The sequence below is a fragment of the Panulirus ornatus genome, chromosome 56 (genome assembly GCF_036320965.1).
Source record: "Panulirus ornatus isolate Po-2019 chromosome 56, ASM3632096v1, whole genome shotgun sequence".
NCBI classification, from domain to species: domain Eukaryota; kingdom Metazoa; phylum Arthropoda; class Malacostraca; order Decapoda; family Palinuridae; genus Panulirus; species Panulirus ornatus.
In genome coordinates, this window is record NC_092279.1 from 2,594,538 (window position 1) to 2,738,430 (window position 143,893).

Here is a 143,893-nt window from a genome sequence, read left to right on the forward strand (position 1 = left end):
ATTCAAACTTACCTCCCAATTAACTTGTCCCTCAACCCTACTGTACCTAATAACCTTGCTCTTATTCACATTTACTCTCAACTTTCTCCTTTCACACACTTTTCAAACTCAGTCACCAACTTCTGCAGTTTCTCACTCGAATCAGCCACTAGAGCTGTATCATCAGTGAACAACAACTGACTCACTTCCCAGGCCCTCTCATCCCCAACAGTCTGCATACTCACCCCTCTCTCCAAAAATCTTGCATTCCATTATAGGTGGTAAACAAAATTGCAAAGGTTTAACATTCTCTGCAGATATTTTCAACTCCCCTATTGATGTCACAGAATGATTGCATGAATCATTTGGGCTAGTTACAAAACTGACAGTAAGGGATGGTGCATTAAGATATGAAATCAGTTTATAGTTGGATATCGTTTGTACCACGTTACAGTTTGTAATTATGGCACAAAATTTTTCATATGCTCTCTGCCATTTGTTAGCAGCAGTATGAACCTACATGATACCAGCTTGCAACAATACCATACTGCATCCTGCTTATTTGCAATGGGGTTTCTACTCATCGTTTAAAGAATTATTCTTAATGGAGGTAAGTTGATCATATTCTGACAGCATGATTTTCTCATTCAATGTATAAAGCATAGACTGAAGCATGATAAAAAGGAATTAACATTTTCATATCTCAGCTATTAAACTGTTTTTGCTTTTAGTATCAATTAGCCATGTTCAGCAATAGTGCCTGTGTTCCATAACCCACTGTATTTACAATGATTATACTATTTGTAGATGTGTGGTGTACCTTCATATTTGAGAGTAGAATTTCAGTTACACCCCAAACTAAATCATCTTTCTCTTCCTCAGGATCACAGCCAAACCACAGACTTATACTTGCTACGAAACCCTCTGGACAGCATTTTTGGAACACAGCTTCCCCTTCATAGGGATACACTATGCTTCTTCTTTCATCAGCACAGAGTGCAAAAGAAAATGGTCAGTTAAAGCACAAGATTGACAGCTGAGGAAGTTTCTGCCACCTGGAAAAGGGGTTTACCTACCCATGGTACAATTCAAGCCATTAGAAGGCTGGAAGAACTAGCAGAAGAATGCCAAGAGATTGGAACCTCTTGCAATCTTTCCTTGCATATTTGAACTCTTATGAGGCTCAAAGGTTTTTTGATTTATAGTTCTTCTGTCGTATCTTTTGCAAGTAATCAAGGCTAGTGATAAACTTCTGTGGATCTACTGATGATAAGGATTCCAGTCTTTTTCTAAAGGTACAGTTGCTTCTCTCGTGCAACCTTGTGGAGGTTATCAGAGTCTAAATCTTGTCAAAATCAAAGGTTTTTCTCTGGCATTGCAGCACATCAACTGTTCATCATAAAACTCCCCTGCTTCGCCATTGATGCTAAAAGAAAAGTTTGTCAGCTACATGCAGGCATAAGAATGCTTCCTTACAGACAGTGAAATCTCTGTGTGAATCACTGATCATCAGAGACTTTGAGGGGAACATTTTTTGAAGCCAGAAAGTTTAACACTTTTCAGTCTTCTGAGGCTAATAGACTTGTGTTGTGGGCTCAAGAAGCCTGCATCAGTGTGGGAAGGTAGCCTGCTTTGCTGACCTTTCTAAGGGATCTCTCCTTGAAGTAGAATTAAAACAGGGTCTTTGGCATTCCTCAAACAATAACTTTAAAGACACCATGCTGTTGATCTTGAGAGCCAAGCTGGCGGGTCCCAGGAGGCTATCAGTGTCAGGATAGAAGGTCCTAGATGTGCCAAAGGTGACATTATTATTATTATTATTTTTTTTTACTCTCATCCTCTTAATGATAATTGATTTATAATCCCTCATCTCCATGTTGGTAGGCTGTCATGGCTTGTGGGATGAACTAAAGAGAAATATAAGTTTTGAAGTGTGAACATCTGTTTTTTATTAGTGTTCCATGAGCATTATTTTTCTCCCACCCCTCCTTTCCCTCGCTCATGAAAATATTCTTTCTAAATAAGAGGTAACTTTAACTGGGTTGATACCTGTATTTTGAAAACTACGAGGCAGGTCAGTAACAACACCCAAGGTACAGTGACTGCATAGCCAAGAGAGGGTTGTTGATAGGTTAAAGGACATGCCCAGGCCAAGTTTTAGGCTATTATCACCAGACAGCTGGATAATGAGGGGTGAGGGCATTTACGTTCTGGGAAAGCAGGGGGTTAAGAGGTTTCTAACTCTCAGAGATGTGATAGAATTTCTTGTGGCTCACGGGACACTCTCCCGGAGAGAAAGTTTTTCATTCTTTAAATATACAATTCTAATGGTACAGTTTTTATGGAAATTATTATTTCCTGATCTATTGATGTAGATTTCACAAGTGAAATGAATTTTCACAAAGGAAAACTTCAAAACTGAAAAAATATTTGCTTAACAATTTTTTTTTTTATTTTTTTGGTTTTTCATCGAAAAGCTGAGTTATGTTATGATATGAAGTTTACATGTCTGATAAGTTAGAAAACACATTGTGTGTGTAATAAGTGGAAATCCTTTTTTGTAAGCATATTTTGGTTGAAGTAGTTCAGTGATATTGAAAAATGGGCATAACAGTTTCCATATTCTACTTGAGAGAAAATACAGATTTTAAATGAATCATATTTTTCAGCAAAAGCAGTTCATTTCATGAGGAAACACTTAGACTCAAGCCTATGTACAAATGTTAAGTTTCCAAAAGGTATGTATTTAATACTGTCTCTTGACTAGACATTATGTACTTAAGCATAATAAAGATACAAAAAAAGAAAATTCATTTTGAAAATACTATTGTTTTAACAGACTAGGATGACCTTCCAATTGCCAAAAAAAATTGCATTTTCCTTTTTTCAGGCATGCATTACACTAATATAATATAGTTTTGAAACACAAACCTTTCCTTATGAAACAGTATATTTATCATACATGTTGGTAAAGTAGACCTTCAATAGCCTCTGGGGATCTGGACTAATCTGCAAGGAGTTTCATTCCTTCAAAAAAAAATTCCCACCGTTTCCTAATAGTTTGATTTTCTACAGCACTCTTGTGCTTGCTTAGGTATGATGGAGTGCATAAAATCCAATATATATAACAATATCAATTCTACAGGTCAAGACATCGCGATGGTGAAGTATATGTATATACCTTATGCTTGCTTAGGTATGATGGCAGTGCATAGAATCCAATATGTATAACAGTATCAATTACATGGGGCAAGACATCACGATGGTTAAGTATATGTATATACCTTATGCATGCTTACGTGTGATGGCAGTGCTTTGAATCCAATATATATAACAATATCAATTACATAAGTCAAGACATCACGATGGTGAAGTATATGTATATACCGTATGCTTGCTTAGGTATGATGGCAGTGCATAGGATCCAATATGTATTACAATATCAATTACATGGGTCAAGACATCACGATGGTGAAGTATATGTATATACCTTATGCTTGCTTACGTGTGATGGCAGTGCTTTGAATCCAGTATATATAACAATATCAGTTACATAGGTCAAGACATCACGATGGTGAAGTATATGTATATACCATATGCTTGCTTAGGTATGATGGCAGTGCATAGAATCCAATATATATAACAATATCAATTATACAGGTCAAGACATCATGATGGTGGAGTATATGTATATACCATATGCTTGCTTACATGTGATGGCAGTGCTTTGAATCCAGTATATATAACACTATCAATTACATAGGTCAAGACATCACGATGGTGAAGTATATGTATATACCGTATGCTTGCTTACATGTGATGGCAGTGCATAGAATCCAGTATATATAACAATATCAATTACATAGGCCAAGACATCACGATGGTGAAGTATATGTATATACCATATGCTCGCTTAGGTATGATGGCAGTGCATAGAATCCAATATATGTATCAGTATCAATTATACAGGTCAAGACATCACGATGGTGAAGTATTTACCTTTTTTTCTGAAAAACACGATCACATGTAAAGGTGTCTTTGGTGGTCTGCCATTGTTGTTCAAGAAGGATGGCAGAAAAGCTGATGGTATTGAGAATTCTTGCACTGGGACAGCTTTATTGTGATATATATATATTTTTTCATATAAACACATCATCTGAGACTGGCGATATCTTTCGAGGACATAGAAGGACATAGATCAAGCAAGAAAATGCAGTTTAAAGTCACCTATCCAATGTAAGTGACCCATTTTCGGTTTATTAATGTTTCTTGTATATAAGGCCTATGATTTAGGTCGTGACCTGAGGTTTATAAAAGAAGCCTTTATATGTATTATATACGGTATATAATTCATAACTCGTATGATTTTGAACTTAATATTTAACGAAGACTGTGAAAACGATTTAGAGTTTATGATAAAAAGGAAAACAGGACCATAACTCAAGGTTCCTGGCCAGCATGTACCCTGGGGGAATATAATTCTATGACCACTTATGGCGCTGATTCTGATGTCATTTCGGCAGACAGTTTCGTTGCCACGGCAAGGTTGCCATATTCCCCCCCCCCCCTTTTTTGACCTCTGGTGTGAGCAATTGCATCACCATCCACCATATTCCAAGGATGACCTTAAGATAAGCTAGGATGAGGTTAGGTTAATGCTTATGACCTTACTTCCTCAGTGCTGATTATACCGTAATACCTTTATCTAGATCCATGTGATCCTTGAAAATACCTGAGGCATTGCATTTCGTTAGGAGACAATACACATCCCATTTTCTTCCGAGCAGAAATACTTGATAAATAATAATGTCACTACACCCAGTACTCCCCTTGGAGAAACATTCTATGCCTGTTTTGCCATATCTCCTCAAAACAAAAACATGGTAGAATATAATTCTGTGTTCATCCATACTGGTCATTAATGTGGCTCCTTAGACAAAATGCTGTTGTTGTTGTTTTTTTATAGTCCTTGGTGTTCATTATGAGTTTCTTGGCAGCTAATGGAGTTGCGGAACTTTCTCATAGTCTTTTGTACATTCATTAATACTGTTTTTGGCTGGTCGAGGCTGATGACCTGGTTTTTGGCTGGTCGAGGCTGATGACCTGGTTTACATGTCTGATTTCCTGCCCAAAGCTCTTTCAAGGACGACAATTTCTTGAGAGCCTAACTCAGGCTGGTCCTAAGCACACCGTATATATCATTTCCTGAAGAAAACAAAATCAACTTGGGACATACAATGGATCCTGTGGATGGTTTTTTTTTGGGGGGAAATGTCGTCTACTTTTCGATCTGCTGATGATGTATGATCCCTGGGCCAACTGGATATTACAGTTCATCATTTTGCACCAAACTGTAATTCTCAGGTCGACCCTTCTAAAAAAAAAAAAGATCTTTTATACTATTTGCCATTTCCCGCGTTAGCGAGGTAGCGTTAAGAACAGAGGACTGGGCCTTTGAGGGAATATCCTCACCTGGCCCCCTTCCTTACTTTCTGGAGTGAATTTCTTACTTTTTCCTTTCTCTGAACCTTTCCTTTGAGGTCGTAACTGTTTTCCAAAAAGTTAGGAGCTGTCCTCATGCATGAGAATAGAGTATTAAACTGCTAATGCCATGCATAAACTAACTTATTTTTTTTCTTTTCAGCCATTGTTTATAGAGTATTAAACTGCTGATTCCATGAGCAAACTACCTTATTTTTTATCTTTTCAGCCATTGTTTTAAAATCCTTATGGGTCTATCAGCCTTTCTTACACCCATTTTAAAGACAAATACTTGCAAGAATACACTTCTATGTCCATTAACATATTTGATGAAGCTACTGGCCTCTAAACATGTCTTATCATCTTCTAAAATATCGAATTTCATGAAAATCTTCAACAGGTGACACGCCATATATTTTTTTCCCTTGATCATATTTATAATATACTTTTAGTGTGAACTTTCGCATATGATTGTCTTATCGAGAAATTTCCTCTTCCGGAATTATATTCTTGAGAAAAAGATATATGTTTTGGGGATAATACAACGCTTCAGGCAATTTAACAAATTAACTTCTTATAATACGAGAAGGGAATGATTTTACATATACTTTACCCATCTTCACAAAGTATTAAGAGCTCTACTGAATATTTTTTCCCAATATATCCTCTCCTTATAACCGTAAAGTTCTCAAATAAACTAAACTCATTAAGTCTTTCTTGCTCATTAACCCCTTTTCACAAACTCCCTCATCCTAATTGGTGTAATCACCTAATTGTACTGTACGGGGAGGGAGTTCTACACTAAATCATATGAACATTCTTTAACATCTTGCCTATTTCGTAAATCAATAAATGATTTATGCATTAACCATATGTGCTTTAAGTCATTGTATTCCATTTCAGCCATTAGTTCCATACAGTAATAGTAGTGCCATTTCACGTTTTCTTTATCAAGTTTCTTGCTAATTTCGGTTTATATCTTCAGTCTGCTCTGTCACCACTGTTAATTCATGACATAACGAGTCACCATCCACTGTTAATTAATGACGTAACGAGTCACCATCCACTTAATTGATGACGCAACAGTGTCATCATCCACTGTTAATGACGTAACGAGTCACCATCCACTTAATGACGCAACAGGTGTCACCATCCACTGTTAATTAATGACGTAACAGGTCACCATCCACTTAATTAATGATGCAATAGGTGTCATCATCCACTGTTAATTAATTATGTACCTAGTCACCATCCACTTAATTAATGATGCAACAGGTGTCACCATCCACTGTTAATTAATGACCTAACGAGTCACCATCCACTTAATGACGCAACAGGTGTCACCATCCACCATTGATTAATGACGCAACGAGTCACCATCCACTGTTAGTTAATGACGTAACGGGTCACCATCCACTTAATTAATGATGCAACAGGTGTCACCATCTACCATTGATTAATGACGCAACGAGTCACCATCCACTGTTAGTTAATGACGTAACGGGTCACCATCCACTTAATGACGCAACAGGTGTCACCATCCACTGTTAATTAATGACAACGGGTCACCATCCACTTAACTAATGACGCAACAGGTGTCACCATCCACTGTTAATTAATGACGTAACGAGTCACCATCCACTTAATGACGCAACGAGTCACCATCCACTGTTAATGACGTAACGAGTCACCAAACAATGACGCAACAGGTGTCACCATCCACTGTTAATTAATGACGTAACGAGTCACCATCCACTTAATGACGCAACGAGTCACCATCCACTGTTAATGACGTAACGAGTCACCAAACAATTAATGACGCAACAGGTTTCACCATCCACTGTTAATTAATGACGTAACGAGTCACCATCCACTTAATTAATGACGCAACAGGTGTCACCATCCACTGTTAATGACGTAACGGGTCACCATCCACTTAATGACGCAACAGGTGTCACCATCCACTGTTAATTAATGACGTAACGAGTCACCATCCACTTAATGACGCAACGAGTCACCATCCACTGTTAATGACGTAACGAGTCACCAAACAATTAATGACGCAACAGGTTTCACCATCCACTGTTAATTAATGACGTAACGAGTCACCATCCACTTAATTAATGACGCAACAGGTGTCACCATCCACTGTTAATGACGTAACGGGTCACCATCCACTTAATGACGCAACAGGTGTCACCATCCACTGTTAATTAATGACGTAACGAGTCACGTTAGGTTTGGTTAGATTAGGTTAGATTTCTTTTATCACTGGTGCAAAAACCTAACACTGCTTAGAAAAGCTAGGTTACTTTAGGTTAGGTAAGATTCTATTCATTTAGGTTTGGTAACGGTAAAAAAAAAAAAAGCCTAATTTAGCATTGCTTAGAAAGTCAGGGTACGTTAGGTTTGGTTAGATTAGGTTAGATTTCTTTTAGGTTTATCACGGGTGCAAAAACCTTACACATTGCTTAGAAAAGCTAAGCTACATTAGGTTAGGTAAGATTTTATACATTCAAGTTTGGTAACGGTGCCCCCCAAAAAACTAATCTAACATTGCTTAGAAAGTTAGGGTTTGGTTAGATTAGATTAGATTTCTTTTAGGTTTATCACGGGTGCAAAAACGTAACCAAACATTACCTAGATGAACGAAGGGTGTCGTGAGGGGGGGGGGGGTTAAGGAGGGAGGCATGAGCAGGTGTCCCGCTCAGGCAGCATGAGAGTAACATGAGAGTAACCCAATGAGAGGAAACCTGTTACCAGGAAGTCCAGCTCCGGGCAGAGGTTATTATTATTTGTCTGGAGGGGATTGGCCCCCAACCGAGACTGAATGGGTTTCCATCGCCATGATCTCCTCCCTGATGGCAATGGCGGTCTGCATGATCATGCTTTAATGGCCTCTCTTGTGTATCTCTCGCGAATGATAGATCTGCAAATGACGTACCCAAAGTATATATCAAACTCTTTGAGATAATTATCAGTGGAATAAATGAGAGAGCGTTCTGAAGGCTGGACGAGAGGCGTGAGAGTTTAGGTTTGTACAACTACAGAGGGCAATTATATTCATTATTAATCATTTTCCTTTCAATAAATCTACCTTAATTATAAATATAAGGAGGACATTTGTCCTTAGATGGTGGGATAAGATGGGAAATAAGGATCTCTTGCCCGCGTCCCACGAAACCCTCCATGGTGGCCTGGCTGGCATGACGTACGATAAAATATAAATCTAAGTATCTAATAATATCACATCACCCTAATGCCATAAAATAAATTACAATTAATATAAATCAAGGCCTCGGGGTATATTGTAAAGTTTATATGGTGTATTTATTCGATGCGGTACGATAACTTCTCCCTAGGGGCTGGCGACAACCTGGGTGGAAAAGCTTGGTGTTGTTGAGTTGTGTTGTGTTTGTGAGACTTGTTGATAAATGCGGAAACTGTGTCTAAATCGGTACATATTTAAGGTAAGAGTCGAGGGCACGCCGTTTTAATGGGGCCAGTGCCTCCAGTGTGCAGGTGGAGAGAGTGGAGAAATGGTGAGAAATACGATAATTACGGTCAAATGTCACGGAAGTTCATTCAGCAGCGGCATCTTTCGTGGAGTGGAGCCCTATTTGATCTGTAATGGGCTAATTAATTGTTTACTCAAAGGCCGCCCCTTCGTCCTCGGTGGACGTGCCGCCCTTGTTTGTGTGTGCGGCCCCGCGGGGCTCTGGCCTGAAGGTGCAGCCAGGGTGGTGCAAAAAAGTTGATCGGGGAAGTGCAAAAGTTTTTTTTTTTTTTTTTTGGTTTTTCGTGTTTGGCGAATGGCTCTCTCAGCTGACGGTCCGGGCCCAATGTCACAACAGGCTGACCCAGACCCCCACACTGCCGCTGTGGGGGTGACCCCAGGACCCCACACTACCGCCGTGGGAGGCTCCAGCCCCCGGACTACCTCCGTGGGGTTGACCCAGACCCCATTCTACCAACTGTGGGATGACTCACGACCCCACGCTACCACCATGGGATGATTCAGGACCCCACACTACCGCCGTGGGATGACCCAGGCCCCACACTACCATCATGGCGTGACCCAGGCCCCACACTACCACCATGGGATGATCCTGACCCCACACTACCGCCATGAATTGACCCAGGCCCCACACTACCACCATGGGATGACCCAGGCCCCACACTACCACCATGGGATGACCCTGACCCCACACTACCACCATGGGATGACCCAGACCCCACACTACCACCATGGGATGACCCAGGCCCCACACTACCACCATGGGATGACCCTGACCCCACACTACCACCATGGGATGACCCAGACCCCACACTACCACCATGGGATGACCCAGGCCCCACACTACCACCATGGGGTGACCCAGGCCCCACACTACCACCATGGGATGATCCTGACCCCACACTACCGCCATGAATTGACCCAGGCCCCTCACTACCACCATGGGATGACCCAGGCCCCACACTACCACCATGGGATGATTCAGGCCCCACACTTGCGCCATGGGATGACCCAGACCCCACACTACCATCATTGGGTGACCCAGGCCCCATACAACCACCATGGGATGACCCAGGCTCCACACTACCATCATGGGATGACCCAGGCCCCATACAACCAACATGGGATGACCCAGGCCCCACGCTACCACCATGGGATGACCCAGGCCCCACACTACCATCATGGAATGACCTAGGCCCCACACTGCCATCATGGGATGACCCAGACCCCACACTACCACCATGGGATGACCCAGACCCCACACTAACACCATGGGATGACCCAGACCCCACACTACCACCATGGGGTGACCCTGACCCCACATTACCACCATGGGATGACCCAGACCCCACACTACCACCATGGGATGACCCAGACCCCACACTACCACCATGGGGTGACCCTGACCCCACATTACCACCACAGGCTGACCCAGGCCCCACACTACCACCACAGGCTGACCCAGGCCCCACACCACCACCACAGGCTGACCCAGGCCCCTCCACCACCACAGGCTGACCCAGGCCCCACACCACCACCACAGGCTCACCTAGGCCTCACACCACCACCACAGGCTCACCCAGGCCCCACACCACCACCACAGGCTGACCCAGGCCCCTCCACCACCACAGGCTGACCCAGGCCCCACACCACCACCACAGGCTGACCCAGGCCCCACACCACCACCACAGGCTGACCCAGGCCCCACACCACCACCACAGGCTGACCTGACCCCACACCACCACCACAGGCTGACCCAGGCCCCACACCACCACCACAGGCTGACCCAGGCCCCACACCACCACCACAGGCTGACCCAGGCCCCACACCACCACCACAGGCTGACCCAGACCCCACACCACCACCACAGGCTGACCCAGGCCCCACACCACCACCACAGGCTGACCCAGGCCCCACACCACCACCACAGGCTGACCCAGGCCCCACACCACCACCACAGGCTGACCCAGGCCCCACACCACCACCACAGGCTGACCCAGGCCCCACACCACCACCACAGGCTGACCCAGGCCCCACACCACCACCACAGGCTGACCCAGGCCCCACACCACCACCACAGGCTGACCCAGGCCCCACACCACCACCACAGGCTGACCCAGGCCCCACACCACCACCACAGGCTGACCCAGGCCCCACACCACCACCACAGGCTGACCCAGGCCCCACACCACCACCACAGGCTGACCCAGGCCCCACACCACCACCACAGGCTGACCCAGGCCCCACACCACCACCACAGGCTGACCCAGGCCCCACACCACCACCACAGGCTGACCCAGGCCCCACACCACCACCACAGGCTGACCCAGGCCCCACACCACCACCACAGGCTGACCCAGGCCCCACACCACCACCACAGGCTGACCCAGGCCCCTCCACCACCACCACAGGCTGACCCAGGCCCCACACCACCACCACAGCTGACCCAGGCCCCACACCACCACCACAGGATGACCCAGGCCCCACACCACCACCACAGGCTGACCCAGGCCCCACACCACCACCACAGGCTGACCCAGGCCCCACACTACCACCACAGGATGAACCAGGCCCCACACCACCACCACAGGCTGACATAGGACCCGACACCACCACCACACGGCTGACCCAGGCCCCACTCCACCACCACAGGAAGAACCTGACCCCACACCACCACCACAGGCTCACCAGGCCCCACACCACAACCACAGGGCTGACCCTGACCCCACACACACCACCACAGGCTGACCCAGGCCCACACCCACACACCACAGGATGGACCCAGGCCCTACACACCACCACCACAGCTGGATCCTGACCCACAACACCACCACAGCTGACCCAGGACCCACACCACACCACAGGCTGACCAGGCCCCACACCACCACCACAGGCTGACTCTGGACCCCACACCACCACCACAGGCTCACCCAGGCCCCACACCACCACCACAGGCTCACCCTGACCCCGCACCACCACCACCACAGGCTCACCCTGACCCCGCACCACCACCACCACAGGCTCACCCAGGCCCCACACCATAACCACAGGCTCACCCAGGCCCCACACCACCACCACAGGATGACCCAGGCCCCACACCATAACCACAGGCTCACCCAGGCCCCACACCACCACCACAGGCTCACCCAGGCCCCACACCACCACCACAGGCTGACCCAGGCCCCTCACTACCACCACAGGCTCACCCAGGCCCCACACCACCACCACAGGCTGACCCAGGCCCCACACCACCACCACAGGCTCACCCAGGCCCCACACCACCACCACATGCTAAACAGGTCCAGCACCACTAGCACTAGGCTGACCCAGGTCCTACCCTACCAGCACCAGGCTGACCCAGGTCCTACCCAACCAGCACCAGGCTGACCCAGGTCCTACCCAACCAGCACCAGGCTGACCCAGGTCCTACCCTACCAGCACCAGGCTGACCCAGTCCTACACACAACCAGCACCAGGCTGACCCAGGTCATGTACTACCAGCACAGCTGCCCTAGGTCACTTACTACCACATCAGGTGAACCCAGGTTCCTTACCCTAGACCAGCACCAGGCTGACCCAGGTCCTACACAACACACCAGCTACCCAAGTCATGCACTACCAGCATCAGCTAGAACCAGCCAGGCCCCTACACTTACCAGCACCAGGCTGACCCAGGTCCTACATAACCAGCATCAGGCTGACCCAGGTCCTACACAACCAGCACCTAGGCTGACGCCAGGTCTATCCAAACCAGCACCAAGGCCTGACCCAGGTCCTACACTACCAGCACAAGGCTGACCCAGTCCTACCCAACCTAGACCAGACTGCCTAGGTCCTGACACTACCAGCACCAGGCTGACCCTAGGTCCTACCCAACCAGCACCAGGCTGACCCAGGTCCTACCCACCAGCACCAGGCTGACCCAGGTCCTGTACCCAACCAGCATCAGGCTGACCCAGGTCCTACCTAACCAGCACCAGATTGACCCAGGTCCTACCCAACCAGCACCAGGCTGACCCAGGTCCTACCTAACCAGCACCAGATTGACCCAGGTCCTACCCAGCCAGCACCAGGCTGACCCAGGTCCTACACTACCAGCACCAGGCTGACCCAGGTCTTACACAACCAGCACCAGGCTGACCCAGGTCATGTACTACCAGCACCAGGCTAACCCAGGTCCTACCCAACCAGCACCAGGTTGACCCAGGTTATGTACTACCAGCACCAGGCTGACCCAGGTCCTACCCAACCAGCACCAGGCTGACCCAGGTCCTACCCAACCAGCACCAGGCTGACCCAGGTCCTACCCAACCAGCACCAGGCTGACCCAGTGCCTACCCTACCAGCAACAGGCTGACCCAGGTCCTACACAACCAGCACCAGGCTGACCCAGGTCCTACACAACCAGCACCAGGCTGACCCAGGTCCTACCCAACCAGCACCAGGCTGACCCAGGTTCTACCCAACCAGCACCAGGCTGACCCAGGTCCTACACAACCAGCACCAGGCTGACCCAGGTCCTACACAACCAGCACCAGGCTGACCCAGGTCCTACCCTACAAGCACCAGGCTGACCCAGGTCCTACTCAACCAGCACCAGGCTGACCCAGGTCCTACACAATCAGCACCAGGCTGACCCAGGTCCAACACCACCAGTATCACTTGCTCTTCCAAACTCAGACCCCAATTTCTGCAGTTTCTCACATGAACCCACAATCAGTGCCGTACCAACAGCAAACATCTGACACACACACACACACCACCCATGACAAACTGTAGATGTGGTACTCTCTCGAAAAACTCATGCATTCATCTCCCTCACCACTCATCCATAAGAAAAATTTGTCATCCATGACATAGCTCACCTCTGTTGCAAGGCCCCCTTCATTTGGCACTGCTTACTATCCTCCCTTCGTGTTTGCACACTCACCTTACTCTCTTGATAAAAATCTTCAGCACAAGTACTTCTGGTAATATTCGTCTCATACCATTCATTTGCAACACCTTCAGATCCCTAAGCACCACACACAAATCTTTCTGCTTCATGTATGTATTTGTCACCAACACATTCTTCAAAGGAGCACCAGATTCACACATCCGCTCTTGTTCCTGAAACCATGGTTTCCTCCCCAGTTTGAACCCCTGTCCATGCCATAACCCTTTCGTTCACCACTCTCTCACCCAGCTTACCATGTAGTCTTATGGATCCTGACTCCAGCATGGAAAGAGAGGGAGAGATCACTGTAGAAACTGACATTGATAGTAGAGGCCTTGAATCATTAACCACAAATGCATACAGAAATAGACTCAGGTTTGGAAAGAGAGGGAGAGATTGAGGGTCAGGAACCCCTAAGCACTGCCATGAGCACAGAAAAAGAGTCACTGATTCAGGTTTGGAAGGAAAGGGAGTGGTAGAAAGTGGAGATGAGGTAATCCGCTCAGACCTGCCTACAAATATGGATAAAAAGAGAGGCATTGCAGCGATAAAACAAGAAATTCATGGTTTTGACAGAGTCCATAGATATTCTGCAAGAGGAATTTACATATATGGCAGGACTGATATAACCTGCTCAGACCTGCCTACAAATATGGAAAGCAAGAGAGGCATTGCAACGATAAAACAAGAAATTCATGGCATATACAGAGTACATAGATATTCTGCAAGGGGAATTTACGTATATGGCAAGACTGATATATTAGGGAAAATGTAAATTTAGACACCCCGAAAAATGTCATGGCTGGCTTTAGAAAAATAGAAACCACAATGGGGAAGGATGCAGATTTTACCACCTTCTTTGCCATCATCATTAGAGTAAGATGCTGCCTGTATGAGTACAGCGAGGACCTCCACATATCAGGGAATGAAAGATGGAGCCAAACAGAGGCAGAGGAGAACAGCTAGAGGAGGAAATGACTCTGGTTTTCCACTTCAGAATGATAGAGGAAGTGGAGGCACTCTGCCAAACTCCACAGAACAGAATATTTTAATCCCCCTTAACACAGAAAAAAGTCTTGTAACATCCTCTGTATATGCCAAGGTACAGGGACCCAAGTGTTTCCAGGCTTCCCTTGCAAGAGGTTACACTGCAAGTGAAAAGTCACCTTTTTTTAGGGTTTTTCATTGAGAATTCAATTTCAGTAAAGAACTCGCTCCAAAGGGGTCCACATTTCTCTGCCACTGGAAGTAGCACAGTTTTGGGCTACTTACACTGAAAATCCTGACCAGCTAATCAACAACAGTCACCCCCGGTCTTAAGAAATTCATCTGTATTACCATCCTCTCTAGTCGCCATGCCACATTTCATCTTACATAAAGCTTTCATCACCTCTCCAATCTTCATCAAACCACCCTACATGACTCTTGCACTTCACATACCACCTTGACCCAAACACCCTGCATCTACCATTCTTCATCAAATTGATTCAACAGTCCTTCAAAATACTCATTCCATCTCCTCCCCACTTCATCACTACCTGTTGCCACTTCCCCCTTTACCCCCTTCACCAATTTCCTCATTGTTTTCCTCTTTTTTCATATTATTTATTTCCTTCTGAAACATCTTATTCTCCCTAAATTTACTGATGCTTGCTCACCCCAATTTTCATTTTCCCTTTTTTTCAACCCCTGCATCTTCTCTTCAATACCTGCCACTTTCTCGTATACATCTTTCAGTATATAACATTATGCTATTGAGATTTATGTAAGGCTGTGCAGATCATGCATTGTTTTGCTTTTCATCTGACTTTGGCATATATTGTTTCATTAATACTGAGTGTGTAACTGCATATGGGCTCTCTGTATAGAAGAAAGATTATTTTTTTCTGTTTAGTATTGTGCTTGCCTTTATGGTAGCTGAATATGTAGCCTTTTTTTCTTATGATACTTGAGTGTATGATTCAGCACCCCACTTGCTCTTTTGGAATCACTTGAGGGCTTAGGATTGGATACCAGACCATAGCCTTCAGGTAAACTGTAGTTTCAAATTGATGATCTCATTTCCAGGGATTCATGGTTTGTAAAGAATCGTCGAAGAAATTAGTAGTATTGCATTACTCATGGTTTCGTCAAATAGATACAGCATGAAAACAGAGTATGTAGAGATACAAAACATATGGGAGATAATGATGGCCAGATTCCTGTTACTGTACAAGGGATGTGCTCTCTCGTTAGGAATGTGAAGCAACCTGAGGAGGATGTTCTGTAAACGTTGATTTTGGTGAAGCTCACTAAGACTGGTGAGTCATAACGATTGAGATGAAGCACTGCAACTTTGCTGTGTGGGGAATAAGTTTGATGGTTGTAATGTACTGCTGTGGAAATGAGATTAGGCATTGTCATTGTGTCAGATTGAAATGACGTTAAGCACTGCAACTTCCACATGTGGAGTGAATTAGCACTGAGGACATGATATATTTGGAATATAGTTTATCATTGTAGCCATACTAGATAATCTGGATTTGCACGTTTATTTCAGATGAGGTAGCTATAGTGGAAGTATGACGACGACAGATCGAGACAAGGAGGCTGATGATGGCGAGCATGGAAGGGGGTGTGGTAACTTTAGCAATCCACCTATCTCTACTTCATCTTCCTCAAATTCCAATTCCAACTCCTCCCCTGCTTCAATCCCACCAAGCGGGGTTCTAGTGCCTGGAGGACCCAAGGGACCAGATGGAACTGTCATTGAAGAGGTAGAATGATTTTGTGATTTTGTAATTGTTGCCCAGTATTTACACACTAGGTTTTTTGCTTTGACAAAAAAATTAGATTGAGAGAGGATGGGATTTTTTTTCTAAGCAATTTTGGATGATTCATATACATGTCACTTTTTTGAAAAAAGTAAGCTGCAGTGAAAGGATAATTTGATTAGTCATTTTTTTTTTTCATACCATTCGCCATTTCCCGCGATAGCGAGGTAGCATTGGCGAATGGTATGAAAAAAAGGGGATATCAAAAGGTTAGTGTGGAAGATAAAAAGCTCTTTTGGATTTTACTTTTGTTGATGTGGCTGCCACTGGCATTATTATTGAAAGATGAGCTTTTGATAAAAAAAGAAAAGAAATTAAATTGCAAGTTTTTCAGTGTAAGATTATTATAAAACAATTGGTTGGTTGGACTTAAATGAAATAATATCATTATCCCTTAATATTATTGCCAGGGAGTAAAATGGGGATATATTTTAAGGAGATTGTACATTTAGTTAACGACTTCACTGTCTACTAACTGCTTAAGAGATTAGCTGTTTTAGTGACTGTCATATGTATGACATTACTCAAAGGATTTTGTTATATTTGTAATCATATATCGAATTGTCACCCACATCAGTAGGAAATATAGAAATAATTTTTTCTAGCATTAGACTGAAACTAGTGGTGTATCTTCATATATAGTTAATTTGATAGTCCATGATATTGAAACTAACCTTCAGAAAATTTAACAAATCATTGCAAGACAACAACTGCCCTGAATGCTGATTTTCTGATGTTGGTATTTTAATCAGCTCAAGCATGATCATTATTATATGTACATCATTGCTCTGAGATTTTATTGCATATTGTTCCATAATTTTAGAGGATGTCACACATATCTGTAAGAAATAACTTTGATGAATAATGCTAACATTCTGACACCAAGATATTTCATAATTATCTCATGATAATGATGATTTCATTATATTAAAACTAAACTTATTAGCAGCAGATTTTATTGAAAATGAAGCAACTACGGCAGGCTCACTTTTTTTCTGATGAATTGTAACTATCCATGAAGCCACTTTGCTATTTTCTTTAACTCTGTGAGTTTTGTCACGGAATGGGGAAACTTTCAATTTGTCTTAAATGTCAAGCACTTCAAAGATCTTCACTGTTTTTCCAGGTTATGACAGCAGTTGTTGGAAAAAAACAGCCAGTAAGGGGACAAGCATTTCGCGCACCAAATGGAGAATATGTGTCATATCTTTGTACTGATGATGCTACACTTTATCGACCAGGAGGTATGATATTTTTTGTGGGGGGTTCAAGATATCTTTCCATCTCTATGTGACTTATTTATTACTCATAAAATCTTTAGCTGCTTGAAATAAGATGTATAATGTTTTTTAGTCATTGCAAACTGAATGGTGATATGTATAAGAGAGAATTGTAAAGTTATATCAATGAAAAAATGGAAGATTATCAAAAAATGGATATATGGAGGTTCAGAGAATTTCATGGAATGAGTAGAGCATTTTAGATAGAATGGAAGGAGAAAATAAAATGATAAAAGTGGAGACTTTTAACCTGTACAAGAGTATTTGGGATTTTTGTGTGAATTTGACTGGAAGTACTCACCCTGACCCAGTTTGAAAGAATTAAGAGGAATAATTATTTGCAAACCCAGATGTGCAGAAACTTAGTTTATACTATAGTCAGGACTTTCTAGACTTGTTGGACATCTTGGCTGAAGAAAGCAAGAAAAAAGAGCCAGTCTTTGATGTGGAGTGTTTCCATATTTTGTGGTTGATATCAGAAATCTGAGCTCTGTCTGGATGATAGGTGTAAGCCTGCTTTTTCTTGGTCACAGGAATTCCCATGGTCTGTAATCCGTCGGCCTACTTCCTCATTTCTAGTTATGTCATAATTGTTCCTGTGAATTAATTTGAAATCTAGAGTACATAAGTGAAATTTTCATCCAATTTATGATACTGAAGCAGTTGAGAGTTGAAGTGCCTTGCATTATGCAATTGTTGAAAATTTTTTACTTTGAGCTTAGCATTTTTGTGCTATTTTTAGCGTCTGTGCATAATCGCTAACGTTGAGGATACTCAGAAAAAGTGATTACAGCTACTGTGTGGACATTACTTTAAGGGCACCATGATTTTTGTATAATGGTACTATACTGTGTATGGTTACGCCATAAATAAAAAGTCGCCTTTAGTAATTATGTACCATTGTCAGTTATTGACAGTAAGAACAATATGGTCAAAGAACTTCTCACTCCAAAGGAGTCAGAATTTTTCTTGCTGCTGCTGATTTGTTAGGGTTAAATGATGTTAACCGCTTGGATGAATTGAAGTTTTAGGCTATGTAAATTTTTATGATGAGGCTGCAGGAGTGGATGGTATTGCAGTTGAAATTATTAAGAAAGGAGGTGAATATGTTATGATCAGTTGTAAGGATTTTCATTGTATGTGTGGCTCAAAGTGAAGTGCCCGAGGATTGGCAGATTGCACATATAGAGCCTTTGATCGAAAGCAAAAGGGATAGAAGTGAGTGCTCAAACTATAGAGGCATACATTTGGTGAATATACCTGGAAACTTGTATGGGATGGTATTGATTAAGAGGGTAAGGGCATATACAAAGCATCAGATTGGGAAGGGGCAGTGTGGTTTCAAAAGTGGTAGAGGATGTGTGGATCAGATGTTTGCTTTGAAGATTGTGTATGAGAAATGCCTAGAAAAACAGATGGATTTTTACATGGCATTTATGGACCAAGAGAAGGCATATGATGGGGTTCATAGAGATGGTTCGTGGAAGGTATTAAGAATATATGGTGTGGGAGATAAGCTGCTAGATGGAGTGAGAAGTCTTTATCAAGGATGTAAGGCATGTGTGCGAGTAGGAAGAGAGGAGAGTGATTGGTTGTCAGTGAAGGTGGGTCTTCGGCAGGGATGTGTGACGTCCCCATGGTTGTTTAATTTGTTTATGGATGGGGTGATTAGGGAGGTAAACACAAGAGTTTTGGGCGAGTATGCAGTCTGTTGGGGATGAGAGGGCCTGGGAAGTGAGTATTGTTTGCCAGTGATACAGTGCTGATGGCTGATATGAGTGAGAGAATGCTGAAGTTGGTGACTGAGTTTGGAAAAGTATGTAAAAGGAATGAATGAGAGTAAATGTGAATGAAAGCAAGGCTTTTAGGTTCAGCAGGATTGAGAGATAAGTTGGTTGGGATGTAAGTTTGAATGGAGAAAATTTGGAGGAAGTGAAGTGTTTTAGATATTTTGGAGTGGTTTTGGCAGCAAATGGAACCATGGAAGCAAAAGTGAGTCATAGGATTGGGGATGGGGTGAAGGTTCTAGGAGCAATGAAGACTGTGTGGAAAGAGAGAACATTCTCTCAAAGTAAAAATGGGTATGTTTGAAGGAACTGTAGTTCCAACAATATCATTCGCTGTGAGGCATTGGCTGTAGATGGGGTTGTACAGAGGAGGGTGGATGTGTTGGAAATTAAATGTTTTAGGACAGTATGTGGTGTGAGGTGGTTTGATCAAGTAAGTAATGAAAGGGTAAGAAAGATGCTTGGTAATAAAAAAGAGTGTGGTTAAGAGGGCAGAAGATAGTGTGTTGAAATGGTTTGGACATATGGAGAGAATGAATGAGGAATGGTTTACAAAGAGGATATATGTGTCAAGAGGTGGAAGGAACAAGGAGAAACAGGAGACTAAATTGGATGTAAGGGTGGAGTGAAAAAGATTTACTAAATTGGATGTAAGGATGGAGTGAAAAAGATTTTGAGTGATTGGGGCCGGAATGTGCAGAAGGGTGAAAGGAGTGTATGGAATAGAGTGAATCTGAATGATGTGGTATACAGGTGTAGATGTATTGTCAATGGACTGAACTAGGGCATGTGAAATGTCTGGGGTAAGCTGTGGGGTCTGGATGTGGATAGGGAGCTTGGTGTGGAAAGGTCTGTGGGGCCTGGATGTGGATAGGGGGCTGTGGTTTCAGTGCAAAACATATGACAACTAGAGAATGAGTGTGAGTGGATGTGGCCTTTCTTTGTTTCCTGGTGCTAGTTCATTGACAGAGGGGGTGGTGATGCTCTTTCCTGTGGGGTGGGATGGCGCTGGGAATGGATGAAGGCAAGCAAGTATAACTATGCACATATGTATACATAATACCCTCCAGCAGCCAGGATTCAAACCCAGGACCTTTTGCATGGTATATATATATATATATATATATGACAGAGTGGCAGATATAGGGTGTTTTGGTCGAGGTGGTGTGCAAAGTGAGAGGGTTAGGGAAAATGATTTGGTAAACAGAGAAGAGGTAGTAAAAGCTTTGCGGAAGATGAAAGCCGGCAAGGCAGCAGGTTTGGATGGTATTGCAGTGGAATTTATTAAAAAAGGGGGTGACTGTATTGTTGACTGGTTGGTAAGGTTATTTAATGTATGTATGACTCATGGTGAGGTGCCTGAGGATTGGCGGAATGCGTGCATAGTGCCATTGTACAAAGGCAAAGGGGATAAGAGTGAGTGCTCAAATTACAGAGGTATAAGTTTGTTGAGTATTCCTGGTAAATTATATGGGAGGGTATTGATTGAGAGGGTGAAGGCATGTACAGAGCATCAGATTGGGGAAGAGCAGTGCGGTTTCAGAAGTGGTAGAGGATGTGTGGATCAGGTGTTTGCTTTGAAGAATGTATGTGAGAAATACTTAGAAAAGCAAATGGATTTGTATGTAGCATTTATGGATCTGGAGAAGGCATATGATAGAGTTGATAGAGATGCTCTGTGGAAGGTATTAAGAATATATGGTGTGGGAGGCAAGTTGTTAGAAGCAGTGAAAAGTTTTTATCGAGGATGTAAGGCATGTGTACGTGTAGGAAGAGAGGAAAGTGATTGGTTCTCAGTGAATGTAGGTTTGCGGCAGGGGTGTGTGATGTCTCCATGGTTGTTTAATTTGTTTATGGATGGGGTTGTTAGGGAGGTAAATGCAAGAGTCCTGGAAAGAGGGGCAAGTATGAAGTCTGTTGGGGATGAGAGAGCTTGGGAAGTGAGTCAGTTGTTGTTCGCTGATGATACAGCGCTGGTGGCTGATTCATGTGAGAAACTGCAGAAGCTGGTGACTGAGTTTGGTAAAGTGTGTGGAAGAAGAAAGTTAAGAGTAAATGTGAATAAGAGCAAGGTTATTAGGTACAGTAGGGTTGAGGGTCAAGTCAATTGGGAGGTGAGTTTGAATGGAGAAAAACTGGAGGAAGTGAAGTGTTTTAGATATCTGGGAGTGGATCTGTCAGCGGATGGAACCATGGAAGCGGAAGTGGATCATAGGGTGGGGGAGGGGGCGAAAATTTTGGGAGCCTTGAAAAATGTGTGGAAGTCGAGAACATTATCTCGGAAAGCAAAAATGGGTATGTTTGAAGGAATAGTGGTTCCAACAATGTTGTATGGTTGCGAGGCGTGGGCTATGGATAGAGTTGTGCGCAGGAGGATGGATGTGCTGGAAATGAGATGTTTGAGGACAATGTGTGGTGTGAGGTGGTTTGATCGAGTAAGTAACGTAAGGGTAAGAGAGATGTGTGGAAATAAAAAGAGCGTGGTTGAGAGAGCAGAAGAGGGTGTTTTGAAATGGTTTGGGCACATGGAGAGAATGAGTGAGGAAAGATTGACCAAGAGGATATATGTGTCGGAGGTGGAGGGAACGAGGAGAAGAGGGAGACCAAATTGGAGGTGGAAAGATGGAGTGAAAAAGATTTTGTGTGATCGGGGCCTGAACATGCAGGAGGGTGAAAGGAGGGCAAGGAATAGAGTGAATTGGAGCGATGTGGTATACAGGGTTTGACGTGCTGTCAGTGGATTGAATCAAGGCATGTGAAGCGTCTGGGGTAAACCATGGAAAGCTGTGTAGGTATGTATATTTGCGTGTGTGGACGTGTGTATGTACATGTGTATGGGGGGGGGGGGGGTTGGGCCATTTCTTTCGTCTGTTTCCTTGCGCTACCTCGCAAACGCGGGAGACAGCGACAAAGTATAAAAAAAAAAAAAAATATATATATATATATATATGTATGTGTGTATACGAGTGGATCAGTCTTTCTTCTTCTGTTTCCTGATGTTACCTCGTTAACGCAGATGATGATCAAGTTTAATAAATTATGCATTAAGAATGGCCGATCCTTTACATATTATTTTTATAGAAATTTGAAGATTCTGGTTGACATTGTTCAGTGTGTTTGAGTGACTGCACATATGGTGCATTATTGACATTAGATGTACTTTACATATGAACATTTAGTTTCAGAATGCTATGTTTCTCTGTAACTTGAAAACTAAAAATAACTTAATTTTCACTTTTTTTTCCCCAGATTCTGTATACATTGAAAGTCAGCGTGCAGATCAACCATTTTTTATATGCTCAATCCAAGAGTTCCGCAGGGTAAGTAAAGCTATTCGTCATGTGTACATTTCCATGATTTTGTATGCAAACATTGAAGCAATATACTATATCACATGATATACATGACATTCTTCACATCAGTATTAGCATAAAGACTAGATACTCTCAGAACCCTTACAGGAACAAAGGCTGACCAGCTAAAAGAAACCCTTTACACTCTCAGTAAACAGTTCTTACATATAATATACACTACACTTCCCTAGCCTGGTCCTCTCCCATATCCAGAACGTCTTCACAAGGACTCTAACAATATTTTTATTTATTTATTCTGCTTTGTCGCTGTATCCCGCGTTAGCGAGGTAGCGCAAGGAAACAGACGAAAGAATGGCCCAACCCACCCACATACACATGTATATACATACACATCCACACACAGCACATATACATACCTATACATCTCACTGTATACATATATATACACACACAGACATATACATATATACCCATGTACATAATTCATACTGTCTGCCATTATTCATTCCCATCGCCACCCCGCCACACATGGAATAACAACACCCTCCCCCCTCATGTGTGCGAGGTGGCGCTAGGAAAAAACCAACAAAGGCCCCATTTGTTCACACTCAGTCTCTAGCTGTCATGTAATAATGCACTGAAACCACAGCTCCCTTTCCACATCCAGGCCCCGCAGAATTTTCCATGGTTTACCCCAGACGCTTCACATGCCCTGGTTCAATCCATTGACAGCACGTCGAAATAAAAGACAAATTACTCATAGCCTTAACAGAATTCACTTATACACAGAGTAAGATATTCACTTTTAGATTTTGTCATTTTATACTAAATATTGTATACAAACACTTTACTCATATTTTAATGTTTTGTTACAGCATTGCTCAAATTCTACTTTCATAGCCCATGTTTTGATGTATAATTGAAATCACCAGAAGAGTGATGTAGTAATATGAATGTTTTGCTCATTGTCATTCATTTAATAAAACTTTTTATATATAAATGTTTAGAGACGAAGAGAAATGATATATATTAATGGATATGCAAATGTCATTTGAATCTCTCTGCATAGTATTTTATGTGATATCCCAATCTTTGGATAATTATGTTTAAGGAGGACCATATATTGTTTTCCACAGAGTAAGAGAGATACTCTAATGGTGAACATTAAGTGGTTCTACAGACCTTCAGAAGTACCAGAAACTGTTTACCAGCGTTTGGCGCAGGATCGCAACACTGAAAACAGTAAGCCCGGTAGCATCTCAAAACATCTCATTTCATTATTACATTAGCAAATAAACTCTATGCATGACTATAATTTCAGGTTGTAATAGTGGTTTCTAGTCAGCTTGTATTTTCAGGTTTCATATCTCCCATTTTTTATTTATTGTTCTTAGACACAGCTTTTACGGTGTGCTAGATATGCGTAGTAACTGCATAGGAGCACATGTGATAGATTAGAGGATTGTATACACCATATTCCTTCTCTTATAAGTACCTCCTGTAATCAGAAACACATCTTGAAGTTTTTTTTTTTATTTTATATGACAACTTTAGATTTTGATGAATTAGTTAGAACTATCTTTAGAGTATTTCCTGGTCAGTCTTGATTTGAATTTAAGATTGAAAGTTTTGGAGGAAAAAAATTTAGGTTTTGAAGTATCCCACATTTTTGGATATTTAAGGGTTTAGGACCTTCTAAACTAACTGGTGGGGTTGTGACATATTTTCCCAACTGTTTCTGACATTTTTACCTTAGTAGCAGCAGCTCCCTTGTTTTGGGACTACCTTCAACCTATTGGAGTGTGCTACAGTGATGATATCTTTCTTCCACTAGTTCTGGGGGGCTTGATTCTCCCGGCAACCCAGAGATTGTGTGCTTCATCTCAATTACAGTCACTTACAGTAAAGAGCAAGGTTTTTGGAACAGAGAGAGGGAATAGAAGCTAAAGGGAAGAAAATGGAAGAATTGCTTGCAGGATGCTGCCAATATGGAGAAAAAAAGTATTTTATTATTCTTGAGCTTCAGAATCGTAGCTGGGTATTTATGTGAGTAGGGAGAGTATACTCACATGAAGAAGAATGGCATAGAGAAGAAACATTTTAGGTAAATAGAGAATACTCATAAATGGAAACAAATACCCATCTAAAGGTGATTAAGGGGTGCAGTACAGACCAGTTTTTCTGAAGGAGAAATCTTTCGCTGAGGAGGGCAACTATGCAACTAACTGACGAAGATTTTGGATGAATGCCAGACACCTGGTCTTTTGACATCCTTCGATGAAGATATTAAGAAAGGATAAGGTAGAGATCATGCTCCTCACATCGTGGTTTAATGGACCTGGTTGAGTCAATGTGACAAGTTTTATAATCCTAGTGGAGATGTTTCTTGCCTATAGGGTTTTCACAAATTTTTGGGAGGACAAAGTTTTGCTTTCGAAAAACGCATATTTTCAGAAAACCAGTAGATATTACTGGGCAAATGCTGATCTCACGAAGAAGACTTCCAAGTCTTGATGACAGAAGGGCTATTTATAGACCATAGTTTCATACTTAACTAAGAATCAAGTTAAAGATATGTATCTTGGAAACCACATTTCACCTACAGATTTTACTGTCAAAAAAAGTGATTAACTCTTAAAGAAGTCTTCTAAGAATTGTTGATAAAAGGGCTGTTTATTAACCGAGACTTTAGTTTTTGTTTTTTTATCTTAACCCATAAGTTGTCAAAAAGAAAACTTGTGTGGACATCGCATGTATGTAATAAATTTTTCTCAGAGTTCAAGTCTGTGAGGAAATTGTCTTCATAATGAGATACTGAAAATAGAAAATATTTTAGAGTGTATGTTATCCTTAGACCATATATTATCCTTTAAAGATAAGAGACTTGATGAAAAGGTCTTGGACATTGTCAAGGATTTTTCTTTTAGTGTACATTTGTATGTTTCTTTAAGACAGAAAGGGATTTGTATGAACCTCTTTTCATCAAGCATCCGACTGCCAGAGTAATTCCCATCAGAAATATGAATTCTGCTCCTTAGCTTAGAGATGAGATGAAAACCACGGAACTGATTGTTTGTACCTGTTTATGTGAAAGGACTTGTTCCTCCATCGAAGGACCCAAACCATTATGACCACTCAGAGAAAGTAAGTCTTTCCCCTGATTCGACGTGTCATCCCAAAATTTAAGAAAAAGATCGGGCTTTCTGTGGCATAGGCTTTGGAAAATCTTGTGTCAGTCCACTAGCATAAAGATATGAAAAGTTCATGGGGAAGTATTCTTGGAAGATCTTTGTTTAATGCAGGAGAAAATGTGTTCAAAGGTAACCTTTATTTGATCTGGTCTGCAGGGTCAACATTTTGCACAGGGCTGGAAAATGAACTTCCCTAGAAGTTTTACTGGTTGACATTTTGACACCAAGATTTAGGACCATACAGAGTCCAAAGCCTTGTCCCTAGTAAGGCAAAAGAGAAAGGCTTATTTGAAAACACCCATGTATCCCTAGCCATGGAAAAGTCAGGCAGGGAATTAAGTAGGGCTTATAGAGTTGTAAGAGAACCTAGTTTTTGAAAGGTGTTCAAAACTCAGAAAATAATCATGGTGTTTGGAGGAGAAACACTAGCAATAAAGTGCGAGGGAGCACCAGCATTAACTAGGCAATGATAATCGCTTGATGCGACTGATGATTCCATGCAAGTATGCAAATCCTATGAAGCTAATCAAAGTTTACTTACAGTACACAAAACCTTTAAGAGACAGTAAAGTGATAAAAAAAGGAAAACAAAAGACTGATAGAAGACATCCATTCTGCAAGTGGTCTGAGAGATTTCTGAAATGTTTGGGGAATCACTGGGTGTTCATTGATATCATTATTCTGGCAGATTCTGGTCAAAAGCAAGCTTGAGACATATAAGCTGCTGCTACCGTGAGATGATAGCTGGTGATGGGTGGGGATAGCTAGAGATACTCCATTAGTTAGACAGGGTGTCAGAAGGTCCTAATCCTCTAAATATCGAAGAGATATCTCATTACTTGTAGGAAAAATCAGTAAGGGAGAGAAAAGATTAATGCAAATGATTGTTTGTGTATTTATCTTCAGAATCATATTACATTCATACTGAAAGGTCTTCATTTATTCATTTGCAGACAATAAATCTCTTGTGACTGATGATCCAGTGATAAAATCAAGAGAACTTTTTATATCTGATGCTACAGACACATATCCAGTATCAGTTCTTCGAGGCTTGTGCCGTGTGGACCATTACTCAGATATCCATTCCGTTAGAGACTTTATGCCTGAAGATAATGCCTTCTTTTATATCCTTGGGTGAGATAATTTTTTTTGTGTTTGTAGAAGAATATACAGATGTATGTCCATGAGAGAGTGCATACGTAAATGTGCATGTATGTAATTATGTATTTTTACAGTTTGGGTAAGGAGTATTGCACTCATGTGGCTTCATCAGTTGAGGCATTATTACTGTCATATAGAGTATAGAGTTTTAGACATTCTAATTCTTTTTGGCATTTAATGTTCTATGTCAGTTTTTACATGTGTTCACTAAGTTAATGTAAAAGAATTTCTTCACAGCCCTCCTACTTGTTGCGTGTTTCACTTCATATTGCTCCCTCTAGTAGGTACATTTATATTTACATTAAAACTGTTAGAGTGACATAGAATCTTGAAATTTGTTAGTCGTCTCCCTTATGTCTTACTGCAGAGGTTTGTATTCTCCTGTATACTCATCTATATTTTGTTACATCTTTTTTTCCTGCCCTCAGTTGTATTGTTTCCATCAGCTCTGTGATTCTATGAATGGGGTGTTGGACCGGATGTTTTCTCCAGTTTCAGTCAAATATATAACACAGAGGTATTTCACAGAACATCTCCATATAACTGAAGGCAGTTGAGATTGTGATCGATGAGGAATCTACCTCTTGTAGCTTCTGCAAATTTCCTTTTCCAACAGTAGTTTAATCAGTGTGTGAACCCGTCCAGGATTAAGTGATTTTTCTCTTGGATGGTGGTTTCATACTTTTATTATGCTGCATCTTTATCTCTTTGCATGTGAATGGGTCAACCACCCCAGCCCAAAGGCCATTTCACATATACGTTTACATGATTTGCCCTCTGGAAGATGGTAACAAAGATAGTTTTTTTCAATCAATTTTTTCCTCTTCTGTTTTCTAGAGTAGTTGTATTCTTTCCCAGTAACTTATCTCATATAATTCAGATACAGTTTTTAGTTGTCTTCCATTGGACCATCTTCTGCAATTGTCTGTGATTCTTCAAAGAGGGTAACTGAATTGACTGTTTACTCTAGTTTGGATTTCAGGTGTACTTCTGATATCTTAAAGAACATATTATAAGTGAAGGATTTTTTTTTTTTTTTGATGAGTGGATACTTTGCCTACCTGAAAGTTTTTTAGATGAGCTGTTATGGTAATAGGTTAAGCACCACAACCCAGGATAGACTCGTACAACCCCATGCAGACTTTGGTTTGTTTCTTACCAGATGGTATCGTAGACTGGTCTCCCTTCACTATGCCGCATCATCATTTCGTATTTAGTCATGTTGAACTTCATCATCAAACCTGTATCTTACCAATGCTGGAACATATCTGAGCTATTTGTATTTATTACATTCATGTGTAACTTTTTCTTTGTGATTTTTCATCCGAAAACATACTTAGGTATGATTTAGGCCCCTCTGGCAAATGATTTATAAGTAAGCGAACCTGTCATGAGATAACACTAATTGAGACAATTAATTGCCCCAACTCGGGGACTGGTACATTTGAACATTAATTTTCTGTGAAATTATTAAGTGATGGGAGGTAGTGGAAATAACAGTGAGAGAATTTTAAAATATTGATGTATTGTAGCTTGAGAGATCCTCTTCATCTGATGCAAAAAACTTTCTTTGGGAGGGAAATGTCACTAATGATTGCCCAAGATATGCCACTTGGTTAATTTACAACTGGGTTTTTCACATAAAAAGAGAAGTACAGTTATTCGACATTCATGCTCAACTTTTTTATATATGAAAATCACAAACAGTACTTCATAGTAGAAAAAAAGTGACAAAAATTTATGGTGATGGTGTAAAATATGAAAACTGTGGCCTTGCTCTGAAAAGTTGACCAGTAAGTGCCAAGTGGCCAGCACGTAGAGTAGCAACATAGTTTGGGTGCCAAGAATAGGGATTGACATCAAACAGGAGAAGAATAGTGGTTTTCTTCACTGTTTATTGTCTCAGTAAGTTTTCCTTTCCACTATTCAAAATTCATCATTTTTTTAAGTTTAGATAATATATTTAATCATACACTTACAAAGATATTCATATAAAAATGAGAAAAAAATCACTTCATACATATATGTTTTCCACTGCTTTTACTCTTAGAATGTGTAGAAGTATTATAGATGTTTCAGCACAACGCGTTAAAAAGTATTAGAGTAAGGCCCAAGTATCAAGTAAGTTGTAAGTTGCCACTGGGCATGCTTTCTCGTTTGCACTTTTAGTAATGGAGAAAGCATGGTCTAAACTTTTTTATATGTATATTCACCATTTCCCGCATTAGCGAGGTAGCGTTAAGAACAGAGGAGTGAGCCTTAGAGGAAATATCCTCACTTGGCCCCCTTCTCTGTTCCTTCTTTTGGAAAATTAAGAATGGAAGGGGAGGATTTCCAGCCCCCCCTCTCCCTCCACTTCTAGTCGCCTTCTATGACACACAGAGTCCCAAACCTATACCTAAGATGATTACATGATAGCATTATATGTTCAGAAGAAAGTAAAGATTGACCAAGAGGATATATGTGTCAGAGGTGGAGGGAACGAGGAGAAGTGGGAGACCAAATTGGAGGTGGAAAGATGGAGTGAAAAAGATTTTGAGTGATCAGGGCCTGAACATGCAGTAGGGTGAAAGGCGTGCAAGGAATAGAGTGAATTGGAACGATGTGGTATACCGAGGTCGACGTGCTGTCAATTGATTGAACCAGGGCATGTGAAGCGTCTGGGGTAAACCATGCAAAGTGTGTGGGGCCTGGATGTGGAAAGGGAGCTGTGGTTTTGGTGCATTATTACATGACAGCTAGAGACTGAGTGTGAACAAATGGGGCCTTTGGTGTTTTTCCTAGCGCTACCTCGCACACATGAGGGGGGAGGGGGTTGTTATTCCATGTGTGGCGAGGTGGCGATGGGAACAAATAAAGGCAGACTATGAATTATGTACATGTGTATATATGTATATGTCTGTGTGTGTATATATATGTGTACATTGAGATGTATAGGTATGTATATTGTGCATGGGTGGACATGTATGTATATACATGTGTATGTGGGCGGGTTGGGCCATTCTTTCGTCTATTTCCTTGCGCTACCTCGCTAACACGGGAGACAGCGACAAAGCAAAATAGATAAATAAATAAATAAATAGATAAAAAGAAAGTAAAACACTGCCTGTAAAATCAAAAGATATGATAAACACAAGAAAATACCTTGAACATTCAGGCCCAGACTATAGCTATTCAGCACACTGCATGCTATCAGACAAGCTGTAACAGAGTTTTTAACTACTCCAGTTTTGTGTGATTTTCTCTGTTTTTATTATCAAATTCTGTATTCCTGTTTATCCTGATAAAATTCCAATATATTGATATATACCAGTTAAATTTACCATGTTTTGTGTACAGAGCACTGCCAGAATGCTGTGATTTTGTTAATGCAATTCTTGATTGATAATGTGTGAAGAGTTTTCAGGATGTTCATAGCAGCTGCCAAGAACAGTATGAAAGAACACTCAAAAATGGTAATTTTCGTCTGTGTTATTCTTTTGTACAGTTGTCATGCCCTGCATTGCAAATAATGCTTCTCACATTCAAAGCAGGGTGGTGCCTGCACAAACTGCAAATATTTTGGTTATTATACAAGGTAAGTGTAGAGTGTCATGGAACAGAATTCACAAGAATTTCAGTTTACTGTCATATTGATGTTTCTTCTGTTACAGGTATAATCCTGAGACTCGAAGATTAGCCTCCACACAGGGAGAAATTCGTGTAGGTCCATCACACCAGGCCAAGCTTCCTGAATATAGGTAAGGTTCTATAATATTTTGAAGGTGGTGTGTAGTGATTTATTGCATTGTTTTTCATATATGTTCACCATTTCCCTTGTTAGCAAGATTGCACCTTGAACAGACTAAGGCATTGCCTCATTCGCTCACATCCACTCTCTAGCTGTCATTTATAATGAACCAAACCCAGAGCCCCTTATCCACAACTAGGCCTCACAAACTTTTATGTGTTTCCCCAAACCATCTCATATTATACCCTGGTGCAGCCCATTGACATCACATCATCCTCTGTAAACCACATTGCTCTGGTTCACTTTATCCCTTGCACACCTAACACCCCACTGCATGTTCATACCCTGAGCCTTCAAAGCATCTTTCACTCCTTCCTTCCTCATCCTTGGTTTCATCCTTTTCCATGTTCCCTCCACTTCTGACATGTATGCCCTCTTAGAAATCCTTTCCTTACTCATGCTTTCCACATATCTAAACCATTTCAGCAAACCATCTTTAGCTCTCATACAGAGAAATATTTATTTATTATACATAATCGCTGTTTCCTGCATCAGCGAGGTAGCACCAGGAAGCAGATGAAGAATGGCCCATCCACTCATATGTAAATGGGGAGGGAGCGGGTGGCTGGAAATCCTCCCCTCTCGTTTTTTTTTTAATTTTCCAAAAGAAGGAACAGAGAAGGGGGCCAGGTGAGGATTTTCCCTCTAAGGCCCAGTCCTCTGTTCTTAGCGCTACCTCGCAAGTGCGGGAAATGGCGAATCGTATGAAAAAAAAAAAAAAAAAAAAAAAATATATATATATATATATATATATATATATATATATATATATATATATATATATATATATATATATATACATAAATGCCCATATACACACATGTATACATCAACATATATATACATATACATACAAGCACACAGACCTATACGTGTAAACACATGTACATATTCATATACATGCTTGCCTTCATCTGTTCCTGTCACTACCCTGCCCCACAGAAAAATAGCATCGCAGTCCCCTGCTTCAGCGAGGTAGTGCCTGGAAAACAGACAAAAAAGGCCACATTCGTTCACTCACAGTCTCTGTCATGTATAATGCACAGCTCCCTAATCCACAGACCTTTCCATGGTTTACCCCAGACGTTTCACCTGCTCTGGTTCATTCTATTGACAGCATGTCGACCCCAGTATACCACATTGTTCCAATTCATTCTATTTCTTGCATGCCTTTCACCCTCCTGTATGTTTGGGCCTCAGTTGCTCAAAATCTATTTCACTCCATCCTTCCACTTCCAATTTGGTCTCCTGCTTCTCCTTGTTCCCCCCACCTCTGACACGTATATTCTCTTTTTCAATCTTTCCTCCCTCATTCTCTCCATATGTCCAAACCATTTCAATGCACTCTCTTCTGCTCTCTCAACCACACTCTTTGTTTCCACACATCTCTCTCACCCTTTCATTACTTACTCGATCAAACCACCTCACACCACATATTGTCCTCAAACATTTCATTTCCAGCACATCCACCCTCCTCCGTACAACCCTATCTATATCCCATGCCTCACAACCATATAGTATTGTTGGAACTACTAAGCTTCCAAACATACCCATTTTTGCTCTCTGAGATAATGCTCTCTCCTTCCACACATTTTTCAAGGCTCCCAAAATTTTCACCCCCTCCCCCACCCTGTGACTCACTCCCACTTACATGGTTCCATTTGCTATTAAGTCCACTCCCAAATATCTAAAGCACTTCACTTCCTCCAGTTTTTCCCATTCAAACTCACATCCCAATTAACTTGTCCCTTAACCCTACTGAACCTAATAACCTTGCTTTTATTCACATTTACTCTTAACTTTCTCCTTTCATACACTTTTCCAACTTCAGTCACCAACTGCAGTTTCTCTCTGGAATCATCCACTGGAGCTGTATCATCGGCAAACAATATATATTCATAATTAGTCCAGGACCTCTTTCTAAGAATTTTCTTTCCAGAGGCTTCTGCAGCCCAGGGCTGCACTACTGCCAATAGCAGGGAAATGTGGATTCCTTTTGAACGAGAAATTCTTTGATGAAACTACACTCCCAATTATACAGCCTTGCAAAAGGTGACTTTTAACTTGTAGTGTAACCATGAGCTGGTACATTCTGGGAATGTATAAAAGAGTGTAAGGAAGCAAGCCCCAGACTGATGCGGGTAAAAATGAATGTGGTCTAGAAGACGTGGGTGATTATTGGTGCTTATGCTCCCAGCCACGATGATGATAAGAGGCCATTGTTTTTGAGAGGAGTTGAGTGAGTGTGTCAGCTGTTTTGATATGAGAGATTGGGTTTTAGTGATGGCTGATTTTTGGGTGAAAGTGGGGAATGTAGTAGTTGAGGGTGCAAATGAGGGATATGGGGGAATATGGTTTATTCATTGATGTGAATGGAAATGAACAACTTATGGAGCTGTGTGCTGATAAAAGGACAGGTGATTGGGAATATCAGGTTTAAAATGAAGGGCATACATAAGTGTAGATGGAGTTGTGAAGATAGTAAGTGGGCAGTATTGTGATATGCACTAATTGATACTTATGCAATGACTCTTGAATATGAATGTGCTGAGAGGGTATGCTGCTGGGATGTCTGATCATTACCTTGTGGGGCGAGGGTGAAGAGGAAGAGGAAATGTTATGGGGGAGAAGAGGGTTGTGAAAGTAAGTGACTTTGGAAAAGAGGCTTGTGTGAAGAGATATGAAGAGGGATTGAGTGTACAATTAATGAAGCTATAGCTGTGAGTGAGAAATGGGAGGTATTGAGGGAAGCTGTGCTGGCATTTGTAAGAGAATTGTGTGTCTTGTGGAAGGTGTAAGGTATTAATGTGAGAAAGAGTAGTGAGTGGTGGGATGACAAAAGTAAAGTTATTTATGAAAAAGAAAAGAGAGGTATATGGGCATTACTTACAGGGAAGGAGTGTGAAGAGCTAAGGTAATAGAGATCAGTGTCATGATCTCAAACTGTATTTGGGATGAGCCTCTATTTATATCATGTATATTGTGGATTATTTATTGTAAATTGAACAGCATTTTAACATTTAAACAACATAATAGATATGAAATTAGCATTGTTTAATACATTTTTCTACATTGTATCCAGGAAGTGTAATTTGATATATTTGATATATTTTAACTTTTTGACATATTGATTTGAATTTATGTGCTTCAGAGGTAATGTTATAGTAGAAGAGCGACCAGAAGTTTGTGCAGACTGGGAAGAGCAAAGATGGGTGCCTGGTGCATCAAGAGACACAGACCTTCTTATGTACTTACGTGCTGCTCGCTCAATGGCTGCATTTGCTGGTCTCTGTGATGGTGGCTCCACCACTGATGGATGCACTGCTGCTTCCAGGGATGATACAACTATCAATGCTCTTGAAATGGTATGTGAAAAAAGTTGTTTAACCCTTGTGGGAGTTCCAGGAAAGAAGAGGTGTCAGAGATATATATAGATAAAAATTGATGACAAAATACCAAGTAGAATCATCTGACTCCAAATCTTGCTTTTGTTATTTTTGTTTTAATGGAGCATGCGCATCCATCCAGTGTGAATGAATGGTTGTGATTCTGGTTTAACTTTATGTGTTTCCAAGATTAAAGAAAATAAGTGTGAGATGTAATGTAAAATGAATGATAAGAAAGAGTGGTACATTGTTCCCAATGCTAAGTTGTTTCATGTGTGTTTCAAACATAAGTTCAGTAAGGCAATTTTTGACCAGGAATGTAACCCCCCTCCTTATATAATAGGTTTCAAATGCTTATATAACAACAGATTGCTTCATGAAAGAATTAACAGGAATGTAATTTGTTGCTAGGTGGGGCCAAGGTTAGTATATTCTTGGTTATGTTCAGATATAAGAATTTAGGACCCATCATTTTCAGGAAATATATTAGTTCTAGTTGTGCAGTGCAGAGTCACAATCATACCTTATTTAGTGTTAAGGTAATAGTAATGTAATAGTGTTGATATTGTTCTGTAAAAGGAGACTGTTGAAAGAAAATGAGATCAAAAGAGTAAAGAGAAGAGGTAGAAAAAGGGGTTGAGACAGGAAAATTTGGGAGTGAATTTGAATGGGGAGGATGTGGAGGTTTCTGGGAATGGACTTGGCAGTGGATCTAACCACAGGGGCTGAAGTTAGATGGAAAGTGGAAGAGGGATGCATTAAGGAGCGTATGGAAGGAAAGATCATCATCAATAAGGGCAAAGATGGGTACATTCGAAGGTATAGTAGTCCTTACAGTTCTGTAAGGATACTGTTCTCAGGTCTTGAATGCAAAAGAGAGGAAGAGTTTGGATATGCTGGAAATGAAATGCTTGAGGATGATATGAAGTATGAGGCAGGTTAATTGTGTAAATATTGGCCATGTTTGAGACTAGGTGTGGTAGTATGTGGCAGTGTGTGTAGTTTTTTGAAAGAGCTGATAAGGGTGTACTGAAATAGGTAGGTTATGTGGAAAGATGAGTGAAGAGAACCTGACAGAGAGGATCTGTTTGTTAGACGTGGTAGTAATAAGGGAAAGGGGAAGACCAAGGAGGAGATGAAACAATGGAGTTTAGGAGGCTCTGATGTATTGGGAGGGCAAGATATATGCATTGGTTCAAATGGGTCAGGAATGCAAGGGACCTGCATTTGATAGTATAAGTTGAAGTAATGTTGTATATCAGAGGTTATGTGAGGTTGATAGACTGAACCATGGTGTATGAAGCACTTACAGTGAACCTTGGAGTTGTCTGTTGGGTTTGACTGTCTCTGGTTTCACTACATATAAATGACAACTAAAAATTTGTTGTGCAGGGATAAAACCTTTGTTTGTTTGTTCCTTATGCTGCTCCAGCAAAGCAAAAAGGGCAGTGAGGTTTATAAAAACGAAATGTTTCATAGTAGTGCACCTTGAAACTGATTACAGTATTGATTTATTCCCAGTTTTTTGAGAAACTGCCAAAGACAGAAGATTCATTTTTCACCCATAAAGTAATTTACAATTCAATTTCAGCTTCACAATAGTGACTATGATCATGGGAAAGCTCTCCAGGCCCTTGTGAAATGTCCTGTTCCAGATGGAATTGAAAAGAAGTGGTCAGAAGATGAGCGAGTAAGTACATATTTTTTCTCCTTTTTATTGGATGATTAATGAGAATGACTCCATTAACCATTAGTGCATATGGTTGAAGTCTATTTTGAAGTCTTAATAGATAGAGCTATGGAAAGAAGTACTGATGTAGTTCATATGTTTATGATATTCAGCTTATTTTAATGATAAACTAAATCATTTCCTTGATTCCATGTTTAACTTAGTGACATCCCATTTTTATCTGCATTCTGATGCAGTGTGAGGTGCTCATTACTATGGTGTCTGAAAATTCAGCTACTGCAATGTCAAGGCCATGTTGCTATGCAGACATATCTTGCTAGGGTGTATTCTAAAAAACTGAGGAGACCACATAAAGATTATGTACATTTTTTATTATTTTTATTATTATTATTTTGCTTTGTCGCTGTCTCGCGCGTTTGCAAGGTAGCGCAAGGAAACAGACGAAAGAAATGGCCCAACCCACCCCATACACAATGTATATACATACACGTCCACACACGCAAATATACATACCTATACATCTCAATGTACACATATATATACACACACAGACACATACATATATACCCATGCGCACAGTTCACACTGTCTGCCTTTATTCATTCCCACCGCCACCTTGCCACACATGGAATACCATCCCCCTCCCCCCTCATGTGTGCGAGGTAGCACTAGGAAAAGACAACAAAGGCCCCATTCGTTCACACTCAGTCTCTAGCTGTCATGCAATAATGCCCGAAACCACAGCTCCCTTTCCACATCCAGGCCCCACACAACTTTCCATGGTTTACCCCAAACGCTTCACATGCCCTGGTTCAATCCACTGACAGCACGTCAACCCCGGTATACCACATCGATCCAATTCACTCTATTCCTTGCCCTCCTTTCACCCTCCTGCATGTTCAGGCCCCGATCACACAAAATCTTTTTCACTCCATCTTTCCACCTCCAATTTGGTCTCCCACTTCTCCTCGTTCCCTCCACCTCCGACACATATATCCTCTTGGTCAATCTTTCCTCACTCATTCTCTCCATGTGCCCAAACCATTTCAAAACACCCTCTTCTGCTCTCTCAACCATGCTCTTTTTATTTCCACACATCTCTCTTACCCTTACATTACTTACTCGATCAAACCACCTCACACCACACATTGTCCTCAAACATCTCATTTCCAGTACATTTAAGTTAATATATTCACTCATTTTTTTTCCATTTGGATTTAACCTTTTCATTCCTACTAGAGTATTATACACATACAAGATGTGAACTGATGTTTCCCACCCTTTTCAACATCTTAGAACCATATAATGATACCATAAGTCACCAGTACTCTTGATTTATCCTCAGAAATTTCACAGCTGTCAGTTATCCTATGAACACCATGTGGGCAGATGGTCTCTTATCGTAATGCATAGTAACAAATATAAGATTTATCTTTTATTATGTTTTATGTCTTGTCACATTATATTGAAATCAGTTGTAAAGTCATTTACATTTTTTTAAACCTTTAGGAGTGCAAAAATGAATCAGTGTTAGGACTTATAGTTTTCAGCCATTCATCTCATAGTATTTCTGATAGGTGCAGGCAGTGTGTTGGTTAGTCTCAGGCTTTAGGTATTCAAGGTGATTATCTTATTGTGCTTATTGCATATACTGACTTTAGGGGTAATATGTTGCAGAGCCCCTCCATACCTGTCTTGCCCACAGGGAATTATTTTTGAGTGTAGGTTGGGGACCATGTCTTCTAGTATTTTCCGAGTGTGACAACACAAGTGAAAAGTCAGTTTCAGTGGGGCTCTATCACCAAGAGTACTGTCATGTCAGAGAACTTCTAACTCCAAAGGAGTCATAATTTCTTGATACTGAAAGTAATGCAGCCATGGGATGCTATTCTATGTATTGTTCCCACCATTTTGCCAAAAGGTGGGGTTAGACCATAGCGCTTACTGCAGGAAAATCTTGTTACGAAGAATGAGTTGTTAAGTAAAGTGTTCTCAAGTGTTGAATGTGATAAGGAAAGATTGTATGTATGTGGACAGAATCCCAGTAGTCCTTTTGTGGGTGAGGCTGAAAGAAAAGACAGCTACATGGCTCAGAGGATTGCATCTGGACAGCCACTGAAGTGCTGATCCACTATGCAGCCATCATTGACCCTCCTGATATCTAGGTGATTAGTACTGGTAACACACCTCCCTGCTTGATGGCTGCCTACCAGCTACTTCCTACCATTTTGGGGGGAAGTAGAATTTATTTCATTATGATTTGGTCTTGGCCTCTGTTCACATGAAGTAATTTTGCTATGAGTTGTTTTAGTTTATTTCTGTCTTTTTGATCTTCAGAAACGTTTTATGAAAGGACTACGACAGTATGGAAAAAATTTCTTCAGGATAAGAAAAGATTTGCTGCCACACAAGGAAACCGTAAGTAACTTTCTTACCATTATTCTTGCTTTATTGATGAACAGGTTACGTGAAAGATCTGCATGAGACAAAGACTAAGAGAAAAAGTGGCTTCATCAGCAAGTATGACAACCAATTCACATCAATCTAAGAGCAGAGGTAAAGAAACAAAACAGAATAATGGGAAACAACAATATTTCAGTTTGAGCAAAATTGGATAGTTGGCATCTCAAGGGATGTGGACAAAGGAAAGCTAGTTTGAACGAACAACAAATAGACATAAGCAGAAACGCCTTTTTCATATGGTATGCTTCATACCATTTGAAAAAGGTGTTTCTGCTTATGTCTATTTGTTGTTCGTTCATACTAGCTTTCTTTTGTCCACATCCTTTGGGATGCCAACTATCCAATTTTGCTCCAACTGAAATATTGTTGTTTCCCATTTTTCTGTTTTGTTGCTATACCTCTGCTCTTAGATTGATGTGTATTGGTTGCCATATTTGCTGATGAAACCACTTTTTCTCTTAGTCTTTGTCTCATGCAGATCTTTCTCCATAAGCTTTTTTACTAGTTCATTCATTGAGACCTGCTTTTTTGGAATTTCCACCTCATTCTATCCTTTCGCTATTGCTTTGGTTGTTCTTAATCTCATAGCCCTGTTCTATCACACTTTTAGTCATAGTCTCCAAATGCCCATGATGCCAACTTCATATTCATCTATAGATCTTTATAATGACTCCCTCCGTGATGACATTCTCTGTAGAGTGAGTGGATTGAGTTGTAATTGATGGATAGATAGATTATATTTATTTATAGATAGATATTTATAGATAGATAGATATGTAGAATGTCATTGTTCTTCATGTACATCCCATTTCCATCCTCTCCCGTTGCATCGTAGAATATGCATCTTGTCCACTAACACTTTAACATGCTTCTCTGATATACTCATGATTTGACCTGCACGCTAGTCCACTGTGCACCCTTCAATGTGCAGCTAGACAGATGGAGATTTTGGCATCAGTATTTAAGATTCCTGGATTATCTTGTACATAGATGTCACTAGTAACATAATGGCTCAGCTAGAAAAAATATTGTGCATTCTATTTATCCATAATTGTCAAAGAGTGTGTTATTGCGTCATATGGCAGAAAGTCGGATTTATTCAGCAAGTGTGGCAGTCAGTTTTATAATAAAAGAAACTTCTTTTGTAGTTTTATCCCTGGGGATAGGGGAGAAAGAATACTTCCCACGCATTCCTCATGTGTCACAGAAGGCAACTAAAGGGGACGGGAGCGGGGGGCTAGAAACCCTCCCCTCCTTGTATTTTAACTTTCTAAAAGGGGAAACAGAAGAAGGAGTCACGCGAGGAGTGCTCATCCTCCTCGAAGGCTCAGATTGGGGTGTCTAAATGTGTGTGGATGTAACCAAGATGAGAAAAAAGGAGAGATAGGTAGTATGTTTGAGGAAAGGAACCTGGATGTTTTGGCTCTGAGTGAAACGAAGCTGAAGGGTAAAGGGGAAGAGTGGTTTGGGAATGTCTTGGGAGTAAAGTCAGGGGTTAGTGAGAGGACAAGAGCAAGGGAAGGAGTAGCACTACTCCTGAAACAGGAGTGGTGGGAGTATGTGATAGAGTGTAAGAAAGTAAACTCTAGATTGATATGGGTAAAACTAAAAAAGTTGATGGAGAGAGATGGGTGATTATTGGTGCATTTGCACCTGGGCATGATAAGAAAGATCATGAGAGGCAAGTGTTTTGGGAGCAGCTGAATGAGTGTGTTAGTAGTTTTGATGCACGAGACCAGGGTTATAGTGATGGGTAATTTGAGTGCAAAGGTTAGTAATGCTCATCCTCCTCGAAGGCTCAGATTGGGGTGTCTAAATGTGTGTGGATGTAACCAAGATGAGAAAAAAGGAGAGATAGGTAGTATGTTTGAGGAAAGGAACCTGGATGTTTTGGCTCTGAGTGAAACGAAGCTGAAGGGTAAAGGGGAAGAGTGGTTTGGGAATGTCTTGGGAGTAAAGTCAGGGGTTAGTGAGAGGACAAGAGCAAGGGAAGGAGTAGCACTACTCCTGAAACAGGAGTGGTGGGAGTATGTGATAGAGTGTAAAAAAGTAAACTCTAGATTGATATGGGTAAAACTAAAAAAGTTGATGGAGAGAGATGGGTGATTATTGGTGCATATGCACCTAGGCATGAGAAGAAAGATCGTGAGAGGCAAGTGTTTTGGGAGCAGCTGAATGAATGTGTTAGTAGTTTTGATGCACGAGACCAGGTTATAGTGATGGGTAATTTGAGTGCAAAGGTTAGTAATGTGGCAGTTGAGGGAATAATTGGTATACATGGGGTGTTCAGTGTTGTAAATGGAAATGGTGAAGAGCTTGTAGATTTATGTGCTGAAAAAGGACTGGTGATTGGGAATACCTGGTTTAAAAAGAGAGATATACATAAGTATACATATGTAAGTAGTAGTGATGGGAGAAGGAGATGGAGTATTTTGAAGGTTTGTTGAATGTGTTTGATGATAGAGTGGCAGGTATAGGGTGTTTTGGTCGAGGTGGTGTGCAAAGTGAGAGGGTTAGGGAAAATGATTTGGTAAACAGAGAAGAGGTAGTAAAAGCTTTGCGGAAGATGAAAGCCGGCAAGGCAGCAGGTTTGGATGGTATTGCAGTGGAATTTATTGAAAAAGGGGGTGACTGTATTGTTGACTGGTTGGTAAGGTTATTTAATGTATGTATGATTCATGGTGAGTTGCTTGAGGGCTGGCGGAATGCTTGCATAGTGCCATTGTACAAAAGCAAAGGGGATAAGAGTGAGTGCTCAAATTACAGAGGTATCAGTTTGTTGAGTATTCCTGGTAAATTACATGGGAGGGTACTGATTGAGAGGGTGAAGGCATGTACAGAGCATCAGATTGGAGAAGAGCAGTGTGGTTTCAGAAGTGGTAGAGGATGTGTGGATCAGTTGTATGCTTTGAAGAATGTATGTGAGAAATACTTAGAAAAACAAATGGATTTGTATGTAGCATTTATGGATTTGGAGAAGGCATATGATAGAGTTGATAGAGAGGCTCTGTGGAAGGTATTAAGAATATATGGTGTGGGAGGCAAGTTGTTAGAAGCAGTGAAAAGTTTTTATCGAGGATGTAAAGCATGTGTACATGTAGGAAGAGAGGAAAGTGATTGGTTCTCAGTGAATGTAGGTTTGTGGCAGGGATGTGTGATGTCTTCATGGTTGTTAAATTTGTTTATGGATGGGGTTGTTAGGGAGGTGAATGCAAGAGTTTTGGAAAGAGCTTGGGAAGTGAGTCTGTTGGTGTTCGCTGATGATACAGCGCTGGTGGCTGATTCATATGAGAAACTGCATAAGCTGGTGTTTGAGTTTGGTAAAGTGTGTGAAAGAAGAAAGTTGAGAGTAAATATGAATAAGAGTAAGGTTATTAGGTACAGTAGGGTTGAGGGTCAAGTAAATTGGGAGGTAAGTTTAAATGGAGAAAAACTGGAGGAAGTGAAGTGTTTTAGATATCTGGGAGTGGATTTGGCAGCAGATGGAACCATGGAAGCGGAAGTGAATCATGGGGTGGGGGAGGGGGCGAAAATTCTGGGAGCGTAGAAGAATGTGTGGAAGTCAAGAACATTATCTCGGAAAGCAAAAATGGGTATATTAGAAGGAATAGTGGTTCCAACAATGTTGTATGGTTGTGAGACGTGGGCTATGGATAGAGTTGTGCGGAGGGTGGATGTGCTGGAAATGAGATGTTTGAGGACAATATGTGGTGTGAGGTGGTTTGATCGAGTAAGTAATGTAAGGGTCAGAGAGATGTGTGGTAATAAAAGGAGTATGGTTGAGAGAGCAGAAGGGGGTGTTTTGAATTGGTTTGGTCACATGGAGAGAATGAGTGAGGAAAGATTGACCAAGAGGATATATGTGTCAGAGGTGGAGGGAACGAGGAGAAGTGGGAGACCAAATTGGAGGTGGAAAGATGGAGTGAAGAAGATTTTGAGTGATCAGGGCCTGAACATTCAGGAGGGTGAAAGGCGTGCAAGGAATAGAGTGAATTGGAACGATGTGCTGTACCGGGGTCGTTGTGCTGTCAATGGATTGAACCAGGGCATGTGAAGCGTCTGGGATAAACCATGGAAAGTTTTGTGGGGCCTGGATGTGGAAAGGGAGCTGTGGTTTCGGTGCATTATTACATGACAGCTAGAGACTGAGTGTGAATGAATGGGGCCTTTGTTGTCCTTTCCTAGAGCTACCTGGCACACATGAGGGGGGGAGGGTGTTGTTATTCCATGTGTGGCGGGGTGGTGATGGGAATGAATAAAGGCAGACAGTATGAATTATGTACATGGGTATATATGTATATGTCTGTGTATGTATATATATGTATACATTGAGATGCATAGGTATGTATATTTGCGTATGTGGATGTGTATGTATATACATGTGTATGTGGGTGGGTTGGGCCATTCTTTCGTCTGTTTCCTTGTGCTACCACGCTAACGTGGGAGACAGTGACAAAGCAAAATAAATAAATAAATAAATAAAATCTTTTGTAGTTATTTTGCATTTTGAAAGTAAGATTATTTTTCATATATGTAAATAGTATGTGTAAGTGATATGTAGATAATGCATATATTGATATAAAAGTATGTGCCTTTCATATTTTTTTGTTCTTTTTCACATGAGAGGGAGAGAGTGCTACAACGAATGACTGAGCTTAGATAATAAGAGATCTTCATTTAGCTCTTTCCTCTGTTCCTTCTTTTGGAAGGGGAAGATTTTCTGCCCCTGGTTGCTGCCCCTCTTTGTCGCCTTCTGTGACTTGCAGGAGATACATGGGTAGTGTTTTTTCTTCCCGATTCTGAGGGACAATAAACACTCGTGTAGTAGGTAGAAGATATGTAAGTGATACATATGGGGCATGTAAAATCATGGATGGAAAGAAAACCATAAAATGTGTAATGCATCTAGGTTTATTTAGAAAGAGGTTAAGAAAATACCATAAATACATGAATAAGGAGCATCCATGCTGTTAGTTAGGGTCCTCCCCTATCAACTCTCTAATGTCTTACATGAATGATAAAGGAAATTAAACTACTTTTTTGGGTATTATTTTCAGTAACACATGAAACAGAAGAAAGTTTACTTCTTTTTTGGGTATATTCGTCAATAGCATATGAAATGGAGATATTCTGAAAGGGAATTTTTTTTTTTTCACAGGTTGAACTTCATTTTAGAGATTTGCCTTAATTTAAAGATTGAAACAATTTGCCTAACTTTATAATCTTATTACTTCATTGCTGCTCAAGAGTTGTAGGAGTTTGTTCATTTTTTCAACTTATTTTCCATGGTTTTATATGCTTTTATCAATGTATGTTAGTGGATATTGAGATATCTTTGCCAAAGTGTGTAGTCCTGTGTTGCTAACTCTCGGGGGACACATTGTATTGACCATTGTGACCTCTACTTAGAAGCTGCAATACTTAAGGTTTCTTGCCGCCATGCAGGAGTTGTGAAGGTTTGCCAGTCTCAGATTTGGGCACATAGATATGCCAGACTGTATGTCCAGTGAGTGTTCAGTTAAATCTAGCTTGCATGTTCATCTCCTTGCTCCTCAAGTTATGTTTCAACATTTATGGAAATTGGTATTGATTAATTTGGATTTTTGCACCAGTTTTCACAGTTTGACATTCTGTGAGTTTGCCAGACGTTCAGGGATAAGCGTCTTATATCGGTCTATGAACGTCCCTTCCAGCAACGGAATATCAGAATGATGTCATTGGTCAGTGAAGACAGTAGTGGCGCAGAAATGCTGTTCTATTACAGAGGCTATCTATCACTACAATGTGATGCCACGAGGTGACAACCCTTCCTCTGTTCCTGCAAATTGAATCTACATTTAAAAAGTCATGCTACTTGGCATGAATGGTGTAAGCAAGGGTTATCGATCAGAGAACGTGAAGCATCACCTCAAGGTCGGCAGCAGAGTGCGGATCCACCATCCCAGCTGAAGTTGCAACTTTCGGAGCTCTACTGGATTGGTGACCAGAGTCGTCTCTGTGTGGAATGTCGAGGTCAGTGGCATGCCATGCCACGTGTGATCTGTGACTAGTCATGTCACAACCATTGGTCATAGAGGAGTCTGCTGGGCATGAGGCTACTTGGAACGATGTAGAAGACGACAATCTGAAGACTTATGTACCTGCCATTAGAAACGACTTAGCCACAGATGGAGCCGAAGGTTTGTGTGAGAATGAGGAGGTGAGTCCAGGACGACCACTGGTGGACCATTTTTAGTGTAGTGATGTGCTTTAAGATCAGGGAGGAGTGTTTATAGCTGTAACTGAGTTGGGTATGCTCGGTGTCAGGTGACATGGTGATCCAGTGACTCAGTCACTCCACTGAATCATGGCTTGGGATTGGTCACTGCTGGACTACTGAGTGGACCAGAGTATGTGAGGGAGGTGAATTTGGTGCTGGCATGGACTGCGTTGAGCATTTGTCACCTGGCCTTTGAACCTGTAATGTGTAACCCGAGCTTCTTGAACAATTGTTGTCTTTCACAGTTCCAGTCTCTCCTTAACCCTCGACAGTCTTCGGGTGTTGTGCTGCTGTTCGACTATCTACAAATAGGTTTTCATTCATAGAGTAAAAAAAAGAAAAAAGAAAAATAGTGCAGAAAGGGCAGTCACTTAATCCTGTTATGGACTGTAAGGAGAATCTGTTTTGTTTGCCTGTCTCAGAGGAGTCAGCTAGTTTCCAAATTTTACATAGCACACTTCTCAAAAGTATGTAGAAGAATATACGCCTGGGGCCGTATGCAGAAAAATTCTTAGATTTCTGCTTATTTTGATGCTTAGCTGAGCAAGTGACTTAAGTGCCACACAGAACAGGACTAAGCATGATGCTTAGCAAAACTTAAGCATAAGATTTAAGAAGTATGAAATGCAGTTTGGGTCAAAATATTTGTCGTCTGCTAAGCAAATACTTAAGCGTAGGGCAGCTTTCAGAAACATGCTCACCAAAATTCTTAAAGTTAAGTAAAATTCTTTGGGGTTAAGCATACTTAAGCATTCTAAGAAGTTTTCTGCATACGGCCCCTGGTCTTTAACATTTTCTTAGTCTACACATGAGTTTACTTTTTGTTTTATCAGATTTGTCTTATTCTTGCTTGCACTATGACTTAATATTTACATCATTATTAACCTTTTATCAGTTATTTGTTCATTTTCCTCACATAACATCATTTCATTCATATATTGTCATTGCTTACTGTCCACAAAAACACAGATTTTCCTTTTTGTGGGGTTGAAGCAGTCACTGAAGGTGCTGTATTTTGTCCCATATGGCACGTCTCCTTACTTCCAACACTTATTTATGTTTGTCTCTGTATCTTGGACATGGCCATGGATAGTCTCCATAACTCGTAAACTCCAGTGCCACTTCTTATCCTTTAGTGCCTCACCCTTAACATGCCACAGGCAGAGGCAACTCTAGTGCAGTGCTTCAAGAGGCTCCCAACCAATGTTCCGATAGACTGCTTTTACCTAATGTGTCATGGTACAGTGGGTCTAAAAGCTCTGCTATTCAGCTAGGCTTTCCTTTCTTAGACACTGTCATTCTTTACTGAATCAGTCTGATTCCACCAAATATTGTCATCAGTCATTTTATTTCCAACATGCACACCTTCTTCCTTTGCTTTGCATCCAAGGTTCAGGACTTTCATCCATGCCGCACCTGCAAGATATCCTCAAACATGCCTATTTTTGTCTTTACAAACACTGACCTGCATTTCTACATGCCTCGTAATGCACCCAGGACCTTAGCACCACTCCTTCCGTTCCATTGATCACTTCAGCCCTCTGCATTCACTCCCTGGTGTCTAAAACACTTTACTATCTCCAGGTCCTTCTCGTATAAAATTACCCCCAGACCAGCATGCTTCACTTCTTTGCTTTACCATACCTTGTACTGCATAAACTGCTAGTGTTTTCCTTTCATGCACTCTCCCTAACTTTGACACCAGCCACTGGCATTTCACTCAGAAGTCTCCCGCCCGAGACATGTAATCTGCAATCATTAACTGATTCACTTTTCAAGCCTCTTTCACTGTGACATATTGTAGACATACCAATTGCTCCAAGATCCATATGTTAACCTGTCTCTACCCAGCCCACATCCAAATTTAACAGCTGTGATAATATCACACATCCTTGATACCGACTAACCTTTTAGGAACTGTTCTCCTTCCTTTCTACTCATGCACATTCCCTGTTCTCTAGGTAAAAACTCCTCTTGGTTTTTATTCTTAGTTGAGGTAAATGGCAAATTGTTCAGTTCGCTTTTCCATGAAATTCCTTACCCTAGTAATTCAGTAGATCCTGAGATTATCCTTAAGGTTTATGTTAAGATCATTTTAGCTTCAGAATGAAATATGCTCAAATTTGCACATTTACAATTGTATTTTCAGAGTGACTTGGTGTCATTTTACTACCTCTGGAAAAAGACACCTGCAGCAGCTGGCCATAGGCCACATCGTCGACACCGCCGACAAAATGTATTGAGAAGGATTAGAACTCCTCGAACTCAGCGAAACACAGGTCCTAGTGACCCTCTTGATCCTTCCTCAGCTTCAGAAAAAGATGATGATTCAGATGACTCAGACTCAAAGGACCGCCAGGGTTATCATTGTCGACACTGCTACACTACCTGTAAGTTATCTTTGTTTACCTAAGATTTAGCAATTGAGGCAACCAACAGTGTATAATGAATGAACATGAATATTTGAATAGCAAAAAAAAATTTACAAAGCTATTCTTGTATTTCAGCATCCCGGGATTGGCATCACGCAGGTAAAGATAAACAGCTGCTATGTTATGAGTGTCGCATTCATTTTAAGAGGTATGGAGATTTGCCAGTAATCACAAACCCCCGTGAGCCACCACCTGGTTCGGGTCGGCCACCTCCAACTCCCTCAGAAGAAGATTTAAGAATGAGAACCCGCACCAGATCCAAAGAAATAAGCACTCGTCATCGCACTGCTCGACGTTCTCGAGCAAACACCCCTGATATGACTGATGAATGTCCTACACCAGACAGGAGAACTCCAGATAGACGAACTCCTGATAGAAGAGCTTCTCGACTTTCAGGCTCGCCGGCCCCCAAGAAGGTGTGAATCAGTCTAATGGTATTCATGCACATATGTATTCTAACATGCACTAGCTTGCCTTAACTTCTTGCATCAGGATCCCCTTCTGTGGGGCTCCTAGAGTGCCCATGAAGCTAGTCACATCCACCAAGTGGGAAAATGGGTCAAGAAGTGTGCTTTAAGTTACACAGAAGTGAAAAGTCACCTTTATATCATGGGGCTTTTCACTCGTGGTGTAATCTAATGCAGGTTAAGCTCAAAGAAACATTGTGATTTAATTTTGAAAAGTTGGAACAGAAAAAAGGAGCATACCAATGATTGCTCCTCCTCCTCCTTTAAGGCACAGGTGAGGTTGACTGAATGTGTTTGGGTGTAATCAAGATAAGAAAGAAGGGAGAGATAGTATGTATGTTTAAAGGAAAGGAACCTGGATGTTCTATCTCTCTGTGAAACAAAGGTCAAGGATAGAGGGAATGAATAGTTTGGAAATGTCTTAGGGTTTAAGTCAGGGTTAGTTTGGAGGCAAGAGCTAGAGACTGGGTAGCACCTCTACTGAAGGAGTTCTGAGATTGTTTGAGAGAGTGTAAGGAAGTGAGCTTCAGTCAGATTTGGGTAAGAATTAAAATGGATTGTATTACAAGGGTGGGTGAACATTAGTACCTATACACCAATCCATGAGAAGAATGATGAAAAGAGGCGAGTGTTTTGTGGGCAGCTGAATGAATGTGTCAGCAATTTTGATGAAGAGATTGAGTAAAAGTGATGGGTGATTTGAGTGCAAAAGTATGTGGTGTGGCAGTTGAGATTATAATTCATCCAGATTCATTGGGTTGTCTTTTCCTGGCACTACCTCGCACTCACGTGGGGGGAGGGGGTTGCTGTTTCATGTGTGGAGGGGTGGTAATGGGAATGGATGAAGGCAGCAAGTATGAATATGTACATGTGTATATATGTATATTTCTTGGTATGTAAATGAAGTATACATTGAAATATATAGGTATGTATGTGCGTGTGTGGGCATTTATGTATATGCATGTGTATGTGGGTGGGTTTCGTCTGTATCCTTGTGCTACCTCGCTGATGCAGGAGACAGCGATTAAGTATAATAATAATAATGATAATCATTTTGGTAAACATGGAAATGGATGACAAGGGATGAGAGATTATTAGTGCTGATGCACCTGGCCATGAAAAGAATGATGAAAAGATGCAAGTATTGTAGGAGCAACGTAAAGGTCTGAGGAGCCTAGTTGTGGATGGGGGCTCTGGTTTTGGTGGATTATACATGACAACTGGAGTTTTTTTTTTAATTTTCCAAAAGAAGGAACAGAGAAGGGAGCCAGGTGAGGATATTCCCTCAAAGGCCCAGTCCTCTGTTCTTAATGCTACCTCGCTAATGCGGGAAATGGCGAATAGTATGAAAAAAAAAAAAATGAGTAGATGGGTCATTTTTTGTCTGTTTCTGGCACTACCTCGGTGATGTGGGAAACTGTGATCAAATATAATGAAATATAAATAGATATTGAATGAGTAAATCTTATCCCAGTATATGAAAAGGAGATTCTGTGGGCTTGAGGATTTGTCAATCTCTTTGGGTAATATGGGTGGGATTACTGAAATGAAGCTTCTTGATGTATATCGCCTTAAGACAAGTTTTGAAACAGAGAGATGTGAGGAAACTTTGAAAATCATTACATTGGAATAAGAAACAAAAGTCCATTCAGTCAATTACTATATGGTGACATGTGACCTGGATTTGTCAAAGGACAGATTTTTGTTGTTCCTGGGCATCACTTTTACATTTCTAGGATGTTCAAAGAAGAACCAAAGGACCCCAGCCCTTTGCTGGAGCTACCAGATGAGGTCCCACATCTCCTTGTACTCTCATAAGTAGATATTTGACTTGCATATCAATATAATTGGTCATAATTGGTCATGCTTGTATAATTGGATCCTCTAGCTCAAATGCTCATGTAGTGGGGATGGGTGATACTGCAGTGACAAGGAAAGTACGGAGTGTATTGTAGAATATTTTTGTTGTGACTTGTAACAAGGTACCAGAAATGCTTTTGCTACCTAGAAAATTGGTCTTCCTGATGCATAGTTTCTTTAATTGTAAATGTGCTTGAGATGTACACATTTTATTACATGCGCTCTTTTCATCAGGTTGAGGACAAGTGTATGCGACGGGTGAAACGCATAATAGGCTGTGATGAAGCTTCAGGGTCTTCCACACCAAATAAGAAAAAGTGCATTGGTGATGACGTATGTACTTTTGTGTTTATGTGTTTTTTGGGTGCTTAAAAACCATTTTTTTCTATTCTATTGGCAAAAATAACAAGATATGTTTTGGATATTATTCTTATTGTATGATTTAGAATATTATTTATTATTTTATTTATTTTGCTTTATCGCTGTCTCCCGCGTTAGCGAGGTAGTGCAAGGAAACAGACGAAAGAATGGCCCAACCCACCCACAAACACATGTCTATACATATACGTCCACACATGCAAATATACATACCTATACATCTCAACGTATACATATATATACACACAGAGACATATACCTATATTTACACTTGTACATAATTCATACTGTCTGCCTTTATTCATTCCCATTGCCACCTCACTACACATGAAATAAAAAAACCCTCATGTGTGCGAGGTAGTGCTAGGAAAAGACAACAGAGGCCACATTCGTTCACACTCAGTCTCTAGCTGTCATGTAATAATGCACCGAAACCACAGCTCCCTTTCCACATCCAGGCCCCACAGAACTTTCCATGGTTTACCCCAGACGCTTCACATGCCCTGATTCAATCCACTGACAGCACGTCAACCCCGGTATACCACATCGTTCCAATTCACTCTGTTCCTTGCACGCCTTTCATCCTCCTGCATGTTCAGGCCCTGATCACTCAAAATCTTCTTCACTCCATCTCTCCACCTCCAGTTTGGTCTCCCACTTCTCCTAGTTCCTTCCACCTCTGACACATATATCCTCTTGGTCAATCTCTCCTCACTCATTCTCTCCATGTGACCAAACCATTTCAAAACACCCTCTTCTGCTCTCTCAACCACACTCTTTTTATTACCAAACATATCTCTCTTACCCTATTATTACTTACTTGATCAAACCACCTCACACCACATATTGTTCTCAAACATCTCATTTCCAGCACATCCACCCTCCTCCGCACAACTCTACCTATAGCCAATGCATCGCAACCATATAACATTGTTGGAACCACTATTCCTTCAAACATAGCCATTTTTGCTTTCCGAGATAATGCTCTCGACTTCCACACATTCTTCAACGCTCCCAGAACTTTCGCCCCCTCCCCCACCCTATGGTTCACTTCCGCTTCCATGGTTCCATACGCTGTCAAATCCACTCCCAGATATCTAAAACACTTCACTTCCTCCAGTTTTTCTCCATTCAACTTACCTCCCAATTGACGTGTCCCTCAACCCCACTGTACTTAATAACCTTGCTCTTATTCACATTTACTCTCAGCTTTCTTCTTTCACACACTTTACCAAACTCAGTCACCAGCTTCTGCAGTTTCTCACATGAATCAGCCACCAGCGCTGTATCATCAGCGAACAACAACTGACTCACTTCCCAAGCTCTCTCATCCACAACAGACTGCATACTTGCCCCTCTTTCCAAAACTCTTGCATTCACCTCCCTAACAACCGCATCCATAAACAAACTGAAAGGCCCTGGAGACATCACACACCCCTGCCGCAAACCGACATTCACTGAGAACCAATCACTTCCCTCTCTTCCTACACATACACATTCCTTACATCCTCCATAAAAACTTTTCACTGCTTCTAAAAATTTGCCTCCCACCCCATATATTCTTAATACCTTCCACAGAGCATCTCTATCAACTCGTATCATATGCCTTCTCCAGATCCATAAATGCTACATACAAATCCATTTGCTTTTCTAAGTATTTCTCACATACATTCTTCAAAGCAAACACCTGAACCACACATCCTCTACCACTTCTGAAACCACACTGCTCTTCCCCAATCTGATGCTCTGTACATGCCTTCACCCTCTCAATCAATACCCTCCCATATAATTTCCCAGGAATACTCAACAAACTTATACCTCTAATTTGAGCACTCTCTTTTATCCCCTTTGCCTTTGTACAATGGCACTGTGCAAGCATCCCGCCAATCCTAAGGCACCTCACCATGAGTCATACATGCATTAGATAACCTTACCAACCAGTCACCAACACAGTCACCCCCTTTTTTTATAAATTCCACTGCAATACCATCCCAACCCGCTGCCTTGCCTGGCTTTCATCTTCCGCAAAGCTTTTCCTACCTCATCTCTGTTTACCAAATCATTTTCCCTAACCCTCTCACTTTGCACACCACCTCGACCAAAACACCCTATATCTGCCACTCTTGTCAACAAACACATTCAACAAACCTTCAAAATACTCACTCCATCTCCTTCTCACATCACCACTACTTGCTATCACCTCCCCATTAGCCCCCTTCACTGAAGTTCCCATTGATTCTTATCACCTCCCCATTATCCCCCTTCACTGAAGTTCCCATTGATCCCCTTGTCTTACGCACTTTATTTACCTCTTTCCAAAACATCTTTTTATTCTCCCTAAAATTTAATGATACTCACCCCAACTCTCATTTGCCCTCTTTTTGACCTCTTGCACCTTTCTCTTGACCTTCATTTGCATTATTTCCCTGCAAAAATCGTCCAAATGCCTCTCTCTTCTCTTTCACTAACAATCTTACTTCTTCATCCTACCACTCACCACCATTCCTAATCTGCCCACCTCCCACGCTTCTCATGCCACAAGCATCTTTTGTGCAAACCATTACTGCTCCCCTAAATACATCCCATTCCTCCCCCACTCCCCTTATGTCCTTTGTTCTTACCTTTTTCCATTCTGTACTCAGTCTCTCCTGGTACTTCTTCACACAAGTCTCCTTCCCAACCTCACTTACTCTCACCACTCTCTTCACCCCAACATTCTCTCTTCTTTTCTGAAAACCTCTACAAATCTCCACCTTTGCCTCCACAAGATAATAATCAGACATCCCTCCAGTTGCACCTCTCAGCACATTAACATCCAAAAGTCTCTCTTTTGCGTGCCTATCAATTAACATGTAATCCAATAACACTCTCTGGCCATCTCTCCTACATATATACATATACTTATGTATATCTCTCGTTTTAAACCAGGTATTCCCAATCACTAGTCTTTTTCAGCACATAAATCTACAAGCTCTTCACCATTTCCATTTACGACACTGAACACCCCATGTACACCAATTATTCCCTCAACTGCCACATTACTCACCCTTGCATTCAAATCACCCATCACTATAACCCAGTCTCGTGCATCAAAACTACTAACACACTCACTCAGCTGCTCCCAAAACACTTGCCTCTCATGATCTTTCTTCTCATGCCCAGGTACATATGCACCAACAATCACCCATCTCTCTCCATCCACTTTCAGTTTTACCCATATCAATCTAGAGTTTACTTTCTTACACTCTATCACATACTCCCACCACTCCTGTTTCAGGAGTAGTGCTACTCCTTCCCTTGCTCTTGTCCTCTCTCTAACCCCTGACTTTATTCCCAAGACATTGCCAACCCACTCTTCCCCTTTACCCTTCAGCTTCGTTTCACTCAGAGCCAAAACATCCAGGTTCCTTTCCTCAAACACTCTACCTATTTCTCCTTTTTTCTCATCTTGGTTACATCCACACACATTTAGACACCCCAATCTGAGCCTTTGAATTAGGATGAGCACTTCCTTCGTGACTCCTCCCTCTGTTTCCCCTTTTAGAAAGTTAAAATACAAGGAGGGGAGGGTTTCTGGCCCCCCTGCTCCCGTCCCCTTTAGTCCCCTTCTACGACACGTGAGGAGTGCGTAGGAAGTATTCTTTCTCCCTATCCCCAGGGATAGGAAAGATATCCCTGGATAGGGGATGATTTAGAAGTAAACTGTAAAAAGTCAGGATGAATTGAGAATTTCTCTTCTTTTCAAGGAAAGTGATCTGGCACTTGTGTCATCCATGATGGCATTGATTTGGGAGAAATGTAAAGAAATAATTGAGATTTTAATGTCTTCCCCCTGCTGATGGTTTAGTACATTCACTTAGCTTCAAGGTGTCCGTCCTCTTCATCTACCTATCCACATCCCTGGGGTGGATCAAGTATACAAAGCTCCCCACAGCATTACTTTTTTCTTATACATATCAGCCTACGTCTGTTGCTTGAAGTGAAACGTGAATTTTCTTAATTGTAAAAACACATTTTTTTTAACACTTAACACTCTAAGTTGATTCATGTGTTGAGACTAAGGGGTTGATTTGTACCACTTTCAGGCATGGAATGCTTCTGTTACCTCCTCAGTCATTCCCTTAACATCTTATGAAATACCAAAGACCAAATTAGACTGACTATGTATATCTTGATTAATATTTATAAAACAAAAACTCTTACTACATCTCTTCCTTGGTCTACCTATGTGGTGTACCTTCTTGACCACCTTGTGAACTACTATGCATTCTGTATGACCATACCATCCTAAAACAGTCTCATCCATACATAAACCTTTCTAATCACTTCTTCCCTCCACATAATCTCAAATTTTCATTCTCTGTCTCAGCTAATTATTTTTGTTTAGCTCACTATTGTGTGATTGCTCTTCATGTGAAATGTTGTTTCTAGTTTACAGAGTAACTTCAGCTAATATCCTCTGATATCTGATTTAAGTCAATATACTAACTAGAGCTAGAGTTCATTAAGATTATTTCCCTTTATCATCCTTATTTAATTGTAGATACTGTTGCCCATATGTATCTGTGTCTGTAAGCTGCAATGCTATTTAAGGATAGTTTGATTTCATTAAAGGATATGTAACGTAAGACGTCTTTCACTTAGAAAAACAGAAAGCTGATGATGATATTATTCATTGTAAACATAAGGAAGCAACATTTGATATTGCTTTCTTGTATGGTCATCTACAAGACAAGGTAAATGAGAAGGATGAAAAAACGATATACAGCTTAGAAACAAGAGAAGGATATGTGATAATCCATGCAAGGCATCAGTTAGAGGGAATGAATGATTAAACTAGAAACTTCATACCAGAGTGGGAACAGTAATTAAATCTTTAAGTCTCCTTTAGAGTATGCCAAAAAGGCATTAACAAAAATCTATGAGAAATCCAGCAAAAAAGTTGGAGAGACTTTTTGACATTTTTCCATGTGAAATGAAAGACCTGCAAGGAGCAAATGCAGACACCTTTTTAAAGATTGAACTAAAGGCTTAAAAACAGTTTTAAATGACCCTAAGACTGGAAGTTGCACAGTGTGCATGGTAACAGCGATTAGGAATTCTTTGAAAAAAGTAATATATGCAGTGACCACTACATGTTAGCACTGCTACTTTACCATTTAATTGTGCCTTTTGGAACCACAGTATCCCTTTCAGCTAGGAATATATATACATGGATTAAAAAACTCATTTTATTAGCTCACCCTGGGCTTTAGAGCACATGATGTGAAGAAGATGGCCTCTACCTTAGCCTCCAAGGAAAGGTGTGGCATTAATCTACCACTTTCATTAGGTGGTACTTTAGTTTAAAGATTGGGAACATATTTTGCATTGCAATGGAGATTCTTCCTGCTGGAAAGGAAGATTCTGCTGTACCTTTTGAATTATCACTGAAGATAATAGTGTCGCTTTTATGTTGTCATCTTGTGTGAAGGTTTTTCTTTGAATCTTCAAAACCCCCTCCTTCATGTAGGTATACAGTTAATCCCAATTCTACTAGACTTCATTGTATTGGAATTTGGCTTCTAATGGACCCTTTGGACCCCACTGGACTAAGCTTAAGATCTAATGGGCATTTCTGTAAACATTTGCCATATTGCAAATTTAGTTTGTAAAGTTAAGGACTCATCAAACTGAATTTGGGATGTACAGAATAGTCTGTTAGCTTCCGACCTCATTCTGGGATGCTGGGCATTTGATCATGTTACATCTTGTTGCGCATCATCCTGGTGCATATTTTTCTTATATATTGCTCTCTCATCACATTGTTTTACAATGGTTTACAATGATTTAATGATGCTGTATTATCTTTTGTGCATTTTCAACCACAAAGTGGAAATTTCAGTATGAAACAAAACAGTGTCTGCTTGGTCAACACAAACAAACATGCCCATATTTCACACAGCTGCAGTTTTTAAGGTACAGAGCCTGTCTTTTTGTAGTAGATAATGGTCAATAAGAGTATCATCAATGATGTTTATGTTAAAAGATTCAGGAAACATTCCTGACCATGAAAAGAGTAGCTTGCACCTCATGCAAGCCCCATTGCTGACTTTGAGGTGATCCAAGTGACCCCAGGTGACCCTGAAACTGTTTCCCTCTGATTCAACATTGTCTTTTCTATTCCTTGAATACCTCCAGCCTCAAAGGAATAAAGCAGGTTTCCATTACAATTGTTGATAGAACATTCATTAGAAAAAATCATGATGTAACAGAATTTGGCCTCTGATGGACCATTTTGTACCCCACAATTAGTCCATTAAAATTAAAGTTACTGTGCTCTCATGCTCACTAGACAGACCACAGAGGAAAGAAATATAGTTCTGAGAGTTGAGAAGCTTTCCTCTTTGAGATGGTGTACCATGAGGATTTTTTCCTATATTTCTCACTGTGCACAGTTTTCTCCTTTTTCTTTACCAACTGTGACCACTTTTGCTGATGCCTGCAATCTGTGAATTCATAGAGCTACTAGTGGCTAGAACTGAGTAGATCAGTGACTATATGTCTGTGGCAGTCTGTGATTGACTGAGGGTAGACCTGAAATGAGCAAGCTGTGTCTGTGCCAGTTTGTGGTTACCTTAGGGTAAATCTAAAATAAGTAAGCTGCTGCAGCCATGGTGAAGAGGACCAGTGTTTCCTCACCAGAAGTAATGAGGGTAAGGAGGTCTTGAGCCCGGATTTTCCGTGAGATGTCACATATAATGTTTCTCATGCTTACGTGGTACTGACTCAGATTTCGTCATTATCATTATTATTATTTGTTTATTTATTATACTTTGTTGCTGTCTATCGCGTTAGCGAGGTAGCACAAGGACACAGACGAAAGAATGGCCCAACCCACCCATATACACATGTGTATACATACACGTCCACACACGCACATATACATACCTATACATCTCAACGTATACATATACAGATGCACACTCAGACATATACATATATACACATGTACATAATTCATACTATCTGCTCTCATTCATTCCTGACGCCACCCCGCCACTCATGAAATGACAGCCCCCTACCCCGGCATGTGTGCGAGGTAGTGCAAGGAAAAGACAACAAAGGCCACATTCATTCACACTCAGTCTCTAGCTGTCATGTATTATTATTAGTATTATTACTGTTATTATTGTTATTATTATTATTATTATTATTATTATTATTATTATTATTATTATTATTATTATTATTATTATTATCCCCCTGGGGATAGGGGAGAAAGAATACTTCCCATGCATTCCTCATGTGTCGTCGAAGGCGACTAAAGGGGACGGGAGCGGGGGGCTAGAAACCCTCCCCTCTTGTATTTTATCTTTCTAAAAGGGGAAACAGAAGAATGAGTCAAGCGGAGAGTGCTCATCCTCCTCAAAGGCTCAGATTGGGGTGTCTAAATATGTGTGGATGTAACCAAGATGAGAAAAAAGGAGAGTTAGGTAGTATGTTTGAGGAAAGGAACCTGGATGTTTTGGCTCTGAGTGAAACAAAGCTCAAGGATAAAGGGGAAGAGTGGTTTAGGAATGTCTTGGGAGTAAAGACGGGTTAGTGAGGGGATGAGAGCAAGGGAAGGAGTAGCACTACTCCTGAAACAGGAGTGGTGGGAGTATGTGATAGAGTGTAAGAAAGTAAACTCTAGATTGATATGGGTAAAACTGAAAGTTGATGGAGAGAGGTGGGTGATTATTGGTGCATATGCACCTGGGCATGAGAAGAAAGATCATGAGAGGCAAGTGTTTTGGGAGCAGCTGAACGAGTGTGTTAGTGGTTTTGATGCACAATACCGGGTTATAGTGATGGGTGATTTGAGTGCAAAGGTGAGTAATGTGGTAGTTGAGGGAATAATTGGTATACATGGGGTGTTCAGTGTTGTAAATGGAAATGGTGAAGAGTTTGTAGATTTATGTGCTGAAAAAGGACTGGTGAATGGGAGTACCTGGTTTAAAAAGAGATATATACATAAGTATATGTATGTAAGTAGGAGAGATGGCCAGAGAGCATTATTGGATTACGTGTTAATTGATAGGCGCGCAAAAGAGAGACTTTTGGATGTTTATGTACTGAGAGGTGCAACTGGAGGGATGTCTGATCATTATCTTGTGGAGGCGAAGGTGAAGATTTGTAGAGGTTTTCAGAAAAGAAGAGAGAATGTTGGGGTGAAGAGAGTGGTGAGAGTAAGTGAGCTTGGGAAGGAGACTTGTGTGAGGAAGTACCAGGAGAGACTGAGTACAGAATGGAAAAAGGTGAGAACAAAGGAGGTAAGGGGAGTGGGGGAGGAATGGGATGTATTTAGGGAAGCAGTGATGACTTGCCCAAAAGATGCTTGTGGCATGAGAAGCGTGGGAGGTGGGCAGATTAGAAAGGGTAGTGAGTGGTGGGATGAAGAAGTAAGATTGTTAGTGAAAGAGAAGAGAGAGGCATTTGGACGATTTTTGCAGGGAGATGATTATTGTTGGCTGGTTGGTAAGGTTATTTAATGCATATATGATTCATAGTGAGGTGCCTGAGGATTGGCGGAATGCTTGCATAGTGCCATTGTACAAAGGCGAAGGGGACAAAGGTGAGTGCTCAAATTACAGAGGTATAAGTTTGTTGAGTATTCATGGGAAATTATATGGGAGGGTATTGATTGAGAGGGTGAAGGTATGTACAGAGCATCAGATTGGGGAAGAGCAGTGTGGTTTCAGAAGTGGTAGAGGATGTGTGGATCAGGTGTTTGCTTTGAAGAATGTATGTGAGAAATACTTAGAAAAGCAAATGGATTTGTATGTAGCATTTATGGATCTGGAGAAGGCATATGATAGAGTTGATAGAGATGCTCTGTGGAAGGTATTAAGAATATATGGTGTAGGAGGCAAGTTGTTAGAAGCAGTGAAAAGTTTTTATCAAGGATGTAAGGAATGTGTATGTGTAGGAAGAGAGGAAAGTGATTGGTTCTCAGTGAATGTAGGTTTGCGGCAGGGGTGTGTGATGTCACCATGGTTGTTTGATTTGTTTATGGATAGGGTTGTTAGGGAGGTGAATGCAAGAGTTTTGGAAAGAGGGGCAAGTATGCAGTGTGTTGTGGATGAGAGAGCTTGGGAAGTGAGTCAGTTGTTGTTTGCTGATGATACAGCGCTGGTGGCTGGTTCATGTGAGAAACTGCAGAAGCTGGTGACTGAGTTTGGTAAAGTGTGTGAAAGAAGAAAGTTGAGAGTAAATGTGAATAAGAGCAAGGTTATTAGGGTTGAGGGTCAAGTCAGTTGGGAGGTAAGTTTGAATGGAGAAAAACTGGAGGAAGTGAAGTGTTTTAGATATCTGGGAGTGGATTTGGCAGCGGATGGAACCATGGAAGTGGAAGTGAATCACAGGGTGGGGAAGGGGGCGAAAATTCTGGGAGCCATGAAGAATGTGTGGAAGTTGAGAACATTATCTCTGAAAGCAAAAATGGGTATATTAGAAGGAATAGTGGTTCCAACAATATTGTATGGTTGTGAGGCATGGGCTATGGATAGAGTTGTGCGCAGGAGGGTGGATGTGCTGGAAATGAGATGTTTGAGGACAATATGTGGTGTGAGGTGGTTTAATCGAGTAAGTAATGTAAGGGTAAGAGAGATGTGTGGTAATAAAAAGAGCGTGGTTGAGAGAGCAGAAGAGGGTGTTTTGAAATGGTTTGGGCACATGTAGAGAATGAGTGAGGAGAGATTGACAAAGAGGATATATGTGTCAGAGGTGGAGGGAACGTGGAGAAGTGGGAGACCAAATTGGAGGTGGAAAGATGGAGTGAAAAAGATTTTGAGTGATCGAGGCCTGAACATGCAGGAGGGTGAAAGGCGTGCAAGGAATAGAGTGAATTGGAACGATGTGGTATACCAGGGTCAACATGCTGTCAATGGATTGAACCAGGGCATATGAAGCGTCTGGGGTAAACCATGGAAAGTTGTGTGGGGCCTGGATGTGGAAAGGGAGCTTTGGTTTCGATGCATTATTACATGACAGCTTGAGACTGAGTGTGAACGAATGGGGCCTTCAGTGTCTTTTCCTAGCGCTACTTCGCACACATGAGGGGGAGAGGGGGTTGTTATTTCATGTGTGGCAGGGTGGCGATGGGAATAAATAAAGGCAGACAGTATGAATTATGTACATGTGTATATATGTATGTCTGTGTGTGTGTATATATGTATACATTGAGATGTATAGGTATGTATATTTGCATGTGTGGACGTGTATGTATATACATGTGTATGTGGGTGGGTTGGGCCATTCTTTCGTCTGTTTCCAGACAGTGACAAAGCAAAATAAATAAAAAATAAATAGATATATTATTATTATTATTATTATTATTATTATTATTATTATTATTATTATTATGATTATTATTATTTTCTAGCTTTCAAAAACTATATTTTATGCCCGAGGAGTGTGTCTTTGTTGTGATTGTGTGGAAAGAAGTTAAAGCCATCAGTGAAACAACACTTATCCAGTGGTAGAGTTGAAATGGGTAGCCAAGAGCAACTTGTTTACAAATCATAAGTTTCCCATATAATCGAAGGATACTATAATGACTGTACTTAATAATAGGTCTGTGTCTGTGGTTCATTATTGATTTCAGTGTAAATGATTGTAGCTTGAACTTATGTTTCCCATGTTCTTTTACAGATATCTGGCCTAAGCTCAGAAGAAAGTTCTGATGAAGGTGATGGTGGAAGTGGAGACCGAAGTTCTCCATCTCCAGTAGCTCCATCTACACCAACACCCCAGCTTCATCCCATTGTTTCTTCCCAGCCTGAAGCACTGATGACTTCCGTACCTTCTCAACCTACTTCAACCACGATTATCATGACAACCACAACTACCACTATAACAACTGCAACTACCACTGCTCCCACTAGTCCTCCGTCACCCACTCATACTCTCACCCATTCCACTAGTATCACAGATGCTCCCATTCCCATTCCCATTCCCACATCAACTTCTGTCGCTACAACGGTACCTGCATCACCCCCACCAGCGGCTCCATCCCATCATATGCCTATGTCTGCCTCATCACCATCACCTGCCCCACCATCCAAGCCCAGACAGTTGATATCTTCAGGAACAATATGGCCTGTTATGCCAAGCTCCCCCACACCATCTAATATTCCAGTTGCTACCACATGTGGGATAACAACAACAACTCAGGTTCAGCCAACATGGAGTAGTGTGGTGCAACCTCCACTGGTAACTGCTTCAGTGCCCAGATTGTCTCCTGGAAATTTAGTGCCTCCTCCAGCCCATAGTGGTTCAGTTGTACAAACACAATTAATTGGTCGCCTTTCTACTCCTATTTCATCTGCACAATCTCCAGTTGTCAGCCAGTATAAGTCTGCCATTATATCATCTGCCTCAGTTATATCTACAGTTAGTAGTGTCATAAGTCAGGGTATCAGTCGAACAGTAGTTGCTGGCAGCCGAGTTCCCTCTGTTCCCCAGCTTGTGACTCCAAGTGTTACCAGACCATCATCTCTCACTGTAGTAGCTCCTGTGGCTTCAGTTGGAATAGCTGTTAATTCTCCAGTGACGACCACAACTATATCAAATACTGTCAGACCTATTACTAATATACCCTCAGAAGAACGTGGTTCTGTGGTAAGAGCACCTGTTAGTGGTGTACCTCATAGTGTACTTGCTAGCCTTTCAGGAACACCCCCCATAACACAAGATAAACCAATCAAAGTTAAATCAGAAGCAGAAGTTGTTAGATTTTCCCCAGGTGTTCTTCCAGCTCTGAGACCATCTGCAGTTCATGGCTACCCCCAGGCAGGAACCAGTAATGCATCAGTTAGCCAAGCACCATCCTCCACTGTTTCTCTAGCAAGAATGAGTCCTGCACCTGCAATCTACAGTGTTGGAGTCACTGGAACTCCACCAACATCCCTTCAGTCAGTCTCGTCGCGATCACCTTTAATATCTGGCTCAGGTATACCTCAGTATTCTGGCCCCCCAGGAATTATCAAACCAGAACATATAAAACGAGAACCTGAATTCACATTAAGACCTGAGAAAATGAAATATGAACCACCTCTTGTCTCAAGTGATTGTTTTAAAGCTGAAGCAATGAAAACTGAATTAAAATCAGAAATAAAGTTGGAAAGGGGTGATAGGCCAGAAATAATTGCAGAAATCAAATCAGAACCTCGTCAGGATATAAAGCCACCAATATCTACTGGCCCTCCAAGTGTTGCTACTACTGCAGCTTTATCATCCTTGTCAGCTCATCTCACAATACCTGGATACCCATACCCTTATGGGCCATATGGTTACCCCAGTCCCATGTATTATTCCTATACTGGACAGCCTCGTTCCTCATCACATCGACCACACTCACCTTCACAGCGTCCTAGTAGCACTGGACCATCTGTACCTGTATCTTCAACAGGAAGCTCAAGCAGAGTTTCTCCAATTCCTGTACCTTTAGTAACAGGTTCTTCCACAATAACAACCTCTTCAACCACTACTAAACCATCTCCGACACTTGGAGCACATGCTTCTCCTCATATAGGGCCATCTTTGCTAACCAGCCGGCCTGGGGTTCCTCCACATCTTTCATCTCCTGGTAAGCTGCCAACTAGTCAGCCATCACCAATGCCGTCTGGTCTTCGCCCACCAGGATCTGCTGTGGGTCTTCCAGGAATGTCTCCTGGATTACCACCTGGTATGCCACCTGGTATGGTTCCACCAACATCAGGAGGACCCTCTACAATACCCACGCCTCCAGCAGCCCACACAGGGCCTGTTGTTAAACCCCCTAGTATGCCTGTAAATTTAGCTCAGCCTCCTACCCCTACCCCTGGCCAGCCACCTACTACTCAAGCCTTGCCTGCCACAGTACCACCGAGCCACCCTGCATATCCTGGTGGTCCCACTGGTACCCTTGGCACTGGTGGTAGTGTTCATGAAGGAGAAGAGCATGAAGATGATGACGATCCACCTTCCCACAGAGAACCCTCTCCAGAACCAAAGATAGAAGACTCAGAATTTCACCGGTCTGAGAGTGCAATGTAAGTATATGTGCATTTAGGATTCGGATACTTATCTGTGATTAGTAGTATACCTTTATTCCTTTTGAGAGACTAGAAAAACTGTATCTATGTGCATTTGTAGTGAGGAGGTATTTTGTGGCTTGCAAGTAGAATGTTTGTTAAAAGTTGTTTTAATCAGTTTGTTGGACATTACAATGATTTAAGGATACCCAGAAGTCAGTTTTCATTAGAATCTTTGGACACATCCATGAATTTAGGTGATTCTTTGCACATCCATGAATTTAGGTGATTCTTTGATGAAGTTCAGATTGTCAGAATTTTGAGTCATTATTGATCTGCAGAAGAATGTTATGGGTGAAACTGCTTGTCTATCTGATGTTTGCTTTAAGTTGCGATAGATACCTGAGAATTTTCTTGAGATGTGATTGCTTGAGTATATTGGTGGATGAAGATGAGGGATTAGCCATTGTAGGAGTGAGTTTTATGTTACAGTTATCATTTTTTGTCTCTTTTTGAGGCTGAAATTCAGTCACATTTCCAATGCAAAAATGATGTCATTCATTTCCAGTATCAGACCCAAACTTTTCAATGTGCATTAAAGTAAAAAATTCATAATGTAATTACTTCAAAAAGTTTAGGGGAAGAAGCATTAGTTATGGAAGTACTATGATTAAGAACAATCTTTCCTTACTAGTTTGAAGTTAGGCTTACAGGAAAAACAGGGTATATGACTTATAATCCATATTTTACCTTCACTTTTATTTCCTCATTATCGTAGAAAATGACATTAGTTTTCTCATTCTGAAGGGCCCCATCCTCACTACTCAAATGCTAAAAAGAACTTTTTTAGTAATTTTCAAGAAGGGGACTGCAGTTGTGGATAGTAAGATTCTGAAAAGTATTTGGAAGAATAGGATCAGTTTCCAAAATTATAGAAATTTTGTTTTAACTTGAAGCTTTTCTCTGATTGCAGTATTGTCGAGTATATAAAACATTTCTATCCCTGGAGATAGGGGAGAAAGAATACTTCCCACATATTCCCTGCGTGTCGTAGAAGGCAACTAAAAGGGGAGGGGGTGGGGGCTGGAAAACCTCCCCTCTTGTTTTTAATTTTCCAAAAGAAGGAGCAGAGAAGGGGGCCAAGCGAGAATTTCCCTCAAAGGCTCAGTCCTCTGTTCTTAACACTACCTTGCTAACGCGGGAGATGGCGAATAGTATGAAGAAGAAGATAAAACATTTCAGACACAAACTCAAGAGGAATGTTGGGCTTCTGCTGTTAAGAAAGATAATAGCTTGGATGATGGACTAAGGCCTAGACAGCCTTAGAGCAGAAAGATGTCTTTCAGTTGTTAAATCATGATGTATGAAAGGAGATGGGAAAAATGTAGTAAAGTGATTGAAAGACAAGCAAAGGTATACTTATCATGATTAAGTATGAAGATAAGGAACTTAATCAGTTAGACTTTAAGAATATATGGAGTGTTTACTTGGTTTTGTGCACCTGTGTTAGGTTTAGGAACTGTGACTGAAGTGAGGTAGGTCCTCTTTTCTTAATTTTTTCTATTGTTTTAGGGCTACCTTTAACTGCTTCAGCAAATGAAACCATCATCTAGGTCACACTTATCTGCCTTCTCTACCACTATCTCAAGCTGCTTATTCTTCTCCTTCCTTTTTTTTTCACCCTAATTCTCTTTAGCTTCTTTTATATGTGTGATACAGCATTGTGTAGCTTCCCAGTTTTCCTCACTTTCTCCCCATTATTATCTACAATTGTATCTCTGTCCCTATTAAGGTTTGCTTCGATTCCTCAAACCAGCTTGTGTAATCCATCACAGCCCCTTTCCTTAGTAGAGCATTTATCTTGTCCTTTAGTGATGGATTGAATAAGGATACATTAGCAAAATGCTTTTATATTCCCATTTAATCCACCAACTTTGTAGTGTATGTTATCTTTGTAAACATTTGTCTGCTGATGACTTAGCAAACAAGTGGCCATATATGGTCCACTCACACAAGGCGAGATTCAAGGTACAGTCAGCTTTATGGGTATTCTTATCATTTTTCTGTCCATCTGTAGGTAATGAATGGCATCTTCTGCTGTCCACAGGGCATCACTAAATGGCAGCTGGGCATTGCAGCTCAGCTGGGTGACCAGTGTGTGTGTGTGTGTGTGTTTGTTAGTGAGCACATATAGGAGTATGAAGTAAAATTTCAAAAAGAAAAAACTCCTAAATGGCATCCTGAGCATTCAGCTGTCACCAGCTGCCTGTTTTGTTTCATTGTTTATTAGACTGTTGATTAATGTAGTCTATAATTTTACATCAGAAATGCTTTTATATTGTATAATTGTTCTATAAACTATTTTGTATTTGTTTTTGGCTTAACAGATTCTTGCGTCACTGGAATCGAGGAGAATTCAACTCTTGCACCCGCACTGATCTCACCTTTAAGCCCGTTCCTAATAGCCAGTTAGCTAGAAAACGAGAAGAACGTTTAAGAAAGCAGGCAGAAAAAGAAAGAGAAGAAAGAGAAAGAATACAGGTCAGTACAGCAATAATGTTTATTTGTCCTAATTAATGTACCACAAATCAATGAAATTTATTAATGTCAGGCTAGTTGAGGTAATTGGACTCTAGTCTTGCCTTTTTCTTGTACATCCCCCAGTCACTTACACTCCTTCCTCGTAAATATCACCCATTTACCTCTCTTCTTCTTCTTCTTCTTCTTCTTCTTCTTCTTCTTCTTCTTCTTCTTCTTCTTCTTTCTTCTTCTTCTTTTTCTCCTTCTTCTTTTACAAGCAACTTTACTTTTTCATCTTTCCTTCATATATTATCACTTTCTGGAACTAGAAACATGAAAAAGCAAAACAAGGATATTCGCTTTGAAGTTCAGTTCCTGATGCTTTCTTGCTTTTATTGGTAAAGGCAAGCACCTTTCTTTTTTTTAATATGTAAGCATTCTACCATACATTTATCACCTTTTGTTTTATTTATTTTGAAACTAACAGTGTATGATATTATTTACAGCGAAAAGCAAGCACTCCAGATAAACGTGAGACTCCTAAGCCTTCAACTTCTTGTGAGAGCAGCTCACTCTATGATCGTATTCAGCCCAGAAACCCAGTAGATACGCCAGCCCTTTCTAGACTCGGGTAAGTATTTCATATTTGATACTATTGTATGAATCTTATCAGAAGCAGCCTGACAAAACACGAAAATGCAACTCAGTAAAAAACCATAAATGTTGTCTGTGTACTGCTTCCTTGAATTCACTGTTTTCAAACAGAAGGTATTTTTCTGTGTTTGTATCATCGTTTAGTATGTTCTTGCTCCATGGGGTGCATCAAGAGCTCATAGCCTTACATTCATGTACGTCCTCAACCTATGCTCAGTATTATTTTATTTATTTTATCTTGTAAATCCCCTGGGATCTCTTTCTTAGAAAGAGTCCTGGTGTTACCAAGGACAGAGACTCCTTCAGCTGAAGGCTGCACTGCTTCCTGTATCAGGGAAGTGTGGATTCATTTTGGGAAAGAAGTGCTTTTATAGAAGTTTACTTCCTGTGATACAGCCTCACCAGAGGTGACTCTTCACTCACATTGTAACCTCATGCAGGCAGAGTCCTGTAACACCCATACTCATTGTGTTAGATATGAACCTTTTCTTTTACATTAGTGTTCTTACTTTTTGATTTTATACTGTAAGTATGTTAATCAGGTGGGATCTGTATCTCATTCTCACTCCTTTTATGTCGACAAAATGTGTCCTGTGCATATGGTACCACATTATTCTGCCATCCTCTTGTGGATTATTCTTATCCCTCAAGCTGCATCTGTCCTTTTCTTTCACAGTCAACTTCTCCTTGCACTTGTAGTTTGAATGATGCTTGTTCAACATGGGAGACATGTGGGGATAATTTTGTCCATCATTAATGCCTGTCACACCCTGGTTTAGTGAAGATTTGTTTCACCTGACCCATGTGCTTCTTATCAGATGCATCAAACTATATGTTTTATACAGTTGTTTTCCATCACATGAAAGAACTGAATCAGCATCTGGGATGGTGATGTTAATGCTGAATGTAGGTTACTGACTATCAGGGGGGACCTGGACTGAGCTGTAAGCCTCACATTCTGAAAGGTGTTTAGTGAGGATGAGAGACTTAAATCTCATCAGAAAACCGAGTTAGAGGCTTCTGACCTAGAGGGGTCTTAGGGAATCTCTCAAGCTTGCAGTATTCTACCCAAGAGAGAAAGTTTTTCATGCTGTAAAACTCACTTTTGTCAATATTTTGGATTTTTTTAGATTTGCTAATTTTTTCCATTTTGGGGTGACTCTTTATATCTTGGTCATTACTTAAGGGATAACTTTACATTTGGGGCATACTTTTTCCTGAGTCATGGTGGCCGAAAGAGAAAAGAAATATTACTGTATATCTCAGTATAGATTTTGTGTGTAACTGAAAGTAATGACTACATAGAAATTATTTTCTTTCAGTGAATATGCACGTTCTCCTGCTGGGCTTTCTCCAGGTGCAGCGCGTCCTCCTGCTCTAGGTTTACCTCCAGGGTTACCTGGTGCAACACCTCCTGGCCTTGACCTGCTGCACTATAGCAACATGCCAGCTATTTATCCAACTGGCCCTCAAGATAGGATGGAGTTAGAGGCTAGGGAACGTGAACTTCGTGAGTTAAGGGATCGAGAGTTGACTGATCGTCTTAATCAAGAAATGCTGAAGCGTCCTTTAAATCCACCTGAAGCTGGCTATCCACATGGTCTAGCTCCACACTGGCTAGCTGGTGGTCGCTTTCCGAGTATCCCTCCGCCAGTAACTCTGACCTCTGGATTCCCACCTGGCCATGCATTATACCCAACAGGCCCATCAGTCCCCTCAACACTTATTGCCTCTGAAAGGGACAGACTGGAGCGTTTGGGTAAGTATATCCTTTGCACATTCATATGTATGATAGTGTCACAGCATCTCTTATATGATACTTGTGCATTTTGGTGGAGCATGGAGGTAGGAACTGAGGGTTAAGGTAACCAATGAGGCACTTATTCATCTGTATCATGTACCATTCTTTGAAATTCTTTTCGGAGGCTTTTCTTTAACTATTTTTCTTCTTCCATCTGCGAGAGCTCTGTCTTAGATATTTTGTATGGTAAAAAGGAATAAGAATGTTACATTCATCCAGATCTGTTGTCACATGTAAGCTTGTGAATGCAAAATTATACTTAGAAAATAGTAGGTGATATGATATGATATGAATTCATTTAAACCAAACAGAAAAGTAGATGTTTCATATTGTATTTTAGTCATATGACATCAAAACATGGCGCTTCCTATATTAAAGAATGTGGAAGATCAGTGGAATTTTTTTTCACAAGTTAGAAGTACAGTGAGAGATTCACAGAGTTGACAGAATAGGTCAGCCAACTGGAAGCATGGCCCCATCTTCAAACATATTATGTGTTGACTAATGCATATTTGGAGGCAGTGTGAACACAGTGGATTGTAAAGATTACATATTTTTAGAATTGATTTTATTGTGACACTACCTGGTCCATTGGAAAATTAATTAACCAGCTTCTTGTTGGCACCTGGGTGAGCTGTTCTATCTTAATTGTACTGCGGAAGTTGGTGGCTCAGTAAAGGCTATTTCTTCTTATCTTCCTCCATGGTTCACTGGGTTTGTAGCAAATGGACAGTTTGAGTTAGTTTGTTTTGTAGTAGTTTGAAAGATGTGTGAAGAAAACCACTAATTTTATCTTGCATAGGTGCATGGAAGTTAAAGGGAATTTTGCAAGGAGAAATAATTTGCTAGGTGGTTATTAAAGAATAAGCTGGACATGATAGGTTTGAGTTAGACAGAGAGAAAGAAAAACTGTGAAAAGGATAATAGCTAGATGATAATAGGCATAGTTGAAAAGAAGTGATGGGTATGGCAAGTTTTGGATCTGTATGAAAGGTAAGTAAAAGAAAAGTCTGTAAGGATTTTTAGTAGTCAGATTTGGGTTGTTTTTGAAACAGAAATTACATTTGGTGACCTAGTTACTCAGAGTGAATGATTATGAAGTTTTACATTAGTTTTGAATCTTCCCATTGTCAGGCTGAATTAAATGAAGACACTGAGTTTGAAAGATGTAGATGTCTAGTGTCTCCAACATACATGGGAATGGAATTGTGAACACTAGATTATTCAGTGCTGTTCCATTATCTTTTCCCCCATTCCATTGATTTTGGGTGGAACAAGATGATGGACAAGTGGATTGATTAGGATTAAATTGAAACAGAGTTTATTAGTTAAGCTGATGATTTATGAACGAGTGAATGATGCATGGATTAAGAGTAAAGAGAAGTTTTGGAATAGATTGGGTGAAGTGACTGAGGCTGTAGATAATCTCAGTACAAGCATTTGGAAGGATAGCATGAGGAATAGTATTATGGATGGGCGAGGTATGGTGACTGAGGTTTGTAGATAATCTCACCACATGCATTGGGAGGGATAGCATTGGGAATAGTATCATAGATGGGCGAGGTACGGTGACTGAGGTTTGTAGATAATCTCACTACATGCATTGGGAGGGATAGCATTGGGAATAGTATCATAGATGGGCGAGGTACAGTGACTGAGATTTGTAGATAATCTCACTACATGCATTGGGAGGGATAGCATTGGGAATAGTATCATAGATGGGCGAGGTACAGTGACTGAGATTTGTAGATAATCTCACTACATGCATTGGGAGGGATAGCATTGGGAACAGTATCATAGATGGGCGAGGTACAGTGACTGAGATTTGTAGATAACCTCACAACAATCATTGGCAAGGATAGCATTGGGAACAGTCTCACTACAAGCATTGGCAAGGATAGCATTGGGAATAGTATTATAGATACGTGAGGTACTGAAGAAAAAGATGAGAGCTTGCCAGATATATCTATGAAATGTGAATTATATATATCGTCTCAGAGTTGTTAATAAGACCCATTTGCTAGTGCAAATATTGGTTAAAGTCTCTTGCTGATTAAGTAGAAATAGATGGTCAAACCCAGGTGTTTGTGGCATTGTTTACACCTTTTACAATATTTTGTACAAAATATATATATTAGTATTTAATGCTTTGTAACTGATTTTGATGGAGGACTCCTTTTAGGCCCCTGATCTGGAAATTGTCCTGGACCCTGTAGTTAATTTGTTGTTTTTCTAAATTTGCTTCTTAATGAAAACTTATTGATGACTGTGACAGATATTCGTGAATTGATTCATATTTTTCTGTGGCCTATTGTTAATGTTGGACATAGGGACTTCTGGATGATTCTTTGGAGGTAGTGGACAGATGATAGAAACTGGTGATGGACAGAAAAAAAAAGACTCATAGATGAAGTAAAGGTCTTTTTATAAGCATGGTGGAAGATGTGATGAAAAGTAAGGATTTAAAGTTTGTAGAGATCAGAAATTTAGGTATGAACTAATTTGTTGAAGACAAAATCTTTTTCAGCATAGGGTAGCAAATGAAATGACAAAAAGAAATTAAGAACATTTTGACCAAGGATGCTTTTGGATATTGGGCCTGAACATCCATGAAGGTGAAAGGCATGTGTTGAAGGTAAAGAATTAAAGTTATCTATTAAGTGGGGGAGGATTTGCTGTTGATAGGGTGAATCGGGGAGTATGGAGCATTTTAGGTAAATCATGTAGGTACCAGTTCTACTTGCTTGGGTATCGGTATGGTTGATGATGGCTGCATAGTGATCTAGCACTTCACTGGTTGTCAAGTTGCACTCCTTTGACCCAGGTCGCTATCTTTTCTTTCTGCCTCACCCACATGTGGACTACTAGCATACTGTCCATGAACATGCAATCTCTCCTTGTCATACAGAAAACTCTTACAAAACTTAACTCACACAGATCATTCTTCATAACTGTAGATTTTCCTGCAGTGAGCACTATGAGCTAGCCCTGCCTTTTGGCAAATAGTTGGAGCAGTAGATAGAAGTAGTAGTTAGGAACATTTAGGCAGGAGCATTAGGTAGAAGTACCAGGTAGGAGCATTAGATAGAAGTAGTCAGTAGGAACATCAGGTAGGAGCATGTGCAAATACTGTGCTAGAGTTGGTCTCTGCCAGTGTCCATTTAAGGGAGAGGCACTAAAGGCCAAGAAGCAGCACTGGAGTTCATTAGTTATGGAAACTATTGTTGTGGCCACCCCCATGAGAGAGTTCCAGTTGGGGCAGGTGTCAGAGATATAGATAGATAGATAGATAGATAGTCATTGAAACTTAGATTTGGATAGTAGTGTTTATTTCAGTGCATTATATATGACAGTTAGAGACTGGATGTGAACAAGTAAGGCCATAGTTCATATTTTCTTATGCTGCTTCTCTAAGACGAAAAGACAGATACAGAGGAGCTGCTATAATCTGTGAGTTAGGCACCAGAAGCCTCTGTGAATTATTAGATTGCAAATTCTAGTCTGATTGATTTAAATGGAAGTAATGATTTAAATGGAAGTAATTAGTTAGGTCCCAAAGGCCAGATATATGCATTATTTGTTCCAAAACAGTATCATGCATAATACATTAACAGACACAGTAAGTGAACACAGTAAAGTAAAGAAATGAATGATACTTCAACTTATGTGATATGATTGGCGTGGAATGAATTTTTTTTTTACATGGAATCATTGATAGTTTACCCCACATTCCCCTCTGGTTTAAGGTAATACATTTCAACTGAAGAATTTATCCAACATTTTGTCTGTGATATGCTGTTCCTTTTAGCACTTAATAATTACCAAGCCATATTTTTCATTACTAGATTTCTTTGAGTTTGCTCTTTGAAAAATACCAAATGTAAACCCTTGGCTGCAGATACTTTGAGAGTCCTCTCTAGGCAGGAGTGGGAACTTACCTAGAGATTCATAAGCTGCGGCTGCCATGGTTTGGCTGCAAATTATGTAAATCTAACGCATGATTTAAAGCAAAAAAATAGAGGCATGATAGGGGTACCCTTGAAATTGAAAATGTGAATTTGAATTAAGTGAATTATTGCAGTTGTACTATATAAAATAAATGAAATAGAGTTGGAGCTACTTAGGGGAAGGAGGGATAGAGATTGAGGGGAACAGCATGGTGGATCAAGGGATGGAAAAGGTATTCAGAAACAAGATGCATTGCAGTTACTGTTACTGTACACTAGTGAAACTAGAAAGGGAAGTGTAGGATGTATATTAGCAAAGAAATAGAAAATATAAAGCTATAGGAATAGTAGAGGAGTTAGTGAAGATCAGGTAATAAAACTTGAAATTGAAATTGATTCAGATGGAGGCAAGGATTTCATTGATAAAGTAACAGTTATGTTGTAATGTAATTTATTGTCTCTCTTTGTAGTTTTTCCTTGAGTATGTGTTACATTCCCTATGAATGTTATTTAGGACTCTGACCACCCTGATATTTGGTAAGCCTAAGCTAACCCATTTGCAAACAAACCAGAGGTATCCATAGCACTTGCTTGTCTTTCGGATGTGCCTTAGCCAACCAGGAACTGCCTCCAGGTGAACACCACCAACTTGTCCCATACAAACTACCTGAAGCATGCTTTTTAACTGTAATCCTTATCTTAAAGGACATGCTACATGGTACTCTGCTGCCTTTGTCAGCTGGCTTCTAGATCATTATCCCCGCCTCTCTCTCTCTCTCTCTCTCTCTCTCTCTCTCTCTCTCTCTCTCTCTCTCTCTCTCTCTCTCTCTCTGTCCATATTCATAATTACCTTTTATATTCCTTGCATGTTGTAGAAGGTAACTAAAGGAAGTGGGGGGGGGGGGGGCTGGAAACCCTCCCCTTCTTGAATTTCAGTTTTTAAAAGTTGGAGCAGAAAAAGGAGCCAGGCAAAGGATGCTCATCTTCCTCGAATGCTCTGTGGATGCCTGAATGTGTGGGTATGTAACCAAGATAAAAAGAAAGAGAATTGTATGTATGAGGAGAGAACCTGGATGTTCTGCGTTTGAATGAAACAAAGCTTGAGTGAGTAGGGAAGAATGATTTGGAACTGTCTAAGGGGTAAAGCCAGGGATTAGTGTGAGGATAAGAGCAGACAAAGGGGTAGCATTTCAACTGAAAAAGGAGTTATGGGAATGTGTGAAAGAGTGTAAGGAAGCAAGCTCTGTACTAATGAAATGAAACAAAGTGGATTACAATAGGTGGATGATTATTAGTGCTTATGCACCTAGAAGTGAGAGAAGTGAGGAAGAAAGTTGACTGTTTTTGGAGGAACTGAATGTGTATGTCAGCAGTTTTGATGTTAGGGGTTAGGTATTAGTGATGAGTGATTTGAATGCATGAGTGGGTGGTATGGCAGGTGAGGGTATAACGGAATCATGGTGTACGTAGTCCTGTCAGTGAAAATGGTGTTCAGTATGTGGAGCTGTGTGCTGAGGGACTGATGATTTGGAATACCCAGTTTAAAATGGGGACAAACATAAGAATACATAGATGAATAAGAAAGATGGTAAGAGGGCATTATTGGATGACATACTAATTGATAGACATGCAAAAGAGTGACTCTTGGACATGGATGTACTGAGAGGGGCAGGTGGTGTGATGTCAGATCATTGCTTGGTGGAGGTGAGGATTAAGGCTTGAATAGGTTCTCAGATTGGAAACGAAATGGGTGGGAAGTGGGTTATGAAAGTGAGTGAACTTGGAAGAGAGGCTCGTTTGAAGAGATACCAGGAGAGATTGAGTGTAGAAAGGCAGTAGGTGAATGTAAATGAAGCTAGGGTAGTGGATGAGGAATGGGAGGTACCAAGGGAAGCATTTTTAACTTGTGCTAGAGAATTGTATGGCATGCAGAAGGTAGAAGGTGGACATGCGAGAAAGGGAAGTGAGTGGTGGGGATGATAGTTAAGTTGCTTCTAAAAGAGAGAAAAGTAACTTGGGTTGTCCTTGTAGGGAAGGAGTACAAGTCACTGGGAGATGTACAAAAGAAATCAGGAATAGGTTAGGAAGGTATAGGGATTAAAAAAGAGGGTTAATGAGAGTTGAGGCGAGCAAGTATCAGCAAACTTCAGGAAGAATAAGAGAATATTTTTGAAGGAGGCTAATAATGTCAGAAAGTTAGATAAAGTAGGAGCATTAGTGAAGGGGGCAAATGAGGAAATGTTTACAGGCAGAGATGAGATGAAGAGGGAATTAGATTGAATGAAAGTTGAATTTTTTGATGATAGGGTGGCAAATGTAGGTATTTAGGTCATGGAGGTATATGAAGAGAGAAAGAGAGGGAGTCATGGTAGGTTGATAAGGGAAGAGAGTAGAGGTGTTGAAAGCCTTACATCAAATCAGTTGTGGTAAGGTAACAGGATGAGATAGGATTGCTGTTGAATATCTCAAGAAAGGAGCTGACTCTGTTTTTGATTGGTTAGTTATGATTTTTAATGTATGTGTGACTCATGGTGAGGTGCCTAGGGATTGGGAAAATGCCTGTATTGTGTACCATTGTATTAAGGCAAGGGGGAGAAAATTGAGACAGGATAAAGCTTTATATTTCTGCTTGGGAATTGATAGCTATAGAGTGGCTTGGATGGAAGAGGGCTTTTGCGTTTCATAGAATTGAGTGCCAAGAATGTTGAGATGGAACTGTACGTGGAGGATCTTTGTTTCATTGTGAAGGTGTTGAGTGTTTGTGATTGCAAGGCAGCCATTCATTGTTCTGACTGTACTGTTTTCTGCATTTGTGAGGTAGTTCTAGGAACAAAGAAATGTCCTCATTCACTCACACCCATTCTCAATCTGTTATATGTAATGCATCGAAACCACAGCCCTTTGTTAACAACAAGGTCCTACAGACCTCCCTGTGATTATTGTTTGTGATTACTATTGGTGCTACAGGGAGAGAGTTTTAAACTCATGTTGTCTTGTCTCTTAACCTTGTATATATATAACATGTTTTTACTCCTATGTATGCACACACACACACACACACACACACACACACACACTATGCCAGGTACCCATTTTATCTCCGAGGGGAAGATGAACATCTGTGGTGTCTCCTGGCTGCTTCAGATGCCCTTGTTAAGTTCATTAACAGCTTGCTACCCATTGTATGTACCTCATCATTCTCATTCACTCCATCCCTTGCACTCCTTTTACTCTCCTGCATGTGATTAGGGCCTGAGCCCCAATCGCTCAGAATAATTTTCACTCCATTCTTCCATCTCCAGTTTATATTCCCACTTCTCCCTTTCCCCTCCATTTTTGAAACACATCCTCTTTGTCATTCCCTTCCCACTCATTCCCTCCACATGATCAGACCATTTCAGCACATGCTTGTCAGCTCTCTCAACCATACCCTTCTTATTACCACACCTCTCTTCCACCTGTCTGCCACTTACTTGATCAAACCACTCACACCACATGTCGTTGTCATACATTTAAACTCCAACACATCCACCCTTCTCTGCACATTCTCATTTATACCCCATGCCTCCCATGGACGCAACATCGGGACTGCCATACCCCAAAACATAACCACGTTCACCCTTCTAGATATTGTCCTTTCTTTCTACACATTCTTATTGCTCCTAAAGCCCATGCTTCAGCAACCCTTGTTGCTTTCGTGTTGATGTTAATGATGTGGGGAGTCAGTCATGTGAGTGTTATATGTGATGTCTAGAAAAGTTGGTGGTTTTTTTTTTGCAGTGGAAGAGACTGTCTGTTCAAGGTGACAGGAGGTGGTGAGCTGGATTCATGTCTGTCTAGGGATAGAAGAGTGACTTAGGACTTATATGGAAATGCTGACATTCTCTTCTGGGGAGCCATTGTTCCAGTTCTGTAATGTAGTGCTGCATGTTAGATGTTGCTACTATGGTGTCATAGTGTTGGGATTGTGAAGTCATCTGCTAACACGGGATACGGTGATCAAGCATATTGATGATAATGAAAATATTATCTCTGAGTGCAAAATTGGGTATTTTTCAAGGGATAGTAGTTCTAACAATATTATATGGTTGCGAGGCATGGACCGTATATTCTTAAGACCTTCCATAAAGCATCTCTATCAGCCCTATCATATACCTTCTCAAGATCCATGAATGCTACATACAAATACATTTATTTTTCTAAGTATTTCTCACATTTATTCTTCAAAGTACACACCTGATCCACACATCCTCTACCACTTCTAAAACCACTCTGCTCCTCCCCAGTCTGATGCTCTGAACATGCCTTTACCCTCTCAGTCGATACCGTCCCATGCAATTTTCCAGGAATACTCAACAGACTTATGCCTCTGTACTTTGAACACTCACCTCTATCCCCTTTGCCTTTGTATAATGGTACTGTACATGCATTCTGTCAATCCTCAGACACTTCACCATGATCAATACATACATTGAATATCCTTACCAATCAATCAACAGCACAGTCACCCCCTTTCTTAGATTCAAATGCAGTACCATTCAAACCCACTGCTTCACTACCTCATCTCTCTTTACCAAATCACTCTTCCAACTCTTTCGCTTTGCACACCACCCCAACCAAAACACCCTACATCTGCCTCTCTGTTTGATCAAACCTTCAAAATATGCACTCCATCTCCTCCTTACTTCATCACTACCTGTTATCACTTCCCCCCTTCCCCCCTACACCAATGTTCCCATTTGTTCTCTTGTCTTATGCTTGTTATTTACCTCCTTCACAACATCTTTTTATTCTCCCTACCCTAAAGTTTAATGATACTCTCTTGCCTGAACTCTCATTTGTCCTCTTTTTCAACCCTTGGTGTTGGAGGTAAGCTGCTAGAAGCAGTGAGAAGTTTTATCAAGTGTGTAAGGCATGTGTATGAGTAGGAAGAGAGGAAAGTGATTGGTTCCCATTGAAGGTTGGTCTTTGGCAAGGGTGATGTCCTTATGGCTATTTCATTTGTTTATGGATGAGGTGGTTAGGGAGGTAAATGCAAGAATTGTGGAGAAAGGGGCAAGTATGCAGTCCATTGGGGATGAGAGGGCCTGGGAAGTGAGTTAATTGTTCGCTGATGATACAGCACTGGTGGCTAATTCAAGTGAGAAACTGCAGAAGTTGGTGACTGAGCTTAGAAAAGTGTGTGAAAGGAGAAAGTTGAGAGTAAATGTAAATAAGAGCAAGGATATTAGGTTCAGCACGGTTGAGGGACAAGTTAGTTGGGATGTAAGTTTGAATGGAGAAAAATTGGAGGAAGTACAGTGTTTTAGATGTCTGGGAGTGGACTTGGCAGTGAATGGAACCATGGAAGTGGAAGTGAGTCATAGGGTGGAGAGGGGGCAAACGTTCTGGGAGCGATGAAGAATGTGAGGAGAGAACTTTATTTCAGAGAGCAAATATGGGCATGTTTGAAGGAATAGTAGTTCCAACAATATTATATGGTTGCAAGGCATAGACTATAGATAGGGTTATACGGAGGAGGGTGGCTGTGTTGGAAATGAAATGTTTGAAGACGCTATATGGTGTGAGGTGGTTTGATCAAGTGAGTAATGAAAGGGTAAGAGAGATGTGTGGTAATATATGGAGTGTGGTTGAGAGAGTAGAAGAGGGTGTGTTGAAATGTTTAGGACATATGGAGAGAATGAGTGAGGAAAGGTTGACAAAGAGGATATATGTGTCAGAGGTGGAGGGAACAAGAAGTGGGAGACCAAATTGGAGGTGTTAGGGAAAAAGATCTTGAGCAATGGGGGCTGAACATACAGGAGGATGAGAGGCATGCAAGGAATAGAATGAATTGGAACTATGTGGTATACCAGAGTCACACACTGTCACTGGACTGAACCAGTACATGTGAAACATTTGAGGTAGACCATGGAAAAGTCTCTGGGGCCTGGATTTGGATAGAGAACTGTGGTTTCAGTGCATTACACATGACAGCTAGAGACTGTGAATGAATGTGGCCTTTTTTGTCTGTTTTCCTGGTGCTACCTCGCTGATGCATGGGGTGGCGATGCTGTTTCCTGTGGGGCGGGGTGACACCAGGAATGGATGAAGGCAAGCCAGTATGAATATATACTTGGGTAAGTAGACAACTTGCCTGATGGACTGGACTCACACATGTTTGAAAATGATACCAAGGTCATGAGAGAAATAAATAATGACAGTGTTTACTTCAGCTTAAAGGGGAACCTGGACAGACTCCAAAGTTGGTCAGGCAAATTGGTGATGAGATTCACTCCAAATAAGTGCAAGATGATGAGGATGGTACAGAGTGAAAGAAGGCCTCATTATTTGTATTTTCTAGCAGAAGATAGAATTCAGGAATCTGTTCATTGAAGAGCCCTAGGTGTTGACAATGTGGCTACTCTATTGCCAGAGTTGTACATTATGAAGGATGTGGAAGAGGTTAACTGTCTCCTGGCAAAAATTAGTCACATTGAAGTTTATTGGTAGAGATAGTTCAGGAAAGCTATTTACTAGTTTTATGGATTGAGATAGCTTAGGAAAGCTATTGACAATATAGACAAAAACTAGACTGCACCTTGTAAGTCTAGTACCACACCTTAAGAAGGACAAAGATTTGATTGAAAAGGTACAGAGAAGAGCTACTGAAATGATGCTTAGATTAAGAGGTCTAAGCTACAGTAAAAGGCTGAAGGTTACCAAGGATGTGAAGAGAGAGGGGTCCTAAAAACCATCAGATTTCAAAATCAGATGGATGATATTGACTGAATATTTCATCAAAAGATACATCATTAGAGTCACCAGAGGCCATATCAAGGAGCTAGCATAGTTATGAGAGGATGTTAAGAAGCAGCGATTTAGTGTAGGGTGGTGGATGGTTGGAATGATTGGACCAGGGAGACTGAGTGCAAACACTGTACTCAGGTTTTAAAGGCTGCTTGATGACAAAAAAAAAAAAAGTTCAGGAGAATGGGACCTGCAAGTGTACAACTATTTGCTTATGCTATACAAGTAGGTAGTTACTCACACGTGCATGCTAATTAAAATTGTACTTGAGGATATAGAAATGCCCGATGAAGTTTCTGTAATAAAAGAAAGAAAAAGAATTGTTGGATATAGTCAAGACAATAGGAATTAGCAAGTTATGGTAAGATTCGATCAAAACTCCTCTATCCAGGAGGTACTTAGGCTGAGAAAATTAAAAATGAAGTGGAATTTAGTTGTATGTTTATCAGATATGGTAGACCAAGAGAAGAGAGGGAGAAAAGTGAAGAATATATGCAGAAGACATAAAATAGGAAACATCAAATGATGCAAGAGGGCAAAATAGCCTTGTAACTACTACAGAGAAGTAAGGAATGTTAAATGATAACCATATCAGACTGAAAGTAAAGTATGTAAATGCAGATGGACAAGTAGTAAATGATGAGGAGCTGGAAATGAATGATCACAATAGTGAAATTGCACCTGACATTGTTGGAGTTGTGGAGTTCTCACCTGTTGCATCTTGCTTATGCCAACTATACTGTTGTCTGCATATTGTGAAAAGATCTGATTTTGGTATGTAGATTCCCTTGTTGTAGAAAGCTAACCTGATTAAGGAACTATTTCCACTAAAGAGAAATAGTTTACTGCATTGCAACGCAAATTTATGAGAACTCTTTATGCTATGTGAACTGGATGATGCGTCTGGTTTACATAACCTCATTTACTTTTTTAAGTATTTTCTGGATTGAATTAGATGGATTTCTTTATGATATTTTTCTGATTCAGTATTGAGCTAAGTATTTGGATGTTTGAAAAAGTTTGCAGCCTCAGGTTCTTGAAGGTATTATATTAAGGATATTTTTTCACCCAGTTTGAATGCACTGTTCTTGTGTGTAATGCTTTTTAAATGAAATGGTCAGCTTTGACTTCGGTAACAATGTTAACAATGTGCTGGACTGAGAATACTTCATGAATTATAAGATCTAAGGCCAAGGTTAGTGTGGCTGAAGAGATGACATTAGATTTTTCATCTTAATGCTGGCGTATGGTCATCATGTATTTTCATTACTTCCTACAATTTAACACTTTTCGAGTTTCCTAATAAAGGCCACATAGTTCATAGTTCAGTAGGGGGAATTTTCTAGTTACAGTCTGTCACATTAGTTTGTATTAACAGGTGACCTCATGTTAGTGTATTTTTTAACAACAGGTGGATCCAAAATTTTAATGAATTCATTGGTTATATTTTTCACTGCATACAGTTTCAGCTGTGTAATACAATCTAAGTCACTAATTTTCCTCCTGTCATGAATTTGTGAATCAATTTAGTTATATCCTAATGTTACTCATTCTCTCACAGCTTAAATCCTCAGTTATCCTTTGTCCTTTCGTAAATGTTATCATATCCCCTTTGGTGTTATTAGACGCCGCCTGCTTGTGGTTACACTGTGAGTGAGAAGTCAGCTTTGGCAAGACTCTACCATCTTCCTCAGTGGATCGTAGGTAGCAGTCTTCTCAAGGCCCTTCTCACTCCAAAGGAATCCATAATTTTTCTGCTTCGGAGTGATGTGCAATTTTGAAGCTGTGGGAGTCCCATAAAAAGGTTCCTGGCATTGTATGATAATATAATGATAATTTCCCCCTTTGATGTCTTTTTTTAGCAGTCCTGTGGTAGTAGCTAGTCAAATTCCTCTTATAGTGTATTCCCTTATTTTAGTATCACCATATCTCTCGTCATGACACCATGCCTTCCCTTTCACGTGCAGTAATAATTCAGCTTTTATATTGCCAATTAGTGAAGCCAAACACTACACAGTGCCCTGGGCATAACTCAACTCATCCAGTCACAGTTAGTTTTGTATTCATGAACTGTAGGTGGTGATCATTGTATGTTGTGTGCAGGGCTGCCAGCCACGACCCTGGGCCTGAACGCCGCTGCTACTCCTTCAGACAACCCACTGGCTGTGTCCACTGCGGAGAGGCTAGCCCTGGCTGACCACATGCACCGGATGCAGATGATCAACGAAGTTCATGCCCATACTCACTCCCATGCCCACACGCACCTCCACCTTCATCCTGGAGGTATGCAGACACTCACACACATTCACATTCTCTAACACACACACACACACACACACACACACACACACACACACACACACACACACACACACACATGCTTACTTTTAAAATACAAGACCAACTTGGCCTGGATACAGGATTATGAGGGAGGAACCCACCAGAAAGGGGAGGGATAATTACTTGTATTGGCCTTCAAAGATGGTGTAATGCCCATAATTAAGGGCTTTGTGACAAATGGAAAGTCAGTGTTTCAGAGAATGAATGAACGTGGTGACAAAAAGATTGGTTGCCAAGCATAGAAATTATCATCAAGTGAACAGTTGTTCAGAGAATGAATGAACGTGGTGACAAAAAAATTGGTTGCCAAGCATAGAAATTATCATCAAGTGAACAGTTACTATAAACATCTCTCACAAATTAAAAAATAAATATATAGTGATTAACAGAGTTTTCTGAAAAAAAATAGCATTAATAAGGAGCAAAATAAAGACCATATTTTGCAAATTGGCAATATCTCTAGCCACAGCTGATCCAACTTTTATATTTGCTTTAAAATACATGGTGTTACTTTTGAAGTTTAAGCCTCGTGACATTGGCTTTGAGCATCCCAGGATTCTGTAAGGTGTTGGTAGGAGCTGTTGTCTCTGCTTGATATGGGAATAATTGTTCATTGAAAATTATAAGAGAAATTTGATATTCAGAGAGCTAGGCTTGTCAGAATTCATCTCATAACATCAGTAGGAAGGAAGGACAGGAAAATATCAGCAAGAAGGAAGGACCAAAAACATCAAGAAGAAGGAAGAACAAACAGTTTCAAGTGATAAGGCACCACAAAATTTTTCATTTTGACTTTGAAGGTTTTCTTAGCAAAAGCTGAGGAAAAAAATAGAACAACTTATGGATGAAAGAAATATGAGAACAACTCGAGATAAAGCCAGGGAGCACAGAAAATGTCAACAATTGCTTTTATTGCTCAGGAAGTTATAAAACACTGTAAATTAATAAAACTTAAAATCATAGTCTGTGGAGGAATTTATTGCTCATTTATATTGGAGGGAGAGAGATAGACCAAGGAAGTAAATTGCCCATTACTTTTTGGATCAGAGAATATGGGGCAAGAATTATGAAGTGATTTAGAGGCTAAGAAGGAAATCTCAGTGCTAGAAATGGAGCAGAAATCAGGGGACAGTGAATGAGAAGGACATAGTGTTTACTGATTGGAGAGATAGAGATGGCGCTGTATTCTCTTGTAAGACAGAACAGTCTGGAAACCCATGGATCGTAAGATAAAAGACTCAAGAAAGTGTAGAATATCTAGAATGGATGTATAGTGATGAGATGGCATATTTTAGATAAACCAGCTGAAAAGGAATTGGATGAACTGCAAGGATGTACTGCACTAGAACTGAGATAGAGCAGTATGAGGTACACAGATTTAGGTTGTTGATGTTTTTTATGCTGGGAGAAGACCGTATTTCAGCCAGAGAAGGATGGATAGCAAAGGACGAAGAGAGCTTAATGAACTGTTAGAGGCTGTGGACCTACTGAATGCAGTTCTTGAAAGGAATCTGAAGGACCAAAGGGCTTGTCCCATAATCCATTCAACACGGAGTGTTTAGCCAGGGGGTACAAAAAGAGGTTAGGAAAATTTCCAATGAGATACTCATCAGAGTGTTTTCCTGGACCAGAGAAATCAAGGGGAGGAAGGAAAATCATTGTCAGAAGGCAGAAATATTTAGAGAACAACATATCCTTATCATTAGCTCAGGGAATCAGAGAGTCAAAATAGTATGGGGCTCAGATTAAAGTTATTGTATACAGATGCAAAGGAGCTAGTAAGAAATGGAAAAGAACTGAAGTTGTAGGACTGCATCACGGAAAACAAACTCTGTTTTTTTTGGAAAAGTAGAGACATAACCTACTAAAGAGATCTGACCAGGGTATTTGGTAGCAGAGAAGGAAAGGGAAGATACTGTTGGAGGGAGATTGACCTCTTATGAAGGAATAATGTTAGATTTCAGGAAATGTTGCTGGAATATCCATTTAAGCAATACACAATAACAAGAGCAGCTGCAGGTAAAACTTCCATAGTGTTGTTTATTATTTGTAATCCTCCAAACAATTGAATTGACCCAGAACAAATATTCACTGCAAACAAGGACAGAACAGTTAGAATGGTGTAGAAGGCAATGAAACATGTGCTCCTTAAAGACAGTAAACTTCAGATACCAAGAGGATAAAGAAGTAGATTGGTAAATGAATGTAACAAAATTAGGAAGGAGATCAGAGAAACTATCAGAAAAGAATATTGCTTATAAGCCATAGAAAAATCCAAAACTTTTCCCCCAAAATTATAAGGACTAAATTTTCCGGCAGAGTGAGGAACTGTCATATTCAAAAGCTTATTCACAGTAGAGGAAACTGTCACCCCTAACTAAATCAGCAAGATTGGATGGGCAAGAAGAATAGGAAAGCACTGAAGTTGTTAGAAATGATGTAAGTAGACTGCTTAAGGGTTTTGGCCCATATGAGGCACATCTTCATAATTGCATCTCCCCACATGTCCTGAAAATGTGTGCAGAACTCTTGACAGCATACTTGAAATATTGTTCAAGAAATCATTGGAATGGGGTATATTGCAAAAGAATTTGAAGAGACTAGATATCGTGCCTGTCTCTAAGAAAGATCAAGAAAATGCTATGAATTGCAGTCCAGTTTCATTGTTGAGTGCTGTTTGTGAAATAGTTTGGAAAAGATAAACAGAAAGAAAGTGGGTGATTATTTGTAAAGGAGAGACTATGCAAGTGACAAATAACATGGGTTTTGGGAAAGGAGGTTATATGTAACAAACCCCTTGACTTTCATGGAAGTGTGAGCCCTATTTTAAACAATAGAGGCTGCATGGCTATGTGTTCCTTTGGTCTCAAAAAGCTTTTGACACTGTATCACATAGGAGGTTGGTAAAGAAACATAAAGACGGGCATGAAGGTGAGACTCCTCTGGATAGAAAATTTAGTGGAAGGGAACAAGGGTGCATTTTGGGGCCGTCTAAGAGACTGCAAGGCTAAGTCTTTAGACTGTTGCTGATTCTTGATGACTTAGAATCATTCTTAAACATGTTTGCAGATGGTGCTAACGTCATGAGAAAACTAAGGAATGATAAGGATTGTATTAGCTTACAAAGGGACTTAGAAAAGCTCCAGCACTGATCAAATAATGAGAATGGGGCTCTAAAAAAAGACCTCAATATTAATACAACAGGAGTGAACAAGCTACAGGAATCTGATTGTTAGAGATCTCTGGGGTTTGCGTTATACCTAACATGTTACCAGAACACCATATCAGGAGAGTTGTAAAGAAGATGAGCTATCTTCTGGTAAGTATTAGACTTGATTTGAACTCTGTGGATATGATATTGTTCTACCTGTTCTCAAGAGACATTAGACCCAAATTTGAATATTCTTCCCATGTTTGGTCTCTACACTTATAGAGGAATAAAGAGCTTACTAATGTAGAAGATCCATAGTCGAGCAACCAAGATATCTGGATTATGAGCAAGGCCATAAATTTACCTATGTTGGAAAAGTGAAGAATAAGGGGAGACTTAATTTACTAGTTTCTAAAGTAGTTTGATGATGTTGATGGTGAGCAAAGCAACTAGAACCGTGAAAAGAAACATGCAAAAAGAAATTATTTTATAGTGTCACAGTAGTAGATGAATTGAATACAGCATATGATGAAATGCAAATGTTGACCATAGACAGAAGTTTAAAAAGATGTAATAGAGAAGTTTCTGGAGATGGAACCCCATGAGTGAAAACTCCCTCCTTATCCTTTACTACAGGGTAATTACACACACACACACACACACACACACGAGTGTACAAATTCACACTGCATACACACATGCACAGATACATAACTGACACTTAATCATAAGTATGGATACACACTGTCTGATTTGTTGATCCAGATATTTTATGTGACTTTTCAGTCTACAATATTTTTCCCCCTCTTCATTTGTCTCCCTCTTTCTTTCAGAGTCTTCTCTGACCTATATATATGTACTCATGCTTTCTGACAAGACAGAGTGAATGATATAAAGTGATGGGAGTATATTTCATCTAGACTTAATTCAATGGTACCTTATAACTTTGATTTACCTTAAATACTGATGCCTTTCCTTTGATGATTATAACACAAAGCTACCTTACCATCGTATTATTTTTAACTGTTTTTGGGGGGTGGGAGATGTTTATTGTTATAAATGATGGCAGAAATGGCTTCTGAACATTTATAACTTCAAAATTTTAATGTAGCGAATGATTTTTTTCCATATTTGTTTGCCATTTCATGCATAGCAAGATGATAACAGGAACAGAAGAAGAATGGCCTTATTTGCTCATGTCCTCTCTCTAGATGTCTTGTATAATGCACCAAAATCAGAGTCCCCTGTCCACAGCCAAGCCCCAAGGACCTTTCTGTGGTTTCCCCTAACCACTGGTTCAGCCCATTAACAGCACATCACCCTTTGTATACCGCATATTGCATGCCTTACGCCCTCCTGCATGTTCAGGCCTCGATAACTCCAACCCTCTCTTGTCAATCTTTCTTTACTCATCCAATCCATCTGTCCAAACTATGTCAGCTCACCGTGTTCACCTCTCTCCATCATACTCAGCTTACTTCCACACCTCTCTTGTACACATCTTTCCTTATGTGATCGACCTTCTTCACGTTGCACATAGTCCTCAAGCATTTCATATCCAACACATCCACCATCTTCCATTCCTTTTTATTTAGGGCCTATTACTTGCACTCATACAGCACTGCTGGGACTGTTGTAGCGTATGGTATAGTGTACTATAGTAGAGTAGAGTGTAGTATAGTACAGTATAGTAGCAAATGATACTATGAGAAATAAGTTTCTTCAGTATAGTTAGCAAGGTGTTTATGACACAACAGTGACTGAGCATGTTAAAAGGATTAGTGAATCCCATGTTGATGATGAACAAGGTGGGTTTAGGAGGAGAAGAAAATGTAAACCAGTTGTTTGCACCTCAGCATGTAGTGGATGAAATTTTAAAGAGAAGAAAATATACGCAGATTTATTTATTTTAGGCATATGATAATGTGATAATGTATAGGAAACCTCTTTAGGAAGTTCTGACTGTATGGTGTGCAGGAAAGACTTTTCAATATAGTTAAGAGCTTTTGCATTGGAAGTAGTGTATGTGTGAGACTGATTAGTTAGAAATGAATGTGAGTGTCTCAAGGTTGTGTCATTTATTGGCTTTATGGATGGGATATTATGGGAGAGTAGAGTGAGATGTGTTGATAGTGGTGCACTTCTTAATCATGGAGAACAGAATGGAAGTTAACTGGGAAGCTGTACGCATAAGGTAGTGCTGATAGCCAAATCAGGGAAAGAGGTGGATAGAATGATGAACCATGACAAAATAAATAGGAGGTTGCTGAAATGCAATGCAAATAAAACTAAGGCAGTAGTCTTTGAAGGGGTGAGGAGATAACAGTCTCTATCAGTCTGCATTGTGAAGAACAAGAAGTAGTGGATGAATTTAGATATAGGGGAGCAAAGTTCAGGAATGATGATTGTAGGAAAGCTGAAGTTGCAAGCAGAGTAATGCAAGGGAGAATAGTTGGAGATGAATTGTTAGCTTTGGTGATGGAAAAAAGATTAAGGGTATAATTGGCATGAAGTTTAAGTGAAGGAGTGCTTATCCCACGTCTGATGTATAAATGAAAAATAAGAGCTGTAGAGGTGGGTATCTTGGTTGATAGAGTTGGAATTAAGATGTGTAAAGAATGAAGATATGAAAAAGATTTATGGTGAGAACTCATTAGTAGGGCACATGAATAAAAGTCTTTAGGATGATGTGATTATTCAGACTGTAAGGCAGATGATACAGTGGCTAGATGATGTATGTAAATTACAGGGGGGGGGGGGAAATTGATGGATGAATGCAAGAGAATTATTTCATGCTACAGATTGTATGAAGATGCTAGAGGAGTGGTTGCGATCAAATACAATTTTGTATATGAGGTTGGTGTGTATGAATCAACCTGAATCTGATTGAAAGTTTGAGAAGCATTTTTTAAGTGTGAAATATGACATGGATTTCAAATGTGTATGATTGATTTCATAGACTGTACATATGTGGTACACCCTATGGAATTGGAAATGGAGTTAATGATGATAGATAAATAGATGGATGTGGTAGTTTTCTTGTTCATTCAACATAGTTTGAACAGGAGCAAGTTATTTTATCTTGTGTTCATATCTAAAGATGAATTAGTCCATGTTTGTTCACACACAACACTTGATGTAAATTCCTTTGCGAGTATAGCAAGTTAGCTCAGTTTATTTCCAAACAGTATTTTATGTTATTTATGTAATGTTCATTGACATATTGTTTATGTTCTGTCAGAAAAGAGCTTTTAAAATTGTACTATACATCACTATAGAACCAATCTTGCTAGTATGGGAGATCAGACTATTATGAAATTTTTTTGCCCAGTAGATTAACTTTATTTGGTAAGTAAATGAAAACATTACTTAGGGTCTGTATGGACTTTATAGAAAATTAGGGTAAGTGCTTGAAGAGATTGTGAACCCAAAGAACACAGGCTTTATTGTGTGCATTACTCCTATATGCTGAATACAGCTTAATAAAGAACAGTGACGTCTGATCTTAATAAGTGACATATTTGCCTTTGTTCTGTCATTTCTAAGTATTAAACACGTTTAGTTAGGGTATGTTTTGGTTTTTAAAGATTTAGTATAAACATGATATATGCACAGACATGCTTCATTGTGGGAGTTGTGTTCAGATGTGCTGCATTTTTCTGAAAGTTATAACCACTATTAGAAGCAGTGTATAGCTTTGTGGTTACCATTTGATGTTCAGCTTGCCATGCTCATCTTTTTGCTCTTTGTTTTAGTATTTAGTGTGTTTAGATGAACATGATGTTTGTCATGCATTTCACCTTGTGCTGCCTTTTTGAATGATTCTTTGAATTGTGTCAGACTTTGAACCCTGTGAAATGGTATTTGGCTATCATAGTTTTTACTAGCTCATTTTTGAATTGTTCTATACTGAATGTTTTGTGTGTTTATTCTTTTGGCTGAGATGTCATCTTCTTTTACCTGTTATTTGTAAATTTCATTAGGCTTGTATTCTTATTCAGCAGAGATCAGATGCCTTTACTTTCTTTATTGCATGTTGCCCTTTCATATTCACTAAAGTTTGTGGTACATTTTGCTTGGTTAGACAATTAACAAAATAAGAATAACCAGAATGGAAGACTGCCCTCAAATCTCCTCATCTGTACTGGGTCAGACTTTTCCCAGGAACTGTATTAGTATCGTTAGAAAACGAGCAACCTCCTCAGCATACAGAGAGGTCCACTTTTAGAGGTGAATATAGTGCCTGGCTCTTAACGTTTTGCTTTTTGGAACTGCTCTTGAACTGATTTGACATCAGTCTTGTATGCCATGGTTTATGCAGTTGCCATTGAACCATCCACTTTCTTGCATCTTACTTAAATGAAAATCATCCTTGCTTTCATTTTTGCATGGATGTATTCTTTGTTAAATATATCATTGATTCCAGTCTTTTATCATAAAAATACCATTGGGAAATTTATGCATATTTGCCATATTGAGATATCTGTGTTGAGAATGAGTTTTCATTCACTATCATTTGTTTGCTGTTGGGTGGGTTGTGAACTAGAATGTACTTTGCGAGTTGGTGGGATACAAATAGAATAGCATTTTGCCATAACATTTTTAGAATATTCTTGAAATACAGTAAATGCTCAATTTAATGGACCCTGGTTTAATGGATTTTGGATTTAACAGACCGGGCAAATATGAATACATTAATTGATGATGGTTTGAAAAATGAAAAAGAATGAAAATCTCAAACACTGCACCATGTGCATTCAGATCACGCTAGTTTTTGGTAGTGTGGGTTATACTCACTTTGTTTCAGTCTCATTCTGCCTCAAGCTACCATGCGTTAAGGTTGTATATAGAGAATTGTGACTTTATTTATTAGATAATTTTGCAATCCTTACAATTCAAAATGGCATCAGGTGATAGAGGAGTTAAAAGAAAGTGTGTAGACTGTATATTGTATTAAAAAATGACCCATTGGTTACATTCTCGATTTAATGGGTTTTTGACATTAATGGACACACACACACCCACACACACACACATATACATACACCGGATTAGTCTGTTAAATCGAAGGTTTACTATAAGATCCTTTTTTATACATAAGAAATATTAAGGTGATTTTTTCCAATTGTGTTGCAAGTATGAAGCATGTGTCACAAGTCAATAATGTTCTAGAATTCTGAGGTGTCTCAAGATTTCTCTAATTCTGAGGTGTCTCAAGTGTGACATATCTCATAGGCATAGACATAGATACACAAAACACATAGTTAGTTGTTAGTTGTTCTGGTCTTGACACACCTGCAAAAAATGCAGTCCCCTTAAAAGCAGTAGAAGAAAAGGGTAGCAAAGCAAGGGCTCTTTTCACACCCTTCGCTCCCTTCAGCAACACACTGGATGGGTAACTGGTAGAAAAAATACCATGCAAGACTAATATGCCTGAAGGAAACTTTTTATAGGAAAGTCAGAAATTAGAATGGACTTGAATACATCATGCATCCCATCACCAGTGCCAGGCATTTTATAATTTTTTGTCATAAAGACAATAATAAAGACAAACTTTCAGCTCCAGCCTCATGACTTATCATTATTATATTAGTCTGTATGTGGAAGGATTATAGAATAATTCCTTTGTGTTCCCTTAAAGTGGGCTATGCAGGATAATCAATGTTGATACATTACAGTAGCATGGACAAGGTAAGATCAGTGGCTGAGAAGGTAGCATGATATACCATTACATTTTGATGATTAGTTTAAAGAATTATTCTGTATGGGATAGTAACAGGTGATGATCAAGCCAACTTTTGAACGTAAATGATGATTGGTTGAAAGAATTATTCTGTATGGGATAGTAACAGGTGGTGATCAAGCCTACTCTTGAACGTATTAACTGTGTTGCTCTGAACAACATGCTCTGGGAGCTTGCTTCTTGCTCTGATAATATTACTGGTAAAAGAAAACGTTGTGCAGTCCAGATAACTCACTGATGTTTAAGTTTTAGTCCATTTCCTCTTGTTGGTAGCACCTCACAAGTTGGGATATAAGTGTGAATAGGCAAATGTATGAACGAAGAACAAGTGAAAATGAGTACTCATGAGTGGAGACAACCCTCATTACATTGTACAAATGGGTAAAGATTGGAAGCTACATACAGATGGACAGATCGAGTTAAAATCAGATAGATTTAAACTGAGAAAAAGACGCCATTTATTGTGAACACGTCAAGTAAATGCCTAATCATTTTTGAAAATAAGAACACAAATCTTATTGATCTTAACAAGAAAATAAAAATTTGAATAATGAAGAGCTAATGAATGTAGGGAAGAAGGCATTATATTTGATGAAAGTAGATTCACCCCATATATTGCAACAACACAGGCATAAAATATCCTCTGGGTCAGTGTCCCTCCACTATCATTAATCTCTAACCACTCTAACCACTGCAGTAATAAAAATCTTTTGTACTTTTGTAACATCATCATAGAATATGTTCTAAATGCATATTCACTTGATGAATGTGATATGAAAAAGTTTATTTAGTCACAAATTCTACAGTTGTATATAATATTTTCTGCAAAACTAATGAGTTTTGTTAGACCCTAAATAGAGAAGATAAAAAGGTGTACCTGATCTTTCTATTAGGTTAGGAGTGACATAGTAGTAACAGATAAACAAAAAGATGGCTTGATGTTATCTTTCATCACACTTTCAAATTGCCTCCCTCCCAAGATTCATTGTGTTTTGTAAACAAACCTTCATATGCACATTCCTTCTGTCTGTCTATCTATCCATTAACAATATATCTGTTTATCAGTCTTTTCAAATATAAGATATAATGCTTTGAGCATGGAAGATTGTATTTATGATATGATGAGTAAGAATGCGGATAAAACACCTGTATTGCATGAAATGAGCAGTCGAAGAAAAAGGCAGTTGAAATGGTGAGAATGTAAGTAAAATGACCCCATGGATATGTGTAGTTGCACACAAACAGATGTTAAAGTGAAATATAGATTTCAAAAAGAATGAATGAAAGTGAAAAGTCCATAGTTTTCATTGATGTTGAAAAATTATTCTGAAGGTAATAAAAAAAGTTTGATATTTGATAACGTGAGATGGACCAGTGTGATTCATAACTCATGGGTAAGACTACCACCAGACCTTAGGTCAGCCACAATGAGCGTGCTTGGTTGGGGCAGGATCTTTTACGAGAATAAACAATTTTCAATTGAGAGACTGAGTGTGAACGAATGTGGCCTTTGTTGTCTTTTCCTAGCGCTACCTCGCACACATGCGGGGGGAGGGGGTTATCATTTCATGTGTGGCAGGGTGGCGACGGGAATGAATAAGGGTAGACAGTATGAATTATGTACATGTGTATATATGTATATGTCTTTGTGTGTATATATATATGTATACGTTGAGATGTATAGGTATGTATATGTGCTGTGTGTGGACATGTATGTATATACATGTGTATGTGGGTGGGTTGGGCCATTCTTTCGTCTGTTTCCTTGTGCTACCTCGCTAACGTGGGAGACAGCGACAGAGTATAATGAATATAGATAAGAAATAGAAAAGCTTCAGAGAAATTCTAGACATTGGTGATAGACTTTAGGAGAGTACTTGATAGGATAAAGCTCAAGAGGAAATGTGAACAAGATTAAGCAAATGAGTTGCAGCAGGGAAATGAGACAGGATTTTTTGAGAGTAAGTTTGAATGAGTAAGATCTGGAGGACGTGAAGTGCTTTAGGCACCTGGGAGTAGACACAGCAGTGGATAGAATTATGGATGAAGTGAATCACTTGGGTGGAAGATGGGGTTAAGGTCCTGGATTCATTAACAAATGATAGGAAGTAGAGACCAGTGTCTGTAAGGGCGCAAATGGGAACAGTTTTGTTTGAAGTTATAGTAATCTTGACAGTGGTGAATTGATATAAGTCGTGGACCTTGAATGCAGAGGAAAGGAAGGAGGACAAGTTGGAAATGATATGCCGGAAGACAGTGTGTGATGTGAAGTGGATTGACAGTGGGGTGAAAGACAATTGAAAAATAATTGTGTGTAATAAGTGCAGTCTGATGGAGAGGGCATACCAGGGTGTGCTGAGATCGTTCAGATGTATAGAGATGATTAGAAAAGATAAACTGATGAAAACGAGTAAGAAGTATGCATGTTAAGAAATGGATCTTCCCTGATGGTTTTGATGAATTTCCAAATTATCAATATGATTCATGTTGTCTCATTAAGGTTGGGGAGTGTGAATGTGAGACAGATTTTCAAATAATTATTGCAGCCCCATTTCATAGTTATTTTCACTGAAATATGAACCCACTATAACATTTACTTTGGCAAATAACATTATACGTTGCCAGCAGTGTATTGCAATATCTTAAAATCATGGTTACCATTGTGAGACTAGGGTAATGGACATTTTTCAAGATCCTTCCTTTGTGTTCTCATATTGTTTCATACAGAAAGCAGTTAGATACTTTTTACCTTGTGTACCTCCTTACAAGCACTTGATATTTTCCCATAATGGCAGGGCTAACATGGAGCACTCACTGCTTGTCTTGCATGATGAATTATACTCTTTCTTTTCTGCTACCACTCCTCAAATATGATTGTCTATTCTTGGCTTATCATGTTGTGACTTCAGCCATATACCATATTTTCTTTTCAATGTTTCTGCCGCCACTTGATGCATGTTTCTTATTTCTCCTGGTATTGCTTTAAATACTCTTTCCAGCATTGTAGCAGGGGTAGACCAAGAAGAATATGGGAGGATGGAGTGAAGAAGGCTTTGATGGTATCAGGTCCTGATCATTCAGGAGCATGAGAGGCATACATGTGAGGAAATGGATGGAGTTGATATTATATACTTGGGGGCATTGTGGTGCCAGTAGGCTTTGGTTTTCAATATGCTCTTTATGACATATATAGAGAGTGGATGTACTGTATGCAAATAAGGCCATTGCTTGTCTGCTCTTGACTTTTAACCATGAAGGCAATTTATGAAAAAAAAAATTTTGTCATACATGCTCACCATTATCCACATTAGCAAGGTAGTACCTGGAAATAAAATGAAGAAATGGCCTCATTCACTCATATTTACTCTCAAGCTGTCGTGTATAATTCACTGAAACCATGGCCCCCTATCCTCATGCATGCCTCACAGTTTTTTCTGAGGTTCCCCCTAACTGCTTCATATGTCTTGGTTCAGCCAATTGACAGCAAGTCATCCCCTGTAAACCACATCGCTCATTCACTCTATCCCTTGCATGCCTCACACCTTCATACATGTTTAGGCCCCGAGTCTTCAGATCATCTATCAGTCCATCCATACACCTCCTCCATGGTTTTTACCTTCTCCTTTTTCCCTCCTTTTTTGACAAGTATACCCTCTTAATCATCCTTTTCTCACTTATCATCTCCGTAGTCCAAACCTTTTCAACACACTCTCTTACCTACTGCACCTTTCTCTTACTCTATCATTTCTTATTCAATCAGCCCTCTTTACTCCACATATTGTCCTCAGACATTTTATATCCATCACTTTCACCTTATCCTTTACATTTTTGTCTACGTCCATGCTTCTCATCCATATGGTACCATCAGGTCTACTGTATCATCAAACATACCCATCCTTGCCCTTAAAGACAATGACCTCTTTTTCCATACATTCCTCAATGCATGCAAGACCTTTGCCCCCTCATCCACCATATGGATTCCCTCATCTTCCATGGTTTCATGGTTTTCTTTGATCATTTTGTATGCCCAGTTCAATCCATTGACAGCATATTGCACCTTGTATACCACATCCTCCCAATTTTCTCTCACATGCATGCCTCACTCTCTGATGCTTGTTCAGGCTTTCTCGAGACTTATGATGCCACATACAAATATTTCAATTTCTCTGAATATTTTTGAGTGCACATTCTTCAAAATAAACACCTGATACACACATCCTCATCCACTCCTGAAACTACATTGTTCCTCCCAGGTCTGAAGCTGTGTGCATACTCCCATCATCTTATTCACCACCCTCCCATACAATTTAACAGGGAAAGTCATTACACCTATTCCTTCTGCAATTTGAACATTAACTTTTGATCCCCATGTCTTTATAGAATGGCTCTATTCAGTCACTCTTCCCATCCTTATGCACCTCACCAAGTGCCGTTCATATATTAATCCTGTAATGTCACATTGTGTTATCCTTTCCAACCCTCAAATCTTGCATTTTTCAAGTTTTTTAATAATGCATTTATCCTTACAGTTTGAAAGATGTTATATGACAGTGAAAAAAAGAATCACTTCAGAAGTAGATTTCATCCACTGCTTTTAATGTAATAATATGTAGAACTTTTGTAGATGTTTCAGAGCAGTATAATAAAAAGTAGAGTACCCCCTCATATCCTGGAAGGTGGATAACAGAGCAGTTTCTCTTCTCTCAGGATTTTGAGTACATAGTCAGCAGTTTGCATTATAATGCTGTTTTGCCTCATGGGTTGCCAGTGATTTGTGTGTAATTATACTTGCCTCTTAGAAAAGCTGCATTCTGGTACAGTATGTTGTGATTGGGTAGCATTTCAATTGCATTACTTTACTGTAGGCATCTCACTATTGTGGATGGGGTCCCCATTCTCTTGAAAATAAACTTATGAAAGCTGAAGGGCATGAATCAGATGAGTTGCCACTATTGTTTTGTCGTTAATTTTACTTACACGAAAATATTGAGCACTGATTATTTTTAGATTTTATCATTTATGATAGTGCTTTCTTACTTTAATGAATGTGATTCTATGATAGTTTTCTCAAAACAGAAAAGTTATAGAAATTTGGAAAATTACCAACCACACGTCAGATGCAGTGTTGTCAAGGTAGGTCAGATGCTGGCAACAATGTCTCCACTTGAACTAGAGTGTACTTTCATCTAACCTGATCAATTGCTAGTAAAATCTCCAGTTGATTAAGCTACTTTTTTTTTGTTTTGTAGTCTCCTCTGATTCTATTTTGGTAGATTCTGTATGTATTCCTCTTCCCTCATCTACTCCCTTTAAACCTGTGCGCCTCCCCATTTACCTCATGCAGGGTCCTCTCAGGGCTTTCTCATCTTCACATGGACAAGGTTTATATACCAAATGGCATACCTCTTTGAATCCTAAGGAATTGTGCCTCTGAACTTGCTCCAGTGTGTACTTATCTATTTCGTCTTTGTCTCATAATGTAAAAATTTCTAATTCATGGAGGAATGCTTTGATGTAGCCTATCTCTGGGAAAGAAGACCATTCTAACCCTTCTAGCTGTTGCTTTATTGCTCTCACTCATCTATGGCCTTCCTCTCTCAGGGATTTTGGTGAATCTTCGATTGTGGTCCTTCATTTTTCCAAAGAATGTGATGGGGCATGGCATTAATCTTTGCATTCTATAGATGATCTTACTTCAGCGTCTAACTCACTTTACTCTTATGTTGATGATTCCACTCTACTTTCTGTATTTCACTTACATGCCCCATCTATTTCTAATACTCATTTTCTTTCTCATACTGAACACATTTCTCTTGATTTTGACACATTCAGTATCGTGGAATGAGGAAGCAATAATTTGGTTGAATACAATACCAGGTGCCTTGCTAAGCAGTGTTTCATAGAGCGGTGTTTTACACTATCTTTGTTTGAGAGGTCTGGTACATTCCTTTAAAACAACATTAATGCATTGCAGTAGAGACAGATTTGTAAAAATAGATATTATTTATTTATCTGTTATACATAATTGCCATTTCTCACGCCAGCAAGGTAGCGCTAGGAAACAGACAAAGAATGGCCCATTCACTCATATACACATATATATATTCATATATGATATTCTTTTTCTCTAATGATAGAATATTCAAGATATTTAAAAAAGATATTTGTAATGCATTTCATGATGCTGTCAAAGTATAAAAAGTTCAGATCCATATTCCTCTGTCACTGGGAAAATACATTTAGACTCACATTCCACCCACTGATGGTGAGCCTTTATACAAAACTATTTGTGATACAACGTATGTTCTTGCTACAGCTGTCTCACTTTCAAATGCTTTTTAGTGTGTTTGGTGAAAATTATTGAGGAAGGAAAATATGCACTTCAACATATGTTTAGTGTGGATGAGTCTAGCATATTTTGAAAAATGAATGCCAGGCCAGACATTCATTAGCAAGAAAGAAAAAGACTTCTATAGGGTTTAAGAACACCCGCATAACCAACATTTTCTGTATTTTCTTGGCAAACTTTCATTAGATATCATCTAAATTACATTAGGTCACAGTATGGGATACTGATGGTAAGCTGTTTCATGTGTAGTCTATACATGAGAGTGAGATTGGGAAAATTTTTGGTCAGAGCCATAATCCCCTCATTGCATGGGTTTCATTTCTTGTATGACAATGGAATGCTAGAGCAGCAGATCTCTAGGAACATAACATTGCTAAGTGGAGCCTGTCAGTTTCTACTTGTACTTCATTTTAATGGCCTTTGTTTCCCCAGTTCAATATCAAAACATTATGGTTCATTCCTTCAACACCATAAACATGTTAAGCATAACAAAATCCTTCAATCTATCCTGGAAATACTACATACTCAACATTACAAAATCTGCTTCCCTAAAGCTGGGAATGTCTTATTAGTACCATAATTACTTATCTTGTGTGCAGGTATTTCATACTTACATAGACTGTAATTGCCCCATTATGGATAACTGCTTACATATTTAGGGTGACTCTTCCTCCACCTCTTTTTAAGCCTGAATGGAATCAGAAGGCTCAATCTTATTAATTCTCTAGACATAACCTGTCTCCTGCCTCCTGTTTCTGTCCACCATAAATGTTATTGTTTCTCTTACTTTTATACAGGTATTATTTTGGTCATTAATTTTATACAGGTATTATTTTGGTCGTCAATCGTGAGCTGCCTGCATATGTTCTTGCGAACAAGGTTTGGACCCATGACATGTGCATAGCTGTTCCTTCCCATCATTTTTCTGGGGAAACATCCTCACGAGGATTCACAATTATGGTATCTCCTCCACTTAATCAGTGAAGTTGTGCAACTATTTTCCTTTTTTTTCCTCTTTTCCTCTTTCCGTAACATGTTTAAGATTCAGGTTTACAAACTTTTAAGGAGCTGTGATGAATTTCTTCACTCTTTCTTATTCTATTTTCCTTTTACCATGATTAGTTCATGTTTACCCTTGCCATTTCATTATTAACACTAAAGCTAAATTACAGTGGGAGCTTAGAGGCTATATATTCACCCAGCATTGAAAAGCGATGCTTAAGGAAAAACTTTATCGCAGCCTTCAAATTTCTAAACCAGCTTGATGATTTGTGGGATGTCAAGTAGAGCAACCCGAGGCCTTTACAGATTAAGCAAGACTTTTGTTAGGAAAGATATCAAGAACTAATTTTTCGTACCGAAGTAGATGAATAGAGAAGCTGAAGAAATGAAATTGTGACTGCTGACATCATACAAAAGTTTTAAAAGCTATATGATGATAGAGAGATGGGGTCCCCTTTAGTGTATACCTTCCTCCCCTTACTGTATAAAGATATAACTTAAACATTGCTTGCAGCCAGAGGATTAACAGAGATAGAAATGTGTATTTATGTCGTTTTATCATAAGATGCAACTCAAATAATTCCAACTTGATGAAAAACTTTTGCGGTAACAGCAAGAGGCTGTAGAAAATTATTACAAACAGGTCTCTGTTAGTGTTTGGGATGCATTCCTGACCCAAGAGCTTTGATTGGAAAAATCTGTAAAAGGGGCACTCAAAGCATGGCTCCAGTTGAAATGCATTCCAACAGCACCACTGCTTATGTATAAGGAACATGTAAGGGCTTCATTGGGATATTGGTAACAGCACAACTAATGGTTGTGCATGCATGATGATTTTTTTATCAGTCTTTGAATGATGATAATTTTTGATTATAGAAAATGTGCATTTAATCTGATTAGCTTAAGATAACCACCATCAGTATGCCATATAAACTGCATATTTTACATCCAAACTGTTGCTGTGCTGTGAATACTTGCCCACATTACAAGCATTATGCATATTTTACAACCAGACTGTTGCTGTGCTGTGAATACTTGCCCACATTACAAGTATTAAGATCATTAGGCCTATTTCCAGACATTATAGACCTCGTGTCCCCACAAAAGTAGGCAGAAATACAATGAATAAATTGACCTTTGCATAGAAAACAGGGCTGCTAAGATAGTGCTCGAAACTGGCAGCGTAAGGAACTTTTTGGTGAACACTGATCTGCAAATGATGTGTCTGCAAAAGATTTTCTCTGCTTCCCCATACTTTTTCAAAGGCAATGTCACACTCACATTTTACTGTTTTGTCATTCTTCTTAGGCCATGATTACCATCTGCAGACATCTGGATATGGAACTGGCAAGATTTCTGAAATATTCTAGGTCCATGTGTCTATGTGTTGGGTCCATAGGGTTTTGATCTGAATAAGGTGAGGCATTGAGGAGGTCACGTGGGAAGTAGCCACCTGATTGTGCATTCTGAGCACCCTTTACACCCAGAAACCATATGTGTACACACATTTTCTTTCTTCCTGGGAAAACTTTAGGTGGATTATTCTTGCTCACACCATTCAAGACACTAGTCTTATCAACCAGATGTATAGTGATTTAACCCTGAGAGCGTCATATGCTTTTCCCACCATACACCTTAGTCATGTATTGCCTTTGAAAATATACTAGGGGGTGGACAGCATTTATTATGGACTCTGATTGCTTCCCATTAGTTAAGCACATAGCTTAGCATGTTAGTAAGCTGGACTTTTACTTTTGCTTTTTTTTTTTTTTTTTTTTTTTTTGTTACCAACAAGAGACAGAATTATAAATGGAACAGTGCTAAAAGAGGCCCATGTGCATGGATGGGGAGGGTCCCTGACCTAAAAATGGGTATGTCCATGGACTCTGTAAGTTGAAATATTCACGTCAGAAAGTATAAAAGAATATGATAATTTGCATGAAATACCTACATCTCACTGTAAAATGCATTAGATATTTCATTCTAAAGTTAATATAGTTATGACATCATATTACGCAACACTTAATGAAAAGAGATGCACATTTAAGTAGTACCAAAGTTCATAAGCATGTGTAATTGATTGTATTTTGAACTATTTATTTATTTATATATTTATTTATTTTGCTTTGTCACTGTCTCTCGCGTTAGTGAGGTAGCGCAAGGAAACAGACGAAAGAATGGCCCAACTCACCCACATACACATGTATATACATACACATCCACACACACAAATATACATAACTATACATCTCAACGTATACATATATATATACACACACAGACATATATACACATGTACATAATTCATACTGTCTGCCTTTATTCATTCCCATCACCACCCCGCCACACATGAAATAACAACCCCCTCCCCCCCCTAATGTGTGCGGGGTAGCGTTAGGAAGACAACAAAGGCCCCATTCGTTCACACTCAGTCTCTAGCTGTCATGTTGTAATGCACCGAAACCACAGCTCCCTTTCCACATCCAGGCCCCACAGAACTTTCCATGGTTTACCCCAGATGCTAGTATTATTTTTTTCAAGGTCATTCATAAGTATGGGTTTTTTTTAGGTCAAATGTTTATAAGTCAGTGACTTTCTGTGCATGAAAATGTGATTTGAGAGTAAGGAGAGTGGGCAAAGGGTTTAATGGCCTCAGAATGATATGCCAAATAGAACAGGAATAGTGAAAATGTTAAATGTAGTCTTGCATTAGTTTAGCCATATGGAAAATATTAATTAAGGGAGGACAAGTGAGAAAATGTATGTAAGAAAAGTGAAAAGAAAGTGTGGAAGGGGAAGGGGAAATTCAGGGTAGGATGGAAAAACAGAGGTAAGAAATATTGAATTGAGAGGGAAATATGCATAGATACATGTTTGTAATGGTATAAGAAATATCATTAGTAGTTGTAATGTTCATCATAGCATCATTTTTATGACTGAAATAGTCACACCTGTTATTGATATTATTGTTATAGCATTTTTGTTGTATTTTTATATGCATTAGATTATTAATTTATCCATAATGAAGCTAAGGATTGCTCAGAGTTCCCATGGTCCCTTTCATCCCTGGGGAAATGCATATGTAGTTAATGTAATGATGGTATTCTGAAGCAATGTATTTTTGGCCTTCAGCAGCGGCAGCAGCGGCAGCTGCAGCTGGTTATCCTCTTCGGCCACCAATGCTACGACCAGGTGATCGGCCACCACCACCCTTACCTCCAGGATACCCTGCCCAAACCCACCATGCTGCTGCCTTATTGGGAAGACAATATGATGAATTTGCTCATGTAAGTAACAAGTCATGCTTTTAAGATTTTGACTGACCTCTTTATAGGATTTATATTGACATATTATCCTCATATAACATCTATCTACTTAAGCATTTCATCAAGGAGTTGTAATGTCTTTAGTCATAGTTATTAAGAAGTTATTATAGGTTACCATGATATAAAAGAATTATAATAGTAATATCAGTCATTAACTTGTACATGCAAAAATTACTGTATTGTAATATTCACATTGCCCTCACTGTAATTGAGTTTCCTGGAAAAGAGTGCAACAAATATTAAATTGTTTTACCACCAAAAATATGAAATGCAAGAGCTGTAATTTGCACTTGAGCATTTCAGCATGAAAATTGCATGCACCGTGAACATCATGGTATGGGTATCACAAGAGTCATAAGATGTGCAGTCTATTGCCAACCAATTCACACATGGAGCATATTGTTATAGGTTGCTCTGTACTGTACCTTACAACCAGGAGGAACACTTTCAAGAGTAAAAGCTTTGTGAATTAGTCAGTCACTCTCAGTCAGTTGACATAAAGAATGAGTGTGGAATCCATTGATAAAGAATTGAATATATTGTTTTTCTAGATGATAGATCAAAAGAAAGTAAATAGTGCTGAGCTGTAGCCAATGAAGCTACAGTTTGGTATGCAAATTTACAGAGCAAAGTTGAAGTACTGTAAATAGAATAATAAAATCTTCGAAATGCTAAAATGAACCAAGAAGTACAAGGGAATATATTTATTATTATGAAATATATATTACCAACATAAGTGCCATCAGAAATGGCAACCCCCATTGTAGTGATGCAAAGTTCCACACACATAGAAGTGAGAAGTAAAGCTTCTTTGAACTTTTGTAATTAGTGGACATCGACAGATTCATAAGAATACATGAAGTCATAGGCAGAGGAAAACAAATGATGCCACAATTTGAACCATTGTTGTACATAAACAAATGTAGAATACCACAGAATTATGATATCTTCCACAAAAGTGCTGAAGTGAACCAAGAAATTAGAAAAAGTTGTCACATAAATAAGTTATGTGTTAAAATGAAATTACCAACTATGCATTATCAGTGTTGATCTATGGTACAGTGGAATAGACAAAATTTTGATAACTTGCAGGAAAAAGAAAAGAACATCTTTTCAAGCATTCATCTGTTTTTCAAGATTTCTTCAAGGAAATGATACAAGAACAATGCAGATGTTTCCTGGTGCTACCTTTCTGATGCAGGGGGTGGCAATGCTGTATCCCATGGGGCAGTTGGTGCTGGGAATTGGTGAAGGCGAGCAAGTATGAATACATGCATATTTGTGTATATGTATGCATATGTATTCCTATGAGTCCATGGGGAAGATGAAACACGATAAGTTCCCAAGTGCACTTTCATGTGATAATCACATCATTAGGGGAGATTCAAGAAAGAAATATAACTGTCAATTGATAAACAACGAAGAGACGTAGCTAGGACGCCATTTGGTAAACAAGTGATCGTGTAGGACAATCACTTGTTTACCAAATGGCGTCTTAGCTTTGTCTCTTTGTTGTATATCAATGGCCGGTTATATTTCTTTCTTGTATCTCCCCAGATGATGTGATTATTACATGAAAGTGCACTTGAGAACTTATTGTGTTTCATTTTCCCCATGGACTCATAGGAATATACTTGATCATGTGCAAAATTGTGATCCTTTCCAACATGCACATGTATGTATATGTGTGTGTATGTATATATGTGTGTATATGAGTGGATGGGTCTTTCTTTGTGTGTTTCCTACTGCTACCTTGCTGACGTGGGAAATGGCAATCAAGTATAATAGTAGTAATGATAATGGAGAGAATGAGTGAGGAAAGATTGACAAAGAGGATATATGTGTCAAAGGTGGAGGGAACAAGAAGCTGGAGACCAAATTGGAAGTGGAAGGATTGAGTGAAAAAGATTTTGAGCGATCGGGACCTAAACATATCGGAGGGTGAGAGGCATGCAAGGAATAGAGTGAATTGGAACGATGTGGTATATCGTGGTGGATGTTCTGTCAGTGGACTGAACCACGGCTTGTGAACCATCTCGGGTAAACCATGGAAAGGTCCGTGGGGCCTAGATTTGGAGAGGGAGCTGTGGTTTTGGTGCATTACACATGATAGTTAGAGACTGAGTGTGAATGAAATTGGCCTTTTTTGTCTGTTTTCCAGGTGCTATCTCACTAAAGCTGGGTGTAGCAATCCTAATTGTATGTAATATGGTAGTCTCTCCATCAGTTTTGAAGTTTGGAGATATATAGGCAATTCCCATGTCTGCCTTAAGTCACATTTCACATTCTGTTATGATAATGATAATTATGATAATCATGACTCTGTCTTTCAGATCACAGCAACCCATGCTCATGAACACCTGCAGAGACAGATGTTGATAGAAAGGGAGCGATTCCCTCATCTGAACCCTGGAGGACACTTTAGACCTGACTATGGTCATGGCCGGTGAAATGATAGTAATGTTAGTACGATAACTTGTACATCATATGTAGACTGAGAAACTCTTTTGTCAGCTGAGCACTATGGGTGTTGTGTATGTCATTGTACAAATTGTAAAAGTTTCACACACAACCAAATCAGTTCTCAAGAAATCTTTCAGCAGAGATTTTATTTCACATTATTGAACATAGTACCATTAATATATGATCAACTGGTACTGCCAAGACATTAATTTTAGCATGCTTAGATGAGATGACATGAAATAAATGAGTAAATGACTGTTGAGAGTGCATGTGATATTTGACATGATTATTATTCTTGGGTAGTAAGAAATCAAGTCGTTGTTATTGTTGAACTTGATTGGAAAAGAGTTCACTCCTTTTTGTCCATTAAGGTAATTGAGAGGTGGAGCAAAGCAGAATAGGTGCAATATATTCTTATTGTGCTTCTGTGCTCTTGCTACTTTTCCAGGTTATTATTTGGTTATACAGTAACTTTTGATGGATGGTTTTGTCTAACTCTGGAATAGTACATGCCCATGCAGACAGTTTCACTCACTCTCTATGTACTCTATCTCCCTGTTTCCCAACCATATGGCAATTCATATTGTACGTATTTTCTGTCTCCGGCCCTACCCCCAGGCAAAATCTAGTCTTAGGTACTTGTAGTTAGGTACTCTTTCACTCTTTTTACAAGTATGTCGTTACAGATAGAGTATTAACATATTAAAGATGACCGTAATTTAAGAAGTGACCAGCTTAGAACTTGACACCAGGACTGGAGAGGATTCCACCTATATGTCTGAAAAAGACAAAATTGACAGTGGGAAAACCTATGAAGATGTTACAAAGTTGACAATGGCAAAATGTATGATGATGCTATTGAGATAAAGCACAGATCATCCCTTATAAATGAGGTACACAAAATGGCATATGTAGCACCAGTACACATAGGGGTTCCAAGTTTATGCCAAAAGAACATAGTTTGATTAGCCTAACATCTCACATAATCAAATATTTGAGTGATTGAAAAACACATTATTGAACTTCAGTAACAATTACATAAACTAAGGCCAGCAAGGATTTGTACCAGGTAGAATTATACAAATGCTATTACAAGTTCATTACAATTGCATAGGAAACTTTCCTCATTCAAACCCTTTGCTGAAGGGTTTGACTGAGTAAACTACAATGTTATTATTGAAAGTGGAGAGAGAATATGATAAGGGAGAGCTTGGAAAGTGGAATAAAGTTTTTAACTATCAGAGCGTTCATTGGCAAATGGAACTATGTCTAATGAAGAGGATGTTCTCTTACTTATACCACTTGGAATGGTACTTGCTTCAGTACCTTTTGTAATCACAATAACAGATGCAGACAGGGATGTAAGGGAGTCTGTAGTCAAACAATTTACAGATGACAGGACTTTTGTGGTGTAGCGGTTAGTGTTCCTGACTGTGATGCATTCATAGGCTGCCCAGGGTCGAGCTCATGTTTGAACCTTGGTTGCAGCGGTCAGTCCAGAGTCAACTCAGCTGTTTATCCATTTCTAGGGGTTGGTTGATAGAATAGATACCCTACATCCATTCCCAGCGCCACCCTGCCCCACAGGAAAAAGCATCGCTGCCCTCTATTTCAGCGAGTTAGTGCCAGGAAAACGGGCCAAAAATGCCACATTTGTTCACATGCAGTCTCTAGTTGTCATGTGTAATGCACCAAAACCACAGCTCCCTATCCACATCCAGGCCCCACACACCTTTCCATGGTTTACACCAGACGTTTCTCATGTCTTGGTTCAGTCCATTGACAGCACGTTGACCCTGGTTTACCACATCGTTCCAATTCACTCTTTTCCTTGCATGCCTCTCACCCTCCTGCATGTTCAGGCCCCAATCACTCAAAATCTTTTTCCCTCCATCCATCCACCTCCAGTTTGGTCTCACGCTTCTCTTTGTTCCCTCCACCTCTGACACATATATCCTCTTTGTCAATCTTTCATCACTCATTCTCTCCATATGCCCAAACTCTTTCAACACACCCTCTTCTGCTCTCTCAATCCACTCTTTATATTACCACACATCTCTCTTATCTTTTCATTACTTACTCTATCAGACCACCTCACACCACATATTGTCCTCAGACATTTCATTTCCAACACGTCCACCCTCCTTTGTACAACCCTATCTATAGCCCATGCCTCGCAACCTTATAATATTGTTGGAACTACTATTCCTTCAGACAAACCCATTTTTGATCTCCGAGATAATGCCTCTCTCTCTCTCTCTTCACACATTCTTCATGTTCCTAGAACCTTCGTCCCCTCCCTCACCCTGTGACTCGCTTCTGCTTCCATGGTTCCATATATACATATATGCACGTTCAAGTACATGTACATACATACATACATAGCAAGAATTAGGAGGATAGAAAGAATGAAGGTGTAAGGTTATGAAGGTGTGAATAAGTCATTAGAAAGATGTGTGGTATGACCATGTAGAGCATAAGGCAGATGACAGGTGGGTCAGGAAGACATTTAGCATACAGAAGGTACAAGGAGTAGATGTAGACTGTGAAAATGATGGTTAGATGTAGTGAGAGAAATTATTTGGGTAAGGGATACTTTAGATGGAGAAGTTGGATCAGATGCAATGAAAGTATTTTGTGTCCTGAGGTGGCATATTGGTTTAACTTGACAAATCATTTGTATAAAATGAAAGAGAGAACTTTTAGAAGTGTGGAAGACCACATTTTATCTTAAGACAGTGGCTTGTGCGGAGGATGTGTGTGCTTGATTCATCCCATTAAATGGGGAATAGAGTAATGATATTATATAGATAGAAATGTTTTGTCTAGAAGTTTTTATTACTTAAACATTAGGTGACTGTGAAAATTACTCACAATATGAACAAAATATGAGGTCTTTAAATTCTTTATTTCTCCTGAAGAATAAAGGAAATACATATAAAAGTGAGGGATATGTGCGTAAAAGTATAATGTGCATGTCCATAGTTTAATGCTATAGTTATAAAGACCCCAGTGGGGGTCGATGGAAAGGTTATGGACTTGGATAATTAGGAGAGGGGAAAGCTTATGATGCACTTTGATAATAATTCTTATCAATATTGATTAAAGAAATACACGTAAACATGAAGAATATTTAGAAACAAGTGAGCTAACGTGGCATGTATGGCTGTGAGATAAAGTTGATGTGTAAATTCCCACTGGTAGTGGCTAGGATGGTAGGATGGATGAATCTCATAACGTACAATCACTAAATGACTCTTATTGCAACAGTTCTAATGGTTACAATGTACTTGTATTCACATATATTTTTACACATTTACCTATATTTACTTATAATATATATATATATTTACACTTCTAAATTACTTCTAGAAAGTGGTATCTCTTTCTAAGCATCCATAGAGGTTAAGAGACACATAGCAGCTATACAGATATCAAATTATTGGTGGGTCATTCAAAATAAGCCCATGAAAATTATATTTCATATGGTGACTCCTGGCACCTGGTACACGAATCATCATGGCATATGATAGTTAAATGTAACAGCATCTTCTATTTGATAGTGTGATATTAAGTGCCTTTCTCACAGATTTAGAAGTAGAAATGCATGCTCATTTTAGATTATAGTATTATCTTGTGTGAAGATTCTTTCATATTCATATTTGTGAGATTCCCACTTGAATTTCATCACAATTCAAAAAGCCTCATCTTTGATATTTCAGTTTCTTCAGTCATAAATGACTTTGTATGTATAGTACCACAACATTTCATTAGCAGCAGTGCTTTTGTCTTGTATATATATATATATATATATATATATATATATATATATATATATATATATATATTTTTTTTTTTTTTTTTCAAACTATTCGCCATTTCCCGCGTTAGCGAGGTAGCGTTAAGAACAGAGAACTGGGCCACTGAGGGAATATCCTCACCTGGCCCCCTTCTCTGTTCCTTCTTTTGGAAAATTAAAAAAAAAGAAAATTGAGAGGGGAGGATTTCCAGCCCCCCGCTCCCTCCCCTTTTAGTCGCCTTCTACGACACGCAGGGAATACGTGGGAAGTATTCTTTCTCCCCTATCCCCAGGGATATGGTATGTTTTGGACAGTCACATGTTTACCAAATGGCGTCCTAGCTTCGTCTCTTCGATGTATATCAACTGACTGTTATATTTCTCTCTTGTGTCTCCTCTGATGATGTGATTATTACACGAAAGTGCACTTGGGAACTTTTCGTGTTTCATTTTCCCTGTGGACTCATAGGAATATCTTGATCACACGCAAAACTGTGATCCTTTCCAATATATATATTGTTGACTGGTTGGTAAGGTTTTTAATGTATGTATGACTCATGGTGAGGTGCCTGAGGATTGGCGGAATGCGTGCATAGTGCCATTGTACAAAGGCAAAGGGGATAAGAGTGAGTGCTCAAATTACAGAGGTATAAGTTTGTTGAGTATTCCTGGTAAATTATATGGGAGGGTATTGATTGAGAGGGTGAAGGCATGTACAGAGCATCAGATTGGGGAAGAGCAGTGTGGTTTCAGAAGTGGTAGAGGATGTGTGGATCAGGTGTTTGCTTTGAAGAATGTATGTGAGAAATACTTAGAAAAGCAAATGGATTTGTATGTAGCATTTATGGATCTGGAGAAGGCATATGATAGAGTTGATAGAGATGCTCTGTGGAAGGTATTAAGAATATATGGTGTGGGAGGAAAGTTGTTAGAAGCAGTGAAAAGTTTTTATCGAGGATGTAAGGCATGTGTACGTGTAGGAAGAGAGGAAAGTGATTGGTTCTCAGTGAATGTAGGTTTGCGGCAGGGGTGTGTGATGTCTCCATGGTTGTTTAATTTGTTTATGGATGGGGTTGTTAGGGAGGTAAATGCAAGAGTTTTGGAAAGAGGGGCAAGTATGAAGTCTGTTGGGGATGAGAGAGCTTGGGAAGTGAGTCAGTTGTTGTTCGCTGATGATACAGCGCTGGTGGCTGATTCATGTGAGAAACTGCAGAAGCTGGTGACTGAGTTTGGTAAAGTGTGTGGAAGAAGAAAGTTAAGAGTAAATGTGAATAAGAGCAAGGTTATTAGGTACAGTAGGGTTGAGGGTCAAGTCAATTGGGAGGTGAGTTTGAATGGAGAAAAACTGGAGGAAGTGAAGTGTTTTAGATATCTGGGAGTGGATCTGGCAGCGGATGGAACCATGGAAGCGGAAGTGGATCATAGGGTGGGGGAGGGGGCGAAAATTCTGGGAGCCTTGAAGAATGTGTGGAAGTCGAGAACATTATCTCGGAAAGCAAAAATGGGTATGTTTGAAGGAATAGTGGTTCCAACAATGTTGTATGGTTGCGAGGCGTGGGCTATGGATAGAGTTGTGCGCAGGAGGATGGATGTGCTGGAAATGAGATGTTTGAGGACAATGTGTGGTGTGAGGTGGTTTGATCGAGTGAGTAACGTAAGGGTAAGAGAGATGTGTGGAAATAAAAAGAGCGTGGTTGAGAGAGCAGAAGAGGGTGTTTTGAAGTGGTTTGGGCACATGGAGAGGATGAGTGAGGAAAGATTGACCAAGAGGATATATGTGTCGGAGGTGGAGGGAACGAGGAGAAGAGGGAGACCAAATTGGAGGTGGAAAGATGGAGTGAAAAAGATTTTGTGTGATCGGGGCGTGAACATGCAGGAGGGTGAAAGGAGGGCAAGGAATAGAGTGAATTGGAGCGATGTGGTATACCGGGGTTGACGTGCTGTCAGTGGATTGAATCAAGGCATGTGAAGCGTCTGGGGTAAACCATGGAAAGCTGTGTAGGTATGTATATTTGTGTGTGTGGACGTATATATATACATGTGTATGGGGGGGGGGTTGGGCCATTTCTTTCGTCTGTTTCCTTGCGCTACCTCGCAAACGCGGGAGACAGCGACAAAGTATAATAAAAAAAAAAAAAATATATATATATATATATATATATATATATATATATATATATATATATATATATATATATATATGTTTCTGAGAATGTACTTTAGGAATACGCAAAATGAAAGAATAATGTCTTTTGTTTGAGTAGTGGGAGCAAAACTTTCACCGATACATATATCCCTCAGGCCCAAGAGAATTTATCTGTATGTTGGCTAACAGAATTCTCTTCTTGACAGAAGTCTACTATCATATAACAATAGTAGAATAGGGTTGTGGATATATGGGTGTGTATGTAATTGATTATACAACCCTCCTTTGTCAGGGTCCTGCAGCTTCAAGGCTGTGGTCCAATCAGGAGTAGGAAAATCAATCTCTACTTTGGAGTGTGAAGTACCTGAACAAGACTTTCACTTTTTTTTTTTTTTCTTTTTTACAACCCACTGAAGGTGACCTTTTACCCATACTGTAACCACATGCTGACAGAGTCTGGGAGGTGAAGGAGTTATTGTTTCCTGATGACATGGCACTGGTAGCATATTGGAGTGAGAAACTGCAGAGACTGATATTTGAGCATGAGATAGTGAAAGTTGAGAATAAATGTGAATGAAATGAAGGTTTTTAGATTTATCAGTGTAAAGAGATGGGTGACTTGATATGTGAGTTTGAATATAGAGAACCAGGAGGAAGTTGGGTGTTTTAGATACATGAGAGTTAACCTTGCAGGAAATGAAACAGTGGAAGCTGAAGATAGCCATGGTTTGGGTGAGAAGGTAACTTCCTGGGCACATTAAGTAGTGTATGAAGAGAAATCATTGTTGGTAAGGGCAGAGATGGGCATGTTTGATGTTATAGTAGACCCAGTGGTGTTACATGGGTTCTAGACAAGAAAGTATAGAAGATGGTGAAGAAGTGGGGAATGAAATGCTTGATTATGGTTGAGGGAGCTGAGGAGGGTGTGCTAAATTGATGTAGCCATATGTAGAGGATGAGAGAGGAGTGGTTGATTGAAGAGGATGTATATTACAAAAGTGAAGGGGACAAGGACAGTGGGAGGACAACCTTTCTACCACACACAGACATGCTTCTTCCTGTGGGACAGGTTAGCGCCAGGAATGTATGAAAGCAAGCAAGTATGAATATGTACCTGTGTATATATGCTTATGTATATGTATGTACATGTTGATATGTATATGTGTGTATATGTGCATATATGGCGAATAGTATGAAAGTGTATGAATGTGTGGAAGTCGAGAACATTATCTCGGAAAGCAAAAATGGGTATGTTTGAAGGAATAGTGGTTCCAACAATGTTGTATGGTTGCGAGGCATGGGCTATGGATAGAGTTGTGCGCAGGAGGTTGGATGTGCTGGAAATGAGATGTTTGAGGACAATATGTGGTGTGAGGTGGTTTGATCGAGTAAGTAACGTAAGGGTAAGAGAGATGTGTGGAAATAAAAAGAGCGTGGTTGAGAGAGCAGAAGAGGGTGTTTTGAAATGGTTCGGGCACATGGAGAGAATGAGTGAGGAAAGATTGACCAAGAGAATATATGTGTCGGAGGTGGAGGGAACGAGGAGAAGAGGGAGACCAAATTGGAGGTGGAAAGATGGAGTGAAAAAGATTTTGTGTGATCGGGGCCTGAACATGCTGGAGGGTGAAAGGAGGGCAAGGAATAGAGTGAATTGGAGCGATGTGGTATACTGGGGTTGACGTGCTGTCAGTGGATTGAATCAAGGCATGTGAAGCGTCTGGGGTAAACCATGGAAAGCTGTGTAGGTATGTATATTTGCGTGTGTGGACGTATGTATATACATGTGTATGGGGGTGGGTTGGGCCATTTCTTTCGTCTGTTTCCTTGCGCTACCTCGCAAACGCGGGAGACAGCGACAAAAAAAAATATATTATATGGGAGGGTATTGATTGAGAGGGTGAAGGCATGTTACAGAGCATCAGATTGGGGAAGAGCAGTGTGGTTTCAGAAGTGGTAGAGGATGTGTGGATCAGGTGTTTGCTTTGAAGAATGTATGTGAGAAATACTTAGAAAAGCAAATGGATTTGTATGTAGCATTTATGGATCTGGAGAAGGCATATGATAGAGATGCTCTGTGGAAGGTATTAAGAATATATGGTGTGGGAGGAAAGTTGTTAGAAGCAGTGAAAAGTTTTTATCGAGGATGTAAGGCATGTGTACGTGTAGGAAGAGAGGAAAGTGATTGGTTCTCAGTGAATGTAGGTTTGCGGCAGGGGTGTGTGATGTCTCCATGGTGGTTTAATTTGTTTATGGATGGGGTTGTTAGGGAGGTAAATGCAAGAGTTTTGGAAAGATGGGCAAGTATGAAGTCTGTTGGGGATGAGAGAGCTTGGGAAGTGAGTCAGTTGTTGTTCGCTGATGATACAGCGCTGGTGGCTGATTCATGTGAGAAACTGCAGAAGCTGGTGACTAAGTTTGGTAAAGTGTGTGGAAGAAGAAAGTTAAGAGTAAATGTGAATAAGAGCAAGGTTATTAGGTACAGTAGGGTTGAGGGTCAAGTCAATTGGGAGGTGAGTTTGAATGGAGAAAAACTGGAGGAAGTGAAGTGTTTTAGATATCTGGGAGTGGATCTGGCAGCGGATGGAACCATGGAAGCGGAAGTGGATCATAGGGTGGGGGAGGGGGCGAAAATTCTGGGAGCCTTGAAGAATGTGTGGAAGTCGAGAACATTATCTCAGAAAGCAAAAATGGGTATGTTTGAAGGAATAGTGGTTCCAACAATGTTGTATGGTTGCGAGGCGTGGGCTATGGATAGAGTTGTGCGCAGGAGGATGGATGTGCTGGAAATGAGATGTTTGAGGACAATGTGTGGTGTGAGGTGGTTTGATCGAGTGAGTAACGTAAGGGTAAGAGAGATGTGTGGAAATAAAAAGAGCGTGGTTGAGAGAGCAGAAGAGGGTGTTTTGAAGTGGTTTGGGCACATGGAGAGGATGAGTGAGGAAAGATTGACCAAGAGGATATATGTGTCGGAGGTGGAGGGAACGAGGAGAAGAGGGAGACCAAATTGGAGGTGGAAAGATGGAGTGAAAAAGATTTTGTGTGGTCGGGGCCTGAACATGCAGGAGGGTGAAAGGAGGGCAAGGAATAGAGTGAATTGGAGCGATGTGGTATACCGGGGTTGACGTGCTGTCAGTGGATTGAATCAAGGCATGTGAAGCGTCTGGGGTAAACCATGGAAAGCTGTGTAGGTATGTATATTTGTGTGTGTGGACGTATATATATACATGTGTATGGGGGGGGGGTTGGGCCATTTCTTTCGTCTGTTTCCTTGCGCTACCTCGCAAACGCGGGAGACAGCGACAAAGTATAATAAAAAAAAAATATATATATATATATATATATATATATATATATATATATATATATATATATATATATATATATATGTTTCTGAGAATGTACTTTAGGAATACGCAAAATGAAAGAATAATGTCTTTTGTTTGAGTAGTGGGAGCAAAACTTTCACCGATACATATATCCCTCAGGCCCAAGAGAATTTATCTGTATGTTGGCTAACAGAATTCTCTTCTTGACAGAAGTCTACTATCATATAACAATAGTAGAATAGGGTGTGGATATATGGGTGTGTATGTAATTGATTATACAACCCTAGGATCTCCTTTGTCAGGGTCCTGCAGCTTCAAGGCTGTGGTCCAATCAGGAGTAGGAAAATCAATCTCTACTTTGGAGTGTGAAGTACCTGAACAAGACTTTCACTTTTTTTTTTTTTTTCTTTTTTACAACCCACTGAAGGTGACCTTTTACCCATACTGTAACCACATGCTGACAGAGTCTGGGAGGTGAAGGAGTTATTGTTTCCTGATGACATGGCACTGGTAGCATATTGGAGTGAGAAACTGCAGAGACTGATATTTGAGCATGAGATAGTGAAAGTTGAGAATAAATGTGAATGAAATCAAGGTTTTTAGATTTATCAGTGTGAAGAGATGGGTGACTTGATATGTGAGTTTGAATAGAGAGAACCAGGAGGAAGTTGGGTGTTTTAGATACATGAGAGTTAACCTTGCAGGAAATGAAACAGTGGAAGCTGAAGATAGCCATGGTTTGGGTGAGAAGGTAACTTCCTGGGCACATTAAGTAGTGTATGAAGAGAAATCATTGTTGGTAAGGGCAGAGATGGGCATGTTTGATGTTATAGTAGACCCAGTGGTGTTACATGGGTTCTAGACAAGAAAGTATAGAAGATGGTGAAGAAGTGGGGAATGAAATGCTTGATTATGGTTGAGGGAGCTGAGGAGGGTGTGCTAAATTGATGTAGCCATATGTAGAGGATGAGAGAGGAGTGGTTGATGAAGAGGATGTATATTACAAAAGTGAAGGGGACAAGGACAGTGGGACGACAACCTTTCTACCACACACAGACATGCTTCTTCCTGTGGGACAGGTTAGCGCCAGGAATGTATGAAAGCAAGCAAGTATGAATATGTACCTGTGTATATATGCTTATGTATATGTATGTACATGTTGATATGTATATGTGTGTATATGTGCATATATGGCGAATAGTATGAAAGTGTATGAATGTGTGGAAGTCGAGAACATTATCTCGGAAAGCAAAAATGGGTATGTTTGAAGGAATAGTGGTTCCAACAATGTTGTATGGTTGCGAGGCATGGGCTATGGATAGAGTTGTGCGCAGGAGGTTGGATGTGCTGGAAATGAGATGTTTGAGGACAATATGTGGTGTGAGGTGGTTTGATCGAGTAAGTAACGTAAGGGTAAGAGAGATGTGTGGAAATAAAAAGAGCGTGGTTGAGAGAGCAGAAGAGGGTGTTTTGAAATGGTTCGGGCACATGGAGAGAATGAGTGAGGAAAGATTGACCAAGAGAATATATGTGTCGGAGGTGGAGGGAACGAGGAGAAGAGGGAGACCAAATTGGAGGTGGAAAGATGGAGTGAAAAAGATTTTGTGTGATCGGGGCCTGAACATGCTGGAGGGTGAAAGGAGGGCAAGGAATAGAGTGAATTGGAGCGATGTGGTATACTGGGGTTGACGTGCTGTCAGTGGATTGAATCAAGGCATGTGAAGCGTCTGGGGTAAACCATGGAAAGCTGTGTAGGTATGTATATTTGCGTGTGTGGACGTATGTATATACATGTGTATGGGGGTGGGTTGGGCCATTTCTTTCGTCTGTTTCCTTGCGCTACCTCGCAAACGCGGGAGACAGCGACAAAAAAAAATATATTATATGGGAGGGTATTGATTGAGAGGGTGAAGGCATGTACAGAGCATCAGATTGGGGAAGAGCAGTGTGGTTTCAGAAGTGGTAGAGGATGTGTGGATCAGGTGTTTGCTTTGAAGAATGTATGTGAGAAATACTTAGAAAAGCAAATGGATTTGTATGTAGCATTTATGGATCTGGAGAAGGCATATGATAGAGATGCTCTGTGGAAGGTATTAAGAATATATGGTGTGGGAGGCAAGTTGTTAGAAGCAGTGAAAAGTTTTTATCGAGGATGTAAGGCATGTGTTTGTGTAGGAAGAGAGGAAAGTGATTGGTTCTCAGTGAATGTAGGTTTGCGGCAGGGGTGTGTGATGTCTCCATGGTTGTTTAATTAGTTTATGGATGGGGTTGTTAGGGAGGTGAATGCAAGAGTTTTGGAAAGAGGGGCAAGTATGAAGTCTGTTGGGGATGAGAGAGCTTGGGAAGTGAGTCAGTTGTTGTTTGCTGATGATACAGCGCTGGTGGCTGATTCATGTGAGAAACTGCAGAAGCTGGTGACTGAGTTTGGTAAAGTGTGTGAAAGAAGAAAGTTAAGAGTGAATGTGAATAAGAGCAAGGTTATTAGGTACAGTAGGGTTGAGGGTCAAGTCAATTGGGAGGTAAGTTTGAATGGAGAAAAACTGGAGGAAGTAAAGTGTTTTAGATATCTGGGAGTGGATCTGGCAGCGGATGGAACCATGGAAGCGGAAGTGGATCATAGGGAGGGGGCGAAAATTCTGGGAGTCTTGAAGAATGTGTGGAAGTCGAGAACATTATCTCGGAAAGCAAAAATGGGTATGTTTGAAGGAATAGTGGTTCCAACAATGTTGTATGGTTGCGAGGCGTGGGCTCTGGATAGAGTTGTGCGCAGGAGGATGGATGTGCTGGAAATGAGATGTTTGAGGACAATGTGTGGTGTGAGGTGGTTTGATCGAGTAAGTAATGTAAGGGTAAGAGAGATGTGTGGAAATAAAAAGAGCGTGGTTGAGAGAGCAGAAGAGGGTGTTTTGAAATGGTTTGGGCACATGGAGAGAATGAGTGAGGAAGATTGACCAAGAGGATATATGTGTTGGAGGTGGAGGGAACAAGGAGAAGTGGGAGACCAAATTGGAGGTGGAAAGATGGAGTGAAAAAGATTTTGTGTGATCGGGGCCTGAACATGCAGGAGGGTGAAAGGAGGGCAAGGAATAGAGTGAATTGGATTGATGTGGTATACTGGGGTTGACGTGCTGTCAGTGGATTGAATCAGGGCATGTGAAGCGTCTGGGGTAAACCATGGAAAGCTGTGTAGGTATGTATATTTGCGTGTGTGGACGTATGTATATACATGTGTATGGGGGTGGGTTGGGCCATTTCTTTCGTCTGTTTCCTTGCGCTACCTCGCAGACGCGGGAGACAGCGACAAAGCAAAAAAAAAAAAAAAAAAAAATGTATATATATACAGTGCTGGTGGCTGATTCGTGTGTGAAAGAAGAAAGCTGAGAGTAAATGTGAATAAGAGCAAGGTTATTAGATACAGTAGGGTTGAGGGACAAGTCAATTGGGAGGTAAGTTTGAATGGAGAAAAACTGGAGGAAGTGAAGTGTTTTAGATATCTGGGAGTGGATTTGGCAGCGGATGGAACCATGGAAGTGGAAGTGAATCATAGGGTGGGGGAGGGGGCGAAAGTTCTGGGAGCATTGAAGAATGTGTGGAAGTCGAGAACATTATCTCAGAAAGCAAAAATGGGTATGTTTGAAGGAATAGTGGTTCCAACAATGTTATATGGTTGTGAGGCGTGGGCTATGGATAGAGTTGTGCGGAGGAGGGTGGATGTGTTGGAAATGAGATGTTTAAGGACAATATGTGATGTGAGGTGGTTTGATTGAGTAGGTAATGATAGGGTAAGAGAGATGTGTAGTAATAAAAAGAGTGTGGTTGAGAGAGCAGAAGAGGGCATTTTGAAATGGTTTGGTCGCATGGAGAGAATGAGTGAGGAAAGATTGACCAAAAGGATATGTTTCAGAGGTGGAGGGAACGAGGAGAAGTGGGAGACCAAATTGGAGGTGGAAAGATGGAGTGAAAAGATTTTGAGTGATCGGGGCCTGAACATGCAGGAGGGTGAAAGGCGTGCAAGGAATAGAATGAATTGGAATGATGTGGCATACCGGGGTCGAGGTGCTGTCATTGGATTGAACCAGGGCATGTGAAGTGTCTGGGGTAAACCATGGAAAGTTGTGTGGGGCCTGGATGTGGAAAGGGAGCTGTGGTTTTGGTGCATTATTACATGACAGCTAGAAACTGAGTGTGTGTGTGTGTGTGTGTGTGTGTGTATGAGTGGATGGGCCATTCTTTGTCTGTTTTCCTGGTGCAACCTCACTGACGCGAGTACCAGTGATTATGTATAATGAAAAAATAGATATATATTTATTTTTATTTATTATACATAATCGCTGTTCCATGCATCAGCGAAGTAGTGCCAGGAAATAGACAAAGAATGGCCTATCCACTCATATACGCATATATATATACGTAAATGCCCATACTCACTCATATACATACTTATACATATCAACGTACACATGTACATATTCATACTTGCTTGCCTTCATCCATTCCTGTCGCACAGGAAACAGCATCACTACCTTCTTCAGCAAGGTAAAACAGGAAAACAGGCAAAAAATCAGCCTCATTCGTTCACACTCAGTTGTCATGTGTAATGCCCCAAAACCACAGCTCCCTATCCACATCCAGGCCTCACAGTCCTTTTCATGGTTTACCCCAGATGTTTCACATGCCCTGGTTCAGGCCATTGACAGCATGTCGACACTTGGTATAGCACATCGTTCCAATTCACTCTATTCCTTGCATACTTCTCACACTCCTGTATGTATATGTATATGTGTGTGCATGGACGTTTATGTATATATATATGTGTATATGAGTGGATGGGCCATTCTTTAGTCTGTTTCCTGGCGCTGCCTTACTGACGTGGGAAACAGTGATTAAGTATAAAAGATAAATATAGATTACATATGCATTGAAGTGACTTGACAAGCAGTAAAGACCCACCCTTCCAACTCAGTCATGAACTCCAACCCACCAGACACACAACCATCAGAAGCCACACCACCTAGACAAACAGGAGTCACACCATCCCATCACTGCTTTGGACGTCTATCCCTACTACACCAAGAATGCTGTTTCAACATGTCCCAAGATCCTTCATGCCCATATTTCAACTATCACAGCAAAGACATCAAGCACTTAATCCTTAGTTGCCTTTCACTCTCTGCACAAAACACGTACACAACATAACACTTTATGACTTATGGATGGTGGTTATAGCTGACTTCCAGAGTGCTGCAGAAATCTCATAAAGATAGAAGGGACTCTGGCTGGAAGTATATATGTATACAGTCAGTGCAGAAAAAAATCTTTGGCAGGAAGTATACATGTATCTAGTCGGTGCAGAAAATAATCCAACAATTATTACAATTTAAGATATGGGTTTCAAGCATCAGGTTATATTTGTGGAACAGATCCTGTTAATTACATGTGGTGGAACAATCTCAAAAGTCAGCTGAACATTTGTTGCAACAGTTACCCAGTTTTAACGAGAGTGGAGATATGCAACCTTTGCTTGCTGCCCATGTATTCAGTGATATTTTCACTATTTCTGTTCCAGGTGATACTTTTCCTATTCCCAGTAATTAACTATGGGTCCTAAAAAGTTATTCAAGGTAGTAAAAGCCTAAATTCTTGCTTGGAGAAAATGTGAATGCAAGTAAGATTGCAAGATGCACCTGAAGGGCTGATTCCACCACCTGGATACTTGTTGCTTCTTTCTAACATCATTCCTCCCAGAAAAATTGAGTCTTGTTGATGTATTAAGACCAGTAAGGCCGCTGATAACATTGCTGAGAACAAAAAAATCCAGCATGATCAAACAAGAAAACCCATTTCTGTCAGGAGCTTGGCTGAAAAATGTCACCTCAAAATGAGATTGTGCTGCTCAGAATCTCAGTGTATGAAACACTGGCTTTATTCCATGAATATAAGGATTGGACAGTTGTGGAATGATCACAACAAGGCTTGGAAGTTGCTACTTACCTCATTACACATTGAAAATGGTAAAGTATCCCGATTTTGTGATGATTTCGGAATGTTTTTGTGGTGAGACAGGGTCTACTAGTTAGTGAGGTCACAAGCAGGAGTATTGATCTGTTTGTCAGCTTGTTCGTTGCTTTTAAACTCCTTGAGACTCACACAGCTGGCATATTATCCGGATGTCGTCTGACTAGTAGGTCACAAGCCTCTTGTTACCCAGCAGGAGTATTTATCTAGCTGTCAGCTGGATAGTAGGCCTGAAACCTTTTGATACCCAGCAGGAGTATTTATCTGACTGTCCTCTAGCTAGTAGAGCCTATTGATACCTAGCTGGAGAATTTGCCAGATGTCAGCTAGCTAGTAGGTCACAAGCTTGTTGGTACCCAGCAGGAGTATTTATCTGGCTGTCAGCTGGCTAGAAGGGCACAGGCATCTTGATATCCAACTTTAGTATTTATTGGATGTCTTCTAGCTATTAGGTTACAAGCTTCGTGTTACCCATCACAGGTATTAATCTGGCTTTCAACTGGTTAGGAGGTTACAAGCCTATTGATACCCAGATTTTTTTTTTTATCTGGCTGTCAGCTGGCTAGTAGGTCTTAAAGCCTCTTGATACCTAGCAGGAATATATACTGGATGTCAGCCAGCATGTAGGTTGCAAACCTCTTGGTACCTAGCTGGTATTTTTCTGGTTGTCAGCCAGCTAGTAGGTCACAGACCTTTTGATATACAATTTATCTAGATGTCATCCTGCCGAAAGATCACAAGTGTGTCAGATTTACCAAGTGTCTGCCTGGTAAGGCCCTTGTCTTATTACAACCCATTTATGGTCACAAGCTTTGGGACACAGAGGGAACATTGATGTTATTTTGAAAATGACGTTTCTAGGGAAAACATGTGTTTGTGGGATGGCAAATACCTTGCATAACCAGGATTGTTTTATATTCTGTTGCATGATTCAACTGACAGGACTGTCAATTATGTTTTGTCTTGGTGGCTTGTGTCTAGGAATTGGTCTCAAAATACAAAACTTAAAAATTTCCATTTTTTATGTATTTTGTCCTGGGAGTTCATCATGTAATATTCAGTTACATTTAATGTGCACTGAATTTGATGGTGTGTGTGTTGCAAACTGGTTGAATTATACATTATGTACATACCTCAGTATACTAGAAATATACAGATGCTCCTCAGCTTACAATTGGTGTACATTCTGATAAACCCATCATAAGTTAGAAATACCATGTCAAAAATACATTTGATACAGTACAACTAACCTACCAAACATCATAGCTTAGCCTAGCCTACCTTAAACGTTCTCAAAACACTTACATTAGCTTACAGTTGGATCAAAATTCAAAATTTGAAGTACATAGTATAGGGAGGACTCCTTTTTTAGAATTTGAAAAGTTCACCTACTGGATATTATATGCTTTTTTTTTTTCAGTGAAAAATGTTCTGATATAATACTACACTGGTCATAATGCATTCGTGAACATTTCATTTTTGTATTTGGAATTTACAAAAAAATTAGTAATGAAACTTTGTTAATTCAGGTTAATGGGGAAAGAGAGAAGATTGCATACATAGTTACTGTACAATACAAGTCAGATTGGTTGGATCACATAACATGTCAGACTTTATACTTTGCATCTTTAAAGACCCAAGTCTTCCAACCATGATGTGAAAACTTACTTTGCCTTGTGTGCCCTCTGAATTCTTCATTCAGGCACTACATTCAGTTAGAATTATTCATCAGTTCTCTTTTTTCTTCCACTTTCTTTTATCTTCTATCTCTTCCCAATAGTCTGTCTGAATTCATTGTCCCTGGATAGTCATGTGGTTGTGAGGCAATACTGCGAGGGTAGTAACCCAAGATACAGGAACATTAGTCACAGGCCATCTTACACTGTGGCTTGTTGACTTTGGCCCGATCAGAGGCATGCCTAGCTTTGACTTTCGTGCGCTTCCCTTCCACACAAAACTGCTTTCTTCCTTTCACTCACACATGTACACACACACACACACACACACACACCACCATTTCATCCCTTCTTTACACCTGTGCTCTCTCCTCATTCATGCCTATCATCACACATTAACGATCATACCATTTGTTTGATTTAATAAAGTTGTCTCGTACATTTTAATAGAATGTACCTAACTTGAATAAAGTTGTCTAGTACAGTATAAAAGAATGTACCTAACTTGAATAAAGTTGTCTAGTACAGTATAAAATAATGTACCTAGCTTGAATCAAGTTGTACAATATAAAAGAATGTACCTAGCAATCATGGTGTGCAGATGGTGTGTGTTGATACTGAAATGTGTGTTGGTATTGTACTTATTGAGAGTTTAGACTGTACTAAATGTTCCTGTACCATTGTACAGGGAAGTAATATGTTTATACAATATTATTAACTTAAGAGTTCTTGATTAATCATAGAGCATATTGTGAAATGAGAGACAGCATTGAACTTTGCATCGCTAAAGATTAGCCTAATATGCATTATGCTGTATATTATGTAAGACACTGCAATAAGTCCTCATATGTAGGGTATGTATTAGTACATCTTTCTTACAGCAGTGAAGAAAAGAGGTTATTATAACAGTCTAACAAAACCATCTTGGTTGTCTTACGCTCCACTGAAACAAAAGTAGTCATCAATTGTTGTAGGGTCAAGTTGCAACAATCAGGAAAGTACAGAACCATATAAAGTGTTGATTCTGTAAAGAGACTTTGGAAAACAGTAAGTTGATGTGTAAATATGTCAGGGCTTTGTTACCAAAAAGAATATGTATAGATTGGGAGTATATGTGCATACATTTTTCTTTCATGTGTTTATTACATTAATACAGTTTTTTCTTCTAGTTGTTTGAATGTCAAGTGTTTCTTGAAAAAAGGCAAAAAGTTGTATATTCCACACATTTTGTTTTAGAAATTTACAACATTTTATATTAGTTTGTCTATCAGTGTAACTACATTTCCACATGAATCATCATACATAGGATGGAACCAGTGTAGAAAGTTTGGTAGAAGAAAATTTTCAGACTCAGAAATCAAGCATACTGATAACCAAACAAACTGACTTAATTGAATTAAAGCTGGTAACAACTGAAACCTAAAAATTATTTTCTCTTGCTGAATAACACAAGTGAATCAGAGCATCCACTTTTTGCCTCGTGTATTCACATTATGCTCTTACTTGGTCATCCACATTTGTACGTTTCACATGCTTTTTCAGTGAACGTAAAATTGTTTCATCATTTGGGATGATGTATCTCTTAATCTTGATGCTTTACATTACCTCCATTGTCTACAGTTTTGTTATTTTGTAAACCCTTTGGTAAAATATACAAGTACTGACATTATAGTCTTCAACATTAAAATGGATACACCAAATCCATTTTTGCCTTGATTAGTTACTCTCTCCCATCTAACTTTCATTTATGGTTTCATGAATTTTCTTATCCAGCCAGTTGTCACTCATTCATTCTGTTAGTCCTTCCCACCTCATTTTCTTGTGTCCACATGACTTTAATGATGTTGTGTATGCCCCCAATATTAATATTTGGATGACTGCATCAGTTTTGATGATACATAATTCATCCTAATGACTTTTTTGCAGATTGTGATCTCATAAGGAAATTAAGGACTTTGTCTATATTATGCCTGAGTAATATGTTCACTTCTGAGTAATATTTTGTAGTTAGTCACAACTATTGTAACATGGATTGTGCTAGTAAACAGTCATTTAGGGTGCTGGAATGCCACAGAATTTTATTTTAAGTTATTTGAATGTACTTTACTGAATTCCTTGAATAATATGGAAATGATTCAGAAACATTTTCTTGAATTCATGGGGTGATTGGCATGATTTCCTGTGTACTAAATTTTTATGTAAAAAGTGAATGTGATTTATTTTTATTACTATTGATTTGTAATATTACCTCAGTATTTTGAATCTTGTCATAATTCTAATGATTTCATTGTTATATACTTATGGTTCAGCACTAATTTAAGTATATTCCTTAATCATTATTTTTTAATTGGCTTTTGAAAAGTGTAATTTGTACACAGGTGTGATATTGAAGTAGAGAAAACCCCTCATAATTACGTGATAAAATCAATTTTAATGGCACAAAATGCTTCAGAGGTAAAACATTTCTAAGACATTGAAGGTATTCTTCATCATATAATTATTAAGATATCTGTACACATATATATGTATATATATACATATAATTATATCTAGAATAAAGCTTAAGATTTTTTATCACTTAAAGTAAGACAATAGTCGTAAGGTTCTGTAGATACATGTTGAGGTTGATCCTCTCATTCAATTTCAGTGTTGTTTCTAGCAAGGTACTGAATTTTCATGACTTTTTCACTGTTTGTAAATATGAAAATAGCCAGTTGTTATAATGTGTAGAATAAAAACAAATAGCAACTGCTGACATCTTCACTCATGTAGGAGGTCATGAGCATTGTATATAGCCAATAAGAATTCATGTCTTATTGGAGATTTTTTTACCTTATTTTCACTGAGTTTTGTCACTAGAAATACATGTTTGAAAGAAGGTTTGTTGTTTCTTTTTCACAGAATTCAAATTGCAGGAACTAACTTTGAAATGCATAACTTTTCCACAAGAAATACATATGTGAGTATTGTACAATGATATTTGGATAGTATGAGAAAAAACTGCTTACTTTTATCAAGAAGGAAATACCTGATTGACTTTTCTCTTTCTTATACATGGAACAACCAGAGATATATGTAAAAGTAAACGAGATATCATTGAAGTTACCCCCTTACAAACTAGGGATATATAAGTGTGGCAGCAGAGAAAATCAGTATTATTCATCAAGCAAGACATGCAATGAGTACTACACATTAGCCCTACCTTTTGGCAAAATATTGTAGGTAAGTACACACTGTTGAAGTGAACCAGTCTAGTGTTGTCAGTTTCCCCTCCCTGTTGCAGGTTGCATTCTTTTCTCTCTCTGCATCGTACATAAGTATGTCACTGGCGTTCAATCTGCAAGCACACAGTACCTCACACGTGATATTGGACAACACATAACTCATATGACTTTATTCTTAACTTTAAATTTTCCAGCATTAATGATCTAAGAACTTGATATATGACCTAGCACAGAACATACTCTGGAAATCCAATACAAGAAGGCTAGAATAAACCTAAGTGTGTGTTTTGAAATCTTGCATGAACTCATCTCTGCTAGTTATGGAGCCATGCAAAATCAGGAACTGGTGCTGGCTCTGGAGACTCAGTAATATTATAGCCATGTTAGAATTTCAGTTTACTATGCATCAAAACATGCATTGGATATTAAGATTTTTCTCTATTAGTAGTGTAGTTTTTTGGAAGAAAATGACTCAGTGAATTAGGGGGATGGGACTTGATGCCTGGAGTTTGGACCTTTTATCATATATATACTTATATACTATAATGTGAAAATCCTCATTCTTATTTCTTCAACACAATACAGTACATGGATTACAGCATATACCATTTAGCTGCTCTCAATGATAATGACACAGTAGGAGTTGATAAAGGGATGGGCATTTACCCCTGGGCGGTGGTACCATGTGCAGGGGCATTAAATATACAAATATTAAGATGATTATGTTACATGGTGATGTCCCCAGATCTGCATGTTGCGGTACATAGCTTTACAATTTCCATATCAGTCGCAAGCTATAAACATTCATTCAGAAAATTTAAGGCTGATACATACCTGGGGATATCAAAGAGACACGATGAACCAGGTGATCTAGCCTTCTTTAGTGCAGTCTTTTTCCTTCTTTCTTTCACACTTGTTCACTGTTTCCTGTGTTAGCGAGGTAGCACCAGGATTGGATGAAGAAAGGGCTTCTTTTGCTCGCATCTATTCTCTAGTTGTCATCTGTTGCAGGAAGATAAACTTGAAGTTTAGCTTTGACCAAGTTATTGATAAATTTACAGGAGTTAAGGCAGGAAATATTGTTCTACATTGTGTTTATGTACATATGCACGTAAAAACAGTTATTCATACAGATATTTAGATATGTTTTCCGAATGATTCATGCAATTGTACAAATCTAAACTGATGATTACTTTTGCTTTCATCTTTGAATTGCCGTACTCAACTGAGTGGAGTGTTATGGAGATACAGGTTTCCTTAGTGATTGATGATACTGTATCAAAACATCAATCAGAATAAAACTTGATTAATCAATGAAAATCTTTACCTAAGTAGTGATATGAAAAAAGATCCCAAGCAATAGTTTTTCAGACACCAAATAATCATAATGTGTTGACAGGAACAGGTATGTATGGTTGCCATGTAAAATTTGAAGTTAAAAAGTAAGGTTTTAAAAGACTTTTTTTGCTCTAACATGTTTTTCTCGGGTCACCAGAGGAGGACTTGAGGGTTCTTTTGTGAGACATGCTATGCTACAAAGGTCCTGCAATACAGAAATCCCACTGAGATCCTTTAGTGCAGGGATCCTACTGAGGTCCTGCAGTACAGGGATTTTACTGAGGCCCTGCAGTAGAGGGATCCCACTGAGATACTGCAGTACAGGGATCCTACTGAGGCCCTGCAGTACGGGATCCTATCGAAGTCCTGCTGTACAGGGATCCTAATGAGGTCCTGCAGCACAGGGATCCTACTGAGGTACTGCAGTACAGGGATCCTACTGAGATCCTGCAGCACAGGGATCCTACTGAGATACTGCAGTACAGAGATCTTAATGAGGTCCTGCAGTAGAGGGATCCTACTGATATCCTGCAGTATAGGGATCCCACTGAGATCCCGCAGTACAGGGATCCTACTGAGGCCTCCTTTCTTTTGGAGCGCTTGCACAAGACGATGGGATATTAGCAATGCTTCTCTCTTGAAGTAGGATCCTGAGTCCAGGCAGGACTATAAGTGTCACCTCTCCAATGGCAGAACCAGGATATCTCTGTCTAAGGTCTGAACTCCATTTTCCTATACTTCGCATGACATTATTGCACTAAGTGTATTTTATATTGTATTCCGCCTTTGCCTTCATCATTTCAAATAAGATGTAGAGAAATACATAACAAAACTTGAATTAGTTGTATTGTCTGGTGTTTTCCGAATGTATCTTAAATTGTGAATAAATGGACTCCCTTGGTGTAGCGGTTTGCGTCCCTGACCGTAACTTATTCATGGGCCGCCCTGGGTCGAGCGCATACGTTCGAACCCTACTTGCGGGCAGTTGGTCCACAGTCAACCCAGCTGTTCATCCACCCCTAGGGGTTGGTTGATAAAATGGGTACCTGGCTCAGGCTAGGGTGTAGAATGTTAATGGGATGGCCTTGTTTAGGGCCTCAGCTGACCGTGCCGTCTCAGATAACATAAAAGAAAGTGGTAATTGTATTTGTAACTACAGGTTCATGACGTGAATTTAAGAAAGGATTTTTATTTAGTTTCTGCTGAGGGGATAGACCAGTCCGCCTGCAGGAAGCTATAAAACGTGACATTAAGTATGATATGAGGTAGAACAATTGAATGAAAATGACTCATTCTCTGCTGATGAAGCCATCACAATGGAGGAAAATGACACACCCTCCACACATTGATGCTGCCTTAACGCCATCTCCTTTAAGACGAAATAATCTTATCATGATTTAATTCCTCTTCTCTTGGGGAGAAGATAAAAATGAATATGAAAATGGCATCCATCTAACTACTGTAATTTGAATCAGTCGAATAACTTTAAGTGAAATTAAGATGGAACGTGTTATATTATTTTTTTTTGTTACTGATTGGAATGGCTCTAGAAAATGTATATTCAATATTGCTGTATGGCAGAAAGCAAAGACTTGTCGAAAAAAAAAACCATGGCAAAGAAGATATCACGCGAGGGACGGGAATGAGCCTAGAACAATAGCTAATGCTGAACGTGTTAGCATATCTTGATAGTGAGAATAATGCTGCTGCTTCCAGTTAGTTCAGTTTATATTTGCTATTTTTGCTTAGAATAAATCCTGAAATATACCACTTTTTTAACCTCATTTGTTTTGATATGATGACCAATATAAACAGGTTTGATTGTCCGGTGTTCTCTGACCTGCCCTGTCATATTTAGTTAACTGTAATCTGATATACATCTAAATCATATTCAAGGTGAAATTTATAATTTCTGAAAATTTTAATCGAGTAAAATGAACTAACCTAAAAAAGTAAAGTAACCATACCATATTTTGATACATTATTGCCAGATCTTACCAGATATGAAATGACCTGATCAGATATTAGATATAATCTACCAAAACATAATCTAGATCATTATTATAATGTTTAGGAATAAATAATTGTTATAAAAAATATATATAAATGTGTATGTCGTGTTTGATCGTCTTAAGAGGGAAAAAATATCTTCCCGCCATTATTTTGATCGGGTGGTCAGTGTGTTGTGGCCAGACGACCTGGAACGAGGTGATTCCTGACCTGGACCTGAGGAAGGTCATTACGACCTGTACACTCCAGCCTGTGTCATGGTGTCCACATAGGAAGCCTGTGATGAAGGTGAGAATACTCGTCAAATAATGGTGACACTCTTATGGGGACTCATTGTTATTGTTTTGGATTGGTCAGTGAGTGAGTCCCCCAGACTCATGTCCATTACTCTCGTCTTACTCATGTGTTGTATGATGAGGTCTTACTCATCAGTGTTCAGATGCTTGAAATGATCATCTTTCACTCACCCCTCGACCAAGAATGGACATAAAGTATATATATTTTTTTTATAGAGGAAGATTTCTGATGCCTTTTGTCGTCTGTCTTCGTGTGTGTGTGTGTGTGTGTGTGTGAAGCTATTATGATGTCAAATACTCCACAATATATATATATATATATATATATATATATATATATATATATATATATATATATATATATATATATATAATAAGATTTTTATCCTCATGAGAATGAATTTTAGTGAACCCCTCACTCATACTTCACCTCGTATCTCATAATTTCCTTTACCTTTATGTTGGGTATTTTGAAGAGGAGGGAAAGTAGGTAGTGACCATTAGGGTAACGGGGGTCATATTATTCGGCTTCGGCTTTTGTGTGTTTTGACTCGTGTTACCATATTGTTTGATGAGGTTATTGGCGAGGTAATTTATTACCTTGATGAATATTATCTCTGGGAAATGTACGTTATGGTTTACGTAGTCTAATGTGATGTTATGGAAGCTCCTGCAGAAGATTAATTTATCTTATAACATCGTTTGTATTGGATGATGTTGAATAAGAGGGTATTAGTATGTCGGGGAAACCATGGGGCTAATTCTTGGAAAAGTTGGCGTAAAATCACCAGACGCTACGAGCATCTTACTTGCTAGCAATCAAGATTTATATGTTTAGTATTTTGGTTTGAATATACCTGTCTTGCTAATAAAAATGCATCACTCACCAGGCACCAGATATAAACAAACAGATGACAATGTGATCCTCATTCGGAGAAGAATGTATTGTTCCAATATTTCTGTAAGCATTCTAGCAACTACGTCATGTTTTATAAGTTCTTTTGATGTTTTTCAAGTGTATTACCGACTTTTACATGGACTTCTCCTAGTGTTAAAACCTAATGGCATTGCTGTAGAGTTGGTGAAATACACCTGTAATACTGTAGGACACCTGTGCTTAGCAAATGAAATTCATGTTTATATCAGAAGTTCATTAATTTTTTTCTTTGGCATGATTCTTTGTAAGTTTCGCCATCACCATTTCGATGTTGGGGTGCCATACTTCTGGGTCTTGCTGACAAATGAAAAGTGAAAAATTATTTGTCCCATATGAAATAAAAAGAATGCAGGGAGAAGTAAGGAACATTTGGTGAAGGCATTGTTACGATGTTTAGTGGTGATGTCTTTCACCAGGTAGCACTTTGTTAGTACATTCAGAGAAATATAGCAAGAAAAACATCACACAATTCAAAGAAATATTCATTGGTCTGTTGGATCTTCATGAGTGTTACAAGTGTATTTCTTGAACTCTACTGTCGTCCTTGTGGCTTTCACTGTTTTTAATTGTCTAATTAAGCTTTTTATGGTGTTTTCCTTGAAAGTAAAGTCAAATTATGTGGAGAGCACCGAGGATCTTCCCCACATTCTCCCAGACTAGGCTAGCATGTTATAGATTATGCGAGGCTGTCAAGGTATATTCACGTTTCATTGTAAGCGATGAGAAAAATAGAAGAGAGACGAAGAGATGGGTGAATTTGATGGATGTTGCAAAATTTTGCTCATTTTACAAGTGCATCAAAACTAGCCAAGTGACTTATCTGCATGCTAGGTTAGGCTTAAGACCACGGAACCACAGCTTTTATGAACTATTTGGCCCCAGTACAAACAAGAGATCAGTAATCACCTGCAACTGCTGTATGTGGTAATCATGCAATATATGTCAAAAAACCACTTCAAAGGATTATATCATGAAATGAGCAGTCAGAAATGCAGAACTATAATGTACATTTAGATTTACAAAACAAGAAATGAAGTAGGATGATACGAGACTTTCGAAAAGGCAACATAAAACTTTTTAAAACCAAGGTATGATAAGTGACAAACAACAGAAAGCAGGACTTCTCCTTTTTCCTCTCTCTCTCTCTCTCTCTCTCTCTCTCTCTCTCTCTCTCTCTCTCTCTCTCTCTCTCTCTCTCTCTCTCTCTATTTTTGAGGTTTCAGTCATAGACAAAAGTCCACATCATTGTCAGGTCCTAATTGAAAATTGAAGAGGGCAGTGAAAGGAAAGAAAGAAGAGAAAGGAAAAGTATTTACTGATTTTAGAGGTAGTGAACAGCCTTTCTTTTATATGATGGGAGGTCATAGTTATTCTGAAATATATGAAAGGTTAAAGTTCCAAAGCTTGGAGTGTAGGGAAAGAAACGGTTATCAAAATGGCCCACCCTTGAATTGTCTATGGCCACACATAAGGCTGGTATAATCCTTTCAAATCATTTGCCATTTTCCTAAGTCTCATCCTCCTTTGCATGTCTCTAATTATCGTGGATACAAAATGAATTTAATTTAATTTAACTTGATCGCTTTTTCAGTCTTGCCAGCTGCACGTTATGTTTTGTACATCTTTCTCCACGCCACACACTTAAGATTCCTGGCCACATTTGGCCGAAGAGATTAGAGTTGTGCACCCTGGATTAGATAATACAAGAGATATGGCACATGATATTTTACAACATTAAGTATGGCAGGAGTGGTGAGGGTTACAAATATCAGGGAAAATATGAGGCTGATTAGACATTTGAGGTTTATGTACTCTGAAAGACGTTTTTAGATTTATAAAACAAGATACAAACAGCATGAAATTAAACTTAGACTTGTGATACCCCAAGGAGGATCTAGTGCACTGCTGTAAGAGATATGATTGGACAGTTTTGCTTTTATTTGTCTGAATGTTTATTTTTTCTACTTTATATGTTGATGGATTGAATGTCATTTTGCTTTTATTGCTTCACAAGATAATTTAATGATAGACTTGATAAGTAACTTTATCAGTAACATTTGCACAGAAACTTTGTATGTATTTATATTTATATGTAAATACATACAAAGTTTCTGCATGAATGTTACTGATAGATTTAATCATTAAGTTTGATAATTAAGTTTTGCTTTTATTGCTTCATAAGATAATTTATTTATAAACTTGATTAGTACCGTTATCAGTAACATTTATACAGAAACTTGTATGTATCAGCAGAAATTGGCAAATGTGGCAACATCGACACAAGTTGTCCACTTTGCTCCCCATCATGTCTGCTGGATAGCCGAAAGTGATTGTCCTGTGGAAGCATTGGGCACCCATACTTGCCTCAATTCGTACCCGTATGCAGAATGTAGCCGTGAAATTATGCCATGAATTCTCAATTTGAAGGTCTTTTGAGAATGTTGATCACGTGGTGAAGATCTACATTTGTGAATGTTAAAGGTTAATGAAAAGGTAAGTTAATTTGTGATATTTCAACAAGATATCTGAAAATCTCACCTAACCTCTTGCAGCTGAAATTTTTAGTAAAAATTTACTGACATCAACGTGGCATGTGCAGAAGTGCCCTCGTACTCGAGTGTTAGTTGTTAAAGTTCCAGTTTGGGAGCACCGCAGAGATAATTACTGGATTTGGCAGAAATGATATCAGTGACCTCCTTATCCTTCCTAGAAGTAATTTAGACTAGGGAACTTTGTTTTTTAAGTTACAGATTCCAAAGAAGAATTATGATGATCATGAAAAATGTGGAGTAAAAGGAAGTGAAACTGCACCAGTAATTCTTATGTAAAAACTCCACAGTCTTCACTTAGGTACTGAGATTTATTTTGATTTTTAGGGTTTAAGTTAAAATATACCAATGACATTGTCACCATCTTGGTGAAAGTAAACTAACTCCACAGACACAGCTAACAAGTCTTAGCAGTTGAATGCATATGACACCACAACATGCACTTTTCTCAGATAACACTGAAAATAATGCAATTTTTAGTTTGCAAGGGAAATACACCCGTATTATTTTAGGAGATGCATTTAATTGATAGAATTTATAGTTTATAGTTTACATTTTTTTTTTTTCATGATTTGTTTTCGGCCTTCATTTTGATGATGACACTCTTTAGTTTATTTAGATTTATCAGGGATAACAACAACAACTTGATTCACATGAATTAGTCCAGAAAAACCCATATAGATGATTAGAAATAAGGGAATGGGATTCTAAATGTTTTAAGACAGTGTTAAGAAGAGATTCAAAGCCTTTGGAGATTGCATAAGTGTGAGCATTGAGGCACTAGAAAAGATGTTAGGGATGAGCTGCACCAAGGCATGCTTTCAGAAAGGAACAGCGTGGGTTTTAGACTGAGAATAATTGGTTGATGTAAGATTGGAACAAGCTCGGTGACACTTTTTCTTCTCACGAAGGTTTGCCACCTGGACTCAAATGCTTTGTCCACTTGATGCTGCAAAAGTACTTGGAAGACCTTGTGCAAGGAAAATGTAGGAGATGGGGGTAAAGGACAAGATGAAGAATCATACAATATTTGATTAGAAGAAACTAGTATGTTGAGAAGAGCAGATTTTTCAGTTAGAAAGTTAACTATAGGTCGATCGGGGTGAAAGAAAGGGGGAAAGGTTGAATTACAAAAGTTATTGGAGATACTTCTTTTTAAGGAACAGAAAGAGTTATCACTGCAGTAGTTGAATTACAAGTTTTTTGATGTTTTTGGTTCAGGATTAGAAAATTTATGAGTAGACTAAGTCAAATCATCAGTTTGCGTGAATACGTGTGTGTAACTTTTATGAAGAACATCATCCCAATGATTCTGTGCATATTTGAAAGTGTAGTAGGATTCATGGGAAGGGATAAGTTTTCTGGTGTGATAGGCTTGGTTCCTAACACATCTAGCATCAAAGTAGGAGTGATCAGAGCATGAAAGGGGATACAGATTTTGCATAAGATGGGATGTAGGACTTCATCCTAGCCAACGTCCACCGTAGGTTCAGTGCAGCATGAGGCATCCTGGCTAGCAAAGCAGTACCTGTCCCAGGGAAGGTTAGTAAAGGGTCCCCACAAGGACAACCACTGACCTTTCCCAGAGAGCTACACTTGGCATTTTTAGGAGAGATAGAGGGCTTGCATGCCCAATTAAAAGTGAATTACTAGAGGATGTGTAAGCCCCTGAAGGTTTGACTAAATGCTTCAGACTCCTGTTGAAGGTAGTGCAGAATCACAAGAAATTCATTAGCAGCATTAAAGAAGAATTTAGAACATGGCAGTAACCATGTGGAGTTGAGGCAGCTCATGAGTTGCAAGATACCATGCAGGTCTTACAACTCAAGTTGTTGCTGATTAGCTGGCATACATGGATGAACCCTAGGAAATCTCTTATGACAGACAGGCCTACATATGCCCATTTTCTCACTCCACATTTAAATTTTTTTTTTTTTTTACCACAACTTTTGCAAATATTGGCATTTTACTAACACTGGTAGTAGAAACTTGCATAAATACATTTGTTAGAATAGAAAAATACATTGTATACCTGATAGATGAATTAATATCAGATGTTTATAGTACTGTTCTTGTATCTTTCAGGTTAAGTAGCAGAAATGCCCAGGCTTGGTCGACGTGGGGGAAGAAGTAGATTATTCCGCCAAAGGAGAATGCTTGATTATTTTAATACTTCTCAAGTGGAGTCAAGAGATAAGATCTCAGCAGCAAAACCAGCTTTGCAGATTTCCAAGCCAGTTGCAAGAGTGTTAGTAGTTTCTAAGGTTGATGTACTGTATAAGGTTGGAGTTTTATATCAATGAATGTCAAAATTTTGGAATTTATGACTATGAATATTGTCCTTGTATTTCTTTTTTCTCTTGACCTCCTGCCTCTTTCTTTTATACATCTCCCACTCATTTGCATTTTTTCCCTGCAAAAATCGTCCAAATGCCTCTCTCTTCTCTTTCACTAATAATCTTACTTCTTCATCCCACCACTCACTACCCTTTCTAATCAACCCACCTCCCACACTTCTCATGCCACAAGCATCTTTTGCGCAAGCCATCACTGCTTCCCTAAATACATCCCATTCCTCCCCCACTCCCCTTACCTCCTTTGTTCTCACCTTTTTCCATTCTGTACTAGTCTCTCCTGGTACTTCCTCACACAAGTCTCCTTCCCAAGCTCACTTACTCTCACCACTCTCTTCACCCCAACATTCTCTCTTCTTTTCTGAAAACCCCTACAAATCTTCACCATCGCCTCCACAAGATAATGATCAGACATCCCTCCAGTTGCACCTCTCAGCATATTAACATCCAAAAGTCTCTCTTTCGCGCATCTAACAATTAACACGTAATCCAATAACGCTCTCTGGCCATCTCTCCTACTTACATACGTATACTTATGTATGTCTCGCTTTTTAAACCAGGTATTCCCAATCACCAGTCCTTTTTCAGCACATAAATCTACAAGCTCTTCACCATTTCCATTTACAACACTGAACACCCCATGTACACCAATTATTCCCTCAACTGCCACATTACTCACCTTTGCATTCAAATCACCCATCACTATAACCTGGTCTTGTGCATCAAAACCACTAACACATTCAGCTGCTCCCAAAACACTTGCCTCTCATGATCTTTCTTCTCATGCCCAGGTGCATATGCACCAATAATCACCCATCTCTCTCCATCCACTTTCAGTTTTACCCATATCAATTTAGAATTTACTTTCTTACACTCTATCACATATCCCACAACTCCTGTATCAGGAGTAGTGCTACTCCTTCCCTTGCTCTTGTCCTTCACTAACCCCTGACTTTACTCCCAAGACATTCCCATACCATTCTTCCCATTTACCCTTGAGCTTCGTTTCACTCAGAGCCAAAACATCCAGGTTCCTTTCCTCAAACATACTACCTGTCACTCCTTTTTTCTTATCTTGGTTACATCCACACACATTTAGACACCCCAATCTGAGCCTTCGAGGAGGATGAGCACTCCCCGCGTGACTCCTTCTTCTGTTTCCCCTTTTAGAAAGTCAAAATACAAGGAGGGGAGAGTTTCTAGCCCCCCGCTCCCATCCCCTTTAGTCGCCTTCTATGACACGTGAGGAATGCGTGGGAAATATTCTTTCTCCCCTATCCCCAGGGAATAGAGTGAATTGGAACGATGTGGTATACCGGGGTCGACATGCTGTCAATGGATTGAACCAGGACATGTGAAGCGTCTGGGGCAAACCATGGAAAGTTCTGTGGGGCCTGGATGTGGAAAGGGAGCTGTGGTTTCGGTGCATTATTACATGACAGCTAGAGACTGAGTGTGAACGAATGGGGCCTTTGTTGTCTTTTCCTAGCGCTACCTTGCACACACGAGGGGGGATGGGTATGTTATTCCATGTGTGGCGAGGTGGCGAGGGGAATATATAAAGGCAGACAGTATGAATTATGTACATGTGTATATATGTATATGTCTGTGTGTGTATATATATGTGTACATTGAGATGTATAGGTATGTATATTTGCGTGTGTGGACGTGTATGTATATACATGTGTATGTGGGTGGGTTGGGACATTCTTTCGTCTGTTTCCTTGTGTTACCTCGCAAACGCAGGAGACCGATAAAGCAAAATAAATAAATAACTATTTCTTTTTTGCATGTTTGCCATTTCCTGTGTTGGTGAAGTAGCATTAGGAACAGATGAAGAAAAAGCCTTATTCGCACACACCCATTTCTTAGGTGTCATTTGTAATGCACCGAAACCATTGCCTCCTATCCACAATCAGGCATCACAGACCTTTTCGTAGTTTTCCCTGGCTGCTGCATATGCTCAAGTTCAGTCTATTGTCTTGTATATCATGTATGCCTTTCACCCTCCAGCATTTTCAGGCTTCGAGCTCATAGAATCTTATTCATTCCATTCTTACATCTCCAATTCGGTCTCCCTCTTCTTCTCCCCACCACTTTTGACATATGTCCTCTTTGTCAACCTCTCCTCACTCATCCTGTCCATATGTCCAAACCATTTCAGCACTCTCTCTTCAACTATCTCAGCCAAACTCTCCTCATTATCACACCTCTTTCTCTTACCCTTTTGTTATTTTATCACACCACTTTTTGTCGCTATACATTTCCAACCCATTCACCCTCTTTGATGCATTTTCATTTGTAGCCCATGCCCTGCATCCATATAGAATAGTGGGCCTACTATACTTGCAAACATCTTTGCACTTAACAGATAATAACCTCTTTCCACACATTCCTTTGGTCTCAGAACCTTTTCCCCCTTATTCACCACATGACTCCCCTCATCGTCCATGGTTCCATTCACTGTCATGTCCACTCCCAGGTATCTGAATCTCTTCATTTCCTCCAAGTTTACTTGAAGCTCACACCTTAACTAATATCACTTTACACTGCTAAACCTAATAACCTTGAAGTTACTCACATTTACTCTTTCCTTTCTCCTTCCACACATCCTCCCAAACTTGACTCAATCTGCATTTTCTCACTTGAATCTGCCGCCAATGCTGTAACAGTCTTGAGAGGACTGTAGTTATTGTCACTTGACAATCCTTTTACCAGCTGACTTCTTGTACCACTTAAAGCCTATAGAGGTCTCATCCAATGAAGCCTTTAGAGGTCTTATCCAATGCCAGGAAGGTGCTTGAAACAATTTTGCGTACCTTAGTACCTCTGTGGTCGCTGTTATAGTTGCATGGTTGTCAACCTTCTGGTCATACATATACAATAACTTCACAGAACATACATAGGTTTTTGGAGAACTTAAGTGATTAGGAGGATCATTTATGATTTATGTTATTTTGTTGGAAAAGTAGGGAAGGATAACATGAAAAGTGACTTAATTTTGTTGTAAGGTGGAGGGAGGCTAGCATGGGAGGCCATTTCCACCTACTTTGTCTTGACGTTTCTGCATGTTTAAGAAATTATTTAGAACCACAGTTTTTTCTTTTGGTAGAGTGAGGGATGACTTTGGGAACTGACGAGGATAGATAACCACTCTATTTTCAAAGAAAAAGCTACTGATATCTCCCTACATTGCCAGCCATTCCTCTCGCTCACCTTTTTTTTTTTAAGTATGAGTAGGATAGTATTTATATATATGTTCATGTTATTCAAATCCAATGTTATGCCTATGTTTAAGATAAGAATACAGGACAAAACTGATTTTAAGAGAAAGAGACAAAACATATATTTCCCTGTGTGCCAGCCACTCTCCCTTTGTTGCAGATTTGAAGTATGTGTATTGTGATATTTCTAAATATGTATACATGTTCTGCATATCCTTTCACCATCATTATTTTCTCCATAGACCTCATACTACCTGTCACTCCTTCCCTTTCTCCCATGTCACATCCATCATTGATAATGTTAAACTTGGATCCACATCCTCAGTTGCTATTTCTGGTTTTTGTGAAGAATACATCAAGATCGTCTTTCATATCATGATAAGTAGAGGAATATTAGTCTTCCTGAATTTATCACATTGAATTTTATAGCTACAGATTCATCCTATCTATATGATTGTAATTTAACATCTTTTTAACCGTTCATTTTTTCATCCATGTTCCTGTACCTTCTTTTGTTTTGGAGGAGGTGGGGATTTTGATGAAAGAAGTATTTCTTATAGCACATAAAGGACTAGTGTTGAAAATCACTTATTTTATTGTTCATTGATGATTCCCTTCAGATCTCCTCAGAAACTAAACTTGGTGACAGAACCAACAGCTTCCACTAACTTCAGCCTCATTGATGATTTTGATGATTTTGGTGACTTTGATTTGGATTCTTCCCTTTTTAAAGGTAATTCAGTTATTTTTATTTTTCTTGGATTTTCGAATTGATACTGTTTATAGAATTTGAAAAATGGAAAAGAAAATGGGCACAGCTTGTTAAGACCTGCAGTTTATTTTCGTCACTTTTGTGTGTGAATTATAGATTATTTGTATGTTTTTAACTTATAAGAAAGCTGTAGTTCAAAAGATTTGATGTTATTGAATTAAGGAATTCAGTTATGTGGAAGGATTAAACTCTTATTAATAGTTTTAAAGCTACTTGCTTTGATGAATATGTGTGAGAAATACATGGAGAAAGGGAGTTTCATTTATCTGTTTGGGGAAAGCATATGATAGGATTGACAGAGATGCTTTGTGGAAGGTGTTACTAATACATAGTGTAGGTGGAAAGTTACTAAATCCAGTGAGAATTTTTATTAGGAGGGGAAGGTATGGGTTTAAGTAGGAAGGGAGAATGGTAAGTTTTTCTCTGGAGGTGGTGCTGTGTCAGTGATGTGTAATGTCACCATTTTTGTTTGATTTTTTCATGGTCCAGGTCATATGGGAAGCAAATGTGAGTGTATTGGAGGTAGGGACCAGTCTTCCTTTAGCAGCAGGGGATGGGCATATGGGAGAGTGGGCAAAAGGAGAGAGATGAGAGTAGATATAAACAAAAGTGAATGGAAAGAGGCTCAGCATGGAGGTGAGACAGATTGATCTTAAGTTAATAAGGCACATCAGGGGAGTGTGGCAGGATTATTTGAGTGTATGTTTGAATGGCATTTCATCATAAGCCTTTCCGTAGATTTGTAAATGCTGTCCGCGCAGACACTCACATGAAGGTTTGATCTAATTCTCGAACATTCATAAATGGAAGCTGTTCATCTCATATAATCACATGTGACCACTATAATTTTTCCCTTTTTATATACATTGAATAGTAAAATTTTATGTCCTTTAGGAAAATCTGAGGAGAATGTTACTGTAAAAGATGAAGAGGATGATGACATAGTACAGATGTCAGGAAGAAGGAAGGGCAAACTTGTCATTAGCTCAGATGATGAGACTGACTTGGAGAATGATGAAGTGGACTTTTCCCTAATAAAGAAAAATGAAGGCGCACCACTTGTGGAAGAACTGGAGGTAATGTTTATATATGTAATTATATAGTTGTGTGTCATGTATGAGTTATTCAAAGATAATGTTACTTCTCTGTATATTTGTCAGTATATTGTTTCTACATTGAATGAGTTATTCTAAGAAGATAATATTTCTCTCTAGGGTTGGGTTCTTTGGGTATTGAGGGAGAATAGAAAAAATCCCTGGGTTTGGAAACCTCAAACCCTCTGCCTTCTGGTGAAGTAAATGCCTCTTACCCCCTATGAACCACCATTTTAGTAGTTTTGCCTCCAGCTGAGGTTGGGTCTGTATTTATCATTTTGGATGTTTTTTTTACAGTTGTTTCTTGAAGATTCAGATTCTTCTGAAAGTTCAGGTCTTCCTTTCAAATTATTTTCTGTTCTTTTTCATGATTTAAAGCAACTAGTAATGATAGAGTCTCCTGCAAGGATACCCCTGTAGAACCACTGTTCCTTGGCTATAGGATTAACCTCTCTGGATCTCTGGGAGATCATTTTATGTGGTCATCCTCCATGAGGAGATCTGCCTGCTTGTATCCCAAGTGGGAGTTTTGAGAGGTCTTGGACTTCTTACAGTTGGAGGAGTTTTCTAGCAATTTAATGCCTCAACATCGACACTTAAGAACAGGCCTTGGTGTTGGGAGATTTGGTGAGGTGAGATACATAAAGTGTTAAGTTATACGAACCTTCTCCTTTTTTTATGCTGACATGTTGTAGGTTATGATATTTCTGAACCCTTGTTTCTGGCAAAGAACGAAGCAATTTCTTCAAAATGTATGTTTTGATTGCTTCCTGGAAACCATCCAGAGAGCATAATCCTTTATTTCCAGTTGATCCAGTAATGGGATCACTAGAAATTATTGTAGCAAACCTGTTTTTGTTCAGCTAAGAAGCTTGAAACCTCTTGACTGGCATGAAAGACTAGTTTTGTTGGCCCATCCTGTCTAGTAAAGGGAGCCTTTTCTTAAAGAAATTTAACACAAAATATTTTTGGTGATGGTTGATGAAGGAACTGATGGGTAGTGGTACTACTTATGATTTCCAGTGGTTGTTAGTGGTAGTTATGGTGATTGTTGGTAATGGTTGTTGGTGGTGGTACTGTTGGGTAATGGTGGTGTTGATGGTTGTGCTAATGGTGGTGGTGATGTTGCTGGTTCTGGTTGAAATGCTAATGGTATTACTGATAATGGTGCTTGGTCGATAGTAATGGATGGTGATGGTGTTGGTGATATTTTTTTTTCATTCATGGGCTACATATTTTTGTATTAGATGTATGTTTTTTTTTTTCTTTCCAAACTCATTAAAGAGCTGAAACATACAAACACAAGCAATAGCAATACTACCTCCTATGTGAAGATATATGTTTATTTTACTCTAGGGGCATGGTGGTTCAGACATCAACATTGACAAAAATTGTAGTGGATTTATTATGGTTAGCATAACGAATATATATCCCTATGGAAATTGTAATTCAAGGGAATGGATTTGAGCAGATGCAGCCTTTCTTCATCTGTTCCTGGTGCTACCTTGCTAACATGGGAAATGGCAATCAAAATGAAAAAAAAAATATATGTAATTAAGAAAACAAAGGCTCTCCAAACCCCAGACACCTAACCAAGATCTAAGTCAACACAAAAGATTCAGTAAATCCATATTTTTTCTTATTCGTTTGGTCATAATTCATGCAGGCGAGTCCCATTTTATATCCTAAAATTGCTCAAAACCCTGGAGCTTCTGGGGCCATCCTCCCCGTCTTTTTTTTTTTTTTTTAACTGTCATATTCTTGGTTGAGGGATATGTACTGATTAGTCTCAGGAACTAACATGTTCATGTGAAGTATGACTGATCTAGATTTTATTCTCTGTTGATTGTTGTTGGAATAGGCATATGAGGAAAGGGAATCTGTTTTCAAAACTGTCTCCAGTTTTTGTTTATGTTTTTCAGAATGGTACAATGTCAGATGTGCAAGTATTCCATAATCAGAAAGATGATGACTTCTTTGAAAATGATCATTTTGAGCAACCAAGTGAACAAGGTGTTCAGAAGGGGATCAAAGAAAGCTCGAAAGAGACTGTTGAAGGGGAAATAGAGGATCCTGATTTTATGTCTGTTAAAGCTCCAGTAAATATAGTGAAAACCCCTAAGTCAGCCACAGCTCACAAACTTCATGCCGAAACACAGCATGGCACTCAGGCTCATGATTTCTTTGAGTCATTGGATCATCAGGTATGTTTCATTATGAACACTTGTTCAAAGAAATGATTATTAATATATTTAATGTTATGTGGCAAAGATAACTAACCTTCTTTTATTCTTTTTACCTTTTTACCTTTCTGTCAGTGGATTGAATCAAGGCATGTGAAGCGTCTGGGGTAAACCATGGAAAGCTGTGTAGGTATGTATATTTGCGTGTGTGGACGTATGTATATACATGTGTATGGGGGGGGGTTGGGCCATTTCTTTCGTCTGTTTCCTTGCGCTACCTCGCAAACGCGGGAGACAGCGACAAAGTATAATAAAATAAATAAAATAACCTTTCTGTTTTTATCTCTGATGCCTGTTCCCTCTGGGAACTCCCTCTAGGGAGATGGCCACAGCAAAATAGATGAACTCCAATGCCACTTTTTATCCTTGAGTGCCTCACCCTTAAAAGGCTGCTGGCAGAGGGTTACTCTAGTACAGTGTTTCGTAATGTTCCTGCGTACTGTTTCTACCTAATAACAGAATGCATATACCCTTGTATAAAGGCAAGTGGAACAAAAATGAATGCTCAAATTTTAGAGGTATCATTCTGCTGAATGTACCATGTGAGGTGTGTGGTAGTGTGCACAGAAAAGTAGACTGGGTAGGAGCAGTGTGGATTGCAGGAGTAGTAGGTGTGTAGATGAGCTGTTTGCTTAGAACTTTGTATGAGAAATACTTGGAGAAAGATAGTGATTTGTATGTGGCACTTATGGATCTTGAGAAAGCATACAATAGGGATGAAAGAGGCCTTTTGGGAGGTGTTATGGATATATGGAGAATGGAAAGTTTTCAATGGAATTAAAAGCTTTTACTTGGAGTTCATGGTTGGTCTTTATCAAGATTCTGATGTTACTGTGGCTGTTTAATCTGTAAATAAATGGGGTGGTGAGGAAGGCATATGCATAGGTCTTGGAGCAAACATTGCTGGAGGTTGGGATTAAGAGTGGGGAATCGGTGTGTTGCTACTATTTGTGTGTTACATGTTGTCCCACCTCCCTGACAGTTTCACAGTTCATGTTGCCCCATCTCCCTGTGTATAGATGATACGGCTTTAGTGGCAAATAACTGTAAAGAGAAACACCAGAAGCTGGTGACAAGAGTTTGGTGGTTAGTAAAAAAAAAAAAAAAAAAAAAAAAAAAAAAATGTGGACAAAAATAAGGGAATGTGCATCATGGGGAGGGTGAGACAATATGACTCTAGTGTGAGTTTGATTGGGATGGAACTGAAGTGCTTTTGGTGCCTGTGAATAGACAGGGCTGGAGGTGGAACTATGGAGTTTGAACTATGTCACATGTTGGAAGAGGAGGTTAACTTTCAAACACTGTTATTGCTTCCATGGTGTATCCCTATTTGTAGGGAAAAAATAAGATGGTAATTATTTTTTCCTTACAGATATGTCTATATTACTGTATTTTAAAGAAAATACTAAAATGATTAGTACTCTTTTCTCTATGTTGATGTGGAAGAGCATTAAGTGGACAGAGGTGGCCTTATACTGGAAGCCTCGATACTCCTTATATATGTAAGTATATGATAGCTGTGTTTTTCCGGGTGTGATTACTTTGCATACACAGCTAAGCACATAACACAATTCATAATTTCTTTTCAGGCATGATTTTGTGATACACATAAGTATCATTAACATATTTTATGCCTTACTTACGTATTTTGCCTTTTTTTTTTTTACATAGCCATATGTTATTTACACAGGCAGAACTCTATTTATTTGAATAAATGAACATATAATAGAGTTGATAGAGATGCTCTGTGGAAGGCATTAAGAATATATGGTGTGGGAGGCAAGTTGTTAGAAGCAGTGAAAAGTTTTTATCGAGGATGTAAGGCATGTGTACGCGTAGGAAGAGAGGAAAGTGATTGGTTCTCAGTGAATGTAGGTTTGCGGCAGGGGTGTGTGATGTCTCCATGGTTGTTTAATTTGTTTATGGATGGGGTTGTTAGGGAGGTAAATGCAAGAGTTTTGGAAAGAGGGGCAAGTATGAAGTCTGTTGGGGATGAGAGAGCTTGGGAAGTGAGTCAGTTGTTGTTCGCTGATGATACAGTGCTGGTGGCTGATTCATGTGAGAAACTGCAGAAGCTGGTGACTGAGTTTAGTAAAGTGTGTGAAAGAAGAAAGTTAAGAGTAAATGTGAATAAGAGCGAGGTAATTAGGTACAGTAGGGTTGAGGGTCAAGTCAATTGGGAGGTAAGTTTGAATGGAGAAAAACTGGAGGAAGTAAAGTGTTTTAGATATCTGGGAATGGATCTGGCAGCGGAAGTGGATCATAGGGTGGGGGAGGGGGCGAAAATCCTGGGAGCCTTGAAGAATGTGTGGAAGTCGAGAACATTATCTCGGAAAGCAAAAATGGGTATGTTTGAAGGAATAGTGGTTCCAACAATGTTGTATGGTTGTGAGATGTGGGCTATGGATAGAGTTGTGCGCAGGAGGATGGATGTGCTGGAAATGAGATGTTTGAGGACAATGTGTGGTGTGAGGTGGTTTGATCGAGTAAGTAACGTAAGGGTAAGAGAGATGTGTGGAAATAAAAAGAGCGTGGTTGAGAGAGCAGAAGAGGGTGTTTTGAAATGGTTTGGGCACATGGAGAGAATGAGTGAGGAAAGATTGACCAAGAGGATATATGTTTCGAAGGTGGAGGGAACGAGAAGTGGGAGACCAAATTGGAGGTGGAAAGATGGAGTGAAAAAGATTTTGAGTGATCGGGGCCTGAACATGCAGGAGGGTGAAAGGAGGGCAAGGAATAGAGTGAATTGGATCGATGTGGTATACCAGGGTTGACGTGCTGTCAGTGGATTGAATCAGGGCATGTGAAGTGTCTGGGGTAAACCATGGAAAGCTGTGTAGGTATGTATATTTGCGTGTGTGGACGTATGTATATACATGTGTATGGGGGTGGGTTGGGCCATTTCTTTCGTCTGTTTCCTTGCGCTACCTCGCAAACGCGGGAGAAAAAAAAAATTATTTGCTGTAAAATAGAAATTCTGTACAGAAATCTTTCCTTTTCAGAAATTAACCTTTTGTTCAACACCTGGCTTCCTTCCTAGATGACATATGTACATTGATTTTGGAGTACTGTGGGTGACTTAGATACATAGTATTTTCCCCAGGTGTGACACTATGCTGCTAAGTGACATTTGTGGATTGGTGGAAGCAGACATCTGCTTATCCATAGATATCACCAGCAGCTTAATAGCATAGATGGAAAATGTTTCATGCATGACGGTTACTTATAAATCTGGTGGGAAGCCAGATTTGCATATGTACTATTGTCATCAATTTTAGAATAAAAGAAATAATATCTCTTCTCTTTATGTTAATATTATTTATAAATGAAAATAAGGGTATTTTTTAATTCATTCATGTAGAAAATCTTTTGTTTGTATATTTGGTATTAGAATATTTAGCTAATGCTTGATATATATGAAAATACATAAAATTCGATATGTGTGGGATGATGGAGCAGGGGACTGGAGATCATCCCCTCCAGTTTTTACTTTTCCAAAAGAAGGAACAGAGAAGGTGGCCAAGTAAGGATTGTCCTCTAAGGCTCAGTCCTCTGTTGTTGATGCTACCTTGCCAGTGCAGGAA

The 143,893-nt window shown here is 39.7% G+C and overlaps 1 protein-coding gene across 3 annotated transcripts; it reads left to right on the top strand.

The window, feature by feature from the left end:
• The first annotated feature begins 8,829 nt into the window (after positions 1-8,829).
• Positions 8,830-111,153, top strand: Gug (arginine-glutamic acid dipeptide repeats grunge). 3 transcript variants are annotated; one of them, XM_071693628.1, is made up of 20 exons: positions 8,830-8,930; positions 16,453-16,669; positions 17,853-17,970; positions 23,043-23,113; positions 24,244-24,358; positions 27,252-27,432; positions 31,113-31,199; positions 34,401-34,614; positions 36,227-36,325; positions 38,663-38,743; positions 47,197-47,437; positions 47,555-47,895; positions 50,041-50,139; positions 60,859-63,239; positions 65,609-65,762; positions 66,248-66,372; positions 67,718-68,154; positions 81,036-81,215; positions 100,650-100,804; positions 103,177-111,153. In XM_071693628.1, exons 2-20 carry the CDS (start codon positions 16,475-16,477, stop codon positions 103,291-103,293), a joined length of 5,391 nt encoding a protein of 1,796 aa, XP_071549729.1. In that variant the 5' UTR covers positions 8,830-8,930; positions 16,453-16,474; the 3' UTR covers positions 103,294-111,153. The 3 variants fall into 3 exon arrangements, with proteins under 3 accessions (XP_071549729.1, XP_071549730.1, XP_071549731.1); XM_071693629.1 differs by having other exon boundaries at positions 24,244-24,349; XM_071693630.1 differs by lacking the exon at positions 81,036-81,215.
• The last annotated feature ends 32,740 nt before the right edge of the window (positions 111,154-143,893 follow it).

Excerpts from the sequence above, each read along its gene's own strand:
- Gug (XM_071693628.1), top strand. The coding sequence starts at position 16,475 with ATGACGACGACAGATCGAGACAAGGAGGCTGATGATGGCGAGCATGGA. Across the intron at positions 16,670-17,852 it reads ATGGAACTGTCATTGAAGAG|GTTATGACAGCAGTTGTTGG; the intron begins GTAGAATGATTT and ends CTGTTTTTCCAG. Across the intron at positions 31,200-34,400 it reads GCCAAGCTTCCTGAATATAG|AGGTAATGTTATAGTAGAAG; the intron begins GTAAGGTTCTAT and ends TATGTGCTTCAG.